This window comes from Dendrobates tinctorius, unplaced genomic scaffold (assembly GCF_039654945.1).
Source record: "Dendrobates tinctorius isolate UK_male_01 unplaced genomic scaffold, ASM3965494v1 ptg000324l, whole genome shotgun sequence".
NCBI lineage: Eukaryota > Metazoa > Chordata > Amphibia > Anura > Dendrobatidae > Dendrobates > Dendrobates tinctorius.
In genome coordinates this window covers 690,835-835,013 of record NW_027361991.1, presented here as the reverse complement: position 1 = coordinate 835,013, position 144,179 = coordinate 690,835, and the positions used below count along the sequence as shown (strand labels likewise).

Sequence of the window (144,179 nt, the reverse complement as noted above, 5' to 3'; positions counted from 1 at the left end):
TCCCAATGGAGCCTCTGTCATAGCGGGTGAAGCCGCTGTAAGGTGAATATATACAGGAGTTGGGGGAGCTTTATGATCAATGTCAGGAAATTGGATTCTACCAGACACCAAAAGCATTAGAATAAAATTCTGAATACAGTGTAACAAGTGAGGGCCGGTATTGTGGTCAGTCTGTCAGGCCTCAAACCCATGTCAGGAACTTGGAAGCAGCCTCCTCAAGAGAGACAGGAGTACCATTGACCAATCAGCACAAGACCAAGCACTTCTTCTACCCAACCAGGCAGAATGGATCTTTTGAATGGTTTTGAGCCACAATGTAGTAATTACAGGATAAGTCCCAGAGAGTGACGAGGTCTTCCTCAGGTGACAGGCAGTGCTACAGAGATCAGGTAAAGGCCTCAGCGTGGCAATGCCCATGTTCCAATATGTGTAAGGCTGCGGCCTGGATAGGTCTGTGGAGCATATTAACCCAGTCTCTTAGACGTGCTTAAATTGTACGGAAAGTGGCCAATACCCCACCACCATCTTTATTTTTATATAGCGCTAACATACAGTTTACACACATTATCATCACTGTCCCCGATGGGGCTCACAATCTAAATTCCCTATCAGTATGTCTTTGGAAGGAAACCAGAGTACCCGGAGGACACTCTCGCAAACACAGGGAGAACATACAAACTCCTTGCAGATGTTGTCCTTGGTGGGATTTGAACCTAGGACCACAGCGCTGCAAGGCGGCAGTGCTATCCACTGAGCCACCATGCCGCCCATTTTTTCTAAGGACCCAAAAAAGTCAGCAATGGTCTTTGTCCAGCACTGGACAATGTAAAGTGCTAGCGAATATGTATGCCCTATCTAACTAACAATTTGTGAACAGACATATATGCTGACAAGGGACAACTGAACGCTGCGCTGGGACAGCAAACTGGACGTGGTTGCTGACTGTTGTGTGTGTGCAGCTGCAGGTTGTGGGCAGGAGGCCTCAGAAACTTCTTCTTGGACAGCAGATTAAGGACGTAACAAAGGGGAAGGGCCAGTGGTTTCACCCTCATACACAGATTTTGAACCCAGGTGTTCCATCCACCTACTGCGGTGGTGCGTATGCCAGCATTATATGGTATATGCCAACAGAGGTATTATGTCCAATTTCCCTTTATTAAGAGATGTGTGGATAAGATTTTCAAACTACCAGCATATACTGTATACAGCGCATGTTTCATTACTTATATTATTATTCTGTGTAAGGCTGAAACCTGAAGAATTGTGTGGAGCATTGAAGTTCCAAAATGTCCAAGTGCAGACTCAAAAATCAATATCAAGCTCTCAGATACACGCGTCAGGAGACCGTGAGAAGGGCAACACAATAAAAAAATTATAATAATAGAATATATAGAGACTGAGAGTAGAAATCTGACCATTGCACAATGTACAAAGTACACCTCGCATCACGTTTTGCAGTTATTAGAATAGTTAGAGATAGGGAGTACAAGTTTCACCATTGCACAATGTACAAAGGTCTCCAAAAATGTAAAAAAATTACCCACGTGGGGTATACATATATGTATATATAAGTAAGCACTTGTTGCAGAAGAAGGAGGAGTAGGATGTGATTTCCAGAACAAAATAGGTTGGGATGGTAAGGGATGGATGTTAGGACAACTTTCAAAAAAGAACATTTGAACTGCATCTACGTTGGCTTCTAGTCATTAGAGATGAGCGAATAGTTTTAGCGGTTTCCGAATAGCTGCATCGGGAACCTGGATACCTGGAGCGCTCCTGATAATCAACAGTTCGGCGTCGCAGCTGCATGTGTCACAGCTGTGTGACAGTCACACAGCCATGAATCATGCAGCTGCGGTGATGAACCGCTGATTATCGGGAGCGCTCCAGGTATCCAGGTTCCCGATGCAGCTATTCGGAAACCACTAAAACTATTTGTATAAGCACTTATCTAGTTGTCATCTGTTGAGCTAACAAAGTCAGAGGAAATACAACCATTGTTCTATTTTAGAAGAGTCAGCCTGTCTACATTTTCCGTTGACAGGTGTGTACACCTATCTGTTATGATTGAACGGGAGAACTAAAAGCCTGCTCAGACAACACACTTGTGGCAGGGCTTGGCAGCACCTCCAAGGTTTACAAGTAGAGGATGCTGGTATGGTTACTTAAGTAGTCCTTCACCATCTTGGTCAACTTCTCCCTCCTCGTCATAGTTCTATCCCTTGCTGATGTGATGGTTTCACCCCTGGTGTTACACCCCGTGTGCATGTCCCTCTCCTGTAATCCTTGAGCCGGTTTCTCTGCCAACAGCGTTGTCTGAGGGTAATCTTTTCAGAAAGTCTTCAACAGCGGCCCTCTGGCATGCATGCACTGAAAATGACACATCTGCCTCCAACATGAGAGAAGGAAATTGCTCTTTGTACCGTGGGTCAAGAAAGGTGGACAGCCAGTATTTCATGGTGGACAAAATGTCTTTCACGTGAGGGTCTTGGGAAAGGTTTCTGGACATAAACTGTGCCATGTGTGGCAGACTATAAAGAGTTAAACATTCGGTGTCCCCACCAGGATGACCATTAAGCTTCCTTTCCTCCTCATGACACAACGCCTCCTCCTCTTCTTCAGGCCATCCATGCTGGACAGGCATGAAGCTGGGATTGAGAGTTCGCTCTGTATCGCAGACCAAAAACTCCTGTTTGATCACTTGTTCCATATACTGCAGTAATGAAGTATTGTGCCTGTGGCTGGACTTCATGGAAGTACAAAGATGGTTACGAGTGCGGCATGCCTTCTTCATCCAAGCCACTGGGGAAGATGGTGTCCAGAATCTCGTCAGGCTACAGTAGCTCTTATTAACCTGGTAAATTTATCCTCCTCAAGAGTCTTTTCTCTGTTGCAAGACAATTGCTTTATTGTTTTTTTTTGAGAGACATGCTGATGTGTTTATTGCAGGCAGCATTTTTGATTGTTTTTTATTGCATTTTGTGTGGAACGTATGGCAACAAAAAATGGCAATTCTGACATTCACTGAGCTTTATGGGCAGATTTTCCCCGCAGAATTGCATAGGGCTATGTTCCCACAATAAGTGGGTTTTTTTGTGAGTTTTTGATGTGGCAGTATTTCTACATTATTTGCATTTTTTCAAAAATACACAGCGTAAAAAATCTCACCAAAAACTTATCATGGGAAAATGATTCAGAAAATTCACATGGTAAAAACGTATGTAATCCAAACGTGACTGTATTAATAAAGTTTTGATAAAGTTAAAAACCAGGAGGTATCAAATGCAATGTAAAACAAAACACGACATACCAAAAAGAGACAAAAAACAGCATCAAAAACGTGATAAAAACACATGTAAAACATGCAATGAAAAAAAAAGTAATCCAATTTAGTTAAGAGATTCAGAGAATCTGCCGTATGAAACACTTAGCTCCAGAGCCCTCTCTATGCACCCGCATCGAAAGTGCAGCATAAATAAGTCACATGGCGGGAAAGTGTTATAGATTCACTCAATGTATTAAAAAATGTGCACATTTTTAATACATTGGGTCCAAATAATAGAAAAACTAATTAAAAAAATCAACAAAATGACAAATTTAAAAAAAAAAAAATCCACCAAAAATGCAGTGAAAAAAAAATAATAGAAAAATGCACCCACAACTATTAGGCAAAATAAATATGTGATACTGGCCTTATTATAATTATTTGCATTGCAAAATCAGCCAATTGAATTTAGTAAATTTTCTTACCTGTTGCCAAAAAAGTGATCTCCAGTAGCAAGACGGCCCATATGGTCCTCATTCCTGCAATGAAGATGTTCACTGCTCACCATCCATCCCATTCTGATCGCCCCTAGGACAAATCCACTGCCTTTCCTTATGGGATTCCCATCCCTGTAACTCTCAAGGATAGATGATCATTACAGTTAAGGTTTTGCATAATCCATAGTCATAATAATATAACAGATAATATGTAAATAATCCGGGGCAATAAAACTATACAATAAAATAAACATTATTATTTCCTCTTACACTTCTTCCTCTTCTATATTCATTGCATTCTTGGACTTTCTAACTCATCTCTGACTTTCTGATACATTTCAAGCAGGTGACTCATTTTGGCCTTGAGATCACAAGATATTTGTTTTGCAATTTTTGTTCTTGTTAATTTGTATTTTTGGGGAACCTTTTTCTACGTTTTTTACTACTTTTACTACTTTTTCTGCTAGATAATATTTGATGTAAAATTTCAAAGAGAGTTTTTTCTTGTATTAAGGTGTAAAAAAAAAAAAAAGTTACACGTTCAAGGTTTTGTTTTTTTACGTTTGTCTTTTCATTTCTTTATTTTATTACTAGTTTTATATATTCTGTAGATCTTCAGACACCTTACAGGCTTACATCATGATTTAGATCTGTTGTACTGCAGTATCTAATAGGTTGAGTTTTTTGAGGCATGTAAAAGCAACACGTTTTCCAAGCGGGAATCACTACTTTTGTAAGAGTTTTTGAAGGAGTTTTTCTCTCCTGGAGGGTATGTGAACATCAAAGTCTTTTAGAGAACGCACATCCTACAAGGTTTCAGCTGCTTTAGGCCGGTTTCACATTTGCATTTCAGGGAGCAGCGACGGCCTGCGCACGGCTGCCGCTAAGCCCCGCCCCCTGTTGCGCCTCCGCCGGTAGCTCCGCCTATCGGCGCATGACGCTGCATGCGTCCTGCATCCCCTATCTTTATCACTGGGGACGCAGGCCGTCCGCAGTATGCGTTTGGCGGCGCATGCGCCCTTTTGACGGTGCACCGAGCGCAACCAAATTGCAACAGGTTGCGTTTGGCGCTGGTCGGCGCACCATCAAAAGGACACATGCGCCGCCAAACGCTTACTGCGCACAGCCTGCGTCCCCAGTGATAAAGATAGAGGACGTATGCAGCGTCATGCGCCGATAGGCGAAGCTACCGGCAAAGGCGCGGCAGGGGGCACCCTTCAAATGTCCACATCATACCGATACCAGAAAATACGGTATCGGTGTCATCAGTGTTTTTGATCAACATGTTATCCGTGTGTCATCAGTGTTTTGCCAGTATGGCTTAAGAAAAGTCCAAAGCTTTTCTTAAAATTTGTAATGTTAAACACGTACAGCTCACTGACGGCACACGGATGACACACTGATGCTATCTGTATGTGTTTTACATGGACCCATAGACTTCTATGAGTCCTTGTCAGCCATGCTGCCGGTGAAAAGCGAACATGTCTCCATGTGGACATACCGTTAGTTGATTTTTGGAGCAAGTTTCGGAGCAGATCCACTCCAAAAAAACTAGTGTTTAAACTAGGGAATGGGGGAAGGGTATTAGATAGAGCAGATAGAGACCTGGGCACAAATAATGACATTGGGGGTGGGGGTGGCATGGGGGGTGGGGTTAGAACAGTTAATATTTTAAGAAAGAATAGAGGTACAGAGAGATACATAAAGTGCATGTATACTAATGCCAGAAGCCTCGCCAACAAGATGGAGGAATTGGAGGTAATGTTGTTGGAACATAATTATGACATGGTGGGGATATCTGAGACATGGCTGGATGAGAGCCACGACTGGGCAGTTCATTTACAGGGCTGTAGTCTGTTCAGAAATGACCGTACAAATAAGCGAGGGGGAGGCGTGTGTTTATATGTAAAATCATCCTTAAAACCCATCCTTCGTGATAATATATATGAATCTAATGAAAATGTAGAGTCCCTGTGGGTAGAGATAAGGGGAGGGGGGAAAAATAATAAATTACTGATAGGGGTTTGTTATAAATCTCCAAAAATAATGGAAGCAACAGAGAATATCCTCATAAAGCAAATAGATGAAGCTGCGACTCAAGGAGAAGTCATTATTATGGGGGACTTCAACTACCCTGAAATACATTGGGGAACCGAAACCTGCAGTTCCAGCAAAGGTGATAGGTGTCTGACAACGATGAGAGACAATTACCAACTGGTTCAGGACCCAACAAGAGGGGGAGCACTGCTAGACCTAATATTAACCAACAGGCCAGACCGCAGATCAAATGTAAGGGTTGGGGGTCACTTGGGTAATAGTGATCACAAGATAATAAGTTTTCATGTATCCTTTAACAAGATGCCCCTAGCCCTGACTCACAGCTGAGACATAATGCAGAGCCAGCGTCAGTCAGGGCCAGGGGCGCGGTTTCAGTCACATGGGGAGCACCGCCACGGGTCCAGTCACCTTTCTAAATATACAGTGTAGTGGCTGTAACCATGCTCCCGGCCCTCACTGACACTTCCTCTACATTGGGGCTCAGCTGTCAGTCAGGGGCGGGGCTACAGTTTCAGTCATGTTAGCAGTGCCGGCATGGGTGCAGGCACATCTCTAAGTATACAGAGCAGTGGCTGTAACCATGCCCCCAGCCTTCACTGACACTTCCTCTACACTGGGGCTCAGCTGTCAGTCAGGGTCGGGGGCGCGGTTTCAGTCACTTGGGCAGCGCCGCCATGAGTCCAGTCACCTATCTAAGTATACAGTGCAGTGGCTGTGACTGTGCCCCGGCCGTCACTGACACTCCCTCTGCATTGGGGATCAGCTGTCAGTCAGGTTCGGGGCGTGGTTACAGCCACCAGAGTGGTGACTAAACCAGCACCATTGCCACCCTGTGACTGAAATGGCAACGCTGCTGGGGAGAATAAAGTTAATTTTCTTCCAGCAGCAGTAGACTAAGTGCAGACACAAGCCAGCAGTTTAACGCTATTAACCTGCAGATTAACCCCATATCTGCAGGTTAATAGCATTTTTTGGTGACAGGTTCCTTCAAAGGAGTAGTCCACTACTAGGACAACCCTTTCTTGATCTGAGTGTTTGCCCTGTCAAAATAAAAACAATTCTACTCACCTCCTCTGCCGATGCTGTTCCAGTGGTGCCGGCACTCGATCTCCCGGGGCTCGTGTGAGGTTTGTTTCGTCAAACGAGTCCTGAGCCCACTCAGCTCCGGCTCCACTGTCTTTGCCTTCAGAAGTATAAATGATCAAGAGGAAGTCAACGTTTCACTTGCTCTTGATCACTTATTCGTCTGAAGGTAAAGACAGTGGAGCCAGAGCTGGCAGGAACAATATCGGCATGGGAGGTGAGTATAAGTGCTTTTATTTCATCAGGGTCAAACACTCAGATTGAGAAGGGGTTGTTCTAGTAGTGGAAAACTAATTTAAGGGTTTTATTTCTTTATTTCCCACTATCTATATAGTCTCACCCTATTCTGCAGCTCTGGACAGAGATTATCACTCTTCACAACTATCCCTAACGGGGCACTTTTCTTAACTTGGCTTCCAAAGAGTGTAATAGTGTCCATAACAACCAATCAGAGCACAGCTATTATTTTACCTCAGCAGTATAGGAACTGAAAGCTGCACTGTGATTGGTTGCAATGGGAACAAAGGCAGATTTTCTTTGAGATGGAGTTCATAAGAGTGTGGTGGTGTGCTCACCATGATTCCTTTCAGCATTTAGTGGCTGTGGAGGATTAAGCTTCAGTTTTTAACAACATGATTAAAATTTCTACAAGGGAGTGTAGTAATTTACACAACTTTTGCAACATTTGCTGTAGTGAACAAACAACGAAGGAACATTATGGCCTTCATTAGAAACATTTATTATACTTTCTTTGATGTAAAACTAGGTTATCAGGACAAGTCGTGGGCTCCACATATAGTGTTTTCTGTTTTTGTGAAAGAGCTACGACAGTGGTCTAAAGGGAAGAAAGAGATCTTTCATGTTGGCGTAACTATGATCTGGGGGATCCACCAAATCATAGTGATGACTGCTACTTTTTGAATTTCCAAATTGCCCACAAAAAATCTTGATAGATAATGCAACAATAAATGCTTGATAGGCATAAAAATTGAATATAGCGCAACCAATAAAATAGATTGATATTGTCCACGCTTACTAGTAGATAATAGAACACCTAAGTAGTGATGAAAGAGTATGCTCATTACTCGAGAATTCCGAGCATGCTTGGGTGACCTCCGAGTAGTTTGGGCGTGCTCGGAGATTTATTTTGTGTCGTCGCAGCTGCATGATTTGCAGCTGCTAGACAGCCTGATTTCCTAGCAAACAGGCAATCCCCACATGTATTCAGGCTGTCTAGCAGCTGCAAATTATGCAGCTGTGGTGACATAAAAAAATCTCCGAGCACACCCAAACTACTCTGAGAACACCCGAGCATGCTCAGAATTCTCGTGTAACGAGCATACTTGCACATCACTACACCTGATTCTAAAAGAAAATCATATATGTGTATGAGAGGATCTCATCTCTGTAACTGTAAGGACAATGAGAAAGTTAGATTCCAAGAAATGGGACTGGTCCAAATTTCTCTAAGGAATAGTGACATTCCAATGTTCGGTGATCAGCTGTGGTATATCCATCCAAGAGAAAAGATGTTGAGTTTCAAATCAGTGTGATGTTGATGATTCAGGGGCTTTCCGACCATTCGCATCCCTAGATCTCCTCATAAAGCACTCCTGCGGGCATATTGATGATATAGAGACCCTGGAAGATGTGCCTTACAGTAATGAGAAAGAATATAGCATATATAACCACAGGAAAAAAGGAGAAAACGAGGATCAAGTGAATAAAAATGGCAAATTTGTAAATGAAAGCTTCTTCAAAATCCAAAAGAATTAAAACTACGACTAGAAATCTAGCTGTATGTATGGAAGCAGCCTGGTAAAACATACCTACAGTATATAAAGAATTGGAATGAATAGGTTATTATTGTTCTTTAAATGACACACATCAATTCATTCCAATTCTATATGTATATAGGTATGATTTACCCCTATAATCCTTCACTTTCTGATAACCCCACTAATCCCTACACCTAGTAAGGAATTGTTAATCTCTTCTTCAATCTTTCCAATCCATCTCGCCTCTTCCTCAGATCTGTTCCTCAACATACAATCCTCTGTTTCCAAACATAGACAGCCCCCTCATGCCCTCTCCTGCTCCCACCTGCTAACACTCTCTCTGCTCCTCACTGCCGGCAATATCTCTCCAAATCCTGGTCCTCCTCACCACATTCCCACAGTCATTTCTACCTCCCATCCACACCCAATCACAACTTTCTGTAACCACTCCAAACCTTATACACATTCGCCCAGCCCCAGCTTCCCCAGTCCCACTAACAGGAGCTCTGTGGAACGCTCGCTCTGTCTGCAACAAACTTTCCTTCATCCATGATCTTTTAACAAACTTTCCTCGCCATCACCGAAACCTGGCTTACCTCCTCTGACATAGCCTCTCCTGCTGCACTCTCATATGGTGGATTCCACCTTTCCAACACACCCCATGCAAGCATGGTGGAGGAGTTGGTTTTCTCCTGTTAGATCACATCTCCTTCACCCCAATCGCACTGCTGCCCTCTGTTACCCTCCTTTCCTTTGAGGTGCACTCTGTGCGCATCTACTCCCCCTCCAACCTCCAACTAGCTGTCATATACCGCCCTCTAGGGTCAGCCACCACCTTTATTGACCACTTCGCCACCTGGCTACTTCATTTCCTTTCCACTGATATCCCCACTATCATCTTGGGGACTTCAAGATCCCCATTGACACTCCCCTCTCAGCTGCCACTAAACTTCTATCACTTCCTCCTTTGGCCTCACTCAATGGTCTTCTGCAGCCACTCACAAAGATGGCCACACACTAGACCTCATCTTCACCCGCCTCTGCTCCCTATCTAGCCTCTCTAACTCACCTTTTCCTCTCTCTGACCACAACCTACTTACATTCTCTTCCCTCTCCTCCTCAGGTCCACAATCCCCACCTCAAAAACTCCTACACCCTCGCAGAAATCTTCGACACCTCGATCTACACTCACTGTCTGAATCCCTCCTCCCTCTTACAGACATAAGTTCATTACACAATGCGGATGCCCCTGCCGCTCTATATAACAACACAATAGCTGTAGCTTTGGAATCAGTTGCCCCTCTCAAACATACCAAAACTCTCAAAATCAACAGACAGCCCTGGCACACCAGTCTGACCAAAGAACTGAGGCGGGTTTCCAGGGCTGCTGAGCGGAGATGGAAAAAATCCCACTCCAATAAGGACTTCATCACATTCAAACAGTCCCTCACTACTTTCAAGGCCACACTCGCTACAGCAAAACAAACCTACTTCTCATCTCTCATATCCTCCCTGTCTCACAACCCTAAAGAGTTATTCAACACCTTCAATTCTCTCCTCTGCCCTCCAGCACCTCCTCCCTCTCCACTCATCTCAGCTGAAGACTTTGCCTCATTTTTCAAGGAGAAGATTGATAACATCAGAGACAGTTTTGGTCAACAACCCCCAGTGCCCTTCCTTCTACCTGCCCTGCCCTCCTCCCCAAAACCAACTTCTCCACCATTACAGAAGATCGACTCTCCACTCTACTCTCAAGATCGCATCTCACTACCTGTGCACTTGACCCGATCCCATCCCACTTCATCCCAAACCTCACCACAGTCTGCATCCCAACCCTAACCCATCTCTTCAACCTATCACTAACAACTGGTGTTTTCCCCTCAAGCTTTAAACATGCCTCAATCACACCTATCCTCAAAAAGCCCTCTCTTGACCCATCCTCTGTATCTAGCTATCGCCCTATATCACTTCTCCCCTATGCCTCAAAACTACTGGAACAACACGTCCATCTTGAACTATCCTCCCACCTCTCTTCTTGCTCCCTCCTTGACCACTTGCAATCCGGCTTCCCACCACACCACTCCACTAAAACTGCCCTAACTAAGGTCACCAATGACCTACTAGCCGCAAAGTCCAAGCGACACTACTTTATCCTCCTCCTTCTGGACCTGTCCTCTGCCTTTGACATAGTGGACCATTCCCTATTACTACAGACCCTCTCATCTCTTGGTATCACAGACTTGGCCCTATCTTGGATTGCATCATACCTAGCAGACCGGACATTCAGGGTCTCCCATTCGCACACCACCTCCTCACCATGCCCCCTATCCATCGGAGTCCCGCAAGGTTCAGTCCTAGGGCCCCTGCTCTTCTCCGTTTACACCTTCAGCCTTGTACAGCTCATAGAATCTCATGGCTTTCAGTATCATCTCTTGGCTGATGACACACAGATCTACATCTCTGGACCAAATATCACCTCCCTACTAAACAGAATCCCTCAATGTCTGTCTGCTATTTCATCCTTCTTCTCCGCTAGATTTCTAAAACTTAATATGGACAAAACAGAATTAATCATCTTTCGCTCATCTCATGTGACCCCCACAACAGACCTATCAATTAAAGTAAACGGCTGCCCACTCTCTCCAGTCCCACAAGCTCGCTGCCTCGGGGTTATCCTTGACACTGATCTCTCTTTCAAACCACATATCCAAGCCCTTTCCGCTTCCTGCCGACTTCAGCTCAAAAATATTTCACGGATCCGTACATTCCTCAACCAAGAATCTGCAAAAACCCTAGTCCATGCCATCATCGTCTCCCACCTTGACTACTGCAACCTCCTGCTCTGTGGCCTCCTTTCTAACACTCTCGCACACCTCCAATCTATTCTTAACTCTGCTGCCTGACTAATCCACCTGTCCCCCCCGCTATTCCCCGGCCTCTCCCCTCTGTCAATCCCTGCACTGGCTCCCCATTACCCAAATACTCCAGTTCAAAACCCTAACCATGACATACAAAGCCATCCACAACCTGAGTCCTCCGTACATCTGTGACCTAGTCTCCCGGTACTTACCTGCACGAAACCTCCGATCCTCACAAGATCTCCTTCTGTACTCCCTTCTTATCTCCTCTTCCCACAATCGCATACAAGATTTCTCCCGCGCATCCCCCCTACTTTGGAACTCGCTACCACAACATATCAGACTCTCGCCTACCATGGAAACCTTCAAAAAGAACTTGAAGACCTACCTCTTCCGACAAGCCTACAACTTGCAGTAACCACCGATCCACCAAACCGCTGCATGACCAGCTCTACCCTCGCCTACTGTATCCTCACCCATCCTGTTGTAGATTGTGAGCCCTCGTGGGCAGGGTCCTCTTTCATCCTGTACCAGTCGTGACTTGTATTGTTTAAGATTACTGTACTTGTATGTATTATGTATACCCCTCCTCACATGTAAAGCACCATGGAATAAATGGCGCTATAATAATAAATAATAATAATAATTTACCTAGCTGCTTCCATACATAAATCTGTCTCGATCCGCACCGTTTTGCTGACTTCGGACTATGACTTTTGTCTTTCCGCTCTGCCTTTGATATACACTCTTGGTATTTGACCACGAACTTCTTGACTCTCTTGCCTTACAGCTTGTCTGTTAGAACGGACGTTAGTCATTGCCACAACAAATATATGGAGGAGAAATGACAACCTTATTCGCAAAATTCCATTGATTCTCGAGATGTCAAAAGAAGCAAGAAAAACCATTCAAATTGCTTAGAGTTCGGTACAAAACTTACAGTAAGTGTTTCTGAAGAGAGTCTATTTAAAACAATAATTCTGATTTATACTGGAGATGTAATGAAAGTGTGAATATTCTCACCTATATCACATCTGATCAAGTCTTTTGAAATTTGAACATACTGTATCAGGTTTGACAAATTTTACAAAATATGGGAATTTCCAGCTTATCAATTTGCTATAAATCACAATGCTGAAAATTCTCATATAAGACTATACAACCCCTTTCAAGTCTTAGTAGTGCCAAAAGTGAGTTCACCATGGTATCACAGTAGTAACCAACAGCCCATTTAATATAACTCAGTACACATACAGACCTTTTTTTATACAATAAAAAAAATCAGTCCAAAAATTATCCTACTAAGTGAGTTATGGTCAGGCAGACCATACTGTGCAGAACACTGGCCAGTGGTGGTGGTGCTGAAGCTCCCACATTCTTAACTGTGCTATTTTTTTTAGTTTTTTTGTTTTTAACCCCTTCACCCCCAAGGGTGGTTTGCACGTTCATGACCGGGCCAATTTTTACAATTCTGACCACTGTCCCTTTATGAGGTCATAACTCTGGAACGCTTCCATGGATCCCGGTGATTCTGACATTGTTTTCTCAAGACATATTGTGCTTCATGTTAGTGGTAAAATTTCATTCAAATAACTTGCGTTTATTTGTGAGAAAAATGGAAATTTGGCGAAAATTTTGAAAATTTCGCAATTTTCCAAATTTAATTTTTATGCCCTTAAATCACAGAGATACTGCACACAAAAAACTTGATAACTAACATTTCCCACATGTTTACTTTACATCAGCACAATTTTGGAACCAACATTTTTTTTGGTAGGAAGTTATAAGGGTTAAAAGTTGACCAGCGATTTCTCATTTTTACGACACCATTTTATTTTTAGGACCACATCACATTTGAAGCCACTTTGAGGGGTCTATATGATAGTAAATACCCAAAAGTGACACCATTCTAAAAACTGCACCCCTTAAGGTGCTCAAAACCACATTCAAGAAGTTTATTAACCCTTTAGGTGCGTCACAGGATTTTTTTTGAATATTTAAAAAAAATGAACATCTAACATTTTTTCACAAAAAAAATACTTCAGGTTCAATTTTTTTATTTTACCAAGGGTAACAGGAGAAATTGGACTGCAAAAGTTATTGTGCAATTTGTCCTGAGTACGCTGATACCTGATATGTGGGGAGAACCACTGTTTCGGCAAATGGCAGAGCTCAGAATGGAAGGAGCGCTGTTTGACTTTTTCAATGCAAAATTGGCTGGAATTCAGATCGGACGCCATGTCACATTTGGAGAGTCCCTGATGTACCTAAACAGTGGAAACCCCCTACAAGTGACCCCATTTTAGAAACTAGACCCCCCAAGGAACTTATCTAGATATGTGATGAGAACTTTGAAACCACAAGGGCTTTACAGAAGTTTATAACGTACCGCGGTACAATTAAAAAATCATATTTTTTCCACAAAAATGATCTTTTCACCCCAATTTTTATTTTCCCAAGGGTAACAGGACCCTAAAAGTTATTGTGCAATTTGTCCTGAGTACGCTGATACCCCACATGTGGGGGTAAACCACTATTTGGGTGCATGGCAGAGCTCGGAAGGGAAGCAGCGCCATTTGACGTTTTGGGCTGGAATTGAGATCGGACACCATGTCGCAATTGGAAAACCCCTGATGTACCAAAACAGTGGAACCCCCCCACAAATGACACCATTTTGGAAACTAGACCCCCCAAGGAACTTATCTAGATGTGTGGTGAGAACTTTGAACCCCCAAGGGCTTCACAGAAGTTTATAACGCCCGGGCGTGAAAATAAAAAATTCGTATTTTTTCCACAAACATGATCTTTTAGTCACCATTTTTTTATTTTCCCAAGGGTACCAGGAGAAATTGGACCAAAAGTTGTTGTCCAATTTGTCCTGAGTATGCTGATACCCCATATGTGGGAGAAAACTACTGTATGGGCACACGTCGGGGCTCGAAAGGGAAGTAGTGACGTTTTGGAATGCAGACTTTGATGGAATGGTCTGCGGGTGTCATGTTGCCTTTGGAGAGCCCCTAATGTACCTAAACAGTGGAAACCCCCACAAATGACCCTATTTTGAAAACTAGACCCCCTAAGGAACTTATCTAGATGTGAGGTGAGCACTTTGAACCCCCAAAGGCTTCACAGAAGTTTATAATGCCAGGGCATGAAAATAAAAAAATCATATTTTTTCCACAGACATGATCAATTAGTCCCCAATTTTTTTATTTTCCCAAGGGTAACAGGAGAAATTCAACCCCAAAAGTTGTTGTCCAATTTGTCCTGAGTATGCTGACACCCCATATGTGGGAGAAAACTACTGTATGGGCACACGTCGGGGATCGAAAGGGAAGTAGTGACGTTTTGGAATGCAGACTTTGATGGAATGGTCTGTGGGTGTCATGTTGCCTTTGGAGAGCCCCTAATGTACCTAAACAGTGGAAACCCCCCACAAATGACCCCATTTTGAAAACTAGACCCCCTAAGGAACTTATCTAGATGTGAGGTGAGCACTTTGAACCCCCCAGTGCTTCACAAAAGTTTATAACGCCCGGGCGTGAAAATAAAAAAATCTTATTTTTTCCACAGACATGATCAATTAGTCCCCAATTTTTTTTATTTTCCCAAGGGTAACAGGAGAAATTGAACCCCAAAAGTTGTTGTACAATTTGTCCTGAGTACGCTGACACCCCATATGTGGGAGAAAACTACTGTATGGACACACGTCGGGGCTCGGAAGGGAAGCAGTGATGTTTTGGAATGCAGACTTTGATGGAATGGTCTGCAGGTGTCATGTGCGTTTGGAGAGCCCCTGATGTGCCTAAACTATTGAAACTCCCCACAAGTGACCCCATTTTGGACACTAGACCCCCCACGGAACTTATCTAGATGTGAGGTGAGCACTTTGAACCCCCAAGTGCTTCACAGAAGTTTATAACGCTCGGACGCGAAAATAAAAAAAATCATTTTTTTCCACAAAAATTATATTTTTGCCCCCAATTTTTTATTTTCCTAAAGGCAACAGGAGAAATTGGACCCCAAAAATTGTTTTGCAATTTGACCTGAGTAGGCTGATACCCTACAAGTGGGGGTAAAACACTGTTTGGGCGCATGGCAGAGCTTGGAAGGGAAGGAGCACCATTTGACTTTTTCAACTCAGAATTGGCTGGAATTGAGATCAGGCGCCATGTTGCATTTGGAGAGCCCCTGATGTGCCCAAACAGTGGAAACCCCCAATTTTAAGTCCAACCCGAACCCCAACACACCCCTAACCCTAATCTCAGCCCTAACCCTAGCCCTAACCCTAGCCCTAACCCTAACCCTAGCCCTAACCCTAACCCTACCCTAACCCTAGCCCTAATCCTAATGGAAAAATGGAAATAAATACTTTTTTTATTTTATTATTTTTCCCTAACTAAGGGGGTGATAACGGGGGGGTTTGATTTACTATTTATGGAGGTTTTTATATTTGGCAGCTGTCGCACGCTAAAAGACGCTTTTTATTGTAAAAATAGTTTTTGCATCACCACATATTGAGAGCTATGATTTTTCCATATTTTGATCCATTTGAGGTCTTATTTTTTGCGGGACGAGTTGATGTTTTTATTGGTACCATTTTCGGGCACGTGACATTTTTTGATCGCTTTTTATTCCGATTTTTGGGACGCAGAATGAACAAAAACCAGCGTTTCATGAATTTCTTTTGGGGGGGTGCGTTTACACCGTTCCGCATGCGATAAAATTGATAAAGCGGTTTTATTCTTCGGGTCAGTACGGTTACAGCGATACCTCATTTATGTCGTTTTTTTATGTTTTGTCGGTTTTATGCAATGAAAACTATTTTATATAAAAAATAATTATTTTTGTATCGCTTTATTCTGCGAGCTATAACTTTTTTATTTTTTCGCTGATGATGCTGTGTGGCGGCTCGTTTTTTGCGGGACAAGATGATGTTTTCAGCGGTACCATGGATATTTATATGCGTCTTTTTGAACGCGCGTTATTACACTTTTTGTTTGGCGGTATGATAATAAATCATTATTTTTTGCTTTGTTTTTTATTTTTATTTTTTAAGGGGTTCGCTAAAGGGGTTAACTAATGGGACAGTTTTATAGGGCGGGTCGTTACAGACACGGCGATACCTAATATGTGTACTTTTATTGTTTTTTTTTTTTATTTCCAAAAAATGGATTTATTTGGGGGAATATTTTTTTTTTTTTCTAATTTATTTGGCGATTTTTTAAAATTTATTTTAACACTTTTTTTTAATTTTTTTTTTAACTTTATTAAATAGTCCCAGGTGGGACATCACTGTCCTGTGACAGATCGCTGATCTGTCACATCACAGACCACTGTGACAGATCAGCGATCTGTCACAGGCAGTGCAGAAGGCTTCCTCATGCCTGCGCTTTGCAGGCACTGAGGAAGCCAGCTTCCTGCAGGCCCCCGAAGGCCCCCGTCACCATGTTGGATTCGGGGGCCTGCAGGAAAGGAGCCCCCCGCAGCAGCGCTGCACATTGCGCTGCTGTGGGGGGCTCAGGGAAGCACGGAGGGAGCCCCCTCCCTGCCGATGCTTCCCTTTAACCCCCGGTACACCGCGATCATGTTTGATCGCTGTGTGCAAGGGGTTAACGTGTCGAGGGCGGTCCGTGACCGCCCTTGACACATTGTGCCGGGTGTCAGCTGTGATAATCAGCTGACACCCGGCCGCGATCAGCGGCGCTCACCACGTGGGTGCCGCTGATCGCGGTAGACGTACTATCCCGTCCATGGGCATAGGGGCTCGGGTCCCATGGACGGGATAGTACGTCTGATGTAAGGAAGGGGTTAAACTACCCCATCCATTCTTAATTTTCTTCTACCATACATCTTGTACAACACTATTATTAACTTTTGAAAATATTTTCATCTCTATTATGAAACTGTCACCAAAAATGACTTAACAAAAAATACTTGGTAGGTACACATACCGCACACGGAATGCATCAGCAAGCCACTGTGTCGTCTTGGTGTGTGTGATTGTCAAATTAGACTAGTATAAAATAAGTCTGCAATGACAGACATGTACAGTTACATTTTTCCTTTACTTTTTTTTATTTTACAAAACTTAACCTTTTTTCAAAATGTTACATAAGAAATACAATACAGGTACACCTCCAAAAAGCACAATGCAGTAGTGTGCTTTATTGATGTGGCACGTACTGTATAGATGTAAAATTTGACCGGTAAAACAAGGTGGGAATAAAATTGCATCTGTGACATGCACATTGTCACGACAATGCAAATGATAAGAAAACTATCTGTCATGACTCTGTTGCCAGGTGTCCCAGGACGAGGGGCTCTTTCCCTGTCCCTAGCGCTAGGGACGTCCTAGCTCACCTTGTTCCCCGGGTTACTTCTGTTGGTCAAGATGCCAGGGCCACATACCTTGCCTTAGCTCCTGAATCAGCTCCCATTGTGTACCCTTCCCCCACTCAGGGAAGAGGGGTGTAGTAGTGTACCCTAATACTCAAACATACTAGCAAGCTAATACATACAGGGATAAAGGAAAATACCAATCATGTAAATATGCTCACAGAAATAACAGAGGTAAACCCTTGGGGAGTGGAGGATGGGGAAAAAGCAAAGTAGGAGAAGAAGGGGTTTACACACCAACAAAACCTTGTGACTGTCTCAGATAAATCCACCAAAAGCATTCTCAAACAACTACAACAAACCACCATCTCCTAACCAAGATGGTAGCTCTATGCAATGAGTGCTTGCCAGGGCCCAGATTATATAGGAGATGGGAGTGGCTAACAGTGCACAGCTGAGACCCTTAATGCAGTAAAGCTTCCAGGAGCTCTCAACTGAGCTGATTGACCCCTGCACTGCTAAAAGAAACCTGCAATGTTTAATATGAAGGTGAATTGCTTCTAATCAGTGCAGGAGTAGGAGAAATCAGACACTGCAGACTTATGGCTCCTCTCTGTCATGGTAAACCCGTGACGCACACTTTGTGAGGTAGACAGTCTCAGGTAAATGTCTGTTTTTTTTTAGGAATTTTTGCCTATCTTTCTTTACCGTATCAATTGGTTCTGTGCACAATTCACAGACTACTACAATCATCTTTTTCACTCTTGCACTTGTATACTATATTATATCTGGAATATTTGTCCATGTTATAGCGCTAGTCTCCCTATCTCTATCACTCGGCAATGAGCACTGATATCTTCTTACTGTTTTAAATCCCCCTAAATTGTCAGCTGCATTCCCTGCCTTGGCTTTGACACAGACTATGAAAGTCCCTAATTATTGGCAGTGCTATACCATGTGATATGATAACTACAAGGCATTATGGGTAAGCCAGCACAGCTGTGTGTGAAGTCATATTTGGTAGCTGATGCAATTTTCTGCAATGTGTAAAATGGCTTCAGGCACCTGTTTGGATATTTGAGCATTACATATTACAAATTGTTCAAATTTGCCACAATTCAATAATTTAATAAAATCTGACACAAATTTGAGTCCTCATCTGCAATATTTGACTAACTTGCTCAGCTATAACCCCACAAGGGAAAGTAAAAAACAAGCTCCAGAGACATTCAACTCTATCCCATGGCTGTAATCCTTTGCTTACTTTCGGTAGGGATTAGACCTGTTGAAAGATGTCTAGTTATCTGAATAACACAAGCCACTAACAGAGAAAAAACCTTAGTCCACTACCTCTTGGTGCCTGACTCAACTAACCGTACAAACAGCCAAAACCTGTGTCCAACAGAGCACGCTATGACTCCATCTGCATCAGTATAAGGCCGGGGTCATACTTGCAAGAAACTCGCACGGGTCTCACATCTTAATACCTGGCATTGCCACCGCCACTCGGGACCGGAATGCGCTGCTGCATAGAAATACATGCAGCCGCACACTCCGGTCCCGAGTGTCGGTGGCAATGCCAGGTATTAAGATGCAAGACTCGAGCGAGTTTCCTGCAAGTATGACCCCGGCCTAATATTTGACTTTTTCAGTCCATATGCCCAAATTCCATTTTTGTGGGAGTTCAGACATAATCCCCCAGGGAGGCACTGAACATACAGTATAATAAAATCTGATGTGAATGTAGCCTTGGTCAGCATTTTAAATATGTATCCTCAGACCAACCACAAGACTCATTCAAATCCCAAAATTAGACCAAAATGACAGAGGACACACCTCAAACTATAATATACACCAAAATAAAATAGAAGTGTGAAACCAAAATATAATAAAATGAAAAATTTATTAAATACAAAATAAAAAAAAATAGTAAAATAAAATTACATTTGCATAAAGGAACAGAAAATGGACAGAATGAGCTCCAAGAGGTCTACATAGAAAAGATATCTTCATAGACTGGTAACAATGAAATCACATATGATTAGATAGGAAATATAGAGCACAATAGCCACATTACATAGGGATTCCAAAAGAGAAATAATGTGTCAAAATTTAAATGAAACCAAGTGGGTCATGTATATTATTTACATGGAATGTAAAATATTACCAACAGTGGCTGCAAATACTAACAATATAGCGTCATAAATATATTGCAAAAATAGAATTTAAAGTGCAATAGTGCAAAGGTAAATTGCAGTGACAGTCAGTAAAATATAAGGTGCAATAGTGCAACAATGGATTGGAGGTATAGGCTTAATGATGCATGTAATAGTGCAAGTGCAAAATGTGCTATCAACTAGCTATATAACCGTAAGTCAAAGCATCCATTATAACTGACCATCACTGAGGAGCATAATTACCATGTAGACCAGACAAGGAGGGGGCCCCGACGCGCGTTTCACTTGTCGCTTCTTCTAGGGGGACGTATGTGATGGTCAGTTATAATGGATGCTTTGACTTATGGTTATATAGCTAGTTGATAGCACATTTGGCACTTGCACTTTTACATGCATCATTAAGCCTATACCTCCAATCCATTGTTGCACTATTGCACCTTATATTTTACTGACTGTCACTGCAATTTACCTTTGCACTATTGCACTTTAAATTCTATTTTTGCAATATATTTATGACGCTATATTGTTAGTATTTGCAGCCACTGTTGGTAATATTTTACATTCCATGTAAATAATATACATGACCCACTGGTTTCATTTAATTTTTGGCACTTTATTTCTCTTTTGGAATCCCTATGTAATGTGGCTATTGTGCTCTATATTTACTATCTAATCATATGTGATTTCATTGTTACCAGTCTATGAAGATATCTTTTTTTATGTAGACCTCTTGGAGCTCATTCTGTCCATTTTCTGTCCCTTTATGGAAATGTAATTTTATTTTACCTTTTTTTTTATTTTGTATTTAATACATTTTTCATTTTATTAGATTTTGGTTTCACACTTCTGTTTTTTTTGGTGTCAACCACAACACTCATGTACAAGAAATCATCACCACATTTATTCGCTCCTCACCCAACCGACTCCAAGACTTCTCCCAATTAGCCCCGATCCTCTGGAATTCTTTGCCCCAACAAGTCCGACTATCAACCACAATCGGATCCTTCAGACAGAACCTGAAAACCCACCTCTTCAAGAAAGCTTACAGCCTGCAATGACCCCGCTACCTCCTCTCTCACTACTACCGGTGACATCACCTCAACCAACACCGGAACTGCTGCAACCCACCAACCTACTGTCTCCTTCCCCACCATCCTGTAGCATGTAAGCCCGAAAGGGCAGGGTCCTCTCTCCCCTCTGTATCAGTCTGTCATTGTAAGTTTGTTTACTGTAAATGATATCTGTATTTTGTATGTAACCCCTTCTCATGTACAGCACCATGGAATCAATGGCGCTATATAAATAATAATAATAATAATAATAATAATAATAAATGTCTTATACAGACTGTGTAGGTCTTCATAGTGTAAAATCTCACGTTATTATATCACTTTATCAACTTTATTGGTAAGTGGACGAACTTTGTCCAATGTTATAGTCTAGGGAATGACTGATCTTAGATCTCAGATCTTTTTTTTCATTGAGCTAAAGACACGTTATCAAGAATTCTTGTTAGAACCTATTGTCACAAACCTTACAAACTTTTGGTTGCATTGTAAAAAAAAGGGTTTTTTAGGGCTGCATGAAAATTAAGCCACTAAGGAGCTTTATTCTTGAAGGGAAATTGTCAATATGTGCTATAATCCTTAAAATTATTACAAAAGCCATAAAAAATCATAGAATCATAGAATCGTAGAGTTGGAAGGGACCTCCTGGGCCATCTGGTCCAACCCCCTGCTCAAAGCAGGATTCGCTAAATCATCCCAGTCAGATGTCTGTCCAGCCTCTGTTTGAAGACTTCCATTGAAGGAGAACTCACCACTTCTCGTGGCAGCCTGTTCCACTCATTGATCACTCTAACTGTCAAAAAGTTTTTTCTAATATCTAATCTGTGTCTCTTCCCATTCAGTTTCATCCCATTGCTTCTAGTCTTTCCATGTGCAAATGAGAATAAAGTTGATCCTTCTACAGTGTGACAGCCCTTTAGATATTTGTAGACAGCTATTAAGTCTCCTCTCAGTCTTCTCTTTTGCAAACTAAACATTCCCAAATCCTGCAACCTTTCCTCATAAGACAGGGTTTGCAGACCGGTCACCATTCTGGTCGCTCTTTTCTGAACTTGCTCCAGTTTGTTGATGTCTTTTTTAAAATGTGGTGCCCAAAACTGGACACAATATTCCAGATGAGGTCTGACCAAAGAGGAGTAGAGGGAAATAATGACTTCACGTGATCTAGACTGTATGCTTCTGTTAATACATCCTAGAATTGCATTTGCCTTTTTTGCTGCTGCATCACACTGTTGACTCATATTCAGTCTGTGATCTATTAGTATACCCAAGTCTTTTTCACATGTGCTGTCACTTAGCCCTATTCCTCCCATTCTATATATGCTTTTTTCATTTTTATTGCCCAGATGTAGTACTTTGCATTTCTCCCTGTTAAAAACCATTCTGTTAGTTGCTGCCCACTTCTCCAGTTTATTTAAATCTTTTTGAATCCTCTCTCTCTCTTCTCTAGTATTAGCTATCCCTCCTAGCTTTGTGTCATCAGCAAATTTAATCAGTTTACCCTCAATTCCTTCATCTAAATCGTTGATAAAGATGTTGAACAATACAGGGCCCAGGACAGAGCCCTGTGGTACCCCACTTGAGACATTCTTCCAACTGGATGTGCAGCCATTTACGACCACTCTTTGGGTCCGATCACTAAGTCAGTTATGGTAAACCCGTGACGCACACTTTGTGAGGTAGACAGTCTCAGGTAAATGTCTGGTTTTTTTTAGGAACTTTTGCCTATCTTTCTTTACCGTATCAATTGGTTCTGTGCACAATTCACAGACTACTACAATCATCTTTTTCACTCTTGCACTTGTATACTATATTATATCTGGAATATTTGTCCATGTTATAGCGCTAGTCTCCCTATCTCTATCACTCGGCAATGAGCACTGATATCTTCTTACTGTTTTAAATCCCCCTAAATTGTCAGCTGCATTCCCTGCCTTGGCTTTGACACAGACTATGAAAGTCCCTAATTATTGGCAGTGCTATACCATGTGATATGATAACTACAAGGCATTATGGGTAAGCCAGCACAGCTGTGTGTGAAGTCATATTTGGTAGCTGATGCAATTTTCTGCAATGTGTAAAATGGCTTCAGGCACCTGTTTGGATATTTGAGCATTACATATTACAAATTGTTCAAATTTGCCACAATTCAATAATTTAATAAAATCTGACACAAATTTGAGTCCTCATCTGCAATATTTGACTAACTTGCTCAGCTATAACCCCACAAGGGAAAGTAAAAAACAAGCTCCAGAGACATTCAACTCTATCCCATGGCTGTAATCCTTTGCTTACTTTCGGTAGGGATTAGACCTGTTGAAAGATGTCTAGTTATCTGAATAACACAAGCCACTAACAGAGAAAAAACCTTAGTCCACTACCTCTTGGTGCCTGACTCAACTAACCGTACAAACAGCCAAAACCTGTGTCCAACAGAGCACGCTATGACTCCATCTGCATCAGTATAAGGCCGGGGTCATACTTGCAAGAAACTCGCACGGGTCTCACATCTTAATACCTGGCATTGCCACCGCCACTCGGGACCGGAATGCGCTGCTGCATAGAAATACATGCAGCCGCACACTCCGGTCCCGAGTGTCGGTGGCAATGCCACGTATTAAGATGCAAGACTCGAGCGAGTTTCCTGCAAGTATGACCCCGGCCTAATATTTGACTTTTTCAGTCCATATGCCCAAATTCCATTTTTGTGGGAGTTCAGACATAATCCCCCAGGGAGGCACTGAACATACAGTATAATAAAATCTGATGTGAATGTAGCCTTGGTCAGCATTTTAAATATGTATCCTCAGACCAACCACAAGACTCATTCAAATCCCAAAATTAGACCAAAATGACAGAGGACACACCTCAAACTATAATATACACCAAAATAAAATAGAAGTGTGAAACCAAAATATAATAAAATGAAAAATTTATTAAATACAAAATAAAAAAAAATAGTAAAATAAAATTACATTTGCATAAAGGAACAGAAAATGGACAGAATGAGCTCCAAGAGGTCTACATAGAAAAGATATCTTCATAGACTGGTAACAATGAAATCACATATGATTAGATAGGAAATATAGAGCACAATAGCCACATTACATAGGGATTCCAAAAGAGAAATAATGTGTCAAAATTTAAATGAAACCAAGTGGGTCATGTATATTATTTACATGGAATGTAAAATATTACCAACAGTGGCTGCAAATACTAACAAAAAAGCGTCATAAATATATTGCAAAAATAGAATTTAAAGTGCAATAGTGCAAAGGTAAATTGCAGTGACAGTCAGTAAAATATAAGGTGCAATAGTGCAACAATGGATTGGAGGTATAGGCTTAATGATGCATGTAATAGTGCAAGTGCAAAATGTGCTATCAACTAGCTATATAACCGTAAGTCAAAGCATCCATTATAACTGACCATCACTGAGGAGCATAATTACCATGTAGACCAGACAAGGAGGGGGCCCCGACGCGCGTTTCACTTGTCGCTTCTTCTAGGGGGACGTATGTGATGGTCAGTTATAATGGATGCTTTGACTTATGGTTATATAGCTAGTTGATAGCACATTTGGCACTTGCACTTTTACATGCATCATTAAGCCTATACCTCCAATCCATTGTTGCACTATTGCACCTTATATTTTACTGACTGTCACTGCAATTTACCTTTGCACTATTGCACTTTAAATTCTATTTTTGCAATATATTTATGACGCTATATTGTTAGTATTTGCAGCCACTGTTGGTAATATTTTACATTCCATGTAAATAATATACATGACCCACTGGTTTCATTTAATTTTTGGCACTTTATTTCTCTTTTGGAATCCCTATGTAATGTGGCTATTGTGCTCTATATTTACTATCTAATCATATGTGATTTCATTGTTACCAGTCTATGAAGATATCTTTTTTTATGTAGACCTCTTGGAGCTCATTCTGTCCATTTTCTGTCCCTTTATGGAAATGTAATTTTATTTTACCTTTTTTTTTATTTTGTATTTAATACATTTTTCATTTTATTAGATTTTGGTTTCACACTTCTGTTTTTTTTGGTGTCAACCACAACACTCATGTACAAGAAATCATCACCACATTTATTCGCTCCTCACCCAACCGACTCCAAGACTTCTCCCAATTAGCCCCGATCCTCTGGAATTCTTTGCCCCAACAAGTCCGACTATCAACCACAATCGGATCCTTCAGACAGAACCTGAAAACCCACCTCTTCAAGAAAGCTTACAGCCTGCAATGACCCCGCTACCTCCTCTCTCACTACTACCGGTGACATCACCTCAACCAACACCGGAACTGCTGCAACCCCCCAACCTACTGTCTCCTTCCCCACCATCCTGTAGCATGTAAGGGCAGGGTCCTCCCCCCACTGTATCACTCTGTCATTGTAAGTTTGTTTACTGTAAATGATATCTGTATTTTGTATGTAACCCCTTCTCATGTACAGCACCATGGAATCAATGGCGCTATATAAATAATAATAATAATAATAATAATAATAATAATAATAATAATAATAATAAATGTCTTATACAGACTGTGTAGGTCTTCATAGTGTAAAATCTCACGTTATTATATCACTTTATCAACTTTATTGGTAAGTGGACGAACTTTGTCCAATGTTATAGTCTAGGGAATGACTGATCTTAGATCTCAGATCTTTTTTTTCATTGAGCTAAAGACACGTTATCAAGAATTCTTGTTAGAACCTATTGTCACAAACCTTACAAACTTTTGGTTGCATTGTAAAAAAAAGGGTTTTTTAGGGCTGCATGAAAATTAAGCCACTAAGGAGCTTTATTCTTGAAGGGAAATTGTCAATATGTGCTATAATCCTTAAAATTATTACAAAAGCCATAAAAAATCATAGAATCATAGAATCGTAGAGTTGGAAGGGACCTCCTGGGCCATCTGGTCCAACCCCCTGCTCAAAGCAGGATTCGCTAAATCATCCCAGTCAGATGTCTGTCCAGCCTCTGTTTGAAGACTTCCATTGAAGGAGAACTCACCACTTCTCGTGGCAGCCTGTTCCACTCATTGATCACTCTAACTGTCAAAAAGTTTTTTCTAATATCTAATCTGTGTCTCTTCCCATTCAGTTTCATCCCATTGCTTCTAGTCTTTCCATGTGCAAATGAGAATAAAGTTGATCCTTCTACAATGTGACAGCCCTTTAGATATTTGTAGACAGCTATTAAGTCTCCTCTCAGTCTTCTCTTTTGCAAACTAAACATTCCCAAATCCTGCAACCTTTCCTCATAAGACAGGGTTTGCAGACCGGTCACCATTCTGGTCGCTCTTTTCTGAACTTGCTCCAGTTTGTTGATGTCTTTTTTAAAATGTGGTGCCCAAAACTGGACACAATATTCCAGATGAGGTCTGACCAAAGAGGAGTAGAGGGAAATAATGACTTCATGTGATCTAGACTGTATGCTTCTGTTAATACATCCTAGAATTGCATTTGCCTTTTTTGCTGCTGCATCACACTGTTGACTCATATTCAGTCTGTGATCTATTAGTATACCCAAGTCTTTTTCACATGTGCTGTCACTTAGCCCTATTCCTCCCATTCTATATATGCTTTTTTCATTTTTATTGCCCAGATGTAGTACTTTGCATTTCTCCCTGTTAAAAACCATTCTGTTAGTTGCTGCCCACTTCTCCAGTTTATTTAAATCTTTTTGAATCCTCTCTCTCTCTTCTCTAGTATTAGCTATCCCTCCTAGCTTTGTGTCATCAGCAAATTTAATCAGTTTACCCTCAATTCCTTCATCTAAATCGTTGATAAAGATGTTGAACAATACAGGGCCCAGGACAGAGCCCTGTGGTACCCCACTTGAGACATTCTTCCAACTGGATGTGCAGCCATTTACGACCACTCTTTGGGTCCGATCACTAAGTCAGTTATGAATCCACCTAACAGTTGCCTTGTCCATTCCATACTTAGTCATTTTTTCAATAAGGATTGTATGAGAGACTTTGTCAAATGCTTTGCTGAAGTCAAGATATACTATATCTACAGCATTTCCTTGATCCACCCAATCAGTGATACCGTCATAGAAGGAAATTAAGTTAGTCTGACATGACTTATTAGTTAGAAACCCATGCTGACTCTGTTTAATCACTTCATTCTTATCCAGGTATTGACATACATGTTGTTTAATAATTTGTTCAAAGATCTTTCCTGGTATAGAAGTCAGACTCACCGGCCTATAGTTGCCTGGGTCCACCTTCTTCCCCTTTTTGAAGATAGGAACAACATTTGCTCTTCTCCAGTCTTCTGGCACTTCTCCTGTTCTCCAAGAATTTTCAAAGATTATGGAGAGGGGTTCAAAAATTTCTTCTGCTATCTCCTTCAGTACTCTGGGGTGTAATTCATCTGGACCTGGAGACTTGAATTCATTTAGGTTAGCTAAGTGTTTCCTCACTATCTTTCTGTGTATAGATATCCTGGATTCTTCTATTCCCTTAATATGACAGTGAATAACAGCTGATGTTGCATTTCCTTTCTGAGAGAAAACAGATGCAAAATAGGAATTTAAAAGTTCAGCCTTCTCAACATCCTGTCTTACCATTTCATCATTTTCATCCTGTAAAAATCATATAGCATCTTTGACTTTTCTTTTACTTTTGACATATCCCCAAAATCCTTTATTATTGCTTTTGACATCTCTTGCAAGCCTCAGTTCATTTTCAGCTTTAGCTAATCTGATTTGTGCCCTGCAGGTTCTGCAGACAGCATTATATTCTTCTTTAGATATGCCTCCCTCTTTCCATTTTATAAACATTTTTTTCTTCCTTTTTAGCATGTGCTTAAGTCCTGTGTTCATCCATCCTGGTTTCCTTAAATGCTTCCTATTCTTCCCTCTTTTCAGAATTGTTAACAACTGTGCTTTGAGAATTTCATTTTTCAAGATTTCCCATCCCTCCTGGACATTTTTGTCTTTAAGGATATCCAGCCATTGGATCCCTCCAATTCTCTTTCTGAATCCCTTAAAATCTGCCTTTCTGAAATCTAACCTTGACGTCTGAGTCTTCACAGGTCTTCCACCTCTAGTAATCCAAAATTCTAAAATAGCATGGTCGCTACCTCCTAGGGTCCCAGCCACTTTTACCTCCTCAACCATTTCCTCCCTGTTTATAAGGATTAGATCCAAGGTAGCAGTTCCCCTTGTTTTCTCCCTTACCTTTTGGAAGATAAAGTTGTCAGCAAGAGAGGATAAGAATTTCCTTGACCTGTTAGTTTTGCCTGAGAGAGATTCCCAACAAATGTCTGGATAGTTGAAATCTCCCATGACAACTATGTCATATTTTTTGGAGAACTTGGCCATCTGATGCATAAAGAGTTCATCTATATATTCGGCTTGCACAGGCGGCCTGTAGTAAATGCCTACAATGGTGTCCTTTCCATTGTTCTGTCCTTGTATTCTTACCCAAACAGTTTCCACAGAACTCCCAGTCTCTGAAGCTTCAATCTCTGTGCAGATATATGCGTTTCGAACATACAATGCGACACCCCCTCCTCGTTTATCAAGTCTGTTTCTTGCAAATAAGTTGTATCCTTCTAGTCTTGTATTCCAATCATGTGTATCGTCCCACCAAGTTTCAGTGATTCCAATTACATCATATTTCTTTTCCTGTGTTAGTAGTTCCAATTCTCCTTGTTTGTTGCCCATGCTTTGTGCATTAGTATAGAAACATTTTAGTTTGTGATTGGTTTCTCTTTCTCCAATATTGTTATTAATTAGATTCTTTTGTCTTTGTTCTTCCTTTCCATTTCTAATAGCAGAGTTCTCAATAGCATTTGTCAGGTGTATGGCTTTTTCTGGTCTTTTGCTTCCCTTCCCATGTTGTTCTAGTTTAAAGCTCTCCTTACAAGTGTAGCAAGGCGACTTCCAAATACATGCTTTCCAGTCTTCGTAAGGTGCACCCCATCTCTAGCAAGTAGTCCATCGTATAAGTAGTTCACTCCGTGATCCAGAAATCCAAATCGTTGCTGACGGCACCATCGACGTAGCCACTTGTTCACCTGCAGAATCTTATTCCACCTCCTGGTTCCATGGCCATCCACTGGGAGGATGGAAGAGAAGACCACCTGCGCTCCCAGTTCTTTCACTTTCTTGCCTAAGTCTTCAAAGTCTCTGCAGATGGTTTCCAGGTCGTTTCTTGCGGTGTCATTTGTCCCCACATGTAGTAGCAGGAATGGGTAGTCATCTGTAGGTCTGAAGAGTCCTGATATCCTGTCAGACACATCTTTAATTTTTGCACCTGGAAGACAGCACATTTCTCTTGAAGTTATATCCGGTCTGCAGATAGCGGCCTCTGTTCCTCTCAGCAGGGAATCCCCCATGACCACCACTCTCCGTTTCTTCTTCACAACATTTTTCTTTCTCCATCCAGGAGGACTCTGAGGGCGTACAAGGTTGCTGTTTGTTGGCAAAGTCTTATCCTGATGTATTTCTTCATCATTTTCCTGCGTGAGAGCCTGGTACTGGTTTCTGAGCAGTATGGGTGCTGACTGCCTCCTGATCCTCCTGCTTCTCTGGGTCACATGTCTCCATTCCTCTGTTTCTTCAGGTGCACTTCGAATTTATTCTCTTTCTGTAACATGAAGAGATAATTCTGCTCTGTCCAAGAACTCTTCACCTTCCTTAATGATCTTCAACGTAGCCAACCTCTCTTCGAGATTTTGCAACTTTTCCTCCAACAGGGACACAAGCTTGCATTTGTGGCATGTGAAGTTTGGCTTTTCCACTGGTAAATCTGTGAACATGTAGCAAGAAATGCAGCTCACCAAATGGCTCCTGGCCTCTTCCATCTTGAGATTTCTTAAAAACGATGAAAGATGAGCCAAATTTCGTTGAGCTCGCGGAGACTCTTCACTTATCCCAGAAGGCACTGGGAATATGCAAATGATCTCCTCAAGACTCTTCCCCTGGTTTAACTATAGGAGTCTTGTAATGCTGTAAATAAAACATATAGAGCAAAGAATAAATGAATACACCTTAAAGGGAAGGTGCCGCAATTTTATATAATTTGCAAAAAAAGAGTAAGTAACAAAACATGTTGTTAAAGCAAATGTTGTACTAACCAGGATTTATGGTTTGTTTGTAATAATGTTTTAATGTAGCCACTGGGCACTGCCATCTTGATTTGCAGATCTGTGGAGGACTCATACAGTCTGCAAATATGGCCGTCCCTGGACATAGGAGACTGTGGACGGCTCCCGACCCCACCATGCAGCCTCATTAGCAGAGAACTGGGCACGCCCCTGTGGGCTGCACCATTCACTGCTGTAGGTGTGGCTGGGCGCCATTTTACTGTAGCCCAGTGCTATCTGCTGAGCTCCACTTTCTGCACCGTGCTTCCTGCTCCAGCTCCACTGTCCTCCTGCTCTGTCTCCGCCTCCTCACACACAGCCCCAGTGATCTCCGGTAATCTGACACCTTTGCTTTTATGGCTGTCTGAGGAGGACAGTGACATATACAGCCCATAGTCTAGTGTATAATTGGGGGGGGCTGGAAGTTTCACCAGTGTGGGCATATCTGTAATACTGTCTCCTGTGATACTGCCTGCTGAGCCGTGTATCTAATCCTCTCCTGTGTGATACTGCCTGCTGAGCCGTGTATCTAATCCTCTCCTGTGTGATACTGACTGCTGAGCCATGTATCTAATCCTCTCTTGTGTGATACTGTCTGCTGAGCCGTGTATCTAATCCTATCCTGTGTGATACTGACTGCTGAGCCGTGTATGTAATCCTATCCTGTGTGATACTGACTGATGAGCTGTGTATCTAATCCTCTCCTGTGTGATACTGACTGCTGAGCCGTGTATCTAATCCTCCCCTGTGTGATACTGACTGCTGAGCCATGTATCTAATCCTATCCTGTGTGATACTGACTGCTGAGCCGTGTATCTAATCCTCTCATGTGTGATACTTTCTGCTGAGCCGTGTATCTAATCCTATCCTGTGTGATACTGTCTGCTGAGCCATGTATCTAATCCTATCCTGTGTGATACTGACTGCTGAGCTGTGTATCTAATCCTATCCTGTGTGATACTGACTGCTGAGCCGTGTATCTAATCCTATCCTGTGTGATACTGACTGCTGAGCTGTGTATCTAGTCCTATCCTGTGTGATACTGACTGCTGAGCCGTGTGTCTAATCCTATCGTGTGCGATACTGACTGCTGAGCCGTGTATCTAATCCTATCCTGTGTGATACTGACTGCTGAGCCGTGTATCTAATCCTATCCTGTGTTATACAGTATGCGTTATGTATTATACATTTTATGCAGGGGGCATTTATGCACATGTAATCGAAGTACATGTATCAAAGTACTACTGGCAGTTATAACATGGATGAATGTGACACGCATCTCTATTCTCTTCATACAGGCAACCAGCTTTTCCAATCTCTGCTCTGAATCCACTCCTGTGTCTCCATTCAATGTCAGCAAGCAGTTAATCCTGAATGCTATGTGTTTTCAACTCTGCAAGCTTATATCTGGTAACCAGCTTTTCCAATCTCTGCTCTGAATCCACTCCTGTGTCTCCATTCAATGTCAGCAAGCAGTTAATCCTGAATGCTATGTGTTTTCAACTCTGCAAGCTTATATCTGGTATATAGTTTTTTTTTTCAACTTACTCTGCTTGTCCCCTTATGTTGTGAGGTCAGGAAACTTTTCAAAGTGCTTTATGATCCATGTAGTGCTGGACATGTGTTTATTTGACCACAACAATTTATTGGGTCCTGGTGTCTCAATTTAGTGTGATTGATTAACGAGAAGAGAGAGAGCAAAAAAAAAAATCTTAGCCTTAACCTCCTATATATTCAGACCTAGCTAAGGGGAGCATTTATGCACATGTAATCGAAGTACATGTATCAAAGTACTACTGGCAGTTATAACATGGCAGTTAGACAGGTAAGACATTTATATACATCTACTCCCTGTACATTAGGAGTAAAACAAATATATACCATATGCATTTGTGTAATTTTTATCCTGGCCGCTGCATTCACACACATCCACTGCCCTGGCATGAACTCTCTACACTCCATCCATATCGGCTCCTCGCTCCTTTCCTCTCCTATGTATAGCACTCACGCTCTTTTCACATTGTTAAATTGCACAGATCCAGTCAGTCCAACCATTCAACATCAGAGACGCTCTCACAAATCACTTAACCATCTGCTCACTCTTTCTATCCTCCTTCTCCTAGTCGCAGGAGACAAACTCCCAACCCTGGTCCCCCATGTTATAGAAAGTCAAACCCCCCGTCTGCTACACTTAGAAACCCCTCTAATCTTATTAATATTCCCTGCATGCCATCTGTCTCTCTTAATTGTGCACTTTGGAATTCGCGCTCAGTGTGTAACAAACTCTCCTTCATCCGTGACTTTTTCCTTTCTAATTCTCTTAACCTCCTGGCTCTTACGGAAACCTGGATCCAGCAGTCAGACACTACCGCTGCTGCTGCTCTTTCATACGGGGGGCTACACTTCTCTCATACCCCAAGATCAGACAGTAGAGCAGGTGGAGGCGTTGGTCTGCTCCTATCACCAAAATGTACCTTTCAGGTTATCCCTCAAGTTCCGTCACTAGTCTTCCCTTCTTTTGAGGTCCATGCCGTCAGACTCTACACCCCCTTCTCCATGCGAGTGGCGGTGGTGTATCGTCCTCCCGGCCCCTCCCATCAGTTCCTGGATCATTTTGCCACTTGGCTTCCACATTTTCTCTCCTGTGACATCCCTACCCTCATCATGGGAGATTTCAACATCCCCATTGCTCTTCCCCTCTCCCCATCTGCTACTCACCTTTTATCTCTAACCTCCTCATTTGGCCTTTCGCAGCTTATTAATTCTCCAACGCATGAAGACGGAAACTCCCTCGACTTGGTCTTCTCTCGGCTTTGTGCAGTGTATGATTTTGCAAACTCCCCTCTCCCGCTCTCTGACCACAATCTTCTTTCATTCTCTATCAAGAACTGCCAGGCCGCTCAGGTCACCCCCACTGTCCATACTTATAGAAACATACAGGCCATTAACACCCAGAAACTTATGAAGAACTTGCAGTCTTCATTGGCCCCTATCACCTCCCTCTCATGTCCTGATTCTGCATTGAAGCATTACAATGAAACACTTCAAAGTGCCCTGGATGAATTTGCACCCCCTATAAATAGAACACCATGACGCAGACGGCGACAGCCCTGGCACACGGTGCAAACACGTTTCCTGCAGCGGTGCTCCACGTGCGCCGAACGACTGTGGAGAAAATCCAATCTACACGAAGATTTCATCCATTATAAGTTTATGCTTAGAACATACAACACTGCCCTTCACCTCTCAAAACAAATCTATTTCAACACCCTCATCACCACACTGTCCAATAAACCGAAACGTCTCTTTGACACTTTTCATTCTCTACTCAATCCAAGAGTACAGGCCCCAACCACGGAGCTCCGAGCTGACGATCTGGCCAATTACTTCAAAGAAAAAATTGACCAGATTCGACAGGAAATTATCTCCCAATCACCTCATACCATGCACTATCCTCCCTCCCCCACTGCATCTAGCTCACTCTCTGATTTTGAACCAGTCACAGAAGAAGAAGTAAGAAGGCTCCTTGCATCTTCTCGCCCAACTACTTGCACCAGTGACCCATTTCCGTCACATCTCCTTCAGTCCCTGTCCCCTGCTGTCACCCCTCACCTAACTAAAATATTTAACCTCTCTCTCTCTTCTGGTATTTTTCCCTCCTCATTTAAGCATGCCATCATACATCCACTACTTAAAAAACCATCCCTCGATCAAAACTGTGCCGCTAACTATAGACCTGTCTCTAATCTTCCCTTCATGTCTAAACTCCTGGAACGTCTGGTCCACTCCCGTCTTATCCGCTATCTCTCAGAACACTCTGTTCTCGACCCTCTCCAATCCGGTTTCCGCTCTTTACACTCCACTGAAACTGCCCTCACCAAAGTCTCTAATGATCTGCTAACAGCTAAATCAAATGGTCACTACTCCATGCTAATTCTCTTGGATCTCTCTGCAGCATTCGACACTGTGGATCATCAGCTCCTCCTCACTATGCTCCGTTCCATTGGCCTCAAGGACACCGTTCTCTCCTGGTTCTCCTCCTATCTCTCCGACCGCTCCTTTACTGTATCTTTTGCCGGTTCCTCCTCCTCTCACCTTCCCCTTACTGTTGGGGTCCCCCAAGGATCAGTTCTAGGCCCCCTCCTCTTCTCCTTGCACACTGCCCCTATTGGTCAAACAATCAGTAGATTTGGTTTCCAGTACCATCTCTATGCTGACGACACCCAATTATACGCTTCTTCTCCTGACATCACGCCTGCCCTTCTAGAAAACACCGGCGATTGTCTAAACGCTGTGTCTAACATCATGTCCTCACTATATCTGAAACTGAACCTGTCAAAGACTGAACTCCTGGTGTTTCCTCCCTCTACTAATGTACCTATACCCGACACTGCCATTTCTGTGTGTGGTTCCACTATTACTCCCCAGCAACAGGCCCGCTGTCTTGGGGTCATACTTGATTCCGAGCTTTCCTTTGCCCCCCCCCATTCAATCAGTGGCTCGCTCTTGTCATCTGCACCTCAAAAACATTTCTAGAATTCGACCTTTTCTTACTTTTGACTCTGCAAAAACTCTTACTGTTTCTCTTATTCATTCTCGTCTGGACTATTGTAACTCTCTTCTAATCGGTCTCCCTCTTACCAAACTCTCCCCTCTCCAATCTGTCTTGAATGCTGCAGCCAGGATAATATTCCTCACCAATCGTTACACCGATGCCTCTACCTTGTGCCAGTCATTACACTGGCTACCCATCCACTCCAGAATTCAGTATAAACTTATTACCCTCACCCACAAAGCCCTCCATGGCTCAGCACCACCCTACATCTCCTCCCTTGTTTCAGTATACCACCCTACCCGCGCCCTCCGTTCTGCTGATGACCTGAGGTTAGCATCCTCAATAGTCAGAACCTCCCACTCCCGTCTCCAAGACTTTACACGCGCCGCGCCAATTCTTTGGAATGTACTTCCCAGGTCAATACGATTAGTCCCCAATCCCCAAAATTTTAAGCGTGCCCTGAAAACGCATTTATTCAGACTGGCCTATCGCCTCAACACATTAACCTAATCTATCCCAGTGTGGCACAGCCAAAAGTTTTACCATAACCAGGTTCCCCGCATCATGTTCCCACATGCTTTATGCCTCCATTAGCCCTCTGTGTCTGTACTGTTACACACTTAACATTATGGCTGGTCCATACAATCAGGGCAACTGTTACCACCCACCTTTCGTGTCTACCTCTTTCCTCATAGACTGTAAGCTTGTGAGCAGGGCCCTCACTCCTCTTGTTATTTGTTATAATCTACTGTATGTGATTATTGTTATACTGTAATGTCTATTGTCTGTACAAATCCCCTCTGAAATGTAAAGTGCTGCGGAATATGTCGGCGCTATAGAAATAAAATTTATTATTATTATTATTATTATTATTATTATTATTATTATTATGCTGAGCCGTGTATCTAATCCTATCCTGTGTGATACTGTCTGCTGAACCGTGTATCTAATCCTCTCCTGTGTGATACTGTCTGCTGAGCTGTGTATCTAATCCTATCCTGTGTGATACTGACTGCTGAACCGTGTATCTAATCCTCTCATGTGTGATACTGTCTGCTGAGCCGTGTATCTAATCCTCTCCTGTGTGATACTGACTGCTGAGCCGTGTATCTATTCCTATTCTGTGTGATACTGTCTGCTGAGCCGTGCATCTAATCCTCTCCTGTGTGATACTGACTGCTGAACCGTGTATCTAATCCTCTTGGGTGATACTGACTGCTGAACCGTGTATCTAATCCTCTCCTTTGTAACACTGACTGCTGAGCCGTGTTTCTAATCCTCTCCTGTGTGACACTGACTGCTGAACCGTGTATCTAATCCTCTCTTGTGTGATACTGACTGCTGAGCTGTGTATCTAATCCTATCCTGTGTGATATTGTCTGCTGAGCCGTGTATCTAATCCTCTCCTGCGTGATACTGTCTGCTGAGCCGTGTATCTAATCCTATCCTGTGTGATACTGTCTGCTGAGCTGTGTATCTAATCCTATCCTGTGTGATACTGACTGCTGAACCGTGTATCTAATCCTATCCTGTGTGATACTGTCTGCTGAGCCGTGTATCTAATCCTATCCTGTGTAATACTGACTGCTGAACCGTGTATCTAATCCTATCCTGTGTGATACTGTCTGCTGAGCTGTGTATCTAATCCTATCCTGTGTGATACTGACTGCTGAACCGTGTATCTAATCCTCCCCTGTGTGATACTGACTGCTGAACCGTGTATCTAATCCTATCCTGTGTGATACTGTCTACTGAGCTGTGTATCTAATCCTATCCTGTGTGATACTGACTGCTGAACCGTGTATCTAATCCTCCCCTGTGTGATACTGACTGCTGAGCCATGTATCTAATCCTATCCTATGTGATACTGTCTGCTGAGCCATGTATCTAATCCTCTCCTGTGTGATACTGACTGCTGAGCCATGTATCTAATCCTATCCTGTGTGATACTGTCTGCTGAGCCATGTATCTAATCCTATCCTGTATGATACCGTCTGCTGAGCTGTGTATCTAATCCTTCCCTGTGTGATACTGACTGCTGAGCCGTGTATCTAATCCTCTCCTGTGTGATACTGACTGCTGAGCTGTGTATCTAATCCTCCCCTGTGTGATACTGCCTGCTGAGCCGTGTATCTAATCCTCTCCTGTGTGATACTGACTGCTGAGCTGTGTATCTAATCCTCCCCTGTGTGATACTGCCTGCTGAGCCGTGTATCTAATCCTCTCCTGTGTGATACTGACTGTTGAGCTGTGTATCTAATCCTCTCCTGTGTGATACTGTCTGCTGAGCCGTGTACCTAATCCTCTCCTGTGTGATACTGTCTGCTGAGCTGTGTATCTAATCCTATCCTGTGTGATATTGTCTGCTGAGCCGTGTATCTAATCCTCCCCTGTGTGATACTGTCTGTTGAGCTGTGTATCTAATCCTCTCCTGTGTGATACTGACTGCTGCACCGTGTATCTAATCCTCTCATGTGTGATACTGTCTGCTGAGCCGTGTATCTAATCCTATTCTGTGTGATACTGTCTGCTGAGCTGTGTGTCTAATCCTATCCTGTGTGATACTGACTGCTGAACCGTGTATCTAATCCTCTCCTTTGTGATACTGACTGCTGAGCCGTGTATCTAATCCTCTCCTGTGTGACACTGACTGCTGAACCATGTATCTAATCCTCTCCTGTGTGATACTGACTGCTGAGCCGTGTATCTAATCCTATCCTGTGTGATATTGTCTGCTGAGCCGTGTATCTAATCCTATCCTGTGTGATACTGTCTGCTGAGCCATGTATCTAATCCTATCCTGTGTGATACTGTCTGCTGAGCTGTGTATCTAATCCTATCCTGTGTGATACTGACTGCTGAACCGTGTATCTAATCCTCCCCTGTGTGATACTGACTGCTGAGCCATGTATCTAATCCTATCCTGTGTGATAATGACTGCTGAGCTGTGTATCTAATCCTATCCTGTGTGATACTGTCTGCTGAGCCATGTATCTAATCCTCTCCTGTGTGATACTGTCTGCTGAGCCGTGTATCTATTCCTATCCTGTGTGATACAGTCTGCTGAGCCGTGTATCTAATCCTCTCCTGTGTGATACTGACTGCTGAACCGTGTATCTAATCCTCTCCTGTGTGATACTGTCTGCTGAGCCGTGTATCTTCCTATCCTGTGTGATACAGTCTGCTGAGCCGTGTATCTAATCCTCTCCTGTGTGATACTGACTGCTGAACCGTGTATCTAATCCTCTCCTTTGTGATACTGACTGCTGAGCCGTGTATCTAATCCTCTCCTGTGTGATACTGACTGCTGAACCGTGTATCTAATCCTCTCCTGTGTGATACTGTCTGCTGAGCCGTGTATCTAATCCTCTCCTGTGTGATACTGACTGCTGAACCGTGTATCTAATCCTCTCCTGTGTGATACTGTCTGCTGAGCCGTGTATCTTCCTATCCTGTGTGATACAGTCTGCTGAGCCGTGTATCTAATCCTCTCCTGTGTGATACTGACTGCTGAACCGTGTATCTAATCCTCTCCTGTGTGATACTGACTGCTGAGCTGTGTATCTAATCCTCTCCTGTGTGATACTGACTGCTGAACCGTGTATCTAATCCTGTCCTGTGTGATACTGTCTGCTGAGCCGTATATCTAATCCTATTTTGTGTGATACTGACTGCTGAGACGTGTATCTAATCCTCTCCTGTGTGATACTGACTGCTGAGCCATGTATCTAATCCTATCCTGTGTGATACTGACTGCTGAGCCGTGTATCTTATCCTCTCCTGTGTGATACTGACTGCTGAACCGTGTATCTCATCCTCTCCTGTGTGATACTGTCTGCTGAGCTGTGTATCTATTCCTATCCTGTGTGATACTGTCTGCTGAGCCGTGTATCTAATCCTCTCCTGTGTGATACTGTCTGCTGAGCTGTGTATCTAATTCTCTGCCGTGTGATGCTGCTCTCCTGAAATACTCTGTGCTGCTGTCACCCTGCTGGTTTTATGTGTGATCTACATGGTGGTATTGTGTATGATCTATATGGCGGCATTGTGTGTGAAGTATATGGCGGTATTATTTGTGATCTGCTAAAAGGGGACCCATTCTAGGGTGGTTCTGGCTGAGCACCTGCACACGGGTCAGGGGTAATAGGTGCAGTCAGGGGAGGGCTGGTGAAGCAGCTGAAGAGAGGGGTCTCATTTTTATCATTACTGTATGGCTCCATTCCCCCCCAGCCTGCTTCCCAGCGTCACCCTGGACTGCGCCTGTCGCCTCGCTTTCACACATCGCCAGGACAGGATCTGAGGAGGGGAATGGGGTCTCTGCATGCAAAGTCTGGATCAGAACAGGCCATCAATCAGCAGAAATGTTTCCTGGATTTCTGTGGTGCTGTCACCCTGCTCCTCCCCCATTATCTCCCTCTGTGCCCCCCATAGACCAGCACACTGCTCTCCTGAAATACTCTGTGCTGCTGTCACTCTGCTCCCTCTACCATATATCTCTCTGTGTGCCCCCCATAGACCAGCACACTGCTCTCCTGAAATACTGTGTGCTGCTGTCACTCTGCTCCCTCTACCATATATCTCTCTGTGTGCCCCCCATAGACCAGCGCACTGCTCTCCTGAAATACTCTGTGCTGCTGTCACCCTGCTCCCTCCCCCATATATCTCCCTCTGTGCCCCCCATAGACCAGCACACTGCTCTCCTGAAATACTCTGTGCTGCTGTCAACCTGCTCCCTCCGCCATATATCTCCCTCTGTGCCCCCCATAGACCAGCACACTGCTCTCCTGAAATACTCTGTGCTGCTGTCACCCTGCTCCTCCACCATATATCTCCCTCTGTGCCCCCCATAGACCAGCACACTGCTCTCCTGAAATACTCTGTGCTGCTGTCACTCTGCTCCCTCTACCATATATCTCTTTCTGTGCCCCCCATAGACCAGCACACTGCTCTCCTGAAATACTCTGTGCTGCTGTCACCCTGCTCCCAGAATCCTTGCTGCCTGCCATCCTCGGTGACCAAAGACCCCATTCCTCTCCTCAGATCCCATCCTGGCGATGTGTGAAAGCGAGGCGACAAGGGCCTGATATATGGAGGAAGGAGCAGGGTGACAGCAGCATAGAGTATTTCAGGAGAGCAGTGTGCGGGTCTATGGGGGGCACAGAGGGAGATGTATGGGGGAAGGAGCAGGGTGACAGCAGCACAGAGTATTTCAGGAGAGCAGTGCGCTGGTCTATGGGGGGCACAGAGGGAGATATATGGGGGAGGGAGCAGGGTGACAGCAGCACAGAGTATTTCAGGAGAGCAGTGTGCTGGTCTGTGGGGGGCACCCTGTTCGGTGCCAGGGATTGTACATAGAGCGCTGTGTTTTATACACATGGATGGACCGTCTGCTTGTCTGCTCCACAGAAATCCAGGAAACATGTCTGCTGATTGATGGCCTGTTCTGATCCAGACTTTACATGCAAAGACAGTCAGTAACTTTTTCAGGCCCCATCACAATGGCTGCTCACTGTGTTCCTAGATGTCATCCTCTCTTTTCCCTTACCAAGCACCCAGTAGGGGAGGAGAGGAGTGACACCACACCCATGCCAGCAGATTCCGCCCATACAGTGTCCATTTTAGGGCATGATCATATATCAAAATTAAACATCATGGACACTGTACGCCCATAATTACTGCAGGACAGTAATGTGAGCTAGTTGTACACTAGGTTTTTGTGCCAAATTTCAGTATCTGCTCCCCCTAGTGTTAACAAGTGGAAATGCCAAACTTTTTAAAATTATTTTTCATATTTTATAAAATTAAAAACAAATGATAATATTTTTTAAGAAAATGTAAACATTAATTCTTTAAATTTTTTCAATTGCTGAAACAATTTTTTTGGGATGGCACCTTCCCTTTAAGGTTATATTCTTGTGAAATCTCATTCACTTAATAAAATTGAACTGTATACACACTGTTTATTTAGATGTACATTGATGAGCATAAATGAGTACACCAAACAGATTTGTCAAAAAGCCCTTAGCTTCTTTTCAGAATCAACATTTTCTATTGGGTACTATACTACAAAAGACTCCCACAAACACACAAATGTCGTCCGTTGATTGCAAACAAGATTTGTATTTGTGCACACCTAAAAAGATAATTTTCCTAACAAATTAATTCAAGACCACCTTCGAAAATTGAGAACACTCCAACTAAAGTCTTGAAGCAAAGTTAAAGTTTAGATTTAAAAATTCTACTTAACAAGAAATAAACCTTAAATAAATCTAATTATTCATTACATCAGTGTCCAGCAGACAGTTGGCGATAAAAAGGAAATACTTAACAAAGAAAATCCCTTTCCATTTTATACTGTCAGCAATGGAACCACATGGAAGAGAAATGTCACAAGACCAGTGGAAGAAAATATATTCTCTACACAAGTAATGCGCAAACTATTACTTGTACTCTATATTGGATTCAAGCAGTAGCGCTCAGGTAGAGATGAACAAATATATTCACAGAACGTTGGTCCAGTGAATATTCCATGGCGACTGAATTGGAGTTCGGCGAACTAGTGATGAGCAAACACACTCAGATATGGTCTTATATGAGTATTCTCGGGTGCTAATCGAGTGTCTTTGGCGTGCTCAAAAAATATGTTCAATTACACACACTTGTATGTCTTGCGGCTGTTTGACAGTCACAATACATGCATGGATTACCTAACTAACATGCAATCCCTGCATGTGTTGCAGCAGTCAAACAACCATGAGACATGCAGGCGAGGGGGCTTGAACATATTTTAGCCCTTTTTTATGGATATCAGTTCCTTGCAGGTAGAGGCGAGGCAATGAATTTACAGAACCTTTGTTCCAGTGGCTGCTGAATGGGAACCATGAGAATCACCTCGTACCTGACGACATCCATGGCCACTATTTTGCTAAGCATGGCGCCATCATTGTAGAGTGATGCACACATATTTGCCCTAGACAGGCTAATCAAATGTGGAGTTTCGGATGTCATCATGTAAGAGGTGGTTCAGTAGCCACTAAAGATTGACCAGGCCGCTTTACCAGCGTTTTGTGAATATACACTATTTTCTCATTTCTATCTCCAGGGCTACAGCTTATATTCAACATAGAATACAAGTAATAGATGAATTATGAACTGATATATAACCAAATCATCTAATTACCAAAAAATATATTGAGAAACTAACATGTAAGGTGGCGAGGATACTGTTTATGTCCAATTGAAATTTGACTCATTGCTCAAAAATATTTTGTAAACTTATACATTGTCTTCGGCTCAGCGTCAATGATCTTCTCGTACCTCTGTGGCACCTCTCCGGTGTAGGACCTTGTCCTTCTCGTAAGACATTAAACTTTATCCATTCAGAACCAACTGATTTATTATGTTTATTGGTTTATTCTCTGCTTGGCTCAATATAGACCAGTGTGATTATTTGTATTACAGTACATGTATGTGCGTCACAGGTTTGATGTCTTATCATAAAGAAAATGCTGATATCCATAGGAATGCATAAATGACAAAAAGTGATCAGATAAAACAGGATCTTGAAAAGAAAAGTGATTTTGATCACTGGAAATTGACGTAAAAGAACAGACTGCTCCAGTTTATGGGTGCAATGTTGAAAGAGCAAAGAAAAACAGTGAGCATGATGTTCCTCCATTGGCTTAAGGATTACTAATATCTTTTTAATTGTCCAGAAGTAGATATAGCTATTGTCATGCTAGGGACGCGACTAGCTTAGTTAGCCTACGCTCCCACGTCACAAGGCCACGATGATGTGGGGCGTGCATCCCAGGTGGTAATGGAATGTGGACCCACTAGACCACAAAGGGGGACCCGGGCCTACCCGGACAAGGGAAGGGCAGGGACTGGGGTCTGTGGCAGCTGGGCATGTGGACAAGGTGGTGTCATGCAGGACTAGATAACACCACACAACTTCAGGCAAGAAGAAACATAAAGTTTGCTACATAAAGTTGTCATACAGAGCACAAGACAAAACAATGCCAGGCTTCCGATTCTGCACATTAAGCAAGGGGGAACATCACAGGTCTCCAGGTGTCAGACGATGGCAGGAGGTCATCATGGAGACTCCCCAGAAACATGGAGGAGGAACTTGTCCAGAAACACGAGCGGGACCGACTCTGAAACATGGGCTGGACCACCAGGACCACAGACTGGATATCAAGACACTGGCTGAACATAGGGACACAGGCAAGACACGGACAGCACAGGTCCAGGAACATCGACATGGCAGCTTAGGTCATCGGCTGGTCAGACCCAGGACTCACAGGTAGAGCCATCACCAGGAAACAAGACTGGAGACTCCCTAGGAACGCGGAGGTGGAGCCCATCCAGAAATATGAATGGGACCGACTCTGAAGCACCGGCTGGACCACCAGGACCAAGGACTTGATATCTGGACACATGCTGGACACGGCTCCAGACAGAGAATGCCAGAACCCATGCAGGACATCAGAGACACCGGCAGGACATCAGGAACACCAGCTGGACATTGAGCAGTGGTTGTCAGGCTCCAGGCACAAGACAGCGGTCGTCAGGCTCCAGGCACCAGACAGCGGTCACCAGACATCAGACATGACATAGAAAGGAATTCAAGCGGTATGATGCAAGCACCGCAAGATCAAACCCAAACTGGACGGAGCTAGCACCGCATAATAAGCTGAGTACAGTGTAGTAGATGCTCAGCAGGAACACCAGACTCCATCTTCAAAATAGAAACACAGGTTAATCTTCAAGACACAGGTCTCTAGAAATTCACAGTCACTGGGTACATGGTACAAGACACAGAATGACTTCAAGAATATCACACAGCAGGAATACACATTCAAGGGTAAAGACTTTGGTATCAACATATAGGCAGGATGGGTCCAGGAACAAAGATATCAGCTTTCCCAGAACTGATAGCAGGCAGAACAGGAGCTGAAGACAAGGCAAACCAGAAGCAACATGGAGGACCAAACACACATGGCTAGGTTCTGCCACCTAATGAGAATCTATGGCCATCCCAACAGGGAAGAGGAAATTTATATAGGAGCTGCCCCTCAGCAATAGACTGGGGACAGCAATTCAAGCACACACACTGCCCCTAAGCGGGGAATATGTGGCTGCGTGCACCCTAACCACAGACAGAAACCAGTGCAGCATAGCCAGCACAGGAACTGAGGCCTAGGGCATGTGGCAGCGGCTGCAAGCCTGGACACACATGAAAAGTCATGCACCAGCTGCAGAGGACCTCACAACCCGTAAATAGCTTCCACAGCGCCAGCCAGGGACTGCACACACAGATGGTCATGCAGCGGAGCAAAGACTCTACAACACATGTACAGCTACGCAGCAGGGCAGGGAATTGAGCATCATCCATACAGGTGACAGACAACAGTATCCCAGCTGATTAGGGAGAAAGGAGCAAAAGTTAAGAGCACAGACATGCAGAGTAATGCCGGGGAAGCAAGGCACAAACACACCAGCGTTACAGCTATATACTTGTCTATGTGAGACTCCCAACATGAAAAGAAGTTTTCTGGAAGATGAGGTCCCTTATCTAGCTAAAGGAAGCTATTCTAGATCAGAGATGGGTGAGCCTGAACAGTAAAGTTCGGAGTCTGTATCGAACCCCTACTGTTCGGGCACGGACACCAAACTTGGATTTGACTGAGAAGAGTAATAGTGCTGTATATGACTGTGGTAGACACTGACACTATACTACATATAAAAATACACAGGCTTAAAGGAAATAAAAGTTCAGGGGAGACCTCTTTTAAGGGTTGGTCCATTTTTAGAAAAGTGGTCTCCAAATGATCAGATACTAGCAAAAAGAAACAATTACAAAATTACAAATAGTAATTATCCTCCCCGTATCCAGCGCTGCTCTCTGCCACTGCTCTTGACTTTGTATTTTGGCGTCAACGGTAACATCTCTTTGACAAACGCTCATCCACGCTGCACCCAATCACTAAGCTCAGCCGATCTGCTGTTGTGGACGGCACAAGACATAAAGCTCTTTGATTGACTGCAACGGTGATGTGTGCTGTTGACTTGATGTCACCATTGCAGCCAAATCAAAAATGGGTCAGTGGTGAGGTGTAGGCACTGGAATCAGGGTGGGTAAGCATTTTTAGTATTTGTTCTCTTTTAAAGTATCTGATTGGGAACCACTTCTCTAAAAGTGAAAAACTTCTTGAAACTTGGTTTCAACTACCTTAAAACAATTTCTAAATGGCTCAAGGCTGGTTGAAAAGTAAAAAAAAAAGTAGATATTGCCCTATCAGACTGGTGCTTCTTCTCTGTACTCTGCACTCTGTTCCCTGCTCGTCTTTTGGTTTCTTCTTTTGGCATGGGATGTCATGTAAATTTTGCAGTTTTTCAGTGGGCACAAATCGGCTACAGCCTTAATATTCCATCTGGACTGGTAGAAAGATTGTTCCTTCCATCTAGGACAGAAACTGACATCTGTAACCACTCAAGACAATAAGTGGGTCAGGAGACAGGTGGGGGACACTGAATGGCATACAGAGGAACGGCACCAGGGTGGTAGATGAGTATCCATTTTAATTTTTGTTTTACAACCACCATTAAACCTGCTGTGGTTCAATGGAAGGAGATGCCAACAACAGGGCACGGGATCGGCGGATCCAACTCCGAGGCATGCACTGCATGGTTAAGTGATCATAAGTATGCGATTTGCATGTATACAATCATGTACCCACTAGACATGAGTGACCTCGTACAATACACCATTGGCTCAGTAAGACTGTGCTTTAAATCTTCACCTGAAAAAGTCCTGCTTACTGAGCTGCAATGCTTGTTATTTTGGAAAGTTTTAGTGAGAACAGGATTCTTGTCTCTGAATAGCGTAACCGGATTGAAGACACATTTGTGCTCATTGTCATCCTGTACAGTTATCAGCAAAGGTTATAACACTTGTAGGGATTCGACTCGCTTAGGTGCAGCGGGAGACAAACATGAGGCACGTTCCTTTAAAATTTCACCAGGTTTATTACTCCATAAACCATAGACAGCATAACACTGAAATGTAACCTTCACTTCAGGCAAAGGAACAGAAATGTCCGTGGCTTCAGACTCGGACTGAGAGTCTCAGCACATGCTGGGAGCTGTAGTCCTCCCCATATACACTCTCTGTAGTGTCCCACCTGGACACATGGAAGTCTGTCCACACTCAGACAGACTCCCTCACACTCTCACATGTGCCAAACACCTCAATTTCATAGCCCTGTAACCACACCCAAAGGGGATCACATGGCTATGACATCACTAAAGGTTGTATAGACACACACAGGCTTCCCTGACACAGTGTAACAGAAAGATCAGCAGTACCTCTGCTGATCAATACACCCTGGAGCCTGCATCCCAAGGCCACCCACCTTGAGACCCATAATGGTCATTTAGGACCCTGCTCCTGTTACCACACTGAATGTGCCTGTACACCTGTCCTGGGACACCCACACAGCGCCCCCTAGCTGACATAGTGGTAACTACACCACATACCTCCCCCCTCTGTTCAAACTTGTGGGGTTGAACACATGACATCACCCAGGGATCTTGAGACCTGGCACCCATGTCACCTTGCCCTACCAGTCGGGAGGACCATCTCCGTTTGTTTCGGTAGTCATACTGCATATTTACATTAGGCCTCCCCTGCCCCCAGTGGTCAGTATCTCGGCCTTGGGCTTTGGCCTTCCCGTGAATGTCCATCAGTGTGACCAGAAACTCTTTAGTCTCCACCTGTCTGCAGTGCGTTCCGTCACCCGACCTTTCTCTCACTAGCTGACTCTCCCGGTTCATATGGTCATGAGTCCCACGTCCAGTTGGGCTAACTGGCTGGTCTGACCCTCTGTCGCTACATCCACCACCGGGTCTCGTGCCTATGCTACTAAGATTAGAACTGCCACTTGCGGACTCTCGACATTCTTGCCTTCGACTACCTGTCCTTTCATTCCTTGGAGGATCCCTTCGGGTCCTTACACCTTGGGTTGGAGGTGGACGCCACCTGACGTTCTCTATCTGCTCATTCATCTGCAGTCGATCCTGTCTTAGCTGCTCAATCTCCTTCAGGTACGCTACCCGATATTCCAGGAGCATGCGAAGCTTCCCAATGCTTTCCACCGAACCAACCACAATGACAGGAACCATGTCATCTTCAATAACGACTTGGATTTCACCAGCAGGTGGGATCCTCACTCTCTTCACACAGGATCGATTCACCATCTCCTGCATCACCTTTCCAAGTCTGCCAACGACTTTCCCCACCAGATTTCTGGGTACCGGAATTATGTCTTCCACAAAGCCCAGCCGACTTTGTGCTTCCCTTGCAAGCTCCAGACGTCGAGCGGCTTTCCTATTACGCTCCACGAGCATCTGTTTCGTGCGGAGACATTGTAGGTGCATCTCCTTCAGGATAGCCACCCTTCTCTCTGTGTCTTCCGTTTCTGCCAGTATCACCAACTGGTCTGTTTCTGGTGCCCAGCTCACACTATAGGCCTTTACTGCCTTTTTAAAGGTCTCATGCACACCTTCGCTGGCACACGCTTCTCGCACGTCTTCGGGTACCTCCATCACGCACTTGAAGGTCATGGACTTGCTCTCATCCTGGACAGATGGCTCTGGGTTCCCCACGGACACTTCCCTCAAGGTATCTGCCAAGACCGGGTGACTGTCTTGTGCAGCTCTTGGCTCACCATCTTCCTGAGATTTACAGTCTTCAGGACCCTTTTCCAAGATGGGCTTTGGCAGTTCTGCCTTGCTATCAGTCGGGCACGGCCGCTGTACGTCTTCGCCCATCCACTTCTTCTGCAGAAGACCTTTTACTACTCCACTGAGTTCTTGCAGAACTTTATCTCGCTCCTCTGCCAGGTAGCGATGCTGATCCTCTCTCCTGAGAATCTCCTGTTGATGCTTCTCTTGGGCCTCTCTGAGCACCTCCATATCTTCCAACAGGGTCTTGTTCATGGTTTTACATGCTGACAGGTGACCTCTGAGCTCAGAGACTTCCTTCTCCAGCTCATCCACTCTGTGCTCAGCTGCTTGCCTTAGGACTCTTTCCCGTTCGACATGTTCTGTTACAGTCTCCTTTATCAGCTGTATCTCATGATCCTGCTCTCTTTTGTCCATCACATGTCTCACCACTACCTCTTTAATTATATCGTTAAAGGGTACCACTGGGTCAGTCACCAATTTGTTTAGTCCAGTCGTCTCATCTCCCAGCCCACCATCTGTCTTATCACGAGACGTCAGGTCCGTAAGTTGGGCAGATGTCCTTCTTCCGGTCAGTTCTAACTCTGACCTGTCCACGTCAGGAGCCGTCACTGTCTCAGTGTCCGCTGGCCCCACAGTCGAAGCATCTCCATCGTCCGACCAAACGTCATCAAACAAAAGAAAGTCCCGGCCCCTCTCCCAGGCATAGACTAAGTCCCGTGGTATCCCTCTACCTTGGCACTCACCACCTTTGGTCCCCTCAAACACTACTGTGTCTACTGCGTAGTTCACCGTGACCCCGTGTTTACAGCGAACCCTGACGTTTTTCTCGGTCAGAGAGAAAACGAGAGGCGTTCCTGTCAGAGTCACCTGACTCTCTGAGTCCAGCCGACCAAAGGCTCCTTCCCGGTGCAGCATCACTGTACACATCTGTGGCCCGTCATTACTACCCGGAAAGGATATTCCACATTCTGAAAAAGACCTGCACATACACTGAGGTACTCCAGACATACCTACTGAGTCACCCAGTGCTGTCACTTCTTCACACTTGGCCCCTTTCTGGACCACCACCCCACTTTGGGTTGCCACTCCAATTTGGGTCACCGCCCCCTTTTGGGACTCCACCCCTTTTTGGGTTACCACTCCAATTTGGGTCACCGCCCCCTTTTGGGTCACCACTCCAATTTGGGTCACCGCCCCTTTTGGGTCACCGGCCCCTTTTGGGTCACCGCCCCCTTTTGGGATTTCCCCATGTCCGTCCTGCAGAACCTCTTAGGCCACAGTTCACACAGTACAGTTTGTCTTTTAACGATACCACACAAGTCTTTGCTGGCACCACCACAGCTCCTGCTGTCACTGATCACCGGCACCTCCGGCTGCTGTTCACACACATACACAGCGGCTGGTGTCACTGCAGCTCCTGCTGCGCCATCTTCGTGGACCCGCCGATCCACCGGAAGCCGCTTGTCACCTTCGTAACCCCGCCGGGTTACTGGAAGCCGCTTGTCACCCTCAAAGATAAAAAAGCCACAAAAGTGCACCCATAGGTCCTTACTAGTGCAGGTATAATGGGTTATGCAGCAATAATACAGGGTACTCACCCTTAATAGTTGTGTAAAGCCACAATTACTGTATCCGCTTAGTCACATGCCATAAAGCTGCAGCAGGATGGTGTAGACAGACAGCGTCTGCTACCAATGCTCCCAGGGCAGATCCCTAAAAGAAAACACCAGGTCCCTGTGCTGCGAGACCTTCGTGACCCCACTGAGCCACAGCAAGCACCTTCAGGTTTTGCAGAGGAAAAGAAAAAAAAAAGAAAAAAAACACATGCACAGTCTCTCACATGTCCTGTCCGTGTGCCACTCAGGACGTACCGTCTCCACCTGAGACCGTCCAACACACAGGGCACACCGGGTGCTATTCAGGGAGCCGACCCTCCTCCCAGGGTCTCCCAACACACCAGCCTCACCAGGTCCAGGGGCTCAGCGGGTGCTCTTCAGGACATCCGTCTCCGCCTGAGACTGCCCAACACACGCCTCACCAGGTCCAAGGTCATATCACGTGTTCCAGGGATCCGATTCCTCTCCCAGAACCTCCCAACACTGACCCTCCAGGACCTTGCTCACTGACCCCTCCAGGGACACAGTCTCTCATTGACCCTGGTCAGTGCAACACAGACTCCTGTCTGTTACCTGTGTCGGCCACACAGGTTCCTGGACGCCTCTTCTCCTCAGAGGTATCCCACAAATATTAATACAGTCACTTTCTCTGACCTCGGTCAGTATTACTCACGGTTGTCAGACCGTCTGCTCTCCTGGCTCAGAATCGCCAGCGCTGCCACACGTGCTTCTGGGAATCGCTGCCCGCAGTCTGTCACCAATTGTAGGGATTCGACTCGCTCAGGTGCAGCGGGAGACAAACATGAGGCAGGTTCCTTTAAAATTTCACCAGGTTTATTACTCCATAAACCATAGACAGCATAACACTGAAATGTAACCTTCACTTCAGGCAAAGGAACAGAAATGTCCTGACTCGGACTGAGAGTCTCAGCACATGCTGGGAGCTGTAGTCCTCCCCATATACACTCTCTGTAGTGTCCCACCTGGACACATGGAAGTCTGTCCACACTCAGACAGACTCCCTCCACTCTCTCACATGTGCCAAACACCTCAATTACATAGCCCTGTAACCACACCCACAGGTGATCACATGGCTATGACATCACTAAAGGTTGTATAGACACACACAGGCTTCCCTGACACAGTGTAACAGAAAGATCAGCAGTACCTCTGCTGATCAATACACCCTGGAGCCTGCATCCCAAGGCCACCCACCTTGAGACCCATAATGGTCATTTAGGACCCTGCTCCTGTTACCACACTGAATGTGCCTGTACACCCGTCCTGGGACACCCACACATCACCCCCTAGCTGACATAGTGGTAACTACACCACACACTGTACAGAAATACAATTACAGAGTGAGTTTTTTCTATCTTTATTTGCAATTAAAGCCCCCGTTACACACTGCGATATTACTAGCAATATCGCTGTAAAGTCACCGATTTTGTGACGTAGCAGCGATATTGCTAGCGATATCGCTGCATGTGATACTTAACTCCGACCGGCTCCCCCCGCTGGTTATCTCTGATCGTGCGAGAAGCTCCTGGACCATTTCTCGTCGTCCACTTCCTGCTGGGCTTCCTGTGGCGCCGACGAGTGACGCGTGGAGCCGGGCGGGAGGATGCAGGATCGCCGCGTCTGACAGGTAAGTAGCGATCCCCGTCCCCAGCGATGTCACTGGTGAGATCTGCCTGTGTGGCAGCTCACTAGCGACCACCTAGCGATGCACCAGCGATCCTGACCACGTCATATCGCTAGTCGGGATCGCTGGTGCATCGCTAGGTGTAATGGTACCCTTAGAGTTTAAAGGGTTTTTCAAGGTCTTAACAATTGATGACCTATATGTGGGATATGACATCAATGGGTGATCACCTGCAGTACTCAGTATTCGGTGCTGCAGTGTTTTGTCCATATGTTAGTTATAGCTGACTGTTTCCCCAGGAGATTTCTGCTACTCAATGAACGTTTCAGGTATGGGTCTTACATCCATTTCATATTGCTAAGTCCGAGACAATCTCATTAATTTACATCTCCACTTACCGGGAGTCACATAATTTTTGTCATAAATCACTTTTATATGCACAGTTGTGCTCAAAAGTTTACATACCCAAGCAGAATTGTTGCTTTCTTGGCCTTTTTTTGGAAAAATATTAATGATGACACCAAAACTTTTTCTCCACTCATGGTTAGTGGTTGGGTGAAGCCATTTGTTGTCAAACTACTGTGTTTTCTCTTTTTAAATCATAAAGACAACCCAAAACATCCAAATGACCCTGATCAAAAGTTCACATACCCTGGTGATTTTGGCCTGATAATATGCACAGAAGTAGACACAAATGGGTTTGAATGGCTACTAAAGGTAACATCCTTACCTGTTTGCTTGTAATCAGTGTGTGTGTATGAAAGCTGAGTGAGTTTCTGGGATCCAGACAGACTCTTGCATCTTTCATCCAGCCACTGATGTTTCTGGATTGTGAGTTACGAGGTAAGCAAAAGAATTGTCAATGGATCTACGGGAAAAGGTAGCTGAACTGTATAAAACAGGAAAGGGATACAGAAAAATATCTAAGGAATTGATAATGCCAGTCATCAGCATTCAAACTGTGATTAACAAACGGAAACTCAGGGGCTGTGTAAAAAAAAAAAACACGATCAGGCAGGCTGAGAAAAATGTCATCCACAATTGCCAGGAAAATTATTTGGGATGCACAGAAAAATAACGTAAATAACATCGGTTGAAATACAGGACTCTCTGAAAACTAGCGGTGTGGCTGTTTCAAGGTGCACAATAAGAAGGCACTTGAAGGAAAATGGGCTGCATGGCCAAGTCGCCAGAAGAAAACCATTACTGCGCAAATGCCACAAAATATCTGGCCTACAATACGCAAAACAGCACAGAGACAAGCCTCAAAACTTCTGGAACAAGGTAATTTGGAATGATGAGACCAAAATTGAACTTTTTGGCCACAACCATAAACATTACATTTGGAGAAAGGTCAACAAGGCCTATGATGAAAGGAACACCATTCCTACTGTAAAGCATGGAGGTGGATTGCTGATGTTTTGGGGATGTGTGAGCTACCAAGGCACAGAAAACTTGGTCAAAGTTGAAGGAAAGATGAATGCAGCATGCTATCAGCAAATACTGGAGACAAATATGCAATCATCAGCCCGGAAGCTGCGCATGGGACGTACTTGGACGTTCCAACATGACAATGATCTAAAACACAAGGACAAGTTGACCTGTCATTGGCTACAGCAGAACAAAGTGAAGGTTCCGGACTGGCCATCTCAGTATCATTGAGCCACTCTGGGGAGATCTCAAGCGCACAGTTCATGCTAGACAGCACAGGAATTTACTGGAGCGAGAGACTTTTTGCCAAGAAGAGTGGGCAGCTTTACCATCTGAGAAAAAAAAGAACCTCATCCACAACTACCATAAAGTTTTCAAGCTGTCATTGATGCTAGAGGGGGCAATACACAGTATTAAGAATTGGGGTATGTGAACTTTTAATCAGGGTCATTTGGACATTTTGGTTTGTCATTAGGATTTAAAAAGAGAAAACACTGTAGTTTGACAATAAATGGCTTCACCCAACCACTAACCATGAGTGGAGAAAAAGTTTTGGTGTTATCATTCATATTCTCTGGAAAAAGGCCAAGAAAGCAAAAATTTTGACGGGGCTATGTAAACTTTTTAGCATAACTGTGTAAAATATGTTATTAATCATTATGTTCAGACTCCCTGAACTAAGTCGGTTTATGGCTTTGATCAAAATCTACAATAAAAATAACAGATGTCTGAATGAGGCAATAAATGGTTTCTCATATGTCATCTTCTGTGAGTATGGGAGCAAGTTGGTCTCACAAGCTTTGTGTTAGGCTCACCTGGTGAGGTGGATTCATGAAGCTGAAGTCAAGGTGGACACATGAACTCAGTGTGTTGATGCAGACAGCTGGAGGGCACATGGAGTAGCGAGAACTTGTACACACTGGACCCACAGAATCAAGCAGGCCGGCATGTTGGGGGCAGTGGATACAGAATAGAGTTTTCAAAAAGGTGGTTGAGGTAGAAAGTTGAGGCAGTTGCAAAAACTAGATGAATCCCATAGACAATCTGATCGGACGACAGGAAGAAGTTCAGAGTCAACGACCGAAACGTTGTACACTCAATTTTGGATTGCAAAATAAATTTCCTATCTCATATCTATGAGTGCCTTGTTCTTTGGATTTACAGTATACAATGGCTGAGCCCTACTAGTGCACCCTCCCACTTGGACAAATTAGAAATCTGTTAGACTCACCTGGTGAGGTGGATAGATGAAGCTGCATATCATGGTGCACACACATATTGAGGACACTGGTGGAGACAGCTGAAGGGCATATGGAGGAGAGAGGACTTGGACATACTCGAAACACAGGACCAGCAAGGCAGACAAAGAGGGAAATGCAAGTCTGAGGCAGCCCACACATGTTTATGTCTGCAATAGGGACTTGAGATATTATAACTAAGGCATGCTGGGCATCCTGCAAAACTAGTGTTGAGCATTCCGATACCGCAAGTATCGGGTATCGGCCGATACTTGCTGTATCGGAATTCCGATACCGACTTCCGATATTTTTTCAATATCGGAATTCGGCATCGGAATCGGAAGTTCAGTTGATTGACGGCCTGACGTCATCATGATGCGCGGTGTGTGCGCATCATGATGCGCCGTCATTTCGGGCCTTCCGGGGGTCTCTGCCGGCCTGCAGGGGGGCTGTGCCGGCCTGCCGGGGGGCTGTGTGGACTGCCCGGGGTCTGTACCGGCCTGCCGGGGGGCTGTGCCGGCCTGCCGGTGGTCTGTGCACCCTGTGGGGGTCTGTACCGGCCTGCCGGGGGGCTGTGCCGGCCTGCCGGGGGGCTGTGCTGATGTCCGGGGGTCTGTGCAAGCATCGTCCGATGGGACTACAAGTCCCATCGGGCGATGCCTGCTACCATGACAGTGATTGACACATTAGCCAATGATGGGACAGTAGTAGTCCCATCATCCGGCTAATGTGTTAAATGTTAAAAAAAAAAAAAAAAAAAATACTACATACATACTACATGCATGCTACATACATACTACATGCTACATACATACTACATACATACTACATACATGCTACATGCATGCTACATACATACTACATGCTACATACATACTACATACATGCTACATACATACTGCATGCTACATACATACTACATACATACTACATACATGCTACATACATACTACATATATGCTACATGCATGCTACATACATACTACATGCTACATACATACTACATATATACTACATACATACTACATACATGCTACATACATACTGCATGCTACATACATACTACATGCATGCTACATACATACTACATGCATGCTACATACATACTACATGCATGCTACATACATACTACATGCTACATACATACCACATACATACTACATACATACTACATACTACATATATACTACATGCATGCTACATACATACTACATGCTACATACATACCACATACATACTACATACATGCTACATATATACTACATGCATGCTACATACATACTACATATATACTACATGCATGCTACATACATACTACATGCTACATGCATTCTACATACATACTACATACATACTACATGCTACATACATACCACATATATACTACATACATACAATACATTCATACAATACATACATAGACATACAGTACATATAACATAGAGTAACATACTTACCAATACTTGTCACATTGTTCCCCGAAGCCATTGTCTTTTCCGGGATAAATATTAACATAACAAACCACAAAAATACTCACCCACGATCCGAAGCAGTCCACGAGTGTGTCCCATGACGATCTTGGGTAGAGAACGGCAGCATCAGATGATGCTGCCGTTCTCTACGGGCTGCAGGAATCCAATGACGGAAGGTAGGTATCCTTCCGCACTGTATTCCTCCGCCACTTAAAAAAAAAAAAGTCCCTAGTCTCACTTTATGCCATTGCTGCGTGGGAATTTCCCACACAGCAATGGCATAAAGTGAGACTAGGGACTTTTTTTTTTTTTAAGTGGCGGAGGAATACAGTGCGGAAGGATACCTACCTTCCGTCATTGGATTCCTGCAGCCCGTAGAGAACGGCAGCAACAGCTGATGCTGCAGTTCTCTACCCAAGATCGTCGTGGGACACACTCGTGGACTGCTTCGGATCGTGGGTGAGTATTTTTGTGGTTTGTTATGTTAATATTTATCCCGGAAAAGACAATGGCTTCGGGGAACAATGTGACAAGTATTGGTAAGTATGTTACTCTATGTTATATGTACTGTATGTCTATGTATGTATTGTATGAATGTATTGTATGTAGTATGTATGTAGTATATATGTGGTATGGATGTAGCATGTAGTATGTATGTAGCATGCATGTAGTATGTATGTAGCATGTAGTATGTATGTAGCATGCATGTAGTATGTATGTAGCATGCATGTAGTATATGGTATGTATGTAGTATGTATGTAGCATGCATGTAGTATATATGTGTTATGTATGTGGTATGTATGTAGCATGCATGTAGTATGTATGTAGTATGTATGTAGTATATATGTAGTATGTATGTAGCATGTAGTATGTATGTAGCATGCATGTAGCATGCAGTATGTATGTAGCATGCATGTAGTATATATGTAGTATGTATGTAGCATGTAGTATGTAGCATGCATGTAGTATATATGTAGTATGTAGCATGTAGTATGTATGTAGCATGCATGTAGTATATATGTGTTATGTATGTAGCATGTAGCATGCATGTAGCATGCATGTAGTATATATGTAGTATATATGTGGTATGTATGTAGCATGCAGTATGTATGTAGCATGCATGTAGTATATATGTAGTATGTATGTTGCATGTAGTATTTATGTAGTATGAATGTAGCATGTATGTAGTATGAATGTAGCATGTATGTAGTATGCATGTTGTATGTATGTAGCATGTAATTTTTTTTTTTTTTTTTTTTACATTTAACACATTAGCCGGATGATGGGACTACTACTGTCCCATCATTGGCTAATGTGTCAATCACTGTCATGGTAGCAGGCATCGCCCGATGGGACTTGTAGTCCCATCGGACGATGCCTGCACAGACCCCCGGAGCCTGCACAGACCACCGGCAGGCCGGCACAGCCCCCCGGCAGGCCTGCACAGCCCCCCGGAGCCTGCACAGCTCCCCGGCAGGCCGGCACAGCCCCCCGGCAGGCCGGCACAGCCCCCCGGCAGGCCGGCACAGCCCCCCGGAGCCTGCACAGACCACCGGCAGGCCGGCACAGACCACCGGAGCCTGCACAGACCCCCTGGCAGGCCGGCACAGCCCCCCGAAAGGCCCGTACAGACCCCAGAGAGGCTGTACAAGGGCAGGAAAGGGTTTTTCTTATTCCGATACCGGAAGTCCCATAGACTTGAATGGGACTTCCGGTATCGGAATCGGCGATACCGATACTTTTTTTAAAGATCGGCCGATACCATCCGATACGATACTTTGAAGTATCGGACGGTATCGCTCAACTCTATGCAAAACATAACTTGGAGCACAGCAAAAAGTAATGGCTTATAGGGAAGGTAGCTGAACCAGTCCCAGTCAGGTGTGTTGGCAGGGAAGAAGGACTCACTTGCTTTCTATGAGTGAGGTGAGATCTGGACTCATGAGCTTTGTCTGTAAGTGTGGGAGGAAAGCAGGACTCACATGCTTTCTTTATGAATGGTGGCTTTGTCCAAGAGTGGGCAAAAATGGCAGGACTCACAAGTTTTGTCCAAGTGTGCAAAGGAAGCAGGACTAACAGTCTATGTCTATGGGCTTGTGCACATGTCTTTTCAGGCCAATTCCACTTTGAACCTGCTTTAAAAACCCTACAAAACAGACTCGCTGTGCTATGATCAATGTTTAAGAACTTCGTTTAACACTTTAGACCACCAAAGCCACAAAGCCGGTAACAGAAGAGACCGGTCCATTCTTCTGCCACCTGGAAACCATACACTTAAGAAAAGAATGCTTGCTACAAAAGATGTTGGGAATGACAACAAAAAAGAAACTTCAGGAAAAAACAGTGTCAGCACTTTCCTGAGGTGTCTTTTGAAAGTAAAACTTTGCCGGTTTTATTGTACCTCTTTAGATATTTTTTGTGTATCGCACATAACCTCTAATAGTCCACACTCTTCTTAATCATAAATATTTTATTGTTTTAGGCAACAGATAAATCTGATATTTGATAATGAAAGGTAATAAATATATGAAAACAAAGCACTTGTACAGACCAATCGATAGATTGACATCTTATAAAGCTACAAACATTGATGGAAAGCAAAAAGTCAATAGTCTGTAAAATGCAACCTCATAATTTATATTTATTATCAGCGTAAAACATTAAGTAACTTTGTCTTTTCCATTGATCATGTAGAAGAACATTTAATTGAGGGATTGGCTTTTGTCCCCGATCCTTCAGGTCACTAGCACCATTGTAAAGTTCATTGGTAATTCGAAGTCTCAAACATATTTACATGCCCCTCCTCGTATATTCTTTATAGAAGAAGTAAAAGAAAAGGTCAGAACCCATGTCTCCGGCAGTCCATGTTTACAGTGAATCTTCCCATTGTCTTGGTCAAGCATAGGACACCACTGGCCTCTGTATTTTTATCTGAGAAAGAATAGGATGAATTATGTCCAAGCAATCGCTAAACATTTCCAAATCTTTCTTATTTTAGTTTTGTTCCATTTATTACAATAGAAGGTCTACTCCAAATTCCTGATTCTGCTTAAATTTTTTAGGTGGTAAACAGCAGGACATCTCTATTGGCTAGTATCATAAAAAAATTCTCGTTTTGAGCTTTGGGAGAAACATTTTTCTAACACTTCCAACCTTCCTGTATCTTGTCGGAATACCAAGACAAAGCAAAAGAGATCAAGTCGATTTGAGCCGGTCTCCTTTTTCCACTGATCCAAAGTTGTAGACATTGTAGAGTAGAACAAACTTATAGAACTTGATCAGGAGACATTTTGGCCCTGCTGTCTCCATCCCTATAGTTTTTTATACCAAAATATCCATTCTTCAGCCTACCCAACCGTAATTATTAAAGAGGTTGTCTTAATATATCCACGTCAAAATATCCATTCTTCAGCCTACCTTACTATATTTCTTAAAAAGGTTGTGTCAACATATTCACACCGAAATATTCATTCTTCAACCTACCCAACTATTATTCTAAAAAAGGTTTTTTCAATATCATGAAAGGTGAAAAAGATAAGTAACTTTTCAATTTATTTGTTATAAAAACATCAAAGTGATTTTTAATTGTTTTGTCTACCGCTTCTTGTTATGGTTACCAACCACCACTACAGTATTTTGATGGTGGTTAGTGTCCTAGGCAAGGAGTGTAAAGGTTACAAGCATCAGAGGAGCTTAGGTGCTCCTTAAAAGCTTCTTTTCTAAATGTAGCATCGGAGTAATGCAAAGATACCGGTGGTCTATACTGTCAGTCAGGAATGCACCACATCTCGGTAAACCGAGTGCTCCTGAAGATACATCATAAGGTAACCCAGTTAAATTCCCACAATATATACTGAAGTATAAAAAAATATCCAAACTGAGCACTGCCACAATGATAGTCAGATCCTCTGATTTAAAGGGTTGTCAGATGACACAAAACATTTTTAATGGTTCCAAAAGTACTAATATAATTTAGTCGTAAAATATTTCAAGGGAACCTGTTACGTGAAAAAATACTATTAGCCCGCAGAAATGGAGTTAATCTGCAGGTTAATAGCATTTTTAACCTGCCCAGTGTCGGCACTTAGAACCCCGCTGCCGAGAGGAAATTAACTTTATTCCTCCTGGTAGCGTTTGTTGTTCAGTCACGGGGGTGGTGCCGGCGTGGGTTCACTCTGTGTATAGAGTGTGGTGGCTGTAGCACTGACTGACAGCAGCTCAGCATTAAAGTCAGCTGTCAGTCAGTGCCGGGGGCCCAGTTACAGCCACCTCTCTCTATACACAGATTGGTGATCAAACCCATTGTTACGGTATGGCGAGAAAAGTAAAGGTGTACCTGGAAGTGGACCCTCTGGGTCACGGCTCCAGAGCCCCCAGAGGCAAGTGCCCAGGTGAGGACCACCCCCTATACAGGGAGTGTTAGGGACAGACCTCCCGGGGATAGAGCCGCGACAGCCGGAACCAAAGGGACGACTGAGGTAAGAGAACAGAAGGCAGCGTACAGGGTGAGGCAGTAACCCAGTGGGTGCGGAACCGGGGGCCCAGGGGCGCACAAGAACAGAGGCTGTAGATGTAAAGAAGCAAACAAATGAATACAGGCTGTACAGCAAATAACTGAGACGTGGAGAGGGAAGTAGGAAGCAAGACAGAGGAGGGAAAGCACCAGGAAGACAGGGAGGGCAGAGCACAGAAAAGGCATACCGAGGTTAGGCAGGCAGAACCACGGTACTAAACGCAGCAAAGACAGAGGACAAGAGGGGCCTGAGGACACAGAGGGCGAAGCTGCGGACAGCGTCACCGCATGAGATAATCAGGCGTCTTACCAGAGCTGATGCCGGCCATATGTAGCGGTGGGCGCCGCCATATTGGGGGCGGGGCCTAGCGCGTCAGCTTACCCAGGAGGCTGAGCTCCGTGGGCAGGAGCCCGAGGCAGGAGCATGCCGGACAGCGCGCACAGGAAGATATGTAAGACCCCGCGCTGTGACACTCATGCTGGTGCAAAACCCCATTGACTGAAACCCGAATCCTCCCGGGAGGAATAGAGTTGAATTTGTCCCCCCACCAGGGCTCTAAGTGCCGGCAGAGGGCAGGTTCAGAACACTAATAACCTGCATAATAACCCCATATCTGCAGGTTAATAGCATTTTTTCATGTGACAGGTTCCCTTCAAGAATTTCACAATTTCAATATCTAACCCCCATTCCTGAAGCTCCACTTTTACTTTCATCCAGACACAGGGAGAATATCCTCCCTTCCTTAATAGCTAAGTCAGCCCCCTTTTACATTACTGAAATGAAAATAGAGAAGGGTTCTGGCTTACGTAATGGACTGAGCCAGCAGACATCATCCCTTTAAATAAGTCAAAGTCATAAAAAGATGGAGGAAGTTTGCTGCTTGTATCTGAATGACAATGGAAGTGGCACTTCTGGGAAAAAGCTACTGTCACAGAAATCAAGACATCCATAAAGATTTCACAATGAATGTATATGAGTTTGGGAAGCAAACAGAGACTTTATGTACTGTAAGACAGCCCCATTGGAGGATGCGTGTCTAAATACTAATAGGCAAAAGAACTCGCAAAAATGCAATTTTTCTCATGAAGTGTGAATTTTTTTAGAGTAAATGTGTTGGGAAATAATATCAGGAATATGAAAGAACTTAATGTCAAAGACGACCCTTCTCTCCATACCTGTATGTTTGTATCAACAGATTCCAGGTTCGGTTTAAATGCCTCTTTATTAGGCTGTATTACCGGTGTGGTGTTTGTTGGATCTGTAGAAATAATATATAACCAAAGGTGACAGATGAAATATATGAGCTTGTTAAATTTATATTAAAGGGTGATACAAATTAGTATAGTAGTATAACAGAAGCCATGATGCTGAAAACCACCTACTGCCAGAAATGAACCATGCAAATACCTCCTTAGCAATACCTCCCATTATTTTCCCAAAAACCATGCCCATGTTTGTCTTTGAAATACTCATAGTTTTGAAAAGCAGGTAGGAACCATGAAGAGAAGTGTGACTAGTCCAGAGCCATCCTGAATTCTCCCGGCAACGCTCTACATTGACAGGTCTCTAACCTGTGTGCACATGAGTAGAGTCCTATCACTCACTTGTAGCAGGGCGGGGAGAATTCAGGGCAGTACCGGACTGGTCACATCTCTTCCTATGGTCCCTATCTGACTCTACAAACTATTTTAATTTTAAATGCTGGAGTAATTTAGAGAAAATATACCTGGCTACAATTACACAGCCAGATTCTGATTCATGCTACCAGGGGTTTGAGCAGCATGAATCGAGTAGCAGGTTTGCTTTAATTTCATTGTTTGTCATGTATTCTAGATTTATTCAAACCATGGTGAACAGCTGGTTAGTCAACATCAAAATAACGATGATTCCAGAATGGTGGCACAACTCAACAAACCGTGGCATCCTTTACCATACAATATCATGGCATCCTTTTGATGTATACTTTATGAAAAGCTCATGACTATTTCATAACATGTATTTTCAACAGAAGCCATTACAGTGCATGGCCGATGGACACCATTTTTCGGCATCAGACTCCATTTATCATATGTGGCATGAGCTTTTCAATATGTACACGGAAAATGAAGTAAGAAGAAAAACAATCCAAAAAGATTAAGGATCTGCTTGCTAACCATAAACTTCTCTACAGCAACTTGCCTATTTTGGACACATCATACGAAGAGAGCAATCACTGGCTGGAAAAATAGACGGAACAAGGTGAAGAGTAACCAGCAACTTCCTGGCTTGATGCGATCAAAGCAATGGTGGAGAAGACCCTGGTGGACCTATCTAGGCTTGCAAAACATTGTTCATCCATCAAGTCACCATGACTCAAAATCAAGATGAAGACAGTTAAAATAATAAATACATTGCAGAGAACAGGACTAATTAAGTTGAAGTGTCTCATATTTAGGATCCCAACCTTTTGGCCCCCCAAAAAAATAAATCACAGTTACAAATAGAGCCATCCTACCCAGCATGACAAAGACAACCCATTGTTTAGTATGGACGGTGCCTAATGTAGTGTTTCCTATGTAGGTCATCTTCCTGTTGTGTGACCCTTTTAATCAGTAAAGATTGTGAAAAATAAAGAATTTCTTTAAAGGGAACCTGTCACCAGAAAAAAATGCTATTAACCTGAAGATATAGGGTTAATCTGTAGGCTAATAGCATTATTAACCTGCCTGATGCCTGCACTGTCAGGAGAAAATAATTTTATTCCCCTGGCAACACCCAGGTTTCAGTCACAGAGGCAGCACCAGTTCAGTCACCACTCTGAGTATACAGAGCGGCGCCCCCAGCCCTGAATGTTCGCTGGCCCCAATTCGGAGCCAGTGTCAATCATGGCCGGTGGCACGGATACAGCCGCTGCTCTCTATACACAGAGCGGTGTTTGAACCTGCAACGGTGCTGCCCCAATGACTGGAAGCCAAACACTGCCGCGAGGGATAAAGTTCATTTTATACTGACAGCATTTGACGGGTGGGTTAATAGCCCCATATCTGCAGGTTAATAGCATTTTTTTCTGGTGACAGGTTCCCTTTAAGGATATGAATGTCATACCATGGTATTGTCCATCTGTTCCTCCTTCTTTTAAATCTCGATACTCGTTTGAGAAGTCTTTCTGAATGCTCCACTCATCTTCAGTATCGTTGTACCATTTGTCTTTATCATTTATTAATGTGTCACTTAAAAGAAAGAAAAAAAATAGGCGTCAAAGAACTATAGGCACAACATTAAATAAAACGTTTTATGGAAGTTCTCAGTCCTTTCATGAACTACCTGGAGATGATATCAAGGAAAATTACAGATGAAGAGATGCAAAGCTGGACAACCGAAGCCCAATGATAAGTCTATTAACAGGTGCCACTTTTCATGTGGTTGGACACTCTGGCTTTTAGTCTTCCATCTAGGGTAACATCACAATTTAATCCGTAACCTTTTTCTAATGTTGTCAATTGACTAAAATCTGTCCTTTATAGGCAAAAAAAAGAAATTCGGCCAATTTGGTGACCACAATTTGAGGCCATCGTAAAGACGGAGAAACTGTGGACTTCCAAATGGCCAATTACACAACAAGAATAAGGTTAAAGTCATAAAATACAACTTACGTTTCTTTTTTGTTGCATTCCCGACAAAGGAAAACTCCCACCACTGCAGCTATGATGACCAGGATACCTATAGCTGCTCCAACACCTCCATAGACACCTGCTTTCAATATTGGACTTGTGCATCTGGGCCCAGTATAGATGTAAGTATCCGTATCTTTGCAACTGTACAAGCAAAGAAAATGTGATGTTACTAAGCAGAACCCAACGGAAAGAACAATAATACAGGAAACTATGGATCAAATGCAATATTTCATTTGTGTCTGTAATTTCTGGAGCCTTTTTTCTTTGGACAAAATTCACGTTTAAATGTGTGCCTTTTTTCTGTCTATTTAAGATGTGCCTACTACTTTAATTTTTAGTTCCCAATTGCGGGCAGTGTGTAGGATTTCCAAATGTTTTCCCCTGATTTAACAATTGGACTGATTTCATGTACATCAGATATTTTGGTGCATTTTTCAAAAATTTTGGAAAACATTCAACTTTTTGGAGTTAAAAAGTGGCATAAAAAGTTAAAGAATTCCAAGACGAGCTGTACTCCACTGTAGCGGTGGTGCACGAGGAGAGTAAACAGTGCAAAATCACAGATGTCCTGGCATTCACGGAAGGTGTAACCATCTCTTATCTTTATTTCATTACACTGTTCCAACATCTATGTCTGATGAAGAGACCCGAGTAGTCTCAAAATCTTGCAAATTTTTACCATCTATCCAGTTAGCGTTTTAAGGTATCAACCACCGAGGACTTTCAAATTGTAATATTTTTTCTCTCTGCTGGCTAACACTGTACAAAGATACATATTTTTCCTGTTCCAACTGAATGTTTCAGCCCATCCCGAGCTTTTTACAGCAGTATACAGTACAGGGTAAGGATATTAACACAAGTCTAAAGGAATGACATCAGTGAAATCAGTGTTAATTGAGGAAGTCCGAGACAATACATGGACTGAAATAACGAGATTAGCGAGACATTGTTGAAGTAGCGATACAGTAGTGATACAAACAAAATAAAACCATCTAATTCCCAGTAATTTAGGAAATGAAAAATGATCAATTCAGCGTAGGTGACACCACCATGGTGTGATGTAATAAAGAAATAAGATTACACCTTCTGTGAGTGTCGGGGCTTCTCTAAGTCCATTTTTTACTTTGGACAAAATTCATGAAGCACGCGCCTCATGTTAAAGAATTTGTGACATATAAAGGCAACAAATAGCACAAAACAAAAAAAGGTGAGTGACTTAAAAAAATTGGCAATGATGAATCGGGCTTATAAGTCAAAGGAGCGATTTGCCCCGGAGGTTAACATTATTGTTGTGCACTCACCGGTACAAATCTGACCAAAGATAAACTTTCGCCTGGAATTTTCAAGTTGTCATATGTGTCTTATCTCCAAGTTCTCCATTTCCCTTCCATACACCAAAACATATTTGTATTTGAATAATATTTATACAAGATTGCGTGGTGAAAATATGGACTTTTCCGAAAAATCACCCAGTGTACATACTCGAGCTGACAGATACTTATGGCTTATACTATCGATATGCCATGGATGTCCCAGATGAGCACAACCTTATAATCTCACTTTCATCTAGATTTGTATTTATATTATTACCCCTTTCCTTTTACAAATGGCTGAATTTACAGTATATCCTCACCAAACATATATGAGTAGTGATGAGCAAATACATTTGGCACTATTCGTTGTTAGCACGAATAGTACGTTATTCAGGCTATTTGTTACTCGGCGAGTAATTTGGTATTCGCCTCGGTATAATCGAGTGACCTGTCCAGCATATTTGGCGCTTTATTTGCAGCCAATGAACATGTTGGGCTGGCTTGCCAATCACAGTAATGCCGGCACCATCTTTGATGTGGCATTACTGTGATTGCCTGGGCTCGCAGCATCATAGGGGATATTTAATCCCTGGCAGTGCTATCTTGTGCACATTGCAGCCGGAAACAGCATAGGGAGAGCTAAGTGTGAGTGTAGGGAGAGTGATAGGAGCTTATAGGAAAAGTTTGTGATTACAGAAAGCTCTTTTAAGAGCTCATGAGTGTGAAGATAATTTTATTTGTTAGGCGGAGATAGCATAGGGAGAGATTTAATATGTAGAGAGAGTGAAAGGCAAGCACCTGGGTGTTATCAGTTCACATCATCTTTGCAAGTACATGTTGGAGAGCTCTGCTATTTTGTATTGTGTGTTGTATATTTTAGGATTAAGAACAGACTGTGGGACTAAGGAGAGATAGGCAGGCTTTCTTCCACTACCGTAATCTACAAATCAGCTCTTTTTAGAGGCAAATAATATTAGTACCAGCTAGGGATGAGCGAGCATATTCATGGGTATTCGGTACTCGGCGAGTAATGCGGTACTCGGTACATAGCGAGTATTTCACTACTCGCCTCGCACTATTCGGTTCTCCCACCCAGCAGTTGCCGATCACAGTAATGCTGCACCCTTCTTGGTTGTGGGCGGCATTACTGTGATTGACTGGCCGTCCAGCGTCATAGGCAATGAGTCTCATAGTGTGTCTCTATTTAAGCCCTGCCGCCGCCATTTTCTGCACATTGCATACAGAACACCGCTAGTGTAGGGAGAGTGTGAGAAGCTACTAGGGAGAGTTGTGAATCATCCAGGAATCCTCTGTGAAACCCAAAAGCTCTTTTCAGAGCTGAAGTATAAGGTCAGGGAGGGTCCTCATGGACTGAGCAGTGACCGTTTTCCCATCTTTTTGGGGGGTTACATTTACCCCTGCAGTGCAGTTTTTTGTGCTGCTGCAGTGCTGTGTACAGGCAGCGAATAGTATGCACACACGCTACTGCACAACTGTCACGCAGCCAGCACCGCTGTCTTGTGTGGTGTCTGGGCTGCGTATTCTTGCCTTAAACCTCAGGGCAATTTTTTTCTGCTGCTGCTGTGCTGTTTGTAAAACACAAAGCAGTACTAGGCTGTAGTGCTACCTTCCACAAAGCACTAACTGCTCCTTCTTCCCCAATATCTGCATCTGAACATCTGCAACTATGGCAGAAAAATCTAAAATTCCTAAAAAGGCTGTTGTGAAGGGACAGGGATGTGGACATGGGGTCGTTGGTGTCCAACAAGGTACAGAGTCTGGGAGATCGAAGAAGGTTAATGCATCTAGTTTCCTGGCGGCAAAATTTCCTGGTCTTGAACATAAACGGGCCTGGAAGCCAGAAGAACAAGAGCAGATACTGTCTTGGATGGCTGATAAGGCCTCAACGAAATGTTCTAGCAGCACCCAATCGTCCATGACAATACAGTCTACTGTCCATACAGATAACGCTGGGTCATCCTATTCTCAACCTGTTCCTAGTTCATCACCCAGTCAGGAGTCACAGGAAACATTTGAACCCAACCTTGGTCACTCCGAGGTTCTGTTTGATCCATTTTCTTTTGTTGCCTCTGGCCTCTCACCGCACGACATTGAAGAGGAACATGAGGGGGTATCGTCTTTTGATGATGGCCAAATATTTGAAACCCCATGGCCAGAAGAAAGCCACTTTCATCCACGTGATATACCAGGTGAAGAGGTGGAGGCTGAGGGTGATGACACACAGCTGCCATCTCGCCAGTTGCCAATAACAACATGGAAGGAGGATAACATGGACAACGAGGTGGTCGATGATGAGACCACCAATCCGACCTGGACCGTTGGCACACATAGCCAGCACAGCAGCGCAGAGGATGAAGGTGGATACGTAGCACCAACAAAGGCACCAAGGGCTACTGGTTTGAGAAGAGTGCAAAGTGTGTCAACTGTTGCCAAGAGCAATCCCTCTGTGACCCAAGTCAAGGCAAGGGTGCGTTCAGCCACTGTCTGGAAATTTTTTTCCGATAGTCCTTCTGAACCAAATGTTGTCATCTGTAGCATCTGCCATAGGAAGCTGAGCAGAGGCCAGGGCAAAGGCAACCAAAGCACCACCAGTATGCGTAAACACATGGCAGCCAAGCACCCTAGTCGGTGGGCTGAACAACAGGGTACCAAATCAGTATCTGCGACTGCGGGTCAAACCACTGCCATGTTGCCTGTCATACGTCCTTTCCAATCTGCTGGGCAGGAAGCAGTTGATCATCATACCTCTTGCTCACATGCTGCGGTTGCACAGACACAGGCCACAAAAAGCTCATCCACTTGTTTGTCCCAGGAAAGCGTCCAATTGTCCGTGCCCCAGATGTATGAAAGGATGCGTAAATACCAAGCCACGCACCCACAAGCACAAATACTGAACGTGCACATTGGAAAGTTGCTTGCCATGGAGATGTTGCTGTTTAGGCTTGTGGGAACACAGTCTTTCCGTGATCTTTTGTCTGTGACTGCCCCACAATACTCTGTTCCCAGCCGGCACTATTTTTCATGGTGTGCCGTCCCCGCGTTACACCAGCACATCTTAAACAATCCAAAGCGTGCTCTCACCATCGCCGTAACCGGAAAGGTCCATCTTACAATAGACACGTGGACAAGTACTTGTGGCCAGGGACCATACATCTCTGTCACAGCACACTGGCTCAACCTGGTGGAGGGTGGGACAAAGTCTCAAACTGGACCAAAACACATATCTTACCCACGCCACGAATAGCAGGCCCAACCTCAATCAGGGTTTCCGCCTCATAATATACATCCAGTCTCCCCTCTTCCTTCTCCTCTGCCTCATCATCCTATGCTGAATTACCCTCCACATCATTCCCAAGTTAGGAGCTGTGCAGCAGCGCATCGGCAAAGTGGCAAAACGCTCTGCTGAAGCTGATCTGCTTAGGTAAAACACTACACACTGCAGCAGAGCTGTGGCAAGGAATAAAACAACACACTGATCAGTGGCTCTCCCCACTGCAAGTTCATCCTGGTCTGGTTGTCTGCGACAATGAGCGTAACCTGGTGGCGGCTTTAAAGGTCGGGATGCTGGTACACGTGCCATGCATGGCTCATGTGCTGAACCTAGTGGTGTAGAAATTTATAAAAACATACCCTCACTTGCTGTACCTACTTGAGAAGGTGCGCCGTATTTGTGCCCATTTCCGCCACTCCTCAACCGCTGTTTTCCCGTCTTGCAGCGCTTCAGAAGCAATTTAATTTGCCAAACCACAGACTCATTTGCGACCTGCCAACACGGTGGAACTCAACATATCATATATTGGCAACGGTAAATTAGCAGCAGAGGGCACTTTCTGAATGCCAGCTTAAACATGCCTGTCACACTGAGACTCAGCCAAGACACATAACAACTGTTGAGTGGATGTGGATCGCTGATATTTGTGAGGTGCTTGATAACTTTGAGTACTGCACCAAGCTTGTGAGCGGTGATCAAGCTATTATCAGCGTAATCATCCCTATGCTATGTCTGCTGAAAAAATCGCTGCAGAATCAAAAAATGGAATCTTTGTGTGCCCAACAGCTGGGTATGGAGCAAGATTTCACAATGGGTGATCCTACCCAGCCCAGCCAATATCATCAAGTAACATTGGGGGATGAAGATGAACATGAAAATGAGGAGGGAGAGGACTTCTTTTTTAGTGCTACTGAGGGGACACCTCATGCTACAGAGGGGAATCCCAACCCCAGCTTCATGTCTGTCCAGCATTGGTGGGCTGAAGAGGAGGAGGTGGAGGAGGAGAGTCAGTGTGAGGAGATGATGGGTATTGTTACTCCTTCGGGGGTCACAGAAGATTTGCCTCTTTGCAGCTTTGCACACATGGCACACTTCATATCTGACTCTGTGCCAAGACCCTCGCGTAATCCACATTTTCAATAGCAACCTATACTGGTTGGCCACCTTTCTAGACCCACGGTACAAGGACAAATTAACTTCGCTACTGTCGCAATCACCAAGGGCTTTCACAATGGAATCCTTCAAGAAGGCCGTTGTCGATCATTTGATGGCAACAGCACCCTCAGACACCACTGCTAGCAGAGATACCAGCTCTGTGCAACAGCATGCATTAATGGGGAGAGATACGCCAAGCAGGTCCAAAAGAGGTGGTGGTAAAATGTCCACAAACTGGGCCATCTTCAATAAACCGGCTCATCACCAAGGACTAGCTGGAACAGTAACAATGTCAAGGAGGCAGAAGTTGAACAAGATGGTCAACGGCTATCTAAGTGACCATACCTGCGTCCTTCCTGACGCTTCTGTACCATTTAATTACTGGGTATCCAGGCTGCATAGTTGGCCCGACCTCTCCTTCTATGCCTTGGAGGTGCTGGCCTGCCCCGCTGCTAGTGTGATGTCAGAGCGTGTTTTCAGTGCCGCTGGGGCAATCATCACAGATACACGCATACGGTTGACTACAGAGAATGCAGACAGGCTGACTCTGATAAAATTTAACAAGTACTGGATTTTGCAGCAGTATTTAAGCCCTCCAGATGACAGTATCCCAACCTAAAGTCACTCAACACATTTTTTTTAAATTGGTGATCACATCCATCCCTTCCCATACAAGCCCCTTTTCTTCTTCTTACACATGTTTTCAAAACCTGTTCTGACACATGTACCTCATGGTCAATAAGCTAAAAACAATGTTACGTTAATTAATATTTCCCATCGGAGGCCCTTGTGATGAGAGTGAGACCCTTCTTCCTTTATCAACCATGGTATCATGCCCCTTGGGCTAATTTTTGGAGAGACTATGGCTATGCCTGGACACTGGGCACTGCCACCTCTATGCTAGTAGCCCTAGCTTCATCATAATTGTTTGGCCCTTCAGACCTGTCTTTTTTCCTTCATCAACTATGATACAGCCCCTTGGGCTAATTTTTGGAGACACTATGGCTATGCCTGCACATTGGGCACTGGAACTACCATGCTAGTAGTCTACTTTCATAATTGTCTGGCTCTTGAGGCCTCCTTCCTGTGTCAACCATGAGACAGCCCCTAGGGCTAATGTTTTGAAGACACTATGTCTATGCCTACACATTGGGCAGTGGCAGTGTAACAACAAGGACAGTAGTCCAAGCTTTATAATTGTGAATCCCTTGTGATGATGATGAAGGGTGGCTTCTTCCTGCATTAACCATCACACAGCTCCTAGGGCAGATCGCTCTCCTTACACCACTTACACACTTAGTTGTCAGAAGGTCGCCTCCATCATCACTCGCTCTTATGGCACTTCTGATATATCACTGGCACTGCGTAAGTGGCGTACGAGTCACACTCTTCCGGTAAAAAAACCACAGGACTTCAAAGAGTGTTTGGACATTCTAGTGAAGCAGTGATGTAAAACCACTTGTGCAGCCCGTGACCAGGTGCCCCCATGTTATATACATTTGTTTACAGCATACTTTTTTAACATTTACACATTTTTTTGCCTTTTCCTCAGCCCCCAGACCGCTTTGTAGGGTCCAGCAGACAATTACTCGCATTTTCCATTGACTATCATTGGACTTGCTATTCATACCGAATACCCGAGTATTAAGGTATACTCGGTACGAGTATAGCGAGTCCAAATACTTCAGTACTCGCTCATCCCTAGGACCAGCATATGCAAAACCAATTTTTTTGGGAGCTACATAATATTCCTGCATAGCAGCGTATATTTCTTTTTTTAAAGCTAAATAATATTCTTCAGTGCCAGCATATAGTAAAATTATTTTTAAAAGCTAAATGCTAAATAATATTGTTCTCCTATTGCTTAAATAGCTAATATTTATCTAGCAGTTGTGCGGTTGGCTCAAAACCTGCTGAGCTATTGGTTAAATAAATAGCGTATCTTTATCTAGAACTTGTGCGACTGGCGTAATCCGGGCAGAGATAAGAAAACGTCACAATTTACCAGTGACAATAATATTCATTAGTCCGCTGTTGCAATGTGTCAGCAAGGTGATATAAAAAAATAAAATTTTTCTATTTGTTTAATAAAGAGCGCATCTTTATCTAGCAGTTGTGCAATTGTTGCAATGCGGGCTGCGCTAAGCAAACATTGCAATTTACCAGTGGCAATAATTTTCATTAGTCCACTGTTGCAGTGCATCAGCAAGGCGATATAAAAAATACTCATTTTCTATTGATTTAATAAATAGCGTATCTTTATGTACCAGTTGTGTGACTGGTGCAAAGCCTGCTGAAATACGCAAACGTGACTGTTTGCCTATAATTTTTGTAAGTCTGCTGTTGCCGTGTGTAATAAAGCTGATATTTAAAAACATAGCCACACATTGCTAGATAAAGTGGATTTGTTCCTAACACCTCTGTGTGAGGGTACTTGTAAAAAATAAAGCCAGGAATTATTTTAATGAGCATAACGCATTCAATATGAGAAAAGGTGACGTTAAGGGATGTGTATATAGTGGTACCTGCCAAGACCATGTCACAGATCAGAAGGTGACTGTATCTCGCTCTGGCTTCTTGTCAAATTTTGCTCAGCGCGGTACACCACAGACAAACCCAGACATGTGCAAGAATGTTGAGAAACTGGGTCTTAGCAGAAAAAGTAAATTAATGTGCATGCAAAATGTAATTGCATATGAACACATGACCTTTACACAGAGAAAACCAAAAGCAAAACACAAAACAAATATCCTGGAATAAAAAAGTAAAAAAAATATATTGCAAAAATTGCATGAAGGTAGTAATAATAGTAATAAGGGTATTTAGTTAACATAATTTTGATCAAAATAATGTAGAAGCCATCCCGCCACGTCATGGCAACCCTTGTGGGACAGTCCTAACTCTTGTATTTAAAACCTTTCCACTTGTCAAGTGACGTAAATGTGAACAAGGACAGAGGGACTGAACCACTAGTAATAGTATAGGCCAGACAGGATGGATTTTCCAACTCAGAAACAGGGTGGTCACACCCTTATATGCACAGAATGCACAATGAGACAAATGAGAAACTGGGTCTGAGCAGAAAAAGTAAATTAATGTGCATGCAAAATGTAATTGCATATGAACACATGACCTTTACACAGAGAAAACCAAAAGCAAAACACAAAACAAATATCCTGGAATAAAAAAGAATGTTGTAGGTTGGATGGCAGACAAAGGCTCCAGTGTGTTGACAAGCAGCACCACAAAGTCTTCCACATGGTCTAGTCTCAGTAGCCAAGAGGCTCTGAATCCCCAACCTGGTCCTCCTTCCTCTCACCATCAAGTGTCCCAGGAAACATATGACCCCAATGCTGGCCACTCTGAGGAACTGTACGTTCCCTTGTAATTTTTCAGGCCTCTCAATGTACAACATTATCGAGGGTCATGAGGAGGTGGAGTGCAGTGATGCACAAACATTTAAGCACCTGCTGACAAGAGAAAGTCATGTTGGGAAAGGTCAATTCATGTCTGAAGAGGTGGAGGATAATCATGAGGCACAGTTGCCATCACGTCAACCAAAAATCGCAACTCAGCTGGAGGCTCAGATTGATTAATTCGAAGACAACATTGTCGATGATGACGACACTGATCCTGTAAAACAGTGACCATCGGCACTCAATAAATCACAAGGAAGTTCAATTGCAAGATAATATCCAATTTTAATTAATAGCCAACAAAATAGGGTACACAGATCCAATGTTTCGGCGTAATTGCCTTTGTCAAGGGTATCTGTGAGGAGGTGTCTGTCGGCTTATATCAACAATAGAATAGGTTCTGCCAAAAATTGTGCCAGGTTGCAGTTGATAAGTGCAGTTTCTGCGGTAAGTATCAGATGGCGTACACCTGGGGTTCCGTTGAGAATACCAGGCCCAACTTCCTTCAGAGTTTCAGTCTCCTCTTATTCCAGTTCCAGTCTCTCCTCCTCCTACTTATCATGCTCAGTGGAACTAGCCTCCCCATCATTTCACTGATGGGAAGTTTTGCAGCACTGCCTTGGCAAAACAGCAGCATGCTTTGCTGAAGCTCATCTGTTTAGGTGATAAAGCTCACAACACAGCCGAGCTATTGAAAGGGATAAAAGAACAGATCAATCAGTGGCTCTCCCTGTTGAAGCTCCAACCAGGTCTGATTGTGTGTGATAATGGGCATAACTTGGTGGCAGCTTTAAAGTTTGGCAAGCTGGTACATGTTCCATGCATGGCCCACGGTTTTTAAAAATATACCCTGACTAGTCGGACCTACTTGCCAAGGTACGCTGTGTCAGCGCACATTTACGAAAGTCATATATGGCTTTTGCCAATCTAGCTTCGCTGCAGCAGTGCTTTATTTAGCCTCGTCACTGACAAATTTGTGACCTGCTCACATGCTGGAATTCGACCTTTCATATGCTGGCAAGGTTTAATAAGCAGCAGAGGGCAGTGTCTGCAATACAGCTTCTCAGAGTAACACAGCCCCCACACAAGACAACTGCCGAGTGGGTGTGGATCGCTGAAATATTTGAGATTCTTCAAAACTTTGAGTACTGCACCAAGATGGTGAGTGCTGATGATGCTATTTTCTGCGTAACCATCCTGCTGCTCTGTCTATTAAAATGTTCGCTCCAGATTCTCAAAGCGGAAACGTTGAATGTCAAACAGGTGGCTAAGGAGCAAGATTTTACAGTCCCTGATACCACACAGCCCAGGCTCACACAATATTCTCTGGCCACATTGGGTGATGACGAGGAACAAGACGAGGCGGAGGATGAGGAGGACCAGGATTTTTTGGTCTGCACTACAGAGGGGACTCTTAATCTCAGCTTCATGCTTGTCCAGCATGGATGGCCTGAAGAGGAGGAGGAGGAGGCTTTGCATCGTAAGGAGAAGAGGATGGTTAGTGTTCTTCCTGGTGAGGACACTGAACGTTTGACTCTTTGTAGTCTGCCACACATGGCAGAGTTCATGTCACTAAATGAACAATCACTATTTATTTTCTTAGATAGTGTGCCTGAACAACACTCATAAGGGGGTTTCACACATAGCGATATCGCTAGCGATATTGCTCGAGCGTCACTGATATTGTGATGCAACAGCGATATCGCTGGCGATCTCGCTAAGTGTGAAATGTAGCGGCGATCGGACCCCCCGCTGACTATCGCTGATCGAGCTAGAATGAGCAGGTCCATTTTTCCATCGTTGGCGTCCTGCTGGCCAGCACTCATCGCTGTGTTTGAAGCTTAAAAACGACGAGCGACGTCGTTAGCGACGCAGAGCTCAGCGATACAGGTCTGAATCGGTAACAGTTAAGTTGTGTGAAAGGTACTCAACGACCAACGAGGTCGTTATGCAGATCGCTGATCTGTCTTGCGTCGTTGATGAGATTGGACTGTTTGAAAGCTATCTAGCGATCATGTAACGACGCACCAGCGATCTTTGCCAGGTCGGATCGTTATCGTTATCGCTGGTGCGTCGCTATGTGTGAAGGGGCCTTTATACTAACGATTTTGATGAGCAAATGGGGCATTCTGATTCCTGACTGCAACACAGTTTAATCACAAATGATTTGGATTAGAAAATAGGGCCTCCTGGCTGTACCTCAATATTAGGCCTAATGATTTTAAAGAGATGAGACCTCCTGATTCCCCACTGCAACACACTTTTATCCCAAACAATTTGAATTAGCAAATAGGGCCTTCTGGCTGGACGTCTATATTAGGGTAACAATTTTGATGTGCAAATTGACCCTCCTGATTCCTAACTGTAACAGAGTTTTTGCCCAAAATAATTGGATTAGCAAATGGGGCCTCCTGACTGCTCACAGTTTTAGCACAATCTAGTTAGATGCTGGAGGATCAATTTCACATTGGACAGGATTCCATCTAACTAACTGACAAGTTCACTTTCAGCAGCAGCAGGAGCCTCCTCTGTGTGCTGTTATACTGAGAAAACGGCGCCATAAAAATAAGATGTCCGCTTTTTGTATGGACAGAGACATGTGACTTTGGGAGCCAATCACAGAAGACCTTGTGCCTTGGATGGTTTCTGCTGCCTAATTGGCTGCCAGAATGTACACATATTAAGTTATCACAGAAAAAAAATTATACTCCGTGGCTCCTCTGAAACACCCCCTCCCTTCATAAAACATGTCCTCCCCGCTCATTATACAACACCACTATTCTAGAAAGAGTAAAAACACAAGCATTACTTGAAATCCAATCATTTTCCGATCTGTGATTGAACTTTACCAGCTTTGAGAAAAAATGCTCGGTAAACCGAACCCAAATCCGAATGTAGAATCATAGAATCGTAGAGTTGGAAGGGACCTCCTGGACCATCTGGTCCAACCCCCTGCTCAAAGCAGGATTCGCTAAATCATCCCAATGTGGTACATTCGTGCTGAATTTGAGATTGGCAAACAATTTCCGAACAATTTCGCTCATCTCTACCTTCCACTCCCTCCTCAAAGATGTTATCTACGAGAAATGATGAAAATCTCACAAATAAGTAAAGTTCTGTGTCCTAATGATTTGCATTTGGATTCATTAATATAATTATACAGTGATGAGCAAAAAGGTAACAATGTTTTGAATTCTTGACTTTCAGGCTCCATATCTCACCATCTACTACTGCTTTGATCGTGAGACTACCATCATTTTATAGACAATCATCTTGGCTATCTTATGCATAAACTTGACTTGCAACTACTTAGCATATGATTAGTTATGCAAATTCTTGTCAGGTCACTGTATTGTTACTGGTTTGCTCCTAAAAATCTACATTTTTGCTATTTTGTCAATATTTTGTAATTCCACCTTTGGCTTTCACCACTGCCTGAAACCTTCTAGGCATATTCTCAATCAAATTCAATTGTGTCTCGACAGAAATTTGATACCAGGTCTCTTCTACACGTTCACAAAGTTGGTGCATACTTGTTGACTCACTTGTCTGACTTTTTTTTGCCCTAGTCGGACCAGTTTCATTTGAAACAAATTTTGTTTCATGAAACCCGATCTGACCAAAGTCGCACAACTCTACTCACCAACACTGCTGATGAGATTATCTGCTGAAATGATCCAACACTGGGTGCAGTATTCAGATGGCAGTCTTTAGTAATAATTAGGCAATAGAGGAGGAATTTCTGCACAACCATCCATTTGGATCTTCAATAAAACATCTTTTTTATGCTATCCATGGATGGTTGTGCAGAAATTCCTCCTTTATTACCTATCTACCCACAAGTGATTGATTGGGTTGTGGTCTGGGAACTGGGGGCCAATCCAGAACCTCTACTTCATTGTCATTGAACCATTTATTCGCTTATCTTGATGTATGCTTCGGGTCGTTGTACATCTGGAACATGACATCATTCTTTTCATACCCATAGTACTCGAGTGTACAAAGTATCTCATCTTGTAGGATACTCACATATAGCTCAGCATTGAGACCACCATCGATCCTGGTCAAATATCCAACACTTTTGGCTGCGAAACAACCTCATATTATCAGACCTCTTCCACCAAACTTGACAGTTCCTTCAATTTCTTGATCCATTAACCCTTTTTCCTTTTTTCTTCCAGACCCATTTGCACCAATCAGAGTCTAGTCTATTGATGTTCGTCTCATCACACTAAATCACCAAATTCCAATCTTCTACAGTCCACTTTTCGTAGTTTTTTCAAACTCAAGTCGACGCTTCAAATGACGATATTGTAGTTGAGGCTTCTTCACCTTTTCAGAGCCACCATTCCAGACTTGTGTAAAATGTGTCGCATGGTGCATGCATGGAAGTCTGTGATCTCAATATTACGAAGCATACGCTACTTCCACTGCTGTGTTTGTCGCACCAGATCTGATAGACCTTGTGATAAGCCAACTTGGTGACTGATATTTTGCCTCTTGGCTTCTGAATGGATGGACAGACTTCCATCTGTCATGGCGCTCACATGATGCACTTTGGCATTTTAACTTGGCCGACAGACCGCTATCGATGAGCTGGATGATGATGGTTCTCATTTCTTGGGAAATCTTCTTCATGGATGCTACTAAAGTCAAAACAGTGACCTTTCACTTGAGAAACAACCCAATAACACACTGAGCTATTACGGAATGTGAGAACAGGTTGTAATTTGCAGTTTTCAGGAGAAAAAATATTTTTCCATCATCAGGAGCAAAACAGTAAGAATGCAGTGATATGACAAGAATCTGCATAACTAATCATATGCTAAATAGCTACAAGTCACATTTATGTATGAGATAGCCAAGATGACTGTCTATACAATAATGGTGGTTTCACATTTGAAGCCGTAGTGGATGGTGAGATATGGAGCCTGAAAGTAAAAAGTTCAAACCATTGTTACCTTTTAGCTCATCACGGTATTTATTGACACTTTTTGTATTTTTCTCAAAACTGATAGGTTCTCTCTTTAGGTTTTAAGGTTTTAATCACTTATTAATAAACTAATTACATTTACAATAATTAAAAATACGATTTTAAATAAGAAGTTAAAATATGATGAATACATACAAACACACAGGGCCGGTTATGTTCTGAATCTCACACTTCCCTTTATTATGGCAGTCATAATATTCTATAGAAGTTGGTTCACAGTGAGACAGACAAGACAAACCCTCAGAAGTCAGGACAGTGGAGTAAAAGTCTTTAAAGCCATCGGGAATCCGTTCCTGGCAATGCTCTAGAGGAAGAGAAAGATCATGATTTACTGACTTATTCATAATAATTTGCTAAATTAATACAAAATAACAATAAAAATAATAATAATAATCATTTTGCATTATCATTAAGGACTAAAACAAAAATAAGCTTTTCTTTATATTTTCACTTTATATCTGTACTGCCACACTCTATCTATCTATCTATCTATCTATCTATCTATCTATCTATCTATCCATTTTCTATTATCTATCATCTATCTATGTATCTATATGTCTACTATCTATCTATTATCTATCATCTATCTATTATCTATCCATCTATCTATTATCTATCTATTATCTATCCATCTATTATCTATCCATCTATCTATTATCTATCCATCTATCCATTATCTATCTATCTATTATCTATTTATTATCTATCTATTATCTATCTACGGTATCTATTACCTATATTATCTATTCCATTATTTATCTATCATCAATTATCTATCTATTATCTATTATCTATCTATCATCTATCATCTATCTATATATTATCTATCTATCTATCTATTATTTATCTATCTCTGTCTATTATCTATCTAAATATTATCTATCTATCTATTATCTATCTATCTCTATCTATTATCTATCTATATATTATCTATCTATCTATTATGTATATATCTTTTATCTATCTATCGAAGTAAGATACAATATATGATTACATGGTACACGTTACTATATGTAAAAAAAACGTCATGCATCATAGCTATATACACTTGGCAGACATAGACAGGCCTGTGCAAATAGTATTTGGATCTCTGAAACATTTTTCTAATATTAAAAAGCATAAATAAAGAATCTTTAAATTCCAGGAGAAAGTTACAAAAAATTGAGCCGGTGAAGTTCAGCCAGGTACAGTAGTGGAGCTCGGATTTGCCCAGTCTGGTTGAACCCAATGAGTAATTTAGTTTATTTTGCTCAGTTCCTTTCCTATACACTTTGCAGTTCTGTGGGGGTAAATGGGCGGCAGAACAAAACATGGGGAACAAGACCGTAAGGTTTTTTTTAACTAGTTGCTGCCATATGGATCTTTGTAGAGTTTTGGATCTATGTAGAGATATGGTGTCAGCACTTAGGAAGCGAGGAATTGCTTTATCCAACGGAGCCCGTCTTTGTAGAATTATTTGATTGTACGACTTAAAACAGTTAAATTTGACAATTGGTTAAAAATACAGAAACACACCACATTGTACATTATCGCATATGTGTGTAATATGTTTTTAAGGTTCAGTCCTAGATATGATACAGGAAAGATGTATATCTTTGTACCGTGTTAGCCAGTGGATAGAAAAATATTCAGGATTGAGAGTCCTCAGTAGTTGATACCTTTTAATGGCTAACTGAAAAGATGGTAACACATTGCAAGCTTTCGAGACTACTCAGGTCTCTTCATCAGGCTAGACTAATACAAAATCTGAAGTCACATATTTATGCACAATACAGCCTAGAAAAAATGCAATAGATAAGACAAGTGACGTGAAGCAGAACTATCAATATGGGAGAGGGAGAAACATAAATATAAACATTGGACCAGTTCATAGATAAGGAGTCCGGATGTTTTATGGTCCTCTGATTGGGGTCTAGTTCTGTGTTGCCCCGCAAGGTTTTAAAAGGAAATTCGTTAATTATACTTAATTATTTGTACTAAATGTCCAACTGGGGGTCTGTATGTGGGGGAGACAGGGCAAAAGCTTAGAACAAGGATGAATGCTCATCGTCACACTATAAGAGAAAAAAGAATGGATCTACCTGTGGCAAAACATTTCTGTATCCCTGATCACAGCAGCATGGATATGAAATTACTGGTATTGAAAGGTAACTTCACATCTCAGAGAGAGAGACGAGTTTGGGAGTATAAATTTATGACGAACTTTGACACTCTCAGTGCTGGAATGAATGTGTCGCATGGATTTATGTCTTTTTACATCAATTAACGAATTTCCTTTTAAAACCTTGCGGGGCAACACAGAACTAGACCCCAATCAGAGGACAATAAAACATCCAGACTCCTTATCTATGAACTGGTCCAATGTTTATATTTATGTTTCTCCCTCTCCCATATTGATAGTTCTGCTTCACGTCACTTGTCTTATCTATTGCATTTTTTCTAGGCTGTATTGTGCATAAATATGTGACTTCAGATTTTGTATTAGTCTAGCCTGATGAAGAGACCTGAGTAGTCTCGAAAGCTTGCAATGTGTTACCATCTTTTCAGTTAGCCATTAAAAGGTATCAACTACTGAGGACTCTCAGTCCTAGATATGTGCATTAAGTTTTTGCTTTCACTTACCGAGATCAGTCAGCAGTGTGTTGTTTTCCACTACTATATCTTCTTTTGTGAAACAGAATTCTGACGTGCCTAGAAGAATAAAATGTGCACAAAATTGAGCTGATAAAAATTGATCAAGGTGCCATAATTATAAGTTGGGACTCACATTCAGGACTAGGTGTATTATGAATTTTGACAACCTGCAAGTTGAACTGAGTATTAGTATGGCACCTGCTGTAGACTACGGAAAGCCATCGTACTGCCATGCGCCTCTGATATGAACATTGAATTGTGGAACTGTTTTCTGCAAAATTAGTTCCATGGAAGAATATTTTTGTGATATGGTAGGGTACTATATAAAGGCAACATATGGTAACACATAGAATACACTGATTCCACAGGTCTGACCCACAAGACACTATAGATCATCAAAATAAAAGGCCGTTGTCAGCTCTATGGTTTTACACATGCTCCATGAGCAACTATATGCGTAACTGTGCTTGGTTCTAGTGAGTTGTACTTAGCTGCAGTACTAGGCACAGTCACTCATGTGAACCTGAGGAAATAATCCCAACGGACCTATCCATTAAAGTAAACAGCTGCCCACTCTCTCCAGTCCCACAAGCTCGCTGCCTCAGGTTATCCTTGACATGATCACTCTTTCAAACCACATATCCAAGCCCTTTCCACTTCCTGCCGATTTCAACTCAAAAATATTTCACGGATCCGTACATTCCTCAACCAATAATCTGCAAAAACCCTAGTCCATGCCCTCATCATCTCCTGTCTTGACTACTGCAACCTCCTGCTCTGTGGCCTCCCCTCTAACACTCTTGCACCCCTCCAATCTCTTCTAAACTCTGCTGCCCGACTAATCCACCTGTCTTCCCGGCTTTTCCCCGGCCTCTCCCCTCTGTCAATCCCTGCACTGGCTCCCCATTACCCAAAGACTCCAGTTCAAAACCCTAGCAATGACATGCAAAACCATCCACAACCTGAGTCCTCCATGCATCTCTGACTTTGCTTCCTGGGACTTACCTGCATGCAACCTACAATCCTCACAAGATCTCCTTCTCTACTCCCCTCTTATCTCCTCTTCCCACAATCGCATACAAGATTTCTCCTGCGCATCCCCCCTACTCTTGAACTATCTACCACAACATATCAGACTCTCACCTACCATGGAAACCTTCAAAAAGAACCTGATGACCTACCTCTTCCCACAAGACTACAGCCTGCAGTAACCACCGATCCACCAAACCGCTGCACGACCAGCTCTACCCTCGCCTACTGTATCCTCCCCCATCCCTTGTAGATTGTGAGCCCTCGCGGGCAGGGTCCTCTCATCCTGTACCAGTCGTGACTTGTATTGTTTAAGATTATTGTACTTGTACTTATTATGTACACCCCTCCTCACATGTAAAGCACCATGGAATAAATGGCGCTATAATAATAAATAATAATAATAAATAATAAAGGGGATAGCTATTGGCAGTAAGTCCCCCTTAATTATGAGTATAGTTCCCATGGGTCAGTTCACAGTGTGCAGGACAATATATACACTTCTCTTTCAATCTCAAGATGTCTGTAGTGATTTCCAAAGCTACAGAGGACACAGGAGCCAAAAGCTTAAATATAATAGAGGGGTCTGGTCTGGGTCTGAATATTTTCTTGTACTGGTCATTGGACTGCCTATCGGGGGTTTTTTCCGGGTATTGAATTGAATATTTTGGATTGTAGAAGCAAGAGTCCAGAAGATGTCACCATAATTGTCTGGGCTGAATGGAAAAGAGGTGAAATGAAAAAACCCGACCTTAAAAGGCTACACCTATGAGTCAAAACAACTGTTCAACTGTTATGTACATTATTGTTCTCATTTAGTTTTGTAGTCTGAGCATGGTCTACAGCATGTCGACGCTTTGCAGAGTACAATTCAGGTCATTATTTTTCATTCCCCTGGACGAAAAGTAAACCAACCATGTCAAAATTTTGCTAAAAAGTGTTCATTGAAAATTGCTTGGATATGTATATAAGCATATTTTTGACACAGACGTAAAAAAAGACTCAAAAATAACAAAAACTTGGTAGGAAAAAAGCATTTTCCGATTGAAGCGTTTACTTGCTCGAAACAGTTGTTGCTCATTTAGTCTGTGTCTTTGTTCAACATACGAAGAACAAATAGCACTTTTCCTATGGGATGCAAGTGATTAATGTCACTTTCTACAATCTCTATATTGTACACTACAAGTTCCAAGTTGTAGTCTTTAAAAATGAGCCCCCCTTGATCTGAGCATATACTCCGAATATATTGATTTACATGGATGATTTCCTTTTGGAATGTGGTGTGTTGAGCTGTGCCAGCATTTTTCTGTTTTGACCCAGGATACACAGTTGAAAGCAAAACCTTGACAAGACTTTAATAATCACCAATAAGACTTTTTACTGACCTGAGATCTAAGAGAATAGTATCATCCGATGAGTGAAAATGCAGTAGCTGTCAGCTGTACACTTTAGCAGACGCTCAATTGCATGAGCCATGTTAGGTGATGTCACCAACTATGGCTATTTAACCCAATAATCAATAATCAAAGTGGCAACTAGATGTTATCAAAGTATGGGAGCTCCCTCTTCAGCCTCATGCACGCCCCAAGATCACAATTGACCCTCAAAACCACAAACTAACTTTACAGAAGATGCAAAGCTACGAGGGATAGCTAATATTAGCGAAAACAGAGAAAGAATTCAGAAGGGTCTAGATAAGCTTGAACAATAGGCAGCGACTAAGAGAACAGTATTTATCAGGTAGAAATACAAGTTTCTACATCTGGGAAAGAAAAGCGAAAATTACATCTACAGAATGGAAGGAATAGGGCTAAGCAACAGCATATGTGAAAAAGAATAGGGTATACTAATAGATCATAAACTGCACATGAGTCAACAATAGAAAGGAAAAATACAGGGCGCATCCACTGTGTAAAATCCGTATCAAAAAACACATTAACAGAGAAAAAGGAAGGTGCTCACCTATTTGGGTTGTGAGAAAGTCACAACACCCATAAACGCATGATAAGCAGCAGCAAGTCTGCACAGGGTCCTAGGACAAATTTGCAAAGACGGCGTGAAAGTGCAATGAGGACTGCGCTTGCTTCTGGTAGAGTACAAAAGTTCTTTATTCAGCCAACGCGTTTCCTGAGCCTACTGGCTCACTTCATCAGGGCAGATATCTGCCCTGATGAAGTGAGCCAGAAGGCTCAGGAAACGCGTTGGCTGAATAAAGAACTTTTGTACTCTACCAGAAGCAAGCGCAGTCCTCATTGCACTTTCACGCCGTCTTTGCATGAGTCAACAATGTGATACAGCAATAAAAAATGCAAACACAGTTCTAAGGTATATTAAGAGAAGCATAGATTCTAGATCACGTGAAGTAATTATCGCCCTCTACTTCACCTTGGCCAGACCTCATCTGGAATACTGTATCCAGTTCTGGGCACCACATTTTAAATAAGACATTAAAAAACTGGAGCAACTTCAGAGAAGAGCGACCAGGATGCCGAGCGAACTGCAAATTATGTCCTACGAGAAATGATTAAAGGATCTGGGATGTTTAGCTTGCAAAAAAAGGCTGAGAGGAGACTTAATAGCTGTCTACAAATATCTGAAGGGCTGTCACATTGTAGAAGGATCAACTTTATTCTCATTTGCACATGGAAAGACTAGAAGCAATGGGATGAAACTGAAAAGGAGAAGATAAAGATTAGATATTAGAAAAAACTTTTTGACAGTGAGGGTGATCAATGAGTGGAACAGGCTGCCACGAGAAGTGGTGAGTTCTCCTTCAATGGAAGTCTTCAAACAGAGGCTGGACAGACATCTGCCTGGGATGGTTTATTGAGTCCTGCATTGAGCAGGGGGTTAAACCAGATGACCCAGGAGGTCCCTACGAACTCTAACATTCTATGATTTTATGTTTCCTATGACTGCCATGGCAATCTAAGGCCAATTTAATTTTTCATTTTTGTTGTTCCACTTTTGCACTAATTCCTGAAAAGCACTTGAAGGGTTAACAAAATACCTGACAATAGTTTTGGCGGTTTTCTAACAAGTGGATCTCCCAAAGCTGATTCAAAACTGAATAAGTCCCTTAATAAATAAGTTTTGTAAATTTCCTTGAAAATATTGCAGCAAAAAATATAAACCTTCTTATATCTTAACAAAATAAAAGGATAATTGACAAATGGTGTTGATTTAAAATAAACACATGGAAATAGTATTTATTAATTGTTTTGTGTGGTATGATTGTCTGGATTTAGGGTATTAACATTCTAAGTTTGAAAATTTACAATTTTCTGTCATTTTTGTTAAATTTCTGATATTTTCATAAATAAACTCGAAACATACCAGCTAAATTTACAGATATTTTTAAGTATGATGTATCATATAGAAACAGTCTCAAAATCATGTAGACATATGAAACATTCCAGAGTTATTGCCACAGTAAGAGATACTATGTCAGATTTGAAAAAAATAGCCTGATCACTAAAGGGTTGAAAGATCATCCAAAAAAACAAAACAAAATTACACTCGTGTGATTAATTAGAATATAAACTCTCTTTTAATGACATGAGGTGCTGCGAGTGCAGCCTCAGTGACTAGCGTTGATGTCATCAAGGTTACTGCAAGCCACTGAGGCAGCGTTCCCACTGGCTTTTCACTGTGAGCCGGGACAATAAACTGCAGTGACCTCAGGGAGATCATTGCGAGTACCCAGAAAATTTCATTGAGGTCATCACAGCTCATTGTCCCGGCTCACAGTGAAGTGTAGGAACTTACTCTCAGTGTCCAATGGTAGCATCTTTGATGTCACCGTTAGTCACTGAGGCTGCACTCGCAGCACCTCATTCTCTTGTGGTCTTCAGCCTGCACAGTTGCATCATGGCACCGTCCAGGTTACAATCAGCGTATAGCAGACATGGATTACTGTGTAGGAAATCTTCACTTCGGACAGGTGAGGGTTATGGTTGTTTATTACTTTATTTTTTTACAGGGAACATGAGCAACAGTGGATTAGGCATAAGGTGAGTATCATGGTTGCTTCTTATTTTCTGTGTTTTATATGGGACAATGACTTCAATGGAATGGGAATAAAGTGAGCATAACTGTTTCTTAATTTTAAATAAATTTGTAAAACAGGGTGTGGATTTTTATTTCAAATAAAGGACTTTATTCTTGTTGTTTTTTATTTGCAATATGACTATGGGGTTCGTAATGGAGACGTGTCTTTTAGATGCCACTCCATTACTAACCTGTGGGCTTGATGTCAGCGGCCATAATACAACTGACATCAACCCCACTACCTCACTTGCCACCACCACAGAACAAGAAGGAAGAACTGGGCAAAGTGCTAGAATTGGCATATCTAATACATCAGCCTTTTTGGGGGTGGCTGCGGGCTGCTATTTTTAGGCTGTGGGGCCAATATCCATGGCCATTACCAGCCTGAGATTTCCAGACCAAAGCTGTCTGCTTTAGCTTGGCTGTGTCATAATTCCTTTGCTCAGAGTGTCTGGGACTCTGTGATGGACAGCTCTGGCATCCTATCCTGTGCCTGGGGTGTGCTGAGCTGTTGGTGCTTTGATTGACAGCTTGGTTGACCTAGCTAACTGGAAGGTGCAGAGACAGGTGAGCTGTCTGGCCCAGATCATTGCCAGTCAAAAGCTTGTTCTAAGCTGGTGCTCTCAGGTATGTTCGCCTATATCCTGTGCTGTAAGTTCTGATCTTCTTCTGCTGATGACCTTTGGACATGTTCAGACTACCCATTTGTCATTGCCCCTTTGCATCTGATATTCCATTGCTGACCTTTGGACCATGTTCAGACTACCCATTTGTTATTGCCCATTGCTTGTCCGCTGTTTCTCTGGCATTCTGACCTTGACATGTGACCTGACTTGCGACTTCATATTTTCCCAGGGTTTATTTTTGGAATTGAACCCGGAATGTCAAATTGCACTTATTCACGGCCTAGCCGTGGGTTGTGACTAGCGTCATAGGCTGGTTGTCAAAAATCAGGCAAACCCATGCCATTTCTTTTACAATTTTTTATTTAAATAATTTAAAAAACTGGAGTGGGGACTCCTTTATTCTTGATAACCAGCCATGATAAAGCTGACAGCTAAGAGTTGCAGCCCAAAGCTGTCAGTTTTGTCATACTGGTTATCAAAAATAGAACAGAAACCAAGTCATTTTTTTCAAAATTTGCGTATGTATTGCCCAGGTGCTGGCTGATGAAAATTCCTATCAGCGTCATCTTCTCTCACTTTTATCAGCGATGGCAGGCATAGGCTCATGGGAGTATTATTCCCATCAGCCAACGCCTCTGTGACGGGCGGTAAACTTTTTACTGCCGGTCACAGCTGCTTGCTCAAGTTCTCATCTGATATTGTGGGAACCGCCGCTCTCTAGCTAGCGGTAAGAATCTTACTGCCAATCAGATCCAACCGGTGTTTCTCTCACTGTCATATACATGACATTGTGGGAAACAAATGATATTTAGGATGCCGAACCAGAACAGTAACATGGACTTCCTGGAGAAGTCCGTGTTTGGGATCCATGCCCAAACAGTAGGTATCGGTACAGATCCAGAACTTTACTGTTCGGTTCGCCCATCACTACTTGCAAGCAGCAAAGCCCACACTCCCCTTGGTATTTGTGAATCATGCGTTACTCGAAGTCTCCACTGCTAAGCTGTCAGTAAAGGCATTAAAGCAGAAGAATAATGGACCAGCTTCTTCCACACCATACCTAAACCCTGTTGAGAATTTTTGGGTTCCTTCTCAAACAGAAGATTTACGGTGAAGAAGAACAGACAACTCTCTTGAATGCCCCATGTGAACTGCATTGTATTTTTATATGGTATGCATTGCTTACCCATCTTCTTATATCCATAATTGTACTCCATTCTTGTTATCTCTGCCACACATCTAAGTGGTCTGTATAACCCCTTCCCCCTTTTATGACCTTTGCTTAACTGTGTGCATTTGGCCTGGGCAGTCACACCCCACTTTCAGTCACACATGATTGTGTTTAGCTGCACATATATTCAGCACCATGGGACTGCTCCAGACGTAGTCGGCTCCATCTACTTCAAAATTCATATTTCAAAGTACATATTTCTAAATACTCTGAATTAGACTAGAGTTGGACTGGAATTGACTGTAAGGTAACGGACTATTACACCACAACAATGTTTCACCTTCTTTTTAATATCACCCCCATACTCCTCTATTTCTCCCTAACTCCAGCAATCCCTCCACCCAGTAAGGAATTTGTAATTTCCCCCTCCATCCTTCCCAGCCATCTCACCTTTTCGTCACAACTGTTCCTCCACATTCAATCCTTTTTCTCCAGACACACACGGCCACATCATGTCCTATCCTGCTCCCACCTTCTAATGCTCTGTCTACTACTCCTCATTGCTGGCAATGTATCCCCAAATCCTGGCCCTCCTCAACACATCCCTACACTAATTTCTAACATCCTGCCATGATCCTCTACACTTTTTTGCAACCATGACGACCTCATACCTATTCATCCAGCCCCCACTCCCCCGGTCCCCCTACCTGAAGCACGCTCTGTCTGCAACAAGCTATCGTTTGTCCATGACCTCTTTATCACCAACAAACTCTCTTTCCTTGCCATCACTGAAACCTGGCTCACTCCCTCTGACACAGCCTCTCCAGCTGCGTTTTCCTATGGCGGATTCCATCATTCTCACACCCCTCGCCCCAGCAACAAACGTGGTGGAGGAGATGGCTTGCTCCTCTCCGATACCTGCTCCTTTACCCCAATCCCTTTGCCACCCTCCGCTACTCTTCCCTCGTTCGAGGTGCACTCCGTCCGCATCTATTCCCCCTCCAACCTCCAACTGGCTGTCATCTACCGCCCCCCAGAACTAGCCATCTCCACCTTTCTCGACCACTTCACCACCTGGCTACTCCATTTCCTTTCTGCTGACATCCCCACCATCATCATGGGCGACTTCAACATCCCCATTGACACTTCCACCCCAGCTGCCTCTAAACTTCTATCACTCACGGCTTCCCTTGGCCTCACTCAATGGTCCTCTGTGGCCACTCACAAAGATGGTCACACGCTGGACCTTATCTTCACCCGTCTCTGTTCCCTCAATAATCTCAATAACTCACCCCTCCCCCTGTCTGACCACAACCTACTGACATTCTCTTCCCTCTCCTCTCCTACTGTGCAACCCCCGCTCCATAAACTCGCTCACCCTCGCAGGAATCTCAAACACCTCAATTTACAATCACTCTCTGAGTCCCTTCTCCCTTTAACAGACATAGCTTCCCTTCATGACACAGATGCTGCTGCCACTTTTTATAACACCACAATAACAGCAACACTTGATTCGGCTGCCCCCCTCACGCAGAGCAAAACTCGTACAATCAATAGGCAGCCCTGGCTGACCAGCCTCACCAAAGAACTGAGACGGGTTTCCAGGGCCGCTGAGCGGAGATGGAAGAGAACCCATTCTACTGAGCACTTCAGCGCATACAAGCAGTCCCTTGCCAGCTTTAAGTCCACGCTCTCTGCCGCTAAACAAACTTACTTCGCATCTCTCATATCCTCCTTCTCACACAACCCTAAACAACTCTTCAACACTTTCAATTCTCTACCCCGTCCCACAGCACCTCCTCCCCTTCCTCTCATTTCTGCTGAAGACTTTGCCTCCTTCTTTAAGCAGAAGATTGACAAGATCAGACAAAACTTTGGCCAGCAGCCCCCAATGCCCCTCTTAGCCACACAGCCCTGTTCTGCAAAAGCCAGCTTCTCCACCATGACAGAAGATCAGCTCTCCACCCTTCTGTCAAGATCACACCTCACCACTTCTGCCCTCGACCCGCTCCCGTCTCACTTCATCCCTAACTTGGCCACAGTCTTCATCCCAACTCTAACACACCTCTTCAACCTTTCACTTATAAATGGTGTCTTTCCCTCATCCTTCAAACATGCCTCAATCACACCCATCCTCAAAAAGCCCTCCCTTGATCCATCCTCTGTGTCTAACTATCGCCCGATATCTCTTCTCCATTACGCCTCAAAACTACTGGAAAAGCATGTATATCTTGAACTGTCCTCCCGCCTCTCCTCCTGTTCCCTCTTTGACCAGTTATAATCTGGCTTCTGACCGCATCATTCAACTGAAACTGCCCTAACTAAAGTCACTAACGACTTACTAACCGCCAAGAGCAAGTGACACTACTCTGTCCTCCTTCTCCTGGACCTGTCTTCTGCCTTTGACACTGTAGACCATTTCCTCCTGCTACAGACTCTCTCATCTCTTGGCATCACAGACTTGGCCCTATCCAGGATCTCATCATACCTAACAGACCGAACATTTAGTGTCTCCCTCTCACACTCCACCTCCTCACCTCGCCCCCTGTCTGTTGGTGTTCCTCAAGACTCTGTCCTAGGACCCCTACTATTCTCCATCTACAGCTTTGGCTTGGGACAGCTCATAGAATCCTACGGTTTGCAGTATCACCGCTATGCCGATGACACGCAGATCAACCTATCTGGACCCAACCTCGCCTGCTTACTGACTGAAATACCACAATGTCTGTCTGCTATCTCAGCCTTCTTCTCTGCTCGCTTTCTCAAACTGAACATGGACAAAACAGAATTCATCATCTTTTCCCCATCTCACTCTACCCCTCCACCAGACCTATCCATCAATGTCAATGGCTGCTTTCTTTCCCCAGTCCCGCACGCTCGGTGCCTTGGGGTGATCCTCGACTCAGTGCTCTCTTTCAAACCACATATCCAAGCCCTCGCCTCCTCCTGCCGCCTCAAACTCAAAAATATTTCCCGGATCCACTCATTCCTCAGCCACGAAACCACAAAAACACTAGTGCATGCTAGAGTTGAGCGAAACGGGTCGAAAAAATTCAAAAGTCGCCGACTTTTGGCAAAGTCGGGTTTCATGAAACGAAACCCGACCCTAGGATGAGGTCGGCCACGAGGTCGGCGACTTACGCTCCAAAGTCGCGTTTCAAAAGTTTGTTTTGCGCTCTTTTTCAGCCAATCAGGATCCACGGACACTGTGGGCAACGTGATGACATAGGCACGGGTCACCACCATCTTTCAGAAGGGCATGCAAGTGATTGGCTTGCTTTGGTGGGCGTCACAGGGGGTATAAAAGGGCGTGCACGCCGACCGTCATCTTACTTCTGCCGATCTTAGTATAGGGAGAGGTTGCTGCTGATTCTGTAGGGAGAGCGTTAGGCAGGGAAGAAGACAAAAAAACTGCTTCTGCTGCTAGCGATTTGGCCTGCACAACACACCAGTCACTGTGTGTGCAGTGCAAGGGGAGGCTATATAGTGGTGTATCAGTGGTGTTGGTTGTTGGGCTGCCTTCTAAGGCTTCCTGACATTCCTGCATTGCTGTTTACCCACTGCTCCGCAAACTGCTTTTTCAAAAGCAATCCCAATTTATTTTTTTTGTCCTGCTGAGAAGAAAAAAAAACTGCTTCTGCTGCTAGCAATTTGGCCTGCACAACACACCAGTCACTGTGTGTGCAGTGTAAGGGGAGGCTATATAGTGGTGTATCAGTGGTGTTGGTTGTTGGGCTGCCTTCTAAGGCTTACTGACATTCCTGCATTGCTGTTTACCCACTGCTCCGCAAACTGCTTTTTTAAAAGCAATCCAATCTCCCTTATCCTCTAGTCACTTTTGTCACAGCTGTGCCATCGAGCCTGTCACATAGCGCTCAGATATTCATTGGGCCTCACACAATCCAAAAGTGTCCAGTGTCCAAAAGTGTGTGCAGAGATTCAAAATCTCCCTTATCCTCTAGTCACTTTGGTCACAGCTGTGCCATCGAGCCTGTCACATAGCGCTCAGATATCAGTGGGCCTCACACAATCCAAAAGTGTCCAAAAGTGTGTGCAGAGATTCAAAATCTCCCTTATCCTCTAGTCACTTTGGTCACAGCTGTGCCATCGAGCCTGTCACATAGCGCTCAGATATCAGTGGGCCTCACACAATCCAAAAGTGTCCATCCAGTGTCCAAAAGTGTGTGCAGAGATTCAAAATCTCCCTTATCCTCTAGTCACTTTGGTCACAGCTGTGCCATCGAGCCTGTCACATAGCGCTCAGATATCAGTGGGCCTCACACAATCCAAAAGTGTCCATCCAGTGTCCAAAAGTGTGTGCAGAGATTCAAAATCTCCCTTATCCTCTAGTCACTTTGGTCACAGCTGTGCCATCGAGCCTGTCACATAGCGCTCAGATATCAGTGGGCCTCACACAATCCAAAAGTGTCCATCCAGTGTCCAAAAGTGTGTGCAGAGATTCAAAATCTCCCTTATCCTCTAGTCACTTTGGTCACAGCTGTGCCATTGAGCCTGTCACATAGCGCTCAGATATCAGTGGGCCTCACACAATCCAAAAGTGTCCATCCAGTGTCCAAAAGTGTGTGCAGAGATTCAAAATCTCCCTTATCCTCTAGTCACTTTGGTCACAGCTGTGCCATCGAGCCTGTCACATAGCGCTCAGATATCAGTGGGCCTCACACAATCCAAAAGTGTCCATCCAGTGTCCAAAAGTGTGTGCAGAGATTCAAAATCTCCCTTATCCTCTAGTCACTTTGGTCACAGCTGTGCCATCGAGCCTGTCACATAGCGCTCAGATATCAGTGGGCCTCACACAATCCAAAAGTGTCCATCCAGTGTCCAAAAGTGTGTGCAGAGATTCAAAATCTCCCTTATCCTCTAGTCACTTTGGTCACAGCTGTGCCATCGAGCCTGTCACATAGCGCTCAGATATCAGTGGGCCTCACACAATCCAAAAGTGTCCATCCAGTGTCCAAAAGTGTGTGCAGAGATTCAAAATCTCCCTTATCCTCTAGTCACTTTGGTCACAGCTGTGCCATCGAGCCTGTCACATAGCGCTCAGATATCAGTGGGCCTCACACAATCCAAAAGTGTCCATCCAGTGTCCAAAAGTGTGTGCAGAGATTCAAAATCTCCCTTATCCTCTAGTCACTTTGGTCACAGCTGTGCCATCGAGCCTGTCACATAGCGCTCAGATATCAGTGGGCCTCACACAATCCAAAAGTGTCCAGTGTCCACAAGTGTCTGCAGAAATTCAAAATCTCCCCTGTCCTATAGACACCTTGTACCTTGTTTTACATTACTATATAGTTTGTTGGATTCTGTCTACATTTCTACCAAAAATGAGGAAGGCTGGTGGAAGAGGCCGTGGAATTGGGCGGGGGTTGGCAGCTGGTAATGATGGTGTTGGTGGTGGATCTGATGGTAGTGGCAAGAGCAAAATAGGACCGAATGCAGGAGGTGCTGACCCTGCGTCATCGTCTGGCTACATAAGGCCTCGAACGCTTAGTTTTCTAGGAGTTGGCAAACCGCTTTTAAAGCCAGAGCATCAGGAAAAAGTTTTGTCTTACATTGCTGACTCAGCCTCCAGCTCTATCGCCTCCTCTTCTTCAGTTGTAAAAAGTAAAAGCACTGAGTCGTCATTGGAGGCTCATGTTCATGAACCACACCTTTCCTTGTGTCCTTCACCCCAACCAAGATTGAAGGATGACGCAGGCCATACTACTGATTACTCCATGGAGCTGTTTTCACATACCATGCCTGGATTATCAAGTGAAATGGTGAATTACCCAGGCCAAGATGAATCTGACATGGAGTGCACTGATGCACAGCCGCTGATGGATGATTCTGCTGGTACATTCACTCAGAGCACTACATTGTCCTCGCAGTGTACAGAGCCAGATTCTGACCCTGATGAGACTCAGGTGCCCCTTCCCGCACACTATACCACCATACACGGTGACACAGAGGAAGGTGCACATGACATAGAAGAGGAGGTGATGGATGACCCAGTTGTTGACCCAGATTGGCATCCATTGGGGGAAGAGGGTGCTGCTTCCAATAGCTCAGATGAGGAGCATCCACAGCAGACATCGACATCGCAACAGCTGTTATCTGGCAGGCCCGGAGCACTCAAAAGACAGGTTCCAAACATCAAAAGAGTTGCTGGACAGCTTGTCCAGAGGGTCAAAAGATCACAGCGTGCTAGGCCGCAAAATGTCTGCCAAAGTAGGAAGAGTGCAGTGTGGCACTTTTTTGACCAAAATCCTCATGATCAGGCCAAGGTTATCTGTAAGAAGTGCGCAAAGACCTTTAGCCGAGGGAAAAATCTGAAAAATTTGAATACCAGTTGCATGCTTAGACATTTAACCAGCATGCACTTGCAAGCGTGGACACAACACCAAACCTCAAGTGCCACATGTGCAACTGATCACAACGAAGGTAGTCAGCAACTCTACATTGTTTCCCCCACTGTAAGCCCACCGGTTAGCACAGCAGCAAATGTTGAGGTGTCGTTGCAAGACCACAGCAGTCAGGGAATCCCACTGTTATATCAACGAAAGACTGATTCTAGGCCATCAGAAAGAACACCAACTCCATCACCATCATCAACCCTCTCTCAGTCCGCCCTGTCCACCGCTACTTCCACCATATGCAGCTCTCAAGTCCAGCTCACCCTCCCAGACACTATGAGTAGGTCAAGAAAGTACTCAGTCTCTCATCCGCGTACACTGGGTTTGAACGCCCACATTGCCAAACTAATCTCGTTTGAGATGATGCCCTTTCGGTTGGTGGAAAGCACAGCTTTCCGCGAACTCATGGCCTATGCAGTACCACTCTATGACCTACCCAGTCGCCACTTCTTCTCTCGCAAAGCCATCCCAGCCCTCCACCATCATGTGAAAGGCCGCATTGTCCATGCACTCAAGCAGTCAGTGAGCGGAAAGGTGCACCTCACAACTGATGCATGGTCCAGTCGGCATGGCCAGGGCCGTTACGTGTCCATCACTGCGCACTGGGTTAATGTGGTGGATGCAAGGTCCACAGGGGACAGCGATGGTGGGACAGTGCTGCCTAGCCCACGGTATAGGAAACAGTTGGCTGTAGGCGTTCAACCCTCCTCCTCCTCCTCCTCCAGAAGCGAAAGCTCGTCCACAGAGCGCAGTCGTACGAGCACTCCATCTGCAGCTGCCACTATTGCACACGATGTGTCCCCCTATCGAGCAGCTAGTGGAAAGCGTCAGCAGGCTGTGTTGCAGATGATGTGTTTGGGCGACAGACACACCGCCGAGGTGCTGGCCGAGTACTTGAAGCGACAAACTGAGTCATGGCTGGGCAATGTACATCTTGAGGCAGGCAAGGTAGTTAGTGATAACGGCCGTAATTTTGTGGCAGCCATAGCCCTTTCAAAACTCAGCCACATACTTTGCTTGGCTCACACCTTGAACCTGGTGGTGCAGTGCTTCCTCAAAAATTAACAGCCCTGCTCCAGAAGGTGCGAAGACTGTGCGCGCACATACGTCGGTCACCTGTACACTCCGTTCGTATGCAGAAGCTGCAGCGATTGCTCCACCTTCCCAACCACCGCCTCATTATCGACATTGCAACAAGGTGGAACTCCACCCTGCACATGGTGGAGTGGCTGTGCGAGCAGAGGCAGGCCATAATGCATTTGTTGGAGGATACACGGCCAGGCACTTTGAGAGCAGACATGGAGTTGACAGGTGTGCAGTGGTCGAAGCTGAAAGACCTTTGTAAAGTCCTTCAGTGTTTTGAGGAATGCACACGGCTGGTAAGCGCAGACGACGCCATCCTAAGCATGAGCATCCCACTTATGCGTCTGCTCATGCAAACTTTGACGCACCTTAAGGAGCAGGCGTCTGCAGCCAATGTTGATGAGGAGGAAGAGGAGGAGGGAATCCTTGATGACATTCAGCCATTGTCTGCTCAGGGACCTCTCCTGGACGAGGTGGAGGAAGAAGAGGAGGAGGAGGATGATGATGGGGATGATTACTTAGGGGAGGAGGATGCATCTCGTGGGGCAAGTGAAAATGTTGGCGTGGCAAGGTCTGGTACAGGGTTTGTGCGTGACTGGAGGGATGTGGATTTGCCAGAAAGTGCTCCTCCACCCAGCACTCGCAGTGCATCATTGACACCGGGAACATTGGCCCACATGTCAGATTCTGCCTTGCGGATCCTAAAAAGGGACCCCCGCATTGCCAAAATGATGAACGATGACGACTACTGGTTGGCCAGCATCCTGGATCCACGCTATAAAGGCAAATTACAAAACAACATGCCACAGGAGAACCTTGACCTAATATTGGCTAATAAACAAGCAACTCTGGTAAATCGGTTGCTTGAGGCATTCCCAGCACACAGCAGCGGTGATGGTTCTCACACGAGCCGTACGGGCCGGGGGCAGCTTGGCAGAGGTGTTCGTGGTGCACACAGCAGAAGTGGCGTTGGAGACAGGGGTTTCATGACAATGTTGTGGACTGATTTTTCAAATACCGCTCACACAACTGGTAATACTGCATCGATGGAAAGTGACAGGAGACAGCAGTTGTCAACTATGGTTACAAACTACTTTTCCTCCCATATCGATGTTCTCCCACACAGGTCATTCCCCTTTGACTATTGGGCCGCTAAACTGGACACCTGGCCTGAATTGGCCCAATATGCCTTACAGGAGCTCGCTTGCCCAGCTGCAAGTGTGCTATCGGAAAGAGTCTTCAGTGCAGCTGGATCAATCCTGACAGAAAAAAGGACCCGTCTGTCAACCCAAAATGTGGATGATCTAACCTTCATTAAAATGAACCACGCATGGGTTTCCAAGGATTTTGTCCCAACTTCCCCTGATGACACATAGGGTGACAGAAAAATGGCTTGCTTTGGTCCACCTCTTCCTGTTACTTCACCTATTTCACCTTTTGCATCAGCTGAATGTCCAACATCAACATATGCCACTTTCTAAAACTCCCTAACTGTGCTGCCTCCCCCCCCATGGCCGGGGTCACCACCTAGCGCACGACACCGTGCGAGTGCCGTTGCCCTGGACAGGTGGGTAGGCCGACTCTTGGGCGCGGGCACTGGCACAGGGTCCCTCATAGTGCAATCAAGTGTCTCTGACGGTGGTGGTGCACACCCGCCGTCAGACACACCGCTGTACTATGAGGGGCCCAGTGCCAGTACCGACACCCACGAGTGGGCCCCCCTTGCTTGGGCAGGGCCCCAGCATTTGCAATCTTTACCTCTCCCTGCTCCTCCGCTGTGTAATCTGGGCCGTCAAATCCATACTGTGCCTGACACCGTCTGAGCCTGCCTCCTGATGTATAGACATATATTTTGAATGTGTACGCTATCCATACATGTTATCCGGGGAAACGGTACCCTTTCTAACCTTTGTGCAATCACGTGCAATCCATACTGGGCCTAACACCGTCTGAGCCTGCCTCCTGAGACATATATTTTGAATGTGTACGCTATCCATACATGTTATCTGGGGATACGGTACCCTTTCTAACCTTTGTGCAATCACGTGCAATCCATACTGGGCCTAACACCGTCTGAGCCTGCCTCCTGAGACATATATTTTGAATGTGTACGCTATCCATACATGTTATCCGGGGAAACGGTACCCTTTCTAACCTTTGTGCAATCACGTGCAATCCATACTGGGCCTAACACCGTCTGAGCCTGCCTCCTGAGACATATATTTTGAATGTGTACGCTATCCACACATGTTATCTGGGGATATGGTACCCTTTCTAACCTTTGTGCAATCACGTGCAATCCATACTGGGCCTAACACCGTCTGAGCCTGCCTCCTGAGACATATATTTTGAATGTGTACGCTATCCATACATGTTATCCGGGGAAACGGTACCCTTTCTAACTTTTGTGCAATCACATGCAATCCATACTGGGCCTAACACCGTCTGAGCCTGCCTCCTGAGACATATATTTTGAATGTGTACGCTATCCATACATGTTATCCGGGGAAACGGTACCCTTTCTAACCTTTGTGCAATCACGTGCAATCCATACTGGGCCTAACACCGTCTGAGCCTGCCTCCTGAGACATATATTTTGAATGTGTACGCTATCCACACATGTTATCTGGGGATACGGTACCCTTTCTAACATTTGTGCAATCACGTGCAATCCATACTGGGCCTAACACCGTCTGAGCCTGCCTCCTGATGTATAGACATATATTTTGAATGTGTACACTATCCATACATGTTATCTGGGGATACGGTACCCTTTCTCACCTTTGTGCAATCACGTGCAATCCATACTGGGCCTAACACCGTCTGAGAATGATAGATGGGGCCCAACATACACTGGAACATTCTAAAGGTGGACATCAGACACTGGAGCAGCATTTACAGGGCCCATTATACACTAGAGCATTAGAAATGGGGCCCATTATGTTTGGAGCATTATTTGGGCCCATAAGACAGTAGAACTTTATCCATGGGGACCAACATATACTGTAGCATTATGTGGAGCTCATCATATACTGTTTCAAACATTATATGGGACCAATGATTCTGTATGGAGAAATAGATGGGCCTCGTCATGAGATGTAAAAAGTGAGGTATTTTTCATTGTACTATACCGCTATTTCTCTGCCGTATCGGAGCATGATGAGTTGTGGTATGTGTTAAAGGGGCGCTCTTTCGCCCAGGGCACATGAAAACCTGGAGCCAGCCCTCCCCCCCCCCACAGTCTGTAGCCAAATAACCCCCATTTTTCAGTGCGTAACTTGTATTATGAAGTTAATTAAGGTTGACAAGCTTAAATAAGAAGAATTGATGCTTTTGGCATTCAAATGGGCACTGTTGGTGTGTTTCCTGTCCTCCTCTCACTGCCGACTTTTATTCCCCATTGACTTACATTGGGTTTCGTGTTTCGGGACGACCCCGACTTTTCCCTATAATCGGACGATCTTGCTCGACCCGACTTTTGGAAAAGTCGGGTTTCACGAAACGAAACGCGACCCTAAAAAACCAAAAGTCGCTCAACTCTAGTGCATGCTCTTATCATCTCCCACCTCGACTACTGCAACCTCCTACTCTCTGGTCTCCCCTCCAGTCCATCCTGCACTCTGCTGCCCGATTAATCCACCTGTCTCCCCGCTATTCCCCAGCCTCCCCCCTATGCCAGGCCCTTCACTGGCTTCCTACTGCCCAGAGGCTCCAATTCAAAACCCTAACCATGGCATACAAAGCCATCCACAATCTGTCTCCTCCATACATCTTTGACATGGTCTCTAGGTACCTGTCCGCATGCAACCTTCGATCATCTCAAGATCTCCTTCTCTACTCCCCCCTTATCTCTTCTTCCCACAACCGCATACAAGACTTCTCCCGTGCTTCCCCCATACTCTGGAACTCTCTGCCACAACACATCAGACTCTCACCATCAACGGAAATCTTCAAGAAGAACCTGAAGACCCACCTGTTCCGACAAGCCTACAGCCTGCAATGATCCTCGGTCTACTGAACCACCGCACAACCTGCTCTACCCTCTCCTACTGTATCCTCACCCATCCCTGTAGACTGTGACACATGTTTATTATACTTGTCTATATTTCCCTGTTTCACATGTAAAGCGCCATGAAATAAATGGCGCTATATAAATGCATAATAATAATAATAATAATAACTCTCTGATCAGTGTCGGTGGCTGCTGTTGGTGGTACCCCAAAAGTTGATTGTTAACAGATAGACTGCATGTAAGGTAGGCTAACATCCGGTATTGAGAAAAAAGATAGCTATATTGCCACTGAATTTTTTTTTTAAATGTCAGTTATTTTTTGATTTGTGAGTTATTTGTTTCTTATTCTCACTGTAACAGATTAAATTATAAAATTGAGATGGAAAATTTATATTTTTCATTTAGTTGCATAATAATTCTGCACCCAGAGATATTCTTCTAAAAAACACAAAACCTCACTTCTACTTTCTTACACATTCAGGTTTCATAACTTTTTGGATAGGCTGTTATAGCAGTGAAGATGTTCAATAATAAAATTATCAAAAACACTAATTGCCCAGAAACTCTGCACACAGTGCCTTATTTTGAGAACATCCAACTCTTTGGAATTGGCAATCATATTCTGATGATTTGAGAACAGAATAATGAGGAGGTTGACTAGCCTATAGTGAATGATAGACTTGTAAGTTATGAATAAGACACTCCTCTTGAGGTAGACCAAATTTGATATGCATTTCAAGTAATCCAAAATGCATGAAGTAAAGACTTACCTTCCATACTGCAGTTTCCTGCCTTGAGGTCAAGCAAATTTTTTACATCTTTTAATAGCCTATCATAATTCATACTTAGATTTGAATCAAGTGTATTTTCTATGTCTAGAAGGACCACATGATAAACAATGATGCCGGTTGATCTAAAAAAAAAAACATAACAATGGATGATTTGTACAGTGCAAGGACTAAACATTGGGGGAAACTTTTTTTTTCAAGTTTTAAGAAACTTTGGGCAAAAATTGAACACTTATTTACTGTATTTAGTGATGATAAATGTCAATATTCTCTGGTTTTGTTGTCAAGAGCAAGCAGTCACAAGTATGTGATTTGCATACCTCTGAATACATTCTGACTTGACGTTCATGGTCTTGCTCAATTCGCTTATACATTATATTACATCCTAGTAAACTGAGAAAGTTTGTCCCTATCCTCAAAAAAGGAAAGAGGATGGAGCCAGGAAATTAATGGCCAGTAAGCCTTACTTCTATACCAGGAAAGATATTTGAACAAAATATTTAATAGCATGTATGTAAGTGCTTGGATAAGAATACAGTAATTAACCAGAGCCAGAATTGATTTATAGAAAACAAGTCATGCCAGACTAATCTAATTTCCTTCTGATTTGGTGGATTAGGACGGTAGATATAGCACATATATATATATATATATATATATATAGGAAGGGAAGCAAAAGGCCAGAAAAAGCCATACACCTGAAAAATGCTATTGAGAATTCTGCTATTAGAAGTGGGAGGAAAGAACAAAGACAAAAAAGTCTAATTAATAAAAATATTGGAGAAAGCGAAACCAATCACAAACTAAAATGTTTCTATACTAATGCACAAAGCATGGGCAACAAACAAGGAGAATTGGAACTACTAACACAGGAAAAGAAATATGATGTCATTGGAATCACTGAAACTTGGTGGGACAATACACATGATTGGAATACAAGACTAGAAGGATATAACTTATTTGCAAGAAACAGACTTGATAAACGAGGAGGAGGTGTCGCATTGTATGTTAGAAACGCGTATATCTGCACAGAGATTGAAGCTTCAGAGACTGGGAGTTCTGTGGAAACTGTTTGGGTAAGAATACAAGGAGAGAACAATGGAAAGGACACCATTGTAGGCATTTACTACAGGCCGCCTGTGCAAGCTGAAGATATGGATGAACTCTTTATTAGAGATGAGCGACTTTGCCTTTTTTAGGGTCGAGTCGGGTTTTGAAACCCGACTTTCTCAAAAGTCGAGTCGAACGAAATCGGCCGACTATCGGGAAAAGTTGTGAAACACGAAACCCAATGCAAGTCAATGGGGAGAAAAGTCGGCAGTGAGTGGAGGACTGTAAACACACCTGGCATGAATTTTAACCCTAGAGGCGGCGAAATCTCTGTCTCTCTTCTCTCTCTCTCTCTTCTCTCTCTCCCTTTCTCCCACTCCCACTCCAGCTACGCTACGCTATGCTCCGCTTCTCTCATTGGCTAAAAAAAGTCACATGCAAGCATTCGGCGAAACCCAACTTTGGCGCTTGGGTCGCCGACCGCATGGCCGACTTCACACTGTGGTCGGGTTTCGTTTCATGAAACCCGAATTTGGCGAAAGTCGGCGACTTTTGAATCTGACCGACCTGTTTTGCTCAACTCTACTCTTTATGCATCAAATGGCCAAGTTCTCCAAAAAATACGACATGTTGGTCATGGGAGGTTTCAACTATCCAGACATTTGTTGGGAATCTCTCTCAAGCAAAACTAACAGGTCAAGGAAATTCTTATCCTCTCTTGCTGACAACTTTATCTTACAAAAGGTAGGGGAGAAAACAAGGGGAACTGCTACCTTGGATCTAATCCTTATAAACAGGGAGGAAATGGTTGAGGAGGTAAAAGTGGCTGGGACCCGAGAAGGTAGCGACCATGCTATTTTAGAATTTTGGATAACTAGAGGAGGAAGACCTGTGAAGACTCAGACGTCAAGGTTAGATTTCAGAAAGGCAGATTTTAAGGGATTCAGAAAGAGAATTGGAGGGATCCAATGGCTGGATACCCTTAAGGACAAAAATCTCCAGGAAGGATGGGAAATCTTGAAAAATGAAATTCTCAAAGCACAATTGTTAACAATTCCGAAAAGAGGGAAGAATAGGAAGCATTTAAGGAAACCAGGATGGATGAACACAGAACTTAAGCACATGCTAAAAAGGAAGAAGAAATGTTTATAAAATGGAAAGAGGGAGGCACTATCTAAAGAAGAATATAATGCTTTCTGCAGAACCTGCAGGGCAAGAATCAGATTATCTAAAGCTGACAATGAATTGAGGCTTGCAAGAGACGTCAAAAGCAATAAGAAAGGATTTTGGCGATATGTCAAAAGTAAAAGAAAAGTCAAAGATGCTATAGGATTTTTACAGGATGAAAATGATGAAATGGTAAGACAGGATGTAGAGAAGGCCAAACTTTTAAATTCCTATTTTGCATCTGCTTTCTCTCAGAAAGGAAATGTAACATCAACTGTTCTTCACTGTCCTATTAAGGGAATAGAAGAATCCAGGATATCTATAAACAGAAAGATAGTGAGGAAACACTTAGCTAACCTAAATGAATTCAAGTCTCCAGGTCCAGATGAATTACACCCCAGAGTACTGAAGGAGATAGCATAAGAAATTTTTGAACCACTCTCCATAATCTTTGAAAATTCTTGGAGAACAGGAGAAGTCCCAGAAGACTGGAGAAGAGCCAATGTTGTTCCTATCTTGAAAAAGGGGAAGAAGGTGGACCCAGGCAACTATAGGCTGGTGAGTCTGACTTCTATATCAGGAAAGATCTTTGAACAAATTATTAAACAACATGTATGTAAGTACCTGGATAAGAATGAAGTGATTAAACAGAGTCAGCATGGGTTTGTAACTAATAAGTCATGTCAGACTAACTTAATTTCCTTCTATGACGGTATCACTGATTGAGTGGATCGGGGAAATGCTGTAGATATAGTATATCTTGACTTCAGCAAAGCATTTGACAAAGTTTCTCACAACATCCTTATTGAAAAAATGATTAAGTATGGAATGGACAAGGCAACTGTTAGGTGGATTCATAACTGGCTTAGTGATCGGACCTAAAGAGTGGTCGTAAATGGCTGCACATCCAGTTGGAAGAATGTCTCAAGTGGGGTACCACAGGGCTCTGTCCTGGGCCCTGTATTGCTCAACATCTTTATCAATGATTTAGATGAAGGAATTGAGGGTAAACTGTTTAAATTTGCTGATGACACAAAGCTAGGAGTGATAGCTAATACTAGAGAAGAGAGACAGAGAGGATTCAAAAAGTTATAAATAACCTGGAGCAGTGGGCAGCAACTAACAGAATGGTTTTTATAACAGGGAAAAATGCAAAGTACTATATCTGGGCAATAAAAATGAAAAAAGCATATACAGAATGGGAGGAATAGGGCTAAGCAACAGCTCATGTGAAAAAGACTTGGGTATACTAATAGATCACAGACTGAATATGAGTCAACAGTGTGATGCAGCAGCAAAAAAGGCAAATGCAATTCTAGGATGTATTAACAGAAGCATACAGTCTATATCACATGAAGTCATTATTGCCCTCTACTCCTCTTTGGTCAGACCTCATCTGGAATATTGTGTCCAGTTTTGGATGCCACATATTAAAAAAGACATCAACAAACTGGAGCAAGTTCAGAAAAGAGCGACCAGAATGGTGACCGGTCTGCAAACCATGTCTTATGAGGAAAGGTTGCAGGATTTGGGAATGTTTAGCTTGCAAAAGAGAAGACTGAGAGGAGACTTAATAGCTGTCTACAAATATCTGAAGGGCTGTCACATTGTAGAAGGATCATCTTTATTCTCATTTGCACAAGGAAAGACTAGAAGGAATGGCATGAAACTGAATGGGAGGAGACACAGATTAGATATTAGAAAAAACTTTTTGACAGTTAGAGTGATCAATGAGTGGAACAAGCTGCCACAAGAAGTGGTGAGTTCTCCTTCAATGGAAGTCTTCAAACAGAGACTGGACAGACATCTGTCTGGAATGATTTAGTGAATCCTTCTTTGAGCAGGGGGTTGGACCAGATGGCCCAGGAGGTCCCTTCCAACTCTATGATTCTATGATTCTATGATATATCAACTTTAGCAAAGCATTTGATAAAGTATCTCATACTATTTTTATTGAAAAAATTACCATATATGGGATGGACAAGACTATGGTTAGATTAATGCATAGCTTGCTCAGTAATCGTACTTAAAGAGTGGTAATAAATGGTTGCATATCCAATTGGAAGAGTGTTTCAAGTGAGGTACCACAAGGCTCTTCCTTGGCCCCAGTGTGATTCAACATTTTATAAATGATGTAGATAAGGAAAATGAAGATAAACTGATCAAATTTGCAGACGATGCAAAGCTAGGAGGGACAGCTAACACTAGAGAAGACAGAGAAAGGATTCAGAAGGATCGAGATAAGCTTGAACAATGGGCAGCGACTAATAGAATTGTATTTAACAGTGAGAAATGCAAGATTCTACATCTAGAAAAATGAAAATTACATCTACAGAAAGGGAGGAAAACAACTTAGCAACAGCACATGTGAAAAAGCCTTGGATATACTAATAGATCACATACTGCACATGAGTCAGCAGTGTGATGCAGAAAAAAGCCAATGACAGTTCTAGGATGTATTAAGAGAATCATAGAGTATAGATCACATGATGTGATTATCCCCCTCTACTTCGCCTTGGCAGACCTCATCTGGAATACTAGGAAAAAACACCGTGTGCACAACTGTGGTGGTGCCAAGGTAGGTTCCCAAACCATATATAGTATAATGAAAACCTGGCACTCAACTTAAATGCTTAAATGAAACAGTTTATTTGTAGTACCAAACAAAACGTTTCGGTCAGTGCAGACCTTCATCAGTTACTACAAGGTGAAGAAAAAGATAGAACAAAATAAAACAAATGAACAAACGAACAAACAAAGTGTAACCATAAATAAAGTATATACAAAGATACATTAATAAATAGATTCTGGTCATAATAATATAAATGGAACATCCAACTCAGTTAGGGACCAAAAATATATTCAGTGGTCAGATTAGAAGGAATAGCTGAAGATAAGAACATACCGTGCTCAAAGATTGTCTGTACTTAGATTGGAGGGCGCTTTTTGTATGTCCCTGTAAAGCCTTAAGGAAGATGAGTGATAGTGTTAAATGAATCTATATTCAGTAGTAAATAAGGTAACACCGCAGCTTGCGCTTTCCCTGCCAGACAGATAAGGTCAAACTTCATTTACTATTACCCTATGACATTTTTACTACTGGCAGAACTTAACACTTTACCGCCAGCTAACGGCAGTCTATATCATATTTGCCCTACAGACTTAACTGCGCTCCAGCAGAACACTGACATTTGGTATGTATCAGGCTGTGGTGTTACCTTAGGTTTTCATTATACTCATCTGGAATACTGTGTCCAGTTCTGGGCCCCACATTTTAAATAAGACATTAAAAAACTGGAGCAAAATTGGAGAAGAGCTACAAGGATGGTGAACAGACGGAAATGTATGTCCTACAAGGAACAAATAAAGGATCTGGGAATGCTTAGCTAGCAAAAAAGTAGGCTAAGAGGAGACTTAATAGCTGTCTACAAAGGGATGTCACAATGTAGAGGGATCATCCTTATTCTCATTTGTACATTAAAACACAAGAAGCAATGGGATGAAACTGAAATGGAGAATATACGGATTAGATATTAGAAAAAATTTTTTAACAGTGAGGGTGATCAATGAGTGGAACAGGCTGCCACGAGAGGTGGTGAGTTCTCCTTCAATAGAAGTCTTCAAACGGAGGCTGGACAGACATCTGACTGAGATGGTTTAATGCATCCTGTATTGAGCTGGGGGTTGGACACGATGACCCTGAAGATCTCTTCCAACTCCAACGTTCTATGACTTTAGGCCAAGCACGTCTAGTTGGAATGTGGCCAGAAGTATGCAAATCAGATACTTGTCGTCACATGACAACTCACTCTTGCCAGCAATACCAGAGGATCCTGACAGTTTGCAGTGTGCATGCTGTAAGGATTGAGAAGTCTGCAATCGACTGGAGTGACTACAGACTTTTATTAGAATACCGGACAACCCCTTTAACCTCTATTGTACTGCCGTTATGGCACAGCAGAACAACAGAGAATGCTTCGAATTTTAGCTTTGGAGTATACATGATCAGCAAGAAAAATGTGAGGATCTAATAGTAAAGAGAAATGCTGAATGATGTACCCCGCTTCAACGATTTGTTCATCTTGATACCAGGAAACTTTAGCATTGAAAGCATTCACCTGCAGAGAGGACAAAACATACATGTAAAGATGTAACCTTTTATCAATTCAGTAGCTCATATTTTATGATCTCTTACCTCATCTTTAATCTTTTTCCCAATGTCATAATAATCAGCATTTTGCACCTCAAAAATATCATTTTGATCCAACGTGTCCAAGGCTGGGCTAAAAAAAACACAGGAGATTTACTTAGTGCAAGGACTAAGCATGGGAGAGATGTACCTGATCTTTAAACATATGCGTGAAGTTATTTCATTGAAGGAGTTGTCCAGCATTAGGACAATTCTCTCTCATTTCCCATGTTTGTCCCCGTTAAAATGAAAACATTTATAAGCTCACCTCCCGTGCCGCCAGCGCTATTGCAGCTGTGCTCCTGAAGTTGTTATGACACATGAGCCATGCGCCCAATCAGTGCTGGTGTCACTGTCCCACTTTCAGATGTATAAGTAATTAACAGGAAGTCAGCTGCAGCTTTCACTTCCTTTTACTTATTTGTCTGAAAGCGGGACATTGACACCAGCTCTGATTGGACGCAGGGCTCAGGCGTCGTAACAACTTCATGCGAGCCCAAGGAATGAAAGTGCCGACACTGCTGAAATGACACGAGCGCGGGGCAAACACTCAGTTTGAGTGGACAACCCCTTTAAGAGAGGTGGCGCTAAAGTTTCTCTGGTGTCTAGTGAATATGTTGTTCTTGCAAAAGTGTAACATGGAGATCCTAAACCCCAGTGAAAAATCTGTAATAGGATTACCCTACTTCCACATGCCTACTCAGACAATAGGGTTTAGGTGAAACTGCTCTCTCTGCACCCTCTATAGCTACATATCTTTTTACATAGAAATGAAGAAAAACTAGTGACTCTGTAATTCTTTTGGGCAGAAATTATTATTCTGAAAAGTTTTAGTCTATAATGCATGGACAAAGTTTACAAATGACAAGGTCTAAAAGGATCATGAAGCTACAACTTGCTTACATTGCATGGTGAACCTTCCCAGTAGTGGCCAGAAGATCAAAATTACCCCAAGAGTGCATCGATGACTTATCCAAGAAGTCACAAAAGAACCAACAACAACATCCAAGGAACTGCAGGGGTCACTTGCCTCAGTTAAGGTCAGTGTTCATGACTCCACCATAAGAAAGAGACTGAGCAAAAATGGCCTGCATACTGTAACTGAGTTTCAAGATGAAAACCACTGCTGAGCAATAAAAACATAAAGATTTGCCTCAGTTTTGCCAGAAAACACTTGTTGATCACCAAGACTTTTGGGAGAATACTCTTTGAACTGAAGAGACAAAACTTAATCTTTTTGGAAGGTGTATGTCCCATTACTACTGGCATAGAAGTAACACAGCATTTCGGAAAAGAAACATCATACCAACAGTAAAATATGGTGGTGGTAGTTTGATGGTCTGGGACTGTTTTGCTGTTTCAGGACCTGAAAGACTTGCTGTGGTAAATGGAACTGTGAATTCTGCCATCTACCTAAAAATCCTGAAGGAGAATTTCCCGCCATCTATTTGTGACCTCAAGCTGAAGTGCACTTGGGTTATGCAGTGCATAATGATCCAAAACACACCAGCAAGTCCACCTTTGAATGGCTTAAGAAAAACAAAAGTAAGACTTTGGAGTGGCCTAGTCAAAGTCCTGACCTTAATTCAATTGAGATGCTGTGGAATGACCTTAAAATTGCAGTTCATGCTCGGAAACCCTCAATTGTGGCTGAATGACAACAATTCTGCAAAGACTAAAATTCCTCCAGAGCTTTGTAAAAGACTCATTGCCAGTTATTGCAAATGCTTGATTGCAGCTGTTGCTGCTAAGGGCGTCCCAAAAAGTTATTAGGCTTAGGGGACAATAACTTTTTCACACAGGGCCCTGTAGGTTTGGATTTCTTTTTCCCTTAATAATAAGACCTTCATTTTATAAACTGCATTTTGTGATTACATGTGCTATCTTTGTCTAATATTTGAATATGTTTGGTGATCTGATGCAGGAACGATATATATCTTTGTACCGTGTTGGCCAAACAATTCTAAATTCTCAATTCTAAATATTCTTTGGAGATCTGAAACAGGTAAGTGTGACAAACATGCAAAGGAATAGGAAATCAGGAAGTGGGCGAACACTTTTTCACACAAGTGTGTATTTGATTGGTTAATTAACCATCAATATGTAAATTTATTTGTATTATAGAAATTATAATTGCTAATCAACACCACAAATAACATATTTTGTTGAATGTGAGGTATTAACTCCTGGAGAATGCCATTTGGAGACAGTGTGTCTATATCAGTATTCACACCGAATGCAATATTGGGATGCCCTGCTAAGAATATATGCCCTAGATAATATGCTTTTGCATTTTTCTCACATACTGTGTTGGATAAGTGCTTGAAGACTTGTGGGGTCTATGAAAACACAGATGGCTTGCAGACAATATACGAGAGGCGGACGTTTAATCCTGTTTTGTAAAAGGTGTGGATTCATGGTTCACCAGTTTTGTCTACTTAACAAATTAAGCAGCTTCTTATCATGTTTTAATATGCAGCTTCACCTAAAAGTTTTTGACATCAGTTTTTTAAAATAAATTAGTAAAAGTTTTATTTTAATTACCCCCTTTTTGGCTACATTTCCAAGAATTGGGTAAGCATGTCAAAAGTTGCATTTTTTTGTGCAAAAACCTCACAACGTAGAATTTTACAGTTTTTTTGAGGGTTTGGGTCAGTTCGTGTAAAGAACACATCTTCATCTGTGAACATTTGATTTTCTTTTTATTGTGAGGCAAACAACACATGGGTCAAAATAATGGAAAAATTCAGTGTGCATAACTATTCATGCTCCTAAACTCAGAACTTTGTGGCAATTACTGCTGGGATAAGTTTTACACTTTGGATAAGTCTCTATGAGCTTTCCACATCTTACCACTTGGCTTTTTGCCAATTCCTCAAGGCAAAACTGTTCCACTATCCTCTGGTGAACAGCAATCGTCAAGTCTGACCACAGAATATCAATTGGATTAAGGTCTGGACTTTGACTAGGCCACTCAAAATCACTCTAGTGTTGCTTTAGCAGCGCACTTTGGGTCATTGCCTTGTTGGAAGGTGAACCTCCAACCCAGTATCAAATCACTGACAGACTGAAACAGGTTTTGCTCAAGAATATCCCTGTGTTTCGCACCATCCATCTTCCCTTGACTCAGACCATTTCTCCTGTCCCTGCTGCCGAAAAACATACCGCAGCATGATACTGCCAACACCATGTTGCACTGAGGGGATGGTGTTCTTGGGGTGATGAGCTGTGTAGGTTTGGCGTCCAGACATAGCTTTTACATTGGTGGCCAAAAAATTCAATATTGGTCTCATCTGACCACAGCACCTCACTTCATACATTTGGAGAGTCTCCCACATCTTTCGGCAAACTCAAAATGAGCCTTACAATTTTTGTGTTAAAGTAAAGGTTTTTTCTGCCCACTCTTCCATAAAGGCCACCTCTATGGAGTGTGTGGCTTATTATGGTCATATGGACAGATACTCCAGTCTCTGCTTGGAAACTCTGCAGTTACATCAGGGTTACTTTTGTGTCTGTGATGCTTGTCTGATTAATGTCCTCCTTGCCTGGGCTGAGAGTTTTGGTGGGCGGCCCTCTCTTGGCAGGTTTGTTGTGGTACCATATTCTTTTCATTTAATGATAATGGATTTTATGGTGCTCCAGGGATTATCAGATATTGGGATATTTTTATAACTCAACTCTGAGTTGTACATCTCCACAACCTTGTCCCTGACTTGTTTGGAGATCTCCTTGGTCTTCTTGTTGTTGTTTGGAGATCTCCTTGGTCTTCATGGTGGTGTTTAGAGATCTCCTTGGTCTTCATGGTGGTGTTTAGAGATCTCCTTGGTCTTCATGATGGTGTTTAGAGATCTCCTTGGTCTTCATGGTGGTGTTTAGAGATCTCCTTGGTCTTCATGGTGGTGTTTAGAGACCTCCTTGGTCTTCATGATGGTGTTTAGAGATCTCCTTGGTCTTCATGATGGTGTTCGGTTAGTGGTACCTCTTGTTAATGGCATTGCAGCCTCTGTGGCCTTTCAGAAAAGGTAAAGTGTATATACTGACAGACATGTGACATTAGATTGCTCACATGTGGACGTCCTGTCACTAAGCATGTGACTTATGTAGGTAATTGCTTGCACCAGAAATGTTTAGGGGCTTAATAGCAAAAAGAGGTGAATACATATGAACATGACAATTTTTAGTTACTTGATACCATAAATTTAATTTATGCTTATATTTTTCTCACTTCACCAACATAGACTATTTAGTGCTGATGCATCACACACAAATCAGATTCTAAAAACATTTAACACAGGTTGTAATGTAACAAAATAGATAAAAAGCCAAAGGAGTGAATACTTTTGCAAGCCACTATAGGTACTGTATAACGCAAAAAAATGTATTTGGTAGCATATCAGCCTAAACACTGTAAATATATTAGTATATACACTGTATGGTATACTTCTTTTTGATATGGGGATCTGTTATGATGAGTCACCGAAGGAGGAAGAAACAAAATACCAGCTAAGTCCAGAAAAACCAGAGAGGTTGGCAGCTATCGGATTGCAGACCCCTGAACCTATCCACAACAACTAGCAGTAGCCGTGGGGGGTTCCTACGGTGCCCTAGACCCCTCGATCACAGCCGGAGAACTATATAGCCTAAAGACAGAAAGGGGAAAAACTAAACTGCCCCAGAGCAGACCCCAAAGCAATAGGCAGCCCCCAACATATAATGACGGTGAAGCAAGATGAAAACACTAACACAGATAGAAAGATAGGTTGAGCAAATGATGGGGCCCAAGCTAACTACATAGGACAGGATAGGAAAGCTGCTGTCTGCCATCCGCAAAAACCCTATAAAAAATGAGCCAACCGACTGATAGGAAAAACAGGCCCTGAAGTCGCTAGGCTATAAAAGACTATATCAGCACTCAGGTATATTCTGAAGACAGAGCAAAAGATCAACAGATCAGAGACAAAAATGGAATTCAGCTCACCCCCGGCCGGGGAAGGCAGAACTCCCAAAAAACAAGGCAAAACAAAAACAAAACAGAAGAGTACAAAGCAGAGCAGAAAAACTTAGCTTTGAGATGCAGGAATCAGACTGGTCTCCAAGAATCCAGCAGGAATATCACCAACCAGGAAGAAGGGCATCGGCAGCCTTATATCCAGTCCTCAATTCCAGCCACCCAGTCATCATCTAGCTGCCCAGGTGTCTGATAATCAGCCTCACTACCTTCCTTCACCAGAGGAGGGAGTTCATCAGACCTCAATAGTGAAGGGAAAAATGAACTCACAACAGGGATCCCATGGATGATGGATGCCACTGTATACCTCAAAAATATACAACATGAAATCTTCTTGGCGTTTATAAGAAATCGAGGCCATAAACATGATATGAACACAGTCTAGGCTGAGCTAATTTTACTGGGGGGGTAGTTATTTTTTCTACAGGTTACTGTATGAGGGCTATGATTTTGCCCTTATTTTTGAATTTATCAGTGACTATGGCATTTGCTGCTCCCAGTTAAGTGAAGGTGTGTTACATATAAACCTTTTATACAAATATTTACTCCCATTTCACCCCCTCCTGTGTCTGAATTAGGGTGTGACTACCCATTCCCCTTATCTCAGGGGCTTTGTATTGATTGGTGTCTTTACCTTGTACCTGATTTGTCTCTCCAATATGTCTCCACCTTGATATTGATTCATTTTGTTTAATTGTTGTATTGAAATATTTAATAAAAATTAATTTTTTATTGATGTGATTTTGAAAAGTAGACTTTGTTGGGTTTATTTGACTCCGTTCTCTATGAAGGCTTCCAGGTTACTGTACAATGCCTGGTGTAAAATCAAAACTTCTCAGAATATGAATCATCAGTGCAAGTTTTATGCAGACATTGAGCAAGCAGGGAATGCAAAGGAATTTCCTTTCTGAAGTTGATCGAATTGCTCATGAAGGTCTGGACTTTAGAAGAAGAATTCGACATATACTGTACAATCTCTGACAAAAAATTGTCTCTGAAGAGATAATTTGCCATTTAAATTTCTAGGAGGAGCAGGCATGGGAATAAGCCTCCTCAGTGTGACATGCCAGGCCTGTTTTTTCACTCTCTACAAGTAGAAACATTACCCCCTAGACCACACTTTTAAGTATTAAAGTTAGAAGAGTACGCTTGGTATAGAGACGTATCAAGAAAGGGATTCTTGGAGAATTGAGATTAGGGACATGCAGGATCTTTAAAGCGGATTAGAGGTTGTAACGAGCAACACGTTACAGTAAAACGCAACGTCGATTGACGTACCTCACTTTAATGATTTCCACACCGATGTATTCTGAGACACCAGCATAGACATCAGCCACCTGCATCAAAAACAAAAATATGGGAAAAATTGACATTTATAAAAAAATAAATAAAATTGATGGATTTTTGGCTCATATCTTATGATCCCTTACCTCTTTTTTAAAATCATTCTCAAATGCTTTATATACAGTAGTTTCTTTGTTGCCTAAATCTTCAGTAAAAGTCCTTTTTGGAAATGTCAGTGTCACATTCACACTTGCTTCAACTGTTTTCCCTACAAGATGCAATAATAATAATTAAAGAAATACGGATATAGATGAGTTGGCCGACGCAGATAGGTTGGGGCTATAACTGTGTGCAGTTGATTATTGGATCACAAGTGTTCACTATTTTCATGTAGGACTGTGCATATTGGGCTTTATTACCTATAATGTGATGTTGGGGATGATTCTTACATCCAACCTATGTCAGTTCTGGATAATAAAAACTAATTTCTTTCTAATTGTTTTTCATATATTCTTCCTATGATGTGGGATGAGTAGTGTAGCCTGAAGCTTCAAATGCTTTGAGAAAAGTTAGACTAAAAATGGGAATTTATGGTGGACAGATACTACTGTAGGGTGAGCATTCCACCCGACCCCCGAAACACAGTTAGTGGTACTACACTCTATCTTGTCTCATAAATTCATAGCCTCGGGGAAACATATCATTCTGACAAGTCAACACATCCAAGCTTTACCAGCACATTCACCACCACTTGACAAATACATCTCAAATCTGGTTCTTCCTTTGTTAGTGGTTTCCTCCATCAAATTCCTTTAGACTACTGTGTATACTACTTCTCTGTGGTCCATTATTTACCACTCTTGCACCCTCCAAATGGTCTTAAACTCGGCTGCCTTGTCATTCAAACCCTATAATCATTTTTCCCTTCTGCCAATTCATTTGTTGGCTACCGTTTGCCTAAATAATCCAGTTGAAAATATTAATATTGACTTGCATACCTGTCCATAAACCGTCCCCTCCACACATCTCTGGTATAATCTCCCATTATAGTCTCACATGTGATCTAAAGTCCATCTCTGACCTCATCTACTGATATCTCTTCTCACGTGATCCCCTTCTTCCCTCACCTGTGATCTCTGTCCCCCATCCTTGTGCATTGTGATCCCTCACAGGCAGAGATCCAGTTTGTCACTCCCTTAGGGCCCCGTTAGACGCTTCAATGTCCCAGCAATCCCACCAACGACTCGACGTGGATGGGATCGCTGGGACATAGTTAGCTGATCGCTGGTGAGCTGTCACATAGACAGACTCACCAGCGATCAGGACCAGCGAGCACGCTGGTATCCAGGGTAAACTGCAGGTATCTAAGAGCCGCGCGGCTCTTAGTTACCCGCTGTTTACCTTGGATACCCGATCAGGACCAGCGTGCATGCTGATATCCAGGGTAAACAGCGGGTAACTAAGAGCTGCGTGGCTCTTTGATAGCCGCTGTTTACCCTGGATACCAGCGCACGCTGGTATCCAGGGTAAACATCGGGTATCTAAGTGCATTACAGAATGCTGTAGATAAGCCCCTGATGGAGATGGCTGCAGCTCCTAGAGCAAAAATGGGGTGACAGATTCCCATTAAGATGTTTGTTTAATAATAGTTTGTATGTTGGTGGGCCGACTATCAAAAATTAGTATGCTTGACCCTTTTCTTCCTGATGTTCCATAGCACAAGCAGAAACATAGGCATGATATTTTTGAAAATGCCCAACCTTATGTTCTTTACAGTGGTCCCTGAGAATTAGCGCAAGGGCTGAGCTGGTCAGATCCTGACCCTTTATGAGAGTCAGTACAGACAGCCGTCAACCAAAAATTTCTGGGTTTATTGAGAAGTCATCTTACTATTCATAAACCAAATTTAGCCCCATAACTTACCAATCTCAATTCTCTCATTGATGCTCTCACACAGGGGTCCATAAAATGGATCAAAACAAATGCACTTAATGCCATCAAACTTTCCCCCGTTTTGACATTCTGCTAAAGAGTAAAAAAAAAACAACAAATGTTAAGAAAATTTTAAATAATAATAGTTATACAATGAAAAGGCTTACTAGGAGGAGAATAAGATAGACCTGGAAGACTTTGATGCATCTCATATAGAGTGGTCCTCAGGGAGAATTCTTGGTTGGAGTAAGTCATGTGAGGGTAGATGTCTGAGGGAGTGCATCCAGGTTGCCTCCACCGAGGTCCCCACAGATCTTTCCTCACTCCCCAAACACTATCGACAGTATGCAAACGTGTTCTCCAAAAAGGCGGCGGAGACCCTTCCACCGCATCGCCCCTATGACTGTCCTATTGACCTCTTGTCGGGTGCTGAGCCTCCCCGGGGTCAAGTCTACCCCTTACCTCTCCCAGAGACAGAGGTCATGTCTCAATACATCAGGGAGAATCTGGCAAGAGGATTCATTAGGAAGTCAGTGTCACCAGCGGGGGTGGGATTCTTCATTGTCCAAAAGAAGAGTGGGGCACTACATCCCTGCATCGATTACAGGGGTCTTAACGCCATCACCGTTAAGAATAAGTACCCTCTGCCCCTGATATCAGAGCTGTTTGATAGGCTACGGGGAGTGAGAGTGTTTACCAAACTTGATTTGCGGGGGCTTACATCCTGATTCGCATCTGTGAGGGGGACGAGTGGAAGACTGCATTTAACCCCAGGGATAGGCACTGGTGATGCCCTTCGGGCTCTGTAATGCCCCTGCCGCCTTCCAAGACTTTGTGAACGATATCTTCCAGGATATGCTTACCACCTTGGTAGTAGTCTATCTGGATGATATTCTCATCTTCTCTCCAGATATTGCCTCCCACCGGAGAGATGTTTGCAAAGTTTTCGACCTCCTGCGAGCAAACTCCCTCTATGCCAAGTTGGAGAAGTGTGTGTTTGAGCAGGAGTCCTTGCCTTTCCTGGGCTATATCATCTCCGTCCAAGGATTGGCCATGGATCCTGCCAAGCTACAAGTGGTGATGGATTGGCAGGAACCCCATTCTCTCAAAGCGGTGCAGCGCTTTATGGGGTTCATAAATTACTATCGCCAATTCTTCCCCCACTTCTCGACTTTGGTAGCCCCCTTGGTAGCCCTCACCAAGAAGGGTGCAAACCCCAAGTTGTGGTCGGAACCTGTCTCCAAGGCCTTCTCCTCTATTAAGTCCCATTTCGCTAGTGCTCCCTTTTTACATCACCCCGATGTGGATAAACCTTTAATTCTGGAGGTGGATGCCTCTTCCATCGGTGCTGGAGCGGTCCTGTTCCAGAAGGTCTCGCAAGGTCGGAAGCACCCATGCTTCTTCTTCTCCAAGACCTTCACACCGGCAGAGAGGAATTACTCCATCGGGGACAGGGAGTTGCTAGCGATGAAATTGGCTTTTTCAGAGTGGAGACACCTCCTGGAGGGGACACGCCATCCTTTCCAGGTGTTCACCGACCACATGAACTTGGTTTATTTACAAACAGCCCAGCGGCTAAATTCTCGCCAGGCCAGATGGTCCTTGTTCTTCTACAGGTTCTATTTCACCCTCCATTTCCTATCCGGTGAGAAGAACATCAGGGCCGATACTCTGTCCCGCTCAGTGGTGTCATCGGAGGAGCCTCTACTGATCATCCCATCCGAGAGCCTGAGGACCGTGGCTCCGGTCGCGCTTGAGTCAGTACCTCCAGGCAAGACATTTGTCCCTGCCCGTCTGCGACCGGAGGTCCTCTCTTGTGCTCATTCGTCCAGGGTGCGTGGACATTTCGGGACAAAACAGACCTCTGAGCTTCTGGCGAGGACGTACTGGTGGCCGCATATGGCCCGTGACGTCAGGGACTATATTCAGGCGTGCGTCTCTTGCACCCAGAATAGGTCCTCTCGGCAGTGGCCTACTGGGCTACTTTACCCTCTGCCGGTAGCAGACAGGCCCTGGGAGATGGTCATATGGATTTTGTGGTGGGACTGCCCAAGTCCAGTGGCAGCACGGTCATTTGGGTTGTCACCTACCACTTCTCCAAGATGGTGCACCTGGTACCTCTGTCCCGGTTACCTTCTGCACGGGGCTGGCAGCGTTGTTTATTAAGCACGTTTTCTGCCTGCACGGCATGCCGGATAAGATTGTCAGTGATCGGGGTCCTCAGTTTGCGTCTCGGTTCTAGAGAGTGCTCTGTACCCTGCTCAGCATTGAGCTAAATCTCTCCTCGGCCTATCATCCCTAGATGAACGAGCTGGTAGAGAGAGCCAACCAGACCCTGGTCACATATCTACGACATTTTGTCTCAGCAAGGCAGGATGACTGGGCATCCTTGCTGCCGTTGGCGGAGTTCGCTTTGAACAACGCTGTGGCCGACTCCACCGTTTAGACCCCATTCCTCCTAAATTACGGCCAGCATCTGCATGTCCCTGTGCCCATGGCCGTGTCAACCACCGACTCTAGGGTGGCAGACTAGGCGGTGGAGGCACGTGACATTTGGGATCGCACTCAGGATACTATCCGGGCCTCCAAGGAGAGAATGAGGATCTCCGCTGACACACACCAGCGCCCTGCTCCGACCTTTGCCTCTGGCGACTTAGTGTGGCTCTTTGCATAAAACATCAGGCTGCGGGTTGTGTCCGCTAAGTTCGCACCTCGCTACATTGGCCCCTTCAAGGTCCTTGAGCAGATCAACCCTGTGGTTTACCGTCTGGCCCTTCCACCACACTTGGCTATCGCTGACACCTTCCACGTGTCCCTCCTTAAGCCTGTTCACATGTCCCGGTTCTCTGAGTCAACTGCCGGGACATCAGACCTGTCTTTGGACGAGTTTGAGGTCAATACCATTGTGGGATGCAAGGTGGTGCATGGTAAAAGGTTTTATTTGGTAGACTGGAAGGGTCATGGTCCAGGGGCTCGGACCTGGGAGCCAGTGGAGAACATCCACGCTCTGCTTCTCATTGCTTCATTTGAGTGTAGCGAGGCTCAGAGGGGAGGGGGCCCTAGGAGGGGGGGTAATGTTAGGCATCGGGTTCCTGTCGCTGCACAGCAGGAATCCCGAGCCTTGCATTCGGCAGTCTCCCATTCCTCTCTGGCTGTAGAGAAGGCTGCTCAGCAGACTCGTCAATCCAGGCGTTCTGCTCAGGCCAGCTCTGTAGGTTTGGTTGCTGCTGCCACCTCTGGTCCAGCTATAGCAACGCATGCTGGTCAGCAGCGAGCTATTCCAGGGACTAAGTCCTCCTTTCGGTCCACTGAGCATGCCCGTGTGATGATCTCTCATTGGAGATCGGAGGTCACATGCTCAGGTCCTTCTCCAGCTCGGATTGCACCATCAGGAAGGTCAGGAAGGTCCCGGAAGGATGCTGCTATAAAAGAGTCGCTTGGCCACATGGCTCTGATGGCTAGTTGTGTGTGTTATGACAATGTATGTGACAGACTCATTATGAAACCCCTACCCTCGGTTGTGTATGAGTTAGGGTTTAGGGAGATAGAGTCAGCGCCCGTAGTGGCATAAGCTATGTGCCACAGAGCATCCCACTCTCCACACGAGCGTTAGCGCCAGATAGTGCCATTCAGCACAAGGCACCACTGTACCGCAAGAGCAGCAGTGTTCCTTGCAGCGGCGCCGTGCGCAAATCAAGCGCTTTCCTCCCTGCTCAGGGTGGTTAGTGGCGTCCGTGGAACCAGTGCAGTGTGTACGTGGCGCAATTAAGTTATTAGTTCTGGCATCGCAGTTGCAGTGTCGAACGCTAGTTGGACTAGAGGGACTCTAACCCCGTGTCCTTGGGGCAGAGTCCTGTGTCTCGTGGCTAGTGTTCACCTTGCCGAGTCCTGTGAGGTTAACAGGCTCCGGCATTTACGTGGAGTGGTAGTGCGGCTCTGTGAGGTAACAGAGCCCGCTTCCTTTCACACCGGGCCAGTGGTTACCCACCGATGTTAGTTACCACTACTCCATATAGTGTCTGCCATTACCGATCAGCAGTTAACACCTCTGCATGGTGGACCCCGGGCTGCGAACGCACCTAAATACCATGTTTATTATTTGGTGCGTTCCGCCAGCCCCTGACACATCTGCTGGGTTAGCTGTAGTGGAAGACATCTCAGTCCCAATTATACTTTTTCTATTTCTATACTATTTCTATTCTCGATACAGTTGTTCCACTTCGGTGGTGTCAGGCCCTCATTTTTCCTGGTTGGGGGTTCATCTGCTGTATTGGGTGTAATGGAACACCTGTTGCTCCATATTATACTATCTATACTGTGGTGAAATTGATGCCACGTTTGTGGTGTCTGCCAATAATCTTTGGAAATGTGAACACTCCTGGTTGGATGTCCATCTTTTGGATTGGGTGTAGTGGAATACCTGTCGGTCCCTATTATGCTATTTCTACTCTCGTAAAATTGATGCCACTTCTGTGGTGTTAGGCCCTCATTTGTTTAAATGTGAACACTCCTGGAAGGGTGTCCATCTGCTGGATTGGGTGTAGCGAAACACCTATCAGTCCCTATTATACTATTTCTACTGTGGTGAAATTGATATAACTTTTGTGGTGTTTGCCAGTAATGTTTGGAACACTCCTTGTTGAGTGTCCATTTGCTGGATTGGGTGTAATGGAAGACCTGTTGGTTCTTATTATACTATTTCTATTCTCGTGACAGTTATTCCACTTCAGTGGTGTTTGGCCATCATTTTTTAAAATGTGAATACTCCTGATATGGTGTCCATCTGCTGTATTGGGTGTAGTGGAAGACGACCTGTCGGTCCCTATTATTCTATTTCTACTGTGGTGAAATTGATGCCACTTTGGTGGCATCTGCCAATAATTTTTGGAAATGTGAACACTCCTGTTTGGGTCTCCTTCATGGGTGTTGCCTGTAGCAGTAGGCCTCCGAGACCATCAGGCCTCCACTTCCTTGCACTCAACTACCCGTGTTACTATCCTCAAATTTTTCTGACAATGGTAGCCTACAAAACTGATATTTGTGCTGCTGAAGATCTCTACAGATGCCATTAATGATATCAATCATGACATTTGCAAGGTTGTGAAAGGGAGTGGATTTCCTCTCATACGCTCATCAATTCCCCCGTGACCAAATCACAGGGTGTCAATAGTTGTCATGCTACCCAGAGGTCAAACCTTGACCGCCTAGTGTGCTAAATACAGTGGCCTCTTAGACCCAGCCATAGGGAGGGTCTGACAGGCAATCTGCCTATTATTGTGAAAGAGGGAGACACAAGCACAATATAGGGTCTTATCCCACAAATAAAGTAAGTGGTTTGACAGAAAACTGCTCATCTGGTAGTAGGTATTCAAAGCATGTATAGATAAGGGCTGCTGCAGAGCCACAAGTCGGTCACCGACTATCTGAAACAGAACTCTGCAAAGGAATACGTGGATTTCGTCCGCGCTGCCCAAATGATGAAATTCCAGAAGGTTAATAAAGTTTGACAGTGGTTTATTCTATGCGTTTCAAGGTTTTTTGCAACCTCTTCTTCAGGAAATACCATAACCTGAAGAAGAGGTTGCAAAAAACCTTGAAATGTATAGAATAAACCACTGTCAAACTTTATTAACCTTCTGGAATTTCATCATTTGGGCAGCGCGGACGAAATCCACGTATTCCTTTGCAGAGTTAGGGAATCTGCCTATGTAATATCACAGGCCTCCTGCATTTCAGTACATCTGTATTGCAATGCATGAGATAAGTGAAAAGACAAATAAAAGTTAAAGTATACTCGCTCATCACTACTCGTCTGCAATGTTTGGCACTACTGTAGCGATGAGAGACCACTGAATTTATGGTGGGTGTATATTCAGAAGTAGAAGCTGGGCACAGAGTACAGAAATTACCATGTATTGTGCACTACAATGGCATATTTGCATTTCCGTTCTCCAACATCCATTGGTACTTGTTTTTGGAAAATAGAAAAATCATCATTACATAGATGTATTCCCAGAGGGGTGCAATTTCCAAATTGGGGTCAGTAAGGAGAGGTTTCTGCTCTTCTGACACTTAGGGGTTCTACAAATGGATTATATTCTACGAAAATCTGTGCTCCAAAAGTCAAATTGAATATCTCCCCCCCCCCCCCCGATTCTCGCATGTGGCCAGGCAGTACTGTACAGCTGCATTTGGGGTATTGCAATGTTCCCGAGAAATTATGTGACAAATTATGTGGTTATTTTTACCTATTTCCCTTTGTGAAAATGTAAATTCTGGGGCTAAAACTACATTTTGGTGGCAAAAAATGGAATTATTTTTTCTTCAACGACCAATGGTCCCAATGGCATAAAATTTGATGGAACACATATGGCGTCAATACGCTCACTGTGCCACTAGATGATCTCAATAAGAGATGTAGTTTGTAAAATGTGATCACTTATGGAGGGATCCTGCTGTTCTGACATCTTGGAATCTCTGAGATGTGACATGGCACCTAGAAACCATTCCAGGCAAATCTGCATCCAATATGGTACTCAATTCTTTCTGCTTATGCCTGAAAAGTAGCTTTCGACCATAGGAGAAACTCAGGAGAAATTGCGTAACAAATTTTGTGGTCCATTGTCTCCTATTAGGCCTCTTTCACACATCAGTTTTTTGCCATCAGTCATAATCCGTCATTTTTAGAAAAAAACGGATCCAGCGACTGATGACGCTGGATACATTTTTTTTCTCATAGACTTGTATTAGTGACAGATTGCGATGGATGGCCTCACATTTCGTCCGTCGTTCACTGGATCCGGTGGAAATTTTGTGTCTGTCGGGCGGAAACAACGGACAAAGGAACATTTTTTGTCTCCGTTCAAAAGTCAGACAGCGACGGATCCGGCACCGTCCTTCGTTGGCTATAATGGAAGCCTATGGGCGCAGGATCCGTCGCTGTCCGTCAGGTGACGGATTCCGTTTTTTTAAAATGAGCATGCTCCAATTATTATTACCAGGTAGGGCAGTCGGATTCAGCGAAAAAACACAATCTGCGACGGATCTGTTTTTTCCCAAAACTACTGGATTGCGACTAATGCCAAAAAGCTGATGTGTGAAAGAGGCCTTAGCCCTTTTGAAAATTAAAAATATTGTACTAAAATAAACATTTTTATTTTAAAAATGTAATTTTTCATTTTCACAGTACAAACAACAAACTATAAAACAATTTACTTACGATCTGAGGGTGCAGGTGTCCTAGCTACAGTAGTGGGATCTTTAATTGATGTTGTTGGTAATGGTGGTTGTACTGTTCTGGAGGTTTCACTTGATGCACTAAGACTGACAATTGTTGCTGCGGTACTGGCTTCACCAGTAGCAACAGTCATGGGAAGATTTTGACTTGTTACAGCTGCAGTAGAAGATTCAACTACAGGTAATGATCCTATTTCAGGTGATACATCTGTAACAGGGGGTGATCCTAATTCAGGTGATACATCAGATACTGGTGTTGATTTTGTTTCAGGTGACACATTAGTTACAGACGATGATCCTACGTCAGGTGACACATTAGTTACAGGTGAAGATCCTACTTCAGGTGATACATCAGATACAGGTGATGATCCTATGTCAGGTGATACATCAGATACAGGTGAAGATGCTATGTCAGGTGACACATTAGTTACAGGTGAAGATCCTATGTCAGGTGATACGTTAGTTACAGGTGATGATCCTACTTCAGGTGATACATCAGATACAGGTGATGATCCTATGTCAGGTGATACATTAGTTACAGGTGATGATCCTATGTCAGGTGATACATCAGATACAGGTGAAGATCCTATGTCAGGTGATACATCAGATACAGGTGAAGATCCTATGTCAGGTGATACATCAGATACAGGTGAAGATCCTATGTCAGGTGACACATTAGTTACAGGTGAAGTTCCTATGCCAGGTGATACATTAGTTAGAGGTGAAGATCCTATGTCAGGTGATACATTAGTTACAGGTGAAGATCCTATGTCAGGTGATAAAATAGTTACAGGTGAAGATCCTATGTCAGGTGATACATTAGTTACAGGTGAAGATCCTATGTCAGGTGATACATTAGTTACATGTGAAGATCCTATGTCAGGTGATACATTAGTTACAGGTGATGATCCTATGTCAGGTGACATATTAGTTACAGGTGATGATCCTATGTCAGGTGACACATTAGTTACAGGTGAAGATCCTATGTCAGATGATACATCAGATACAGGTGAAGATCCAATGTCAGGTGACACATTAGTTACAGGTGAAGATCCTATGTCAGGTGATACATTGGTTACAGGTGAAGATCCTATGTCAGGTGACACATTAGTTACAGGTGAAGATCCTATGTCAGGTGACACATTAGTTACAGGTGAAGATACTATGTCAGGTGATACACTAGTTAAAGGTGAAGATCCTATGTCAGGTGATACATTAGTTACAGGTGAAGACCCTATGTCAGGTGATACATTAGTTACAGGTGATGATCCTATGTCAGGTGATACATTAGTTACAGGTGAAGATTCTATGCCAGGTGACATATTAGTTACAGGTGATGATCCTATGTCAGGTGACACATTAGTTACAGGTGAAGATCCTATGTCAGGTGACACATTAGTTACAGGTGAAGATCCTATGTCAGATGATACATCAGATACAGGTGAAGATCCTATGTCAGGTGACACATTAGTTACAGGTGAAGATCCTATGTCAGGTGACACATTAGTTACAGGTGAAGATCCTATGTCAGGTGATACATTGGTTACAGGTGAAGATCCTATGTCAGGTGACACATTAGTTACAGGTGAAGATCCTATGTCAGATGATACATCAGATACAGGTGAAGATCCTATGTCAGGTGACACATTAGTTACAGGTGAAGATCCTATGTCAGGTGACACATTAGTTACAGGTGAAGATCCTATGTCAGGTGATACATTGGTTACAGGTGAAGATCCTATGTCAGGTGACACATTAGTTACAGGTGAAGATCCTATGTCAGGTGACACATTAGTTACAGGTGAAGATCCTATGTCAGGTGATACGTTAGTTACAGGTGAAGATCCTATGTCAGGTGACACATTAGTTACAGGTGATAATCCTATGTCAGATGAAACATGAGATACAGGTGAAGATCCTATGTCAGGTGACACATTAGTTACAGGTGAAGATCCTATGTCAGGTGATACGTTAGTTACAGGTGAAGATCCTATGTCAGGTGGCACATTAGTTACAGGTGATGATCCTATGTCAGGTGATACATTAGTTAGAGGTGAAGATCCTATGTCAGGTGACACATTAGTTACAGGTGAAGATCCTATGTCAGGTGACACATTAGTTACAGGTGAAGATCCTATGTCAGGTGATACGTTAGTTACAGGTGAAGATCCTATGTCAGGTGACACATTAGTTACAGGTGATAATCCTATGTCAGATGAAACATGAGATACAGGTGAAGATCCTATGTCAGGTGACACATTAGTTACAGGTGAAGATCCTATGTCAGGTGATACGTTAGTTACAGGTGAAGATCCTATGTCAGATGATACATGAGATACAGGTGATGATCCTATGTCAGGTGATACATCAGACACAGATGATGATCCTATGTCAGGTGGCACATTAGTTACAGGTGATGATCCTATGTCAGGTGATACGTTAGTTACAGGTGAAGATCCTATGTCAGGTGATACATTAGTTACAGGTGAAGATCCTATGTCAGGTGACACATTAGTTACAGGTGAAGATCCTATGTCAGGTGATACGTTAGTTACAGGTGAAGATCCTATGTCAGGTGACACATTAGTTACAGGTGATAATCCTATGTCAGATGAAACATGAGATACAGGTGAAGATCCTATGTCAGGTGACACATTAGTTACAGGTGAAGATCCTATGTCAGGTGACACATTAGTTACAGGTGAAGATCCAATGTCAGGTGATACGTTAGTTACAGGTGAAGATCCTATGTCAGATGATACATGAGATACAGGTGATGATCCTATGTCAGGTGATACATCAGACACAGATGATGATCCTATGTCAGGTGTTACATCAGACACAGATGATGATCCTATGTCAGGTGACACATTAGTTACAGATGATGATCCTATGTCAGGTGACACATTAGTTACAGATGATGATCCTATGTCAGGTGATACATCAGATACAGGTGAAGATCCTATGTCAGGTGATACATCAGACACAGGTGAAGATCCTACGTCAGATGACACATTAGTTACAGGTGAAGATCCTATTTCAGGAGATACATTAGTTACAGATGATGATCCTAAGTCAGGTGATACATTAGTTACAGATGATGATCCTATGTCAGGTGACACATTAGTTACAGGTGAAGATCCTATGTCAGGTGATACATTAGATACAGGTGAAGATCCTATGTCAGGAGTTACATTAGTTACAGATGATGATCCTAAGTCAGGTGATACATTCGATACAGGTGAAGATCCTATGTCAGGTGATACATTAGTTTCAGATGATGATCCTATGTCAGGTGACACATTAGATACAGGTGAAGATCCTATGTCAGGTGACACATTAGTTACAGGTGAAGATCCTATGTCAGGAGATACATTAGTTACAGATGATGATCCTATGTCAGGGGACACATTAGCTACAGATGATGATCCTATGTCAGGTGACACATTAGTTAAATATGATGATCCTATGTCAGGTGACTCATTAGTTACAGATGATGATCCTATTTCAGGTGAAACATCAGTTACAGGTGATGATCCTACTTCAGGTGATACATCAGTTACAGGTGATGATCCTACTTCAGGTGACACATTAGTTACAGATGATGATCCTACTTCAGGTGACACATTAGTTACAGGTGATGATCCTACTTCAGGTGACACATTAGTTACAGATGATGATCCTACTTCAGGTGACACATTAGTTACAGGTGATGATCCTATGTCAGGTGACACACTGGTTACAGGTGATGATCCTATTTCAGGTGAAACATCAGTTACAGGTGATGATCCTATGTCAGGTGATACATCAGTTACAGGTGATGATCCTACTTCAGGTGATACATCAGTTACAGGTGATGATCCTACTTCAGGTGACACATTAGTTACAGATGATGATCCTACTTCAGGTGACACATTAGTTACAGATGATGATCCTACTTCAGGTGACACATTAGTTACAGGTGATGATCCTACTTCAGGTGTCACATTAGTTACAGGTGATGATCCTACTTCAGGTGATACATCAGATACAGATGATGATCCTACTTCAGGTGACACATTAGTTACAGGTGATGATCCTCCTTCAGGTGACACATTAGTTACAGATGATGATCCTACTTCAGGTGATACATCAGTTACAGGTGATGATCCTACTTCAGGTGACACATTAGTTACAGGTGATGATCCTATTTCAGGTGATACATCAGATACAGATGATGATCCTACTTCAGGTGACACATTAGTTACAGGTGATGATCCTACTTCAGGTGATACATCAGATACAGATGATGATCCTACTTCAGGTGATACATCAGATACAGGTGATGATCCTACTTCAGGTGATACATCAGTTACAGGTGATGATCCTACTTCAGGTGATACATCAGTTACAGATGATGATCCTACTTCAGGTGACACATTAGTTACAGGTGATGATCCTATTTCAGGTGATACATCAGTTACAGGTGATGATCCTACTTCAGGTGACACATTAGTTACAGGTGATGATCCTATTTCAGGTGATACATCAGATACAGATGATGATCCTACTTCAGGTGACACATTAGTTACAGGTGATGATCCTACTTCAGGTGATACATCAGATACAGGTGATGATCCTACTTCAGGTGATACATCAGTTACAGGTGATGATCCTACTTCAGGTGACACATTAGTTACAGGTGATGATCCTATTTCAGGTGATACATCAGTTACAGGTGATGATCCTACTTCAGGTGACACATTAGTTACAGGTGATGATCCTATTTCAGGTGATACATCAGATACAGATGATGATCCTACTTCAGGTGACACATTAGTTACAGGTGATGATCCTACTTCAGGTGATACATCAGATACAGGTGATGATCCTACTTCAGGTGATACATCAGATACAGGTGATGATCCTACTTCAGGTGATACATCAGTTACAGATGATGATCCTACTTCAGGTGACACATTAGTTCCAGGTGATGATCCTACTTCAGGTGATACATCAGATACAGATGATGATCCTACTTCAGGTGATACATCAGATACAGGTGATGATCCTACTTCAGGTGATACATCAGTTACAGGTGATGATCCTACTTCAGGTGATACATCAGTTACAGGTGATGATCCTACTTCAGGTGATACATTAGTTACAGGTGATGATCCTACTTCAGGTGATACATCAGATACAGGTGATGATCCTACTTCAGGTGATACATTAGTTACAGATGATGAACCTATGTCACGTGATACATCAGTTGAAGAAGGTTCTTCTGTTTCACTTTTGACACTTGTAACATCTGTATGTAAAAGGGAGATACTTTTGTTAATAATTTTCAAGAACATTTTTACTTTTCTAACTTTACTAGGCAATAGCCATGTTTAATTGTTAAAATGGAATCGAAAAATGTTGGTATATGATAAAGTAAGAAAGTGTGAAGGTGTGAAGAGATAAACTATGTGTAGAATAGTAGAAACTATAATCTCTGCTTTGATTTTAGATGCTAGGACATGAAATGGATTAACAATTTTTTTTAAGCTAAAAATTAAGTATGTGGTATCCTTAAAATTTTAGCAGCCCATACGAAATACTATTCTTGTTAAAAAAAATGATATTGAAATTTAAAAAAAAAACCTTTAGCCCTAAAATTCTTCAGTTGTTAAGGTGAACTATCTATGCCAAAATAGATTATGCCATATGATTTCCTTATGCATGCATCTTATAAGATGTTCAGCTAGATACCTTGTAAGTACACTGTTACAGTTGTGGCCAAAAGTATTGACACCCCTGCAATTCTGTCAGATAATACTCAGTTTCTTCCTGAAAATTATTGCAAACACAAATTCTTTGGTATTATTATCTTCATTTAATTTGTGTTAAATGAAAAATCACAAAAAGAATTGTCCTAAAGCCAAATTGGATATAATTCCACACCAAACATAAAAAAGAGGGTGGACAAAAGTATTGGCACTGTTCGAAAAATCATGTGATGCTTCTCTAATTTGTGTAATTAACAGCACCTGTAACTTACCTGTGGCACCTAACAGGTGTTGGCAATAACTAAATCACACTTGCAGCCAGTTGACATGGATTAAAGTTGACTGAACCTCTGTCCTGTGTCCTTGTGTGTACCACATTGAGCATGGAGAAAAGAAAGAAGACCAAAGAACTGTCTGAGGACTTGAGAAAACAAATTGTGAGGAATCATGAGCAATCTCAAGGCTACAAGTCGATCTCCAAAGACCAGAATGTTCCTGGGTCTACCGTGCGCAGTGTCATCAAAAAGATTAAAGCCCATGGCACTGTGGCTAACCTCCCTAGATGTGGACGGAAAAGAAAAATTGACAAGAGATTTCAACGCAAGATTGTGCGGATGTTGGATAAAGAACCTCGACTAGCATCCAAACAAGTTCAAGCTGCCCTGCAGTCCGAGGGTACAACAGTGTCAACCCGTACTATCCGTCGGCATCTGAATGAAAAGGGACTGTATGGTAGGAGACCCAGGAAGACCCCACTTCTTACCCCTAGACAAAAAATAGCCAGGCTGGAGTTTGCCAAAACTTGCCTGAAAAAGCCTAAAACGTTTTGGAAGAATGTTCTCTGGTCAGATGAGACAAAAGTAGAACTTTTTGGGCAAAGGCATCAACATAGAGTTTACAGGAGAAAAAAAGAGGCATTCAAAGAAAAGAACACGGTCCCTACAGTCAAACATGGCGGAGGTTCCCTGATGTTTTGGGGTTGCTTTGCTGCCTCTGGCACTGGACTGCTTGACCGTGTGCATGGCATTATGAAGTCTGAAGACTACCAACAAATTTTGCAGCATAATGTAGAGCTCAGTGTGAGAAAGCTGGGTCTCCCTCAGAGGTCATGGGTCTTCCAGCAAGACAATGACCCAAAACACACTTCAAAAAGCACTAGAAAATGATTTGAGAGAAAGCACTGGAGACTTCTAAGGTGGCCAGCAATGAGTCCAGACCTGAATCCCATAGAACACCTGTGGAGAGATCTAAAAATGGCAGTTTGGAGAAGGCACCCTTCAAATATCAGGGACCTGGAGCAGTTTGCCAAAGAAGAATGGTCTAAAATTCCAGCAGAGCATTGTAAGAAACTCATTGATGGTTACCGGAAGCGGTTGGTCGCAGTTATTTTGGCTAAAGGTTGTGCTAACAAGTATTAGGCTGAGGGTGCCAATACTTTTGTTTGGCCCATTTTTGGAGTTTTGTGTGAAATTATCAATGTTTTGCTTTTTGCTTCATTCTCTTTTGTGCTTTTTCATTTAAGACAAATCAAATGAAGATAATATTACCAAAGAATTTGTGTTTGCAATCATTTTCAGGAAGAAACTGAGTATTATCTGACAGAATTGCAGGGGTGTCAATACTTTTGGCCACAACTGTACATGTATTGCCATTTTTTAATGTAGACTAGGGATGAGCGGACCCATGGAAGTTTAGGCTCTGGTTTCCAACCAAACATTACTTACTAGAACAGTAGCCAAACCTCCACTAGAACTCAAACCCAATTGGAAAGTATGGGGACCTGGACAGTTGATCAAAAAAAAAATCTTGCGCGCTCACTGCCGCCACACCACGGGCTTCTCATGGAATGCCAAACATAGGAACTTCCGGGAGAAGTTTGCTGTTCGGCGTTGAACACGGGACACTAAATGTCTTGTAAGAATGCCAAACAGAAAAAAATCCAGCCTGCTCATCTCTAATGGTGACCACAAAGGTTTATCTAAGAAATACTTTGCAAATTATGAGATATAAGATGTTGGCGACTTCCCTCTCAAAATATCCTAAATGTTTCTTTCATGTCATTTTATTATAGCTAAATGATCAGCATGTGTGTAAAATTACATGTAAAGTGGGGGAAAAAAGTATTTAGTCAGCCACCAATTGTGCAAGTTCTCCCACTTAAAAAGATGAGAGGCCTGTAATTGACATCATAGGTAGACCACAACTATGAGAGTCAAAATGAGAAAACAAATCCAGAAAATCACCTTGTCTGATTTGACAAGATTTATTTTTCAAATTATGGTGGAAAATAAGTATTTGGTCATTAACAAAAGTTCATCTCAATATTTTGTTATAGATCCTTTGTTGGCAATGACAGAGGTCAAACGTTTTCTGTAAGTCTTCACAAGGTTGGCACACAGTGTTGGTGGTATGTTGGTCCACATTTCATCTTCAATGCCCTTACTGATGGAAGAAGGTTTGCACTCAAAGTCCCAAGATACATTGCCCCATTCATTCTTTCATGTACATGGATTAGTCATCCTGGTCCCTTTGCAGAGAAACAGCCCCAAAGCACGATGTTGCCACCCCCATGCTTCACAGTAGGTATGGTGTTCTTTAGATGCAACTCTGCATTCTGTCTCCTACAAACACGACAAATTTTGTTTCTCCCAAACAGTTCTTCTTTGGTTTCATCAGACCATATGACATTCTCCCAATACTCTTCTGTATAATTCAAATGCTCTCTAGCAAACTTCAGACGGGCCCGGACATGTACTGGCTTAAGCAGGAGGACATGTCTGGCACTGCAGGATCTGAGTCCATGGCGGTGTAGTGTGTTACTGATGGTAGCCTTTGTTACGGTGGTCCCAGATCTATTCAGGTCATTCACTAGGTCCCCACGTGTGGTTCTGGGATTTTTGCTCACTGTTCTTGTGATCATTTTGACCCTACGGGATGAGATCTTGCATGGGGCCCCAGATCGAGGGAGATTGTCAGTGGTCTTGTATGTCTTCCATTTTCTTATTATTGCTCCCACAGTTGATTTCATCACACCAAGCTGCTTGCCTATTACAGATTCAGTCTTCCCAGTCTGGTGCAGGGCTAAAATTTTGTTTCTGGTGTCCTTCGACTGCTCTTTGGTCTTCACCATAGTGGAGTTTGGAGTGTGACTGTTTGAGGTTGTGGACAGGTGTCTTTTATACTGATAACAAGTTCAAACAGATGCCATTACTACAGGTAATGAGTGGAGGACAGAGGAGCCTCTTAAAGAAGAAGTTACAGGTCTGTGAAAGCCAGAAATCTTGCACGTTTTTAGGTGACCAAATCCTTATTTTCCACCATAATTTGCAAAATAAATGTTTCCAAATGAAACAAGGTGATTTTCTGGATTTGTTTCCTCATTGTGACTCTCATAGTTGTGGTCTACCTATGATGTCAATTACAGGCCTATCTCATCTTTTGAAGTGGGAGAACTTGCACAATTGGTGGCTGACTAAATACTATTTTCCCCACTGTAAGTATTTCATCAAACTATCTTGCTTTCACTTCACTTAACTTTTCCTCTTTCCTTAAGTTTAAGCTTCCTTTCTATTCACTTCCTCATACCTTCTTCCTTCCTTCCTCCTTCTTTCTTTTATTCATTCCTTCCTCCATCCCTTCATTCATTCCTCCATCCCTTCATTCATTCCTTCTCCACAAATATAGTTTAATCTTTCATCATTACATTTATTTCCATTTCTAACGTCTTTTCTTCAGGTTCCTTTTCTTCATTTTTTATATATGTAATAGATTTCATCTATCTTTCTTTCATCTTTCTTTATTTGATGCATGCATTATTTCTTATTTCTTCTTTCATTCTTCCTTCCCTCCTTACACTTTATTTTCTTTCTTTTTTTCTTCCCTTACTTCCTTTTTTCCTTTTTATTTCCTTCTTTTCTCCCTTTTGTTATCTTTCCTTCTTTCATTTCTGACATCTCTCCATTTCTTTCTTTCTTTCTTTCTTTCTTTCTTTCTTTCTTTCCAATTCATATCACTTTCATCAATCTTTCCTGCCCTCAGCTTAATTTCCCTTTCCTTCAACCTCACTTGTCCTCCCTCCCTTCCTTCCCATTTATGTCACTTCTCTTTCCATCTACTTCACTTTCCTTCCCTCCTTTCACTCTTTTCTTCCTCCATGCAGTCCTCCTTTTACCCCTTTCCAACAGTGGATTCTATTCTTCATTCTCATCTACCATTTATTTCCTTTCCATACTACCATCTTGGCTCCCATCCTTTTTTTCTTTTTCTTTTTATGAAGTTTTGTCTCTCCTTTATCAATCCTTTGCTTCCTTCTCCCATTCCTCCCTCATTTCTTCCTCTCTCCAATTTTTATTATTTATTTCCTTCCTATTCTCCCTTTATTCTTCCTTCACATCCTATTATCCCCACAACTATCTCTCATTCTTACTTCCTAACTCCCATTTAGTTAAAAAACCCTTCCTTCCATCTTTACGTCACCCCATTTTTAATGCATTTATTTTTTCTTTACCCCTTCTTCCTTCCTTCTTTAGTTCCCTCTTTTTATTCTTTATTCTTACCTTTTCTTTCTTGTGCTTTTAGCATAACACCTTACACCAATACACTTACTTTTAGCTTGGCTTAGTTTCAACATTACTAGAGTCGTGTGTGATGACTTACCCTTTTTATAGAGTAATGGGCCTTGTGAAAAGGCAACGATTGTTATATATGGATCTGCCAAGAAAATCTAACTGTATTGTTGACACTACTTGTAGGACCTCTTCTATGTGTCAAATGTTTGGTTACCTACCAGATGTACCAGATGTATATGGCGGTTCACTGGGGCAAGTTCTTTTTTATTACATATATACATTGTATTACTTACACGTAATAATAATGCGGGCAGCCTCTTGCTCTTGTACATTGCCCCATTATTACATGTTGAGGTCACACATGATGATCCTCCATTTCCATATTCATTGTTAGTTTACCTACCAGCAGTAGATGATTCACCGGATACAGCCTGTGGACTTGATGTTGTACCACTTGAGGAAACTGTAAGTCAAAGTCAACATATTTATGAACCAACATGGCATATGAAGATTAGATAACAGATACTTTGAGTCTTTGAGGATGCCAGAGAATGCTTATGCTCCACCGTTAGTTGATTGAGCTGCGTGGGCTAGGATAGATCATCTATAAGGTGAATTAATCTTGGTCATTATCATATTTTACAACCTAGACATCAACCACTGTCCAGAAATAACTATTGATCACAATGAAAATACTATTGATCCTACAATGATCTGGCATTGTCTATATCTACTGACCATACGGGATATTTTCACAAAACTTTTTAGGGGATACATTGGTGGCAGCTTGAGGGGACTTGAAAGACTTTGTCCCAAAGGAGGATACTACTATTATAAATGGCAATGAGCTATCTTATATATTGTTGTTGTCTTTTTATTTCTGAATTGGGGCTCGTAGATTAACGTCATTCACTTGCTAGACTAATAACTGAACTTAATAATAAATTAGTATATAAGTGGTTGATATAAAAATGCACAAATTGACCCACATGGATCTTACACTTTTTATACTTCTTGAGCCTCACTACCTTATTAATGAGGATATCTTACCATTGTAAGATAATGAAAATAAAATTGATAATGAGGTCTCGCATTGTCTATACATCTTCAGGAGCGCAGACTAATTACTGAGAATAATCTGCATAAAAATATCACCTACTTTGTGAAGATGAAGAATCAATTGTCCCTGTAGAACTCGAATCTGAATCTGTTGTTGATGACTCTGGAGACTCTGTAAAGTAAGATACATATCAACAATGTTCTTCATTCTACATAGTTATCAATAATGTTCCAAAATAATTCTTCTTCATCGATATACCTCTGTGTGCTGAGAAACTAAATAAATAAAACAGTTATTACAATTACCATAGATTTACCCTTTTAAAACTTTAGGACCATCTAAAGGCTCAGTGTTGATTTGTACAAATGCCATGGAAAACCATGTTTATTGCCATGGGGAGAAGAGGATAATCAATTACTAGCCACCTTTGCCACTTATTAAAGAGGGTTTAAAACGTTTGTTGGAAAACCCAAGTCCATATGAATGGTAACATGGATTTCCTACGAAACAGGACCGGAGTCGGTTTGTAGACGTTTTTCACAGATTTGTAAGAATCCGGAGATAAATTAAACATTTCCCGTTCACTTTTAGACTAGTCCTAACGACGCAAAGAATTCAGACTTCATAATTCCAGACCTGGCGCAAAAGCATCAAATAAAATATTGGTTCAAGGTCCCTGTTTTTAGAGATGTCTGAAGGTGAAGAGGACAATAAGTGAGGAGCTTCAAGAAATATGGGTCATTATTAGAGATGAGTGACTCTTTTGCAAATTAAATTCACAAAATTTCCCTCTAGAATTAGATTTGTGGTGAATAAAGATCCCTAGATTTCAATACTGTAAAGCTAAGAAAGTAAATGCTCATAAAATGCACATGAGGAAGAGATGACAGAGAGACAACTCCACCTACCATAAGAGCTTACATAGAGTACCTTGCAAAAGTATTCGGCTCCCTGGAACTTTTCAACCTTTTCCCACATATCATGCTTAAAACATAAAGATACCAAATGTAAATTTTTGGTGAAGAATCAACAACAAGTGGGACACAATTGTGAAGTTGAACAAAATTTATTGGTTATTTTAATTTTTTGTGGCAAGTCAAAAACTGAAAAGTGGGTCGTGCAATATTATTCGGCCCCTTTACTTTCAGTGCAGCAAACTCACTCCAGAAGTTCATTGTGGATCTCTGAATGATCCAATGTTGTCCTAAATGACTAATGATGATAAATATAATGCACCTGTGTGTAATCAAGTCTCCATATAAATGCACTTGCTCTGTGATAGTCTCAGGGTTCTGTTTGATGCACAGAGAGCATCATGAAGACCAAGGAACACAACAGGCAGGTCCGTGATACTGTTGTGGAGACGTTTAAAGCTGTATTTGGATGCAAAATGATTTCCAAAACTTGAAACATCCCAAGGAGCACTGTGCAAGCGATCATATTGAAATGGAAGGAGTATCATACCACTGCAAATCTACCAAGACCCGGCCGTCCCTCTAAACTTTCATCTCAAACAAGGAGAAGACTGATCAGAGATGCAGCCAAGAGGCCCATGATCACTCTAGATGAACTGCAGAGATCTACAGCTGAGGTGGGACAGTCTGTCCATAGGACAACAATCAGTCATACACTGCACAAATCTGGCCTTTATGGAAGAGTGGCAAGAAGAAAGCAATTTCTCAAAGATATCAATAAAAAGTGTTGTTTAAACTTTGCAACAAGCCACCTGGGAGACACACCAAACATGTGGAAGAAGGTGCTCTGGTCAGATGAAGCCAAAACCGAACTTTTTGATAACAATGCCAACAATATGTTTCGCGTAAAGGCAACACAGCTCATCACCCTGAACACACCATCCCCACTATCAAACATGGTGGTGGCAGTATCATGGTTTGGGCCTGCTTTTCTTCGGCAGGGACAGGGAACATGGTTAAAATTGATGGGAAGATGGATGGAGCCAAATACATGACCATTCTTGAAGAAAACCTGTTGGTGTCTGCAAAAGACCTGAGACTGGGACGGAGATTTGTCTTCCAACAAGACAATGATCCCAAACATAAAGCAAAATTTACAATGGAATGGTTCACAAATAAATGTATCCAGGTGTTAGAATGGCCAAGTCACAGTTCAGACCTGAATCCAATCGAGAATCTGTGGAAAGAGCTGAAAACTGCTCTTCACAAACGATCTCCATCAAACCTCACTGAGCTCGAGCTGTTTGCCAAGGAAGATTGGGCAAGAATTTCAGACTCTCGATGTACAAATCTGAGAGACATACCCCAAGCGACTGCAGCTGTAATCGCAGCAAAAGGTGGTGCAACAAAGTATTAAGATAAAGGGGCCAAATACTATTACGCGCCCCACTTTTCAGTTTTTGAATTTCAACAAAAATTTAAAATAACCAATAAATTTTGTTCAACTTCACAATTGTGTCCCACTTGTTGTTGATTCTTCACCAAAAATTTACATTTGGTATCTTTATGTTTGAAGCATGATATGTGGGAAAAGGTTGAAAAGTTCCAGGGGGCCGAGTACTTTAGCAAGGCACTGTACTTTAGGAGAGAGCAAGAGAGAGGAATCTGCTGACCATAAGAGCTAACACTTTATAGGAGAGAACAGATTCCCCTGACCATAAAAGCCTACAGTCTACACAAGAGAGAGAACCCCACTGAGCATAAGAGCTTACTGTCTATAGAAAAGAGAGATATTGAGAACCCCACTAACTATAGGATATTACAGTATACAGGAAAGAAAGAGAACCCCATCTACAAGAAGAGTTGACACTCTAGAAGGGAGAGAGAAGATTCAACTGACCATAAAAGCTTATACTCTATAAGAGAGAGAAAGGACTTTCCAAGACCATAAGAGCTTACCAATCTATAGGATAGAGAGAAGACTAACTTTTTTATTACATTATTAATAGTGTTGAGCATTCCGATACCGCAAGTATCGGGTATCGGCCGATACTTGCTGTATCGGAATTCCGATACCGACTTCCGATATTTTTTCAATATCGGAAGTCGGCATCGGAATTGGAAGTTCAAAGTTGATTGACAGCCTGACGTCATCATGATGCGCGGTGTGTGCGCATCATGATGCGCCGTCATTTCGGGCCTTCCGGGGGTCTCTGCCGGCCTGCCGGGGGGCTGTGCCGGCCTGCCGGGGAACTGTGTGGACTGCCCGGGGTCTGTACCAGCCTGCCGGGGGGCTGTGCCGGCCTGCCGGTGGTCTGTGCACCCTGTGGGGGTCTGTACCGGCCTGCCGGGGGGCTGTGCCGGCCTGCCGGTGGTCTGTGCACCCTGTGGGGGTCTGTACCGGCCTGCCGGGGGGCTGTGCCGGCCTGCCGGGGGGCTGTGCTGATGTCCGGGGGTCTGTGCAAGCATCGTCCGATGGGACTACAAGTCCCATCTGGCGATGCCTGCTACCATGACAGTGATTGACACATTAGCCAATGATGGGACAGTAGTAGTCCCATCATCCGGCTAATGTGTTAAATGTTAAAAAAAAAAAAAAAAAAATACTACATACATACTACATGCATGCTACATACATACTACATGCTACATACATACTACATACATACTACATACATACTACATACATAACACATATATACTACATACATACTACATACATACTACATACATACTACATACATACTACATGCATGCTACATACATACTACATGCTACATACATACTACATATATACTACATGCATGCTACATACATACTACATGCTACATACATACTACATATATACTACATGCATGCTACATACATACTACATGCTACATACATACTACATGCTACATACATACTACATATATACTACATACATACTACATACATACTACATGCATGCTACATACATACTACATATATACTACATGCATGCTACATACATACTACATGCTACATACATACTACATATATACTACATACATACTACATACATACTACATGCATGCTACATACATACTACATGCTACATACATACTACATATATACTACATGCATGCTACATACATACTACATGCTACATACATACTACATATATACTACATGCATGCTACATACATACTACATGCTACATACATACTACATATATACTACATACATACTACATGCATGCTACATGCATGCTACATACATACTACATGCTACATACATACTACATATATACTACATGCATGCTACATACATACTACATGCTACATACATACTACATATATACTACATGCATGCTACATACATACTGCATGCTACATGCATACTACATACATACTACATGCTACATACATACCACATATATACTACATACAGACTACATACAATACATTCATACAATACATACATAGACATACAGTACATATAACATAGAGTAACATACTTACCAATACTTGTCACATTGTTCCCCGAAGCCATTGTCTTTTACGGAATAAATATTAACATAACAAACCACAAAAATACTCAACCACGATCCGAAGCAGTCCACGAGTGTGTCCCACGACGATCTTGGGTAGAGAACTGCAGCATCAGCTGTTGCTGCCGTTCTCTACGGGCTGCAGGAATCCAATGACGGAAGGTAGGTATCCTTCCGCACTGTATTCCTCCGCCACTTAAAAAAAAAAAAGTCCCTAGTCTCACTTTATGCCATTGCTGTGTGGGAAATTCCCATGCAGCAATGGCATAAAGTGAGACTAGGGACTTTTTTTTTTTTAAGTGGCGGAGGAATACAGTGCGGAAGGAGGTGGAGGTGAAGACACTTCTGCAAACCATGCATTCAGAAGCAAGATCTTCGCCAAACCACACCTTTTTCAAACTCCCCAGTACCAGCAACCTCCCCAGTACCAGACATCTCCCCACTTCCAGCAACCTGCCTCGTACCAGACATCTCCCCACTTCCAGCAACCTGCCCCGTACCAGACATCTCCCCACTTCCAGCAACCTGCCCCGTACCAGACATCTCCCCACTTCCAGCAACCTGCCCCGTACCAAACTCCTTCCCCATACAACTTGCCATCAACATCATCTGCTCCTACAGTCCCTGCCCAACCCTCCACTCCACCACCCACCACCTCTTCTGCTTCCCACATGTCCACCCATTCTGTAGTTTTTTCCACACCTTCACCTCTAACTGTTCCTTCCCCACCACGATCCCAGTCTTCTCTCCACACTCCCAGTGTCGAAGTGTCCCGCAGCCCCTCCAGCAGTATTTCCACCACACACTACACAGATTTATAATGTGTGTATTTAAATAAAAATGACCAGTTTTATGGTTTCAAAGCTTTATTAAACAAGTTTATTAAAATTTTAAAAAAGTTTACTAAAAAAAACATTTTTCAATAAAAGTTAAATTATTTTACACTGGTTGTCTGTCATTTCTTTCTGCGGTGAAAAAGGTTAAATACAGGGTATTTAAAAGGTGAAATGGTATTCAAAACTAGGTATATAACTGTGGGTAAATTTTAGCTTTTTGCCACAGTTGTGTTCCTGGTTGTGTTTGAAGCAAAGTATTTCACCTAAAAAGTTGTGTTTATTGTTGGTGATTTCCTAACAATGTACACAACTTTTGTTAAAAGGTGAAATACTTTGCATAAAACACAACCAGGTACACACCTGTGGCCTAAAGATAAAAATAGAGACCATGACAAGATAGCCAACTTTGGTTGGCAAAGGTATATACTGTTGGTCCAGAAGGTACACAAGTTTGGTTAGGGCACAAATCTTTCACACTCTGTCATCCTGCCAGTGTACTCTGCCTTGAGGTGACATAAAGTATAGTGCAAAATTGTCCCTCATTACTGAAACCGTCACAGAACTTCTAGTGGTAATGTCATGGTAATCTTGCAAGGTGGTTTCTTCAGAGGTGTCATCAATGGAAATGGGTTCCTTGCAGATAACAAAATTGTGGAGTACCACGCACGCTTTGATCACCTCGTCCACAGTTTCTGTCTTGAGGTTGATCGCAGTCAATAGGACCCGCCATTTGGCTGTCAGAATACCAAAGGTACATTCAACCATTCTTCTTGCTCTTGTGAGGCGGTAATTAAAAATGCGTTTTGGTCTTGTCAATCCTCTGCTAGTGTACGGTTTCAAAAGGTGTTCTGACAGCTGGAAGGCTTCATCCCCTACACAGACAAATGGCATAGGTGGACCAGATGTTTGCGGCAGCGGTCTAGGTGGTGGGAACTGGAAGGTGTTTCCATACAGTTTACGCCCCATGGCAGACAGTTTGAAAACTTGAGAGTCATTGGAGCGGCCATAGGCCCCAATATCAACCGCAATAAATTTGTATTCCGCGTCAGCGATGGCCATGAGGACAATTGAAAAATATTTCTTGTAATTGAAATATTCCGATCCCGATCCAGCTGGCTTTACAATGCGGATATGTTTCCCGTCCACAGCGCCCAAGCAGTTGGGAAACTGACATATCTGTTGAAACTTGTCAGCAATTTCAATCCACCTCTCTGTTGTGGGCTCTGGTAAAAACTCTTCAGCTAAGGAGTCCCACAGTGCACGGCATGTGTACTTCACTATTCCAGATATGGTGGAAATCCCGAGTCTGTACTGGAAATGCAGTGACGAAAGGGATTCTCCAGTTGCAAGAAATCTGTGGGGAATTAAAAAACAATAAATTAATTTTAAATCACAGCATTACATACCAAAACTCAGCTATAACACTTGGAGATACAAACTACCACCAACAAGACTGCAGTGAAAGTGTGCTCTGATGCGATCACATCCAATAAATGTGGCTTACCTTAAAGTCACCATCAGACGCTCTGCGGGTGAAACAGAGAAGCGGCAATAGGTGTCCGCTTTTCTTATGAGGTGTGCAATGCGCTCCACCAAGTAATCAAAATTCTCCATTTTCATCCTAACATATCCAAAAAATTTATCCGGGTTTCGTCGAAGGTCCATGCAGAGTGTAGAATAGACCCCACGCGTCATTCTCTTGGCTGTGATGGGGTGGATCCACAAACGTTGTCTACAATGCCTGATGCGCTGCTGTCTCGCTCTCTCCTTCTCCAGAACAATCACCCTCAAACGATTCGCCTCCGCTATAAAATCCGCCAAATTCTTCAAAATATTTCCAATGACAACATCCATCTTCGCCAGTAACTTGCTCTTCTCTCCAACCTGCACTTTCTCCTCTACAACCTGTCAAAGAAGGGCTGTAGGAACATGCTATATATAGTTTTCCAGTAGCCAATCCCGTTCGGAAGGCCGCAAGGGTCAATTTTAAAAACCGGATCCGGCGTAATCCGTCGAAAAACGGATAGAAAAACGGATGAACCGGATGAGACGGATCCGGTTTTGTCTGTCAAGAAAAAGACGGATCCGGCAGAAAACCGGATCCGTCACATCCGGTTTTACTAAACATTTGCCGGATCCGGCGTTCCGGCACGACGCCGGATCGCGCCTGACGCCGAAAACCTGAAGTGTGAAAGTAGCCTAAGAGACTACGGTGGTGCAGCAGTGCGTAATCTGTCTTCTTTTTTCTTTGGACACTGAAACTATTGTCATTGTCATATTGGAGAGAGTAGAGTGCTTGTCTAGGCCTGTGTGTGCACAGTATAACAAAACCTGTAGTGTTGATACTGGTGCTCAAGCTGAGCAATCTCACTAACAGCCTTTCTAAGGGATAGTTTAGTGTAGGGAGAGAGAGAGTCACAGGAGTAGCAACAGTGGAAGAATACAGTCTACAGACAGGAATTAGGTCTGTGCAGTACCTTGAACTATATATAGCTGCAGCTTTTTTTGGAGGGGTGAAAAAATTGAATACAGTTTGATCCATCAAGTATTACATCCTTTGTGTTACTTTTTTGTGTTATATAACACTCCAAAAATAGTTGAAAAAAATTTCAGGGTTAAATTTCTTGCCCATACTCTTTTTTGTGTCACGGGGTATTTTTTTTTATATATATAACACTCCAAAAATGCATTGAAAAATTTCTCACCCACACACTATTCCATGGTGTGGGGTAAATTTCTGTGATCTATAAAACTGATGAAAAGTGTTAATATTTTTTGAATGGTTAAATTAATAAGCCATACAGTATTACGTGGTCTGGGGTCCATTTCTGTAATCTATAAAACTTAAAAAGCAATAAAAAGTTTTTAAGGTTTAAATTTCTCAGCTATACAGTATTACATGGTGTGGCATACATTTCTGTGCTAGCATGATGGCTCTGTGGTTAGCACTGCAGCCTTGCAACACTGGGGGGTCCTGGGTTCAAATCCCACCAAGGACAACATCTGCAAGAAGTTTGTATGTTCTCCCTGTGTTGGCGTAGGTTTCCTCTGCGTACTCCGGTTTTCTCCCACATTCCAAAGACATACTGATAAGGAATTTAGATTGTGAGCCCCAATGGTGACAGCGATGATAATGTCTGTAAAGTGCTGTGGAATTAATGGCACTATATAAATGAGTAAAATAAATAAATCTAACACACCAAAAAAGCGTTAAAAAACGTGCTGGATTGCATTTCTCACCTTTACACTGTTTTATGGTTTGGGGTACATCTATAAAGCTAAAAAATAGCGTTAAAAAGTTTTACAGGTTAAATTTTTTAGCCATACAATATTCCTTAGTCTGAGATACATTTTTGTGACATCTTACACTCCAAAAAAGCGTTAAAAAAACGGATTGATTACATTTCTCACCGAAACACTATTCCGTGGTCTGAGGTACATTTCTGTGATATCTAATACTCCAAAAAAGTGTTAAAACTTTTTCAGCGTTAAATTTCTCAGCCATACAGTATTCCGTGATTTGGGGTATATTTGTTTGAGCTACAAAACTGGACAAAAAAGCATTAAAAAGTTTTTCAGGTGTAAATTTCTTTGCCATAGAGTATTCCATGGTCTGGGGTACATTTCTGTGATATCTAACACTACAAAAGGGCCTTAAAATTTGACTGGATTACATTTCTCACCCATATTCTATTCTGTGATCTGAGGTTCATTTCTGTGATATCTACTGTAACACTCCAGAAAAGCATAAAAAAATTTGCTGGATTAAATTTCTAACCCATACATTATTCCGTTGTCTGGGGTACATTTCTATGATCTATAAAACTGAGAAAAGGCATTAAAAAGTCTTTCAGGGTTAAACTTCTCAGCTATACAGTATTTTGTGGTCTGGGGTACATTTCTGTGATATCTAACACTCCAAAAAAGTGTTAAAAAAAATTGCTGGGAGAATGTAGGAAAGACGGAGGGCATCGCTAGTCGATTACAGCAAGAGGGCTCACCATGGGCTTGGAAAGAAGCGTAACAAAAGACCAGAAGAAAAGATCATGCCCATATCGCAAGGGAGCCCATCAATTGCATAAAAGTGCAAATGTAGCACTTTATTAACAGATATCAAAATTACAAACAGACAAAAGGCACACAAGTTTAAAAGTATTTGAGATACATACAAAAGGACCTATACAAGTCATGCCTTGGTATAGAGGCAAAGACAACCCACACAGAAAATTCTCCAAAGCAAAACAATTGCAAATTCAATAAAGGCCACTACAAAGTATGTTATAAATATGATATACTGTGACAGACACCATAACAAAATCCTATATGGCTATAAGATATAAACTATACCATATGGGCCCAAGAAACCACATAGCGGCATATGAGGAAAAAAAGGTTTATCACCTAATAAATTCAAGCTTCTCACTGAATAAGTCACAAATTCTAAACTGCTGAGGCACATAGGCTGAAAAAATGCAGTTATCAAACCTATTCCTAAAATGGAATGCATTTACACACCAAGGGTAAGTATGGATCTTTAGATTCAAACCAAGGCCATGGAAGCAAGGGGAAGAGAGAGTGTGGGATAGGTTTCCACGCATATCGCCACACAGATGTGGCTTCCTCAGGGAAGAGATAGCATGCTCTGCCTAGTATTCATGAAATATATATGTACACACACATTCAAAATCATATGATTCATCTGTGAAAGGGGAGACATACGGTGGAACACAGGGAGAGGCATGGACGCAAAAGCGTTAAAAAACTTGCTGGATTACATTTCTCACCTTTAGGCTGTGTGCCCATATTGCATTTTCTATGCGTTTCCGCCGCAGTGGAAACGCTTAAAAAATGCGAAAAAAACGTACCCCCATGCAATCCTATGGGATTCCGCAGTTGCTGTGCCCATGCTGTGGATTTTACCACTGTGAAATCGCATAGCGGTAAAATCCGCAGCATGTTCATTATTTCTGAGGAATAAGATTGCAATAAAACGCTCACTTTATGCATGTGGCTATGCCCACCATGCGTAAAGTGAGCGATTCATGTGCGGATGGTACCCAGGGTCTGGAGGAGAGGAGAATTACCGTATTTTTATTTTTTATTTTTTACATTTTATATTTTACTATTGATGCCGCTGTCAATCTCTTTTCCAAGCGATGAGTCAAATCGTTTGGAAAGCGCAAGCATTTTGCAAGCTAAAAATGCTTGCAAAATGCTTGTGTTTTGTGGGAAAGTGCATGCGAATTCCGCATGCGTTTTACCCATGGCAGGGAGTTGTGGAAATGCTGCGGACATTTCCACAGCATTTCTGCAACGTGGGCACTTAATCTAACACTATTTTGTGGTTTGGGGTACATCTACAAAGCTGAAAAATAGCGTTAAAAAGTTTTATAGGTTAAATTTTTCAGCCATACAATATTACTTAGTCTGAGATACATTTTTGTGACATCTTACACTCCAAAAAAGCGTTAAAAAATCGGATGGATTACATTTCTCAAAAAGGTCTGAGGTACATTTCTGTGATATCTAACACTCCAAAAAAGTGTTAAAATGTTTTCAGTGTTAAATTTCTCAGCCATACAGTATTCTGTGATTTGGGGTACAGTTTCTTGATCTACAAAACTGGACAAAAAGCCATTAAAAAGTTTTTCAGGGGTAAATTTCTTAGCCATACAGTATTCCATGGTCTGGGGTACATTTCTGTGATATCTAACACTACAAAAGGGCCTTAAAATTTGACTGGATTACATTTCTCACCCATACTCTATTCTGTGGTCTGGGGTTCATTTCTGTGATCTATAAAACTGAAAAAAGCATTAAAAAGTCTTTCAGGGTTAAGCTTCTCAGCTATACAGTATTTTGTGGTCTGTGGTACATTTCTGTGATATCTAACACACCAAAAAAGCATTAAAAAAATTTCTGGATTACATTTCTCACCCATACACTATTCTGAGGTCTAGAGAACATTTCTGTGATTGCTAACACTCCAAAAAAGCAATTCAAAGTATTTGCTTTGCTAAATTTCTTGCCTATGCACTACTCTGTGGTCTAGTGTACATTTCTGTGATATTTAACACTCAAAAAAGCATTAAAATAATTGCTGGGTTAAATTTCTCACCCATGAAGTATTCCGTGGTCTGGGGCACATATCTGTGAGATCTAACACTCCAAAAAACATTAATCTATTCACTATTCCATGATCTTTGGTACATTTCTATGAGCTATAAAACTGAAAAAAGCATTAAAAAGTATTTCAAGGTTAAACTTCTGAGCGATACAGTATTTTGTGATTTGGGGAACAATTCTGTGACATCTAATACTCAAAAAAAGTGTTAACAAATTTGCTGCATTACATTTCACACCCATAAACTATTTCGAGGTCTGGGCTACACTTCTGTAATATCTAACACTACAAAAAAAGCAATTAAAAAAGTGGCTGGATTACATTTCTCAACCATACACTATTCTGTGGTCTGAGGCATATTTCTGTGATATCTAACACTCCAAAGGAGCGTTAAAAAAAGTTTGCTGGATTACATTTCTTATCCATAGATTTCTGTGAGGGTGCATT

At 42.9% G+C, this 144,179-nt stretch overlaps 1 protein-coding gene across 1 annotated transcript; it reads right to left on the bottom strand.

The window, feature by feature from the left end:
- Nucleotides 1–57,410: 57,410 nt before the first annotated feature.
- LOC141074122 (uncharacterized) lies at nt 57,411–131,300 on the bottom strand. Its single transcript, XM_073561653.1, has 14 exons — nt 131,276–131,300; nt 120,950–125,296; nt 113,722–113,823; nt 111,945–112,066; nt 111,793–111,851; nt 105,513–105,600; nt 105,377–105,435; nt 99,083–99,225; nt 79,917–79,985; nt 77,430–77,598; nt 63,105–63,266; nt 62,557–62,681; nt 60,648–60,730; nt 57,411–57,889 (listed from the first exon to the last, which is right to left on the bottom strand). The coding sequence occupies exons 1-14, from the start codon at nt 131,298–131,300 to the stop codon at nt 57,854–57,856; spliced, it is 5,589 nt and encodes a 1,862-aa protein (XP_073417754.1). The 3' UTR covers nt 57,411–57,853.
- Nucleotides 131,301–144,179: the final 12,879 nt, after the last annotated feature.

What these genes read in the sequence shown, in the direction of transcription:
- LOC141074122 (XM_073561653.1), bottom strand. Translation starts at nt 131,300, where the DNA reads ATGCTAAAAGCACAAGAAAGAAAAG. An exon ending in CAATGAGAGAATTGAGATTG is followed by an intron (nt 112,067 to 113,721) that starts GTAAGTTATGGG and finishes TGCATCTTGTAG; the next exon opens with GGAAAACAGTTGAAGCAAGT. An exon ending in AGAATGATTTTAAAAAAGAG is followed by an intron (nt 111,852 to 111,944) that starts GTAAGGGATCAT and finishes TTTTTGATGCAG; the next exon opens with GTGGCTGATGTCTATGCTGG.